General features: G+C 36.7%; 4 protein-coding genes across 6 annotated transcripts; 2 read left to right on the plus strand and 2 right to left on the minus strand.

Moving 5' to 3' along the window:
* The first annotated feature begins 14,672 nt into the window (after positions 1 to 14,672).
* SETH5 (transducin family protein / WD-40 repeat family protein) lies at positions 14,673 to 59,050 on the plus strand. Of its 2 annotated transcripts, none has more exons than XM_039028025.2 (19): positions 14,673 to 16,342; positions 18,897 to 19,208; positions 19,371 to 19,610; positions 19,716 to 19,821; positions 20,216 to 20,373; positions 20,744 to 21,377; positions 31,889 to 31,953; positions 32,033 to 32,134; positions 33,444 to 33,586; positions 44,695 to 44,750; positions 44,946 to 45,631; positions 46,083 to 46,273; positions 47,517 to 47,805; positions 48,755 to 49,042; positions 49,146 to 49,255; positions 56,834 to 57,167; positions 57,816 to 58,217; positions 58,299 to 58,542; positions 58,632 to 59,050. In XM_039028025.2, exons 1-19 carry the CDS (start codon positions 14,738 to 14,740, stop codon positions 58,655 to 58,657), a joined length of 5,991 nt encoding a protein of 1,996 aa, XP_038883953.1. In that variant the 5' UTR covers positions 14,673 to 14,737; the 3' UTR covers positions 58,658 to 59,050. The 2 variants fall into 2 exon arrangements, with proteins under 2 accessions (XP_038883953.1, XP_038883954.1); XM_039028026.2 differs by having other exon boundaries at positions 18,963 to 19,208.
* A 1,103-nt stretch (positions 59,051 to 60,153) lies between these two features.
* LOC120074810 (large ribosomal subunit protein P1-like) lies at positions 60,154 to 61,437 on the minus strand. Its single transcript, XM_039028027.2, has 4 exons — positions 61,241 to 61,437; positions 61,044 to 61,133; positions 60,459 to 60,677; positions 60,154 to 60,356 (listed from the first exon to the last, which is right to left on the minus strand). Exons 2-4 carry the CDS (start codon positions 61,110 to 61,112, stop codon positions 60,303 to 60,305), a joined length of 342 nt encoding a protein of 113 aa, XP_038883955.1. The 5' UTR covers positions 61,113 to 61,133; positions 61,241 to 61,437; the 3' UTR covers positions 60,154 to 60,302.
* Positions 61,438 to 100,801: 39,364 nt separating this feature from the next.
* LOC150038240 (uncharacterized) lies at positions 100,802 to 101,633 on the plus strand. Its single transcript, XM_090309828.1, has one exon. The coding sequence runs from the start codon at positions 100,947 to 100,949 to the stop codon at positions 101,475 to 101,477; it is 531 nt and encodes a 176-aa protein (XP_090165954.1). The 5' UTR covers positions 100,802 to 100,946; the 3' UTR covers positions 101,478 to 101,633.
* A 1,101-nt stretch (positions 101,634 to 102,734) lies between these two features.
* LOC120088681 (uncharacterized protein At5g08430-like) lies at positions 102,735 to 106,189 on the minus strand. Of its 2 annotated transcripts, XM_039046104.2 has the most exons (9): positions 106,023 to 106,189; positions 105,833 to 105,933; positions 105,565 to 105,743; positions 104,715 to 105,480; positions 104,525 to 104,616; positions 103,403 to 103,462; positions 103,262 to 103,312; positions 103,072 to 103,142; positions 102,735 to 102,940 (listed from the first exon to the last, which is right to left on the minus strand). In XM_039046104.2, exons 1-9 carry the CDS (start codon positions 106,100 to 106,102, stop codon positions 102,796 to 102,798), a joined length of 1,545 nt encoding a protein of 514 aa, XP_038902032.1. In that variant the 5' UTR covers positions 106,103 to 106,189; the 3' UTR covers positions 102,735 to 102,795. The 2 variants fall into 2 exon arrangements, with proteins under 2 accessions (XP_038902032.1, XP_038902039.1); XM_039046111.2 differs by lacking the exon at positions 103,262 to 103,312 and having other exon boundaries at positions 106,023 to 106,164.
* Between the last annotated feature and the right edge of the window lie 37,990 nt (positions 106,190 to 144,179).

Raw genomic sequence — 144,179 nt, forward strand, 5'->3', positions numbered from 1 at the left:
TGTGAAGGGTCATCGTACTCATGATTGGTTATATCCGATGAACACAGAAATATATCTGTGGTAAGAAGAGTTCAACTGTTAGTCTTTCTCTTTAGTGAAATGTCTGACAGTTAACGAATGATGGATCTCGTGGCTAAAGAGTTTAGTCAGCTATTTACGGACCGTTGAAGCTTTGAGCTACAAGTCCATTAGGTCCCCTGGATAGCTTGGATAAAGTTGAGAATCGGTGTTTGGGTTAATTTGAGATATTCAAATTGACAAAAGGAAGTTCGATTATATATGATATAATTGGACTGGTTAATTATATATGATATAATTGGCTAAATGTATGAGATACATTATTTTTTAGGAAATTAGATATAAATATGATTTATATCAAGTTGAGGAGAAATTACTATAGTAGATAGTGATATCAAACTATAGGGTAAAAATATATTATGATTATATTTATTAATAATTTAATTGGTTAATTATATGATAATTAACCTAAAATATCTCTCAGACGTGTGTTAATGGGGAACAACGTCGGTTATTGTAACCGATGAATAAAAATGAATTTTGTTTCATTTTTAAAAGTTCGGAAAAAGTTCAAAAGAAAAAAAGATCGGAAGGTTGCGTTGGTGTGAAAACATAAACGATCACTTAAAGTCGAGAGCTTATATGATAGTCGCTCAGTGCCAAACGATCGCATACCTCGTGCCTAAACGATCACACACTAATTCCTAAACGATCGGTTAACTTTCCTAAACGATCATATAGTGTGTCGAGTTTGTTAAACAATCGCCTACCTTTTCCTAAGGGATCGTTCAGTAAAATCTACACGATCGTGTAGTTTCTTCTAAACGATAAGCATCTAGCTATACGATAGCTTCTCATTCTCTCCTACTTACTTATCGCCTACACGATCTGTTCTTCCTCCTACCTCTACCAAACTCATCAAAGACCACGCTCTAGGTTCTTACTCCGATAATACTTGGTGCTCTTTTCTAATGGTGTCGTCCCCGCTGCGTTTGTGGGTTTGCGGTTGTTCGTGCTACTATAGTCGATGCATCTACTGGGCCTTGATTATCGGGTAGAGGTCTTTCGCTACGTTGAGTTCCATAGTTTGAATAGCGTCTTCAACTGGTATGAGAACTCTTTCCCTTGTTAATTTTTGTTCAAAGCATGTCATTAATTACTGTTTGTCTGCATAACTGTGTGTTTGAATGTATATGGTGTATTTCGGTCACTATGAAATTGGAGCGATCCGAATGTGCTCGTGGAACTCTTCGTTAAGAGATCCTTCAGAAAACTTGTTAAGTAAGAAGATAAAAACACTACGATCTGATCATGGTGGAGAGTATATGGACCTCAAATTCCAGAACTATATGATAGAACATGGAATAACATTCCAACTCTCGGCTCCAGGAATATCTCAGCAGAATGGTGTCTCAAAAAGGAGAAACAGAACACTTTTGGACATGGTTCGGTCTACGACGAGTTATGCTCATCTTCCACACTTGTTTTGGGGTTTTGCAGTGGAGACTGCATGTTATATTTTGAACAACGTTCCCTTGAAAAGTGTTTCTGAAACACTTTTTGAGCTGTGGATAGGTCGTAAAGGTAGTTTACGCCACTTCAAGATTTGGGGATGTCCGACCCATGTGCTTGTGGCTAAACTAAAGAAGTTGGAATCGCGTTCGAAAGTTTGCCTCTTTGTAGGCTACCCAGGGAAACGATGGGTGAATACTTCTATGATCCGAGTGAGAATAAAGTGCTTGTGTCGACAAATACTATCTTCTTGGAAGAATACCATATCAGGGATCATAAACTACGAAGTAAGCTCGTTTTACATGAAATTTTTAGTGAGACTACTGAGGGTTCAACAAAAGTTGTTGAACTGACCGATAGATCAACAAGAGTTGTTGATATCGGTTTTTCTAGTCAACCATCTTAAGAGTTGAGACTTCCTCGACGTAGTGGGAGGGTTATAAACCCATCGGAACGCTACATGGGTTTGACTGAAGCCCAATATATCATTTCTGATGATGGGATCAAGGATCCATTGTCTTATAAGCAAACAATGGAGGATGAACCAGGAAATGGATTCTATGTACTTCAATAATGTCAGGGAACTTGTGGATCAGCTTGATGGGGTAAAACCTATAGGGTGTAAGTGGATCTACAAGAGAAAACGAGGTGTACATGGAAAGGTGCAGACCTTTAAGGCTAGACTTGTGGCAAAAGGGTTATACCCAGGTTAAGGGAATAAATTATGAGGAAACTTTCTCACTTGTTGCCATGTTGAAGTCTATCAGGATACTCCTGTCCATGCCACATTTTATGATTATGAGATATGGCAAATGGACGTCAAGACTGCCTTTCTTAATGGTAATCTTGAGGAGACCATCTACATGGCTGAACTAGAGGGGTTCATTGTTCTAGATCAAGAGCAAAGAGTTTGTAAGCTTAATAGGTCCATTTATGGGCTGAAACAAGCGTCTAGATCGTGAAACATTAGATTTGACTGTGTGGTCAAATCGCTTGGCTTTGTTCAAAATGTTGATGAGCCTTGTGTTTACAAAAAGATCATCAATAGCTCAATACTTTCCTAGTATTGTATATGGATGATATCCTATTCATTGGGAATGATGTAGGTTTTCTGACTGACATTGTATGTTCTAGGGATCTAGATCATTTGAGATCGTAAGAACAAGAGGTTGGCGTTGTCTCAAGCATCATACATTGATCAAATTTGATCAGATACATGATGCAGGATTCTAAGAGGGGTTTATTACCTTTCAGGCATAGAATTGTTTTGTCTATGGATCAATGTCCTAAGACACCTCAAGAGGTCAAGGAGATGAGACAGATTCCCTATGCTTCAGTTGTTGGAAGCTTAATGTATACAATGTTATGTACTAGACCTGACATTTGCTATGCAGTAGAGATTGTTAGTCGTTATCAGTCCAATCCAGGATTAGATCACTGGATGGCGGTTAAGATGATCCTCGAGTATCTTCGGAGAACGAGGGACTACATGCTCGTGTATGGAGATAAGGATTTGATCCTTACATGATACATATATTCTGACTTCCAGACTGATAAAGATTCTCGAAAATTGACATCAGGGTCAGTGTTCACTTTAAATGGAGGGGCTGTAGTTTGGCGAAGCATCAAGCAAGGGTGCATCGCGGACTCCACTATGGAAGTCAAATACGTAGCCATTTGTGAAGCTGCTAAGGAGGCTATTTGGTTGAGGAAATTCCTTACAGATTTGAAAGTTGTTCCAAATATGTTTTTACCGATCAGTCTTTATTGTGATAATAGTGGGGCTGTGGAAAATTCGAAGGTACCTCAGAGTCATCGTAGAGGCAAGCATATAGAACGAAAATATCATTTGATTAGGGAGATTGTGCATCGGGGTGATGTGATAGTCATGAAGATCGCGTCTATAACGACCTGACCCCCTAAGACTTAAGTTAGGTCGTTACTAAATACATGCATGCATGGAACTTAAAACGACACTCTATTATGACAAAATAAATGCTAATTAAATAAGGTAAGTTCGAAAGACTTTCATTAAATTCAAATATTAAAAACAACAGTAGAGTACCCATAAATCATAAATGATAATAAATAAGTCTGAAAAACGATTCTTAATAGTAAGTTTTAAACATCAAAACTAAAAGTTAAGAGAAACATGAAAAGAACTCTAAATATCATGAGCAGAAGCGTAAAACAAGTCCTAGTGGCTCGATCACGAATTCCGCTTGTCCATCGCCGGTGCATCTCTACCTTTACCTAAAACAACAACATGAAAAGGATGAGTATAAAATACTCAGTAAGTAACCCCACTATTATGGGTCGAGTTAGGCATCTATGTCCTCTAGATACCTATCTCTGGTGGAACATATAAATTATCCTAATCCTCAGGGGACACATACAAACGTGAAAAACTGAGTTATATCCTACTGTAGCTGAATATGCCCACTACCTCTAGTGAATCCCAAAGGAAACACAATCTGGTGAATCTCAAAGGAAACACAAATTGGTGGTGAATCTCGAAGGAAACACAAATTGGTGGTGAATCCCGAAGGAAACACAAACTGGTGAATCCCAAAGGGAAACACAAACTGGTGAATTCGAAAGGAAACACAAACTGGTGAATCCGAAAGGAAACACAAACTGGTGAATTCCAAAGGAAATACAAACCTAGTGGGCCTTCTAACTAATCAGTAAAATCACTAGCATAGGCTCGACACCATAATTATCACAATAACTCTATGACATACATATATGCTTCAACATCATGGCTCTACAACAAACACACATGCCTCAATATTCACAGATCACATACAACCTCATGGAATCAAATATCATCTCATGCTAGCATTCAAGTATCCATGTGCACAAATTCATCTTTCATATCCTCGAGTAAAAACGTGCAACGGTTATACTAAGCTATCAGTTCATCATGCTATCATTCTATCGTAACATATGCTAAACTATCAGTTCATCATGCTGTCATACATCTAGTGACTGGCCCGTGGGCAGTTCCAGTAGTAAGATTACTTACCTTAAATTTGGTCACAATTTAATCCAAGTAATTAACCTTCTTACAACTCTTGGATGACTTTGAATCCATCCTATAACATATATTACAAATATTAATTTAGCACCCCTGGTCCAAAATAACAAATCCAAAGTTCTAAACTCATCTTTGAGGTCTAAATCCAATTAACCAAATTATTTAAAGATCTTCCATTTAACTTTACCTAAATAAAAAATCCGCAGATAAACTTAGACAGCCAACTAAACCAGCAACTCCAAGTAAGACCCTGACATAAGAACGCAACCAAGTTTTAAAATTAAAACTAAGGCCTAATCACATATACTCCAAGTACTGACAGAAATCTGGGTAAACTCACCCAAGGTGTGATATGAGGTGCACCAAATCTGCTAAAGCAATTCGAACTTCACATAACAACACCTTAATACTTTCAAGAACGTGAATCCAAAGTTGACACATAAAGGCCTTAATCGATCGGTGCCAAAAGTAAATGGGCAGTCAAGAAACAATTGAAAACAACCTCAAACAGCAGAAATCTTGCCCACGTTGATAAATCTGATGACGGCACAAGCAATGACGACGGCGACAGGAGCTGGGTGATGTCGGACAGGCATAGTTGGCTGGTGGAGGTCCTAGTTGGCGACAAGTTGAAGAGAAAAGAGGAAACGCTCAGGATCGCCGCTGGTGTAGGCGATGACGCGACAAGTTGAGCGATGGAAGGACTCGTGGCTCGAACGTGGGCGGCTTCGGCGTGGGAGACCGAAGTCGGATCTGGGCGGCGCGAAGAGGCCGAAGTCGAATCTAGGCTGTTCGCGACTTGGATCTGGGCTGGCGGTCAAGGTCAGCGGTGGGGAGATCGGAGCTAGTGGTCGAGGTCGGCGGCGAGAAGGACGGTGGCTGGCGAAAGAAAAAAAATGGAGGGGGAAGGGTTTGGTCGCGCGCGTGAGGGAGAAGGGAATTTGGGGGGGGGTTTATAAAATAATAATAATAATAAACTAAAAAGGAAATAAATATAAATTATATTTTATTCTTTTCCTTATTCCACTTTATACTATTAAATTCTTTTCCTTCTCAAAAAGAAATTAATTTATGCCATTAATTTCCAAATTGAATAATTTCACGCCAACAATTAAATTTTCACACTTACACTTGAAGTCCAAAATCCCAAAAATGTCTTCCAAATAATAAAAATTAATGAAATTCCAACTAATAAAAAATTACTGAAATTACATTATTACTAAAAAAAGAAAAATACGGGGTGTTACAGCGTCGAAGCACAACATTACTGATCCGTTTACAAAAGCTCTCACGGCTAAAGTATTCAGGGGTCATCTGGAGAGTCTGGGTCTACGGGACATGCGGCATCATGTTTAGGGCAAGTGGGAGATGATACTGAGGTACAGAGTATGCCTTAGTTTATTGTATAATGTACTTGTTTTTCCATATATTGTACACTAGTCTCCCGAGACATTAGAACAAGTGGGAGATTGTTGGGATAGTTGTACTTACGAGTGATCTGTGAAGGGTTATCGCTCTGTTGATTGGTTGATATGGACACAAAAATGTATCTGTAGTGAGGAGAGTGCAACTATTAGTCTTTAGTGGAGTGTCCGACAGTTAACGAATGGTGGATTATGTGACTAAAGAGTTTAGTCAGTTATTCAAGTACTATCGGAGCTTCAAGCTACATGTCCATAAGGTCCCCTTGGTAGCTCAATGGATTCAAGTTGAGAATGTTCTTGGAGTTAGTTTGAAGTGTTCAAATTAACAAGAGGAAATTCAATTATATATGATATAATTGGTGTGATGTATGAGATACATCAGGTGGAGGATTAATGTAAATATGATTTACATTAAGTACCATAAAATAGAAAAAGAACTATGGTTTGTATGTTTCATGAGATGAAATATTAAAACTATAGGTTATAAATAGGATATGGTAAGTCGATTATCATATTTATTTATAATATATTAATTATTTGATAATTAAATTTTGTTCTCTAATAACCGATTGAGTGGGAGGTTATTGGTGGTTTTATGGTAACTGTGAGATAAAAGAAAAAATGTTTTCCTAAAATTAAAAAGTTACTTCATTCGGAAAGTTACTCACGGATAAACTATCAAGTGAAAGTGTTTCACTAAGGGATAACTCTTAGAGACTAAACGATCATGTACCTTTGACTATACGATAGTTCATCAGTTGATCGTAACTAAACGATTACGTGGCTAAGTCTATACGATAGGCTGCCATTTACTAAACGATCGAGCACATCGTCTATATGATAGACAACTTCCTATCTCCCACTTGCTCGATCGTCTACACGATCGTTGTCCTCTAGTATCTTCCTCAAGCCAAGTTCATACAGTGCCCACAACTCCTGAATTCTCACATCGAGAATACTCAGGTAATCATTGTGGTGGTGTCATCACTCAACTCAATTGGTTTCAAGGAGCCATTGGTCGTTCATTGTGTTCGTGTTGTTGATTGTGTTGTGCATCGGTCGTTGCGTTCGAGCATTGGTGGTCTTGGACACTTGGAGATTAATCGAGGGATTCGTGAAGAATGTTTCTTCAAAGGTATGCATACTCTATCCCTTGATACTCTTGTTAGCATGCTGTAATTTCTTGTTGTACATAACCTATTAGTTACCATTCTTGTACTGTAATTATTTATGTTCAACTCGAATGGAATTTGGAACAATCCTTCCACTGCTTATGAAAATCCCCATGTTTGATTTCTTTCGCTATTGGATTGGCTTCGTTTTTTGGCTCAGTTGTTATAAAAGCAGTGCCAGTGAATGTGGACACTTGCAAGAAGGTTCCAACAAGGCAAAAAGAAGTACTATGGTGTTCTATTAAGGTACGTAAGCATTCTGTTATGGTTTAGTATGTAAATGATTTTAGTATTACCATTAAGTTTCTTCCTTTTATGTTTTTTTAGGCACGATATAATGTTGATCAACAGTGGCATAAAAGATTCTACTTTAAGAAGATTGGTGGGTTGTGGAGAGCAAACAAGTCTCGTTTGGAGAGTTAAATTCGAAATGCTTCAAATGATGAGGAGTTGGCTAAGCTTAAGCCAGACAATATTTTCTGAATACATGATTGGATGGATTTTGTCAAGGAAAAAAGAAGTGCAAAATGTAAGGTATGTACTGCATATTTGTTGGGTAAAATGATAATGTTTTATATTATTTAATGTTTAATGTCTGGAAAGAAGTTCAAACTTCACACATTTATTTGAATATTTTGTTGGGCATAATTTATTAGGCAAAAAGTGAAAATTTTAAAGAAATGAAAAAAAGAACTTCCTCACACTTGTAGTCGGAGAGGTTATGCTCAACTGATAGAGGATATGGTATAATTCTTCATACTAATAGTGTTATGATTTAACTCACTCAACAAATAATATGCTAGCTTGTTATTGCGTAACCATATAGAAGCATAATTCTTGTCCTTCGACTACAATTACACGAGTAATGGTTTGGAAACAGACACACCTAAAGAAAGATGGACAACCCACTAACTCACAAGTAGTCGACACTTTGGTATGTGCATCAAATGAGTTGTATGAATGTTATGTATTATTTAGTGTAGTTTTATCATTATGTTTGTTATCTAAAATATGTGAGCGTAATTGTATAGTATTACAATTACGACTTTTGGTTATTAACTCCATTTACATTAATTGAGTTGTGCTCAATGTTGGTCTTCCCCCAGAATGATTTAAATGAGTATTTTTTTGTCATTATTAAATTTGTTATTTTGATTACATAATTGAGACTTTTTGTTGTTAACTCCATTGACTTCCATTAAGTTGTGCATAATGTTGGACTTCTTGCCTCCCCTCTTCGTTTTAGGAATAACATTCTTGGTTATATCATATTATGTTTGTTATGAGTCTCTTAGCTCTGTAGGAGTGTATTGAACAAAATACAAATCATAAAGAAGCAAATTATGATTCAACTAATGTGGTTGATGATGCACTTAGTAAAGCTTTGGTCCTGATTGTGTGATATAAGAGGATTAGGATTTGGGGTGACTAGGTCAATGTTATTCATATCAACTAAAAAAGACAAGATTATTGCATCTCTTGAAAATAAGTGCAATCAATTAGAGTTCGATGTAGTCGAGTTGAAGACAGTGGCATCTTCAATAATAAAAGAGAAGATAATGTTATTATTAACTCTTTTTTAGTCATTAAAAATTGTTGTTTTAAACTCTAAATATTAATTCTCTCTCTCTATATATAAAGCAAAGTTAGACGAATAAAATTCTAATCATGCCACTACTGCAACAACACCAGCACATGTTTTGAATCCAATTACCAATTATCCACCAGCAAATTATCTTCCACATTGTATTTAATGTTTCTACTGATATTGTATTCAATATTACTATTGATTTACATTTTGCTTTCTTATATTGGGAAAAAGTGTTACAATCAATGCTCCCCATAAGTGCATGCTTCTAGATTGGTCTGGCTCTTGAGAAGTAATTGCTAAAGGAAGATGGTCTTTTAATGATCCAAAAACATCGGTTAATCATATCCCTCTTGGTCCAAATGCAGTGTGCATGTGGGTTGATATAGTAAGGAAGCTTGATTCATTTTTATGGATGCCTATTTCTGACATGCTTGTCACTAAAGATGCAATAAGAACCAATATTGCTTGGCCGATAAAGTCAAAATATCTAAGCAATTTTTTTTCAACTTGGTTGAAGTATTTTATGTGAATAATACTATTAATATGGTTTATTAGTTCATGTATTATGATATTAAAATCATGATATTTTTGTTTTTATTATGCGAATGAAGTGGTGGCACATGCAAGAGCCATATAATGGGAAGCTCAATTGTATTGGATGGTTTCGAAAATAGGAAAACTTGGATATACTTTTGTTGGTGGGAGCATTTTGTCATCAATGTTTTTTTTAATTATTATTATATGTACTCCATTTTTATGTGATTGTGTGAATTTGGAGCTAACTCATGTTATATGTACTTCGAAAAAAAAATGTTGGTTAGATTAACTTTTGGGATCAATGTAGTATTTCATTTCTATATAATAGAACTTTGAAGATTCTATGTATATTTCAATCGAAATTAACTTTTGATCACATACGGGAAAAGAGCTATAAATGTGAAAAAAAATATATTTAAAACATATATTATTGCATCTCTCTCAATGCTATAGAAAAGTATAACATATAATATTTTTTCGACCCTATAAAATGTAAATATGCAATTGGAAGTGGAATTTCATATATCACTTTCCATAATATTGAAAAAAACGCTATGATAAGTTTTGTTGCTTTCAATAATATCAACTATGACAACATGGAGAAAAATGATATAAAAGGGTTACAATACCGTCTTTTACATGCTATAAGAACGTTTCAATTGCATTTTTTTTCCATGCTATTCAAAATGCTATAAAATAGTTTTGGCAACGTTTTTCTCATGCTATTAAAAATGCTATGAAAGAGAAACGATAGCATTTTTAGCTAACGCTATAAAATAATTCTATAGCATGATAATTTTGCAACAAAAAATAAACTTTTTATAGCACATGATATAGCAGGTAAAAAATGCTATCAAAAGTAATGGACTTTTCATAACTTCGCCTATGGCAGCGTCTTCGAAAACGCTATCAAAAGTCTACGATAATGTTTTTGGCCTGCTATCGTATGTGATATTTGTTGTAGTGGCTGCACTATTTGCACTATGGATATATTTTTGTGTGAATTGGATATAACCAGTCAACGATGCGATAACTCTTCACAAATTGCTCGTAAGTACAACTAGGCCAAAATTACCATTTTGCCCCTATGGTTACATCTAACTCCTTAAGTACCACTGATCCCTCTAATGAACAGTAAGTCATAGTTCAACTATGACCAAATCCCTGTTGGGCCAAGAGAGGGTGTGACGCCACATTGTTCAAGCACTGTAATCAACTTTTAAAGAAGCAATTTATCTCTTTACCCAGACGTTAGGGAATGAGTGAATTCCATCTTATGTAGCTGTGTTTCCAACTCCCTAATCAGACAAATCCCCGAAATGGTAGCTTATTGATTTGGCAATTTGGCCACTCTCACCCATATAAATCAATGGACCATCTTCATAGGTAGGAGTTTACAACTCACTCAAGATTCATGTCATGTCACCTATGGTCATCCTGGTGACATGTAAGTCTCTATTATGAATGCCGTTATATAATAAGACTAGTCATTTCACGGTTCAGTCTTATACAAACTCCTTTGTATAGAATACCCCCGCTCACATGTTTCTACATGAATGATCAGGATCATATCATCTATATGTCTCTACATACATGTTTAAGCTATGGATGATGACCTTGGATGTTAGTTTATTGGTTTATGGGTTAATGCTACTAAATATTGAATAAAACATCTCATATTTCATTAAATAAATAAAATGTTTATATATTACAATTACAAACTACATGACCCACGAAATTTAAGACATCAACCCTAACCAAGTAGTCAGCTGGTGTATTATTTTCATGTGTGGTGTGTTCTAAATCATATATACGAAAATTACAATCGAATATTGGAAATACGTTTGAACAAACGACCATGCCATTAGCCCTATGTCTTTTATCCTTATGAGTGCAATACAAGCCATAGATACAAACACATCACAGCCTAGTAGTGAAACATACTTTAATGAATAATCACGTCATTTGTCCCCATGAAAACTATTAAGATTAAAGTGGCAATACGAGGTACCTAAATAAAATAGATGGTAACACATGGATGTGATATATCATGTTGTTCACGAGTGTAACTCGTGCCATAGATGTGAACACACCAAGATCTAGTAGTTTGACAAGGACAATGACTCTTATCCTATAAAATATTGCGAGTTTTTATATATATAAATAGAGTGTTTAAATGAAAATGAACTTTTGAAAAACATTATTTTCTAAGTTAATCCAAACACGAGCTTGTAAGGCAAAAAGATGAGTATGAACTTGATGCTGGAAACAGAAAGAAGTTGTCGAACATATCTATTATATAGAAGATTTTGATGGACGTTTATGTGACTTTTTTTTTCTTTTTTTTTTTGGTGCCAGTTGACTTATTTGTTAGGCCACATCGTATATGTGTGCGTGTGTATATATATTTATATTTATCGTATTACTGGCTCGTAAAGTGTAGCTTTTATTACATATTTTGTGACGTTCCAAATTTTTGAAGGTAAATTCAATTTGTTTTATCTTGGGTTAATTGAGGATTTTGATGTTGGAAAAAAATTAATTTTATTTTAAGTTTAAAAAATACGTGATAAGTGATTTGGAGATTTCGAATCAAGTTAGTTTTTTTTGGATTTATCTTATTGTGGGTTATTTTATTTAATGAGGAAATTAAGGGGTTTTAAGGGGGAAAAAAGGAAGGAAAAAAAAAAGGTTTATTTAGTTTAAGTGGGGGAGTTGGGGTTTGTTTGGAAAAGGAGATTTATTATAAATTAGGGTTAAAGTGGCCTCGTTATGCGTATAAGGGAACAAAATTAAAAGGAAATTATTTTTCTCTTATTCTTTCCCTTTCAATCGTACAACCGCCCCCTCTGGTGTTTTCTTCTTTTGTTCGCACACCGTCGGTCTCGCATCACACCGTCCACGTCTGCGCGTCGTTGATCCCACTTTAGCTGCTCACGCCAGATCCAGCCGCGCGACCTCCGGGCGTCCACGTTTGTGATGCGTGTCACCCAGCCATTCAAGTCGCGCTAGCCATTCCTATTTGTCGCTCATCCGCGCCAGGCCGTTCGCTCCAAGTCTTTTGTCGCCACTGCTCGGGGTTGAGCCTCGTTTGTGATCAGGGTTCTAAAAGAACGAGAGTGGGTTGTCTAGCGGGGTTGTTGTGTTTTCGCTGATGTTTAGGTAAGCAGTTGGGGGTATTGTGATGGAATTGTAGTTTAACGAAAGTGAATGTGGAGCTAAATACTAAATGGATGTGTATTTAGTTTCTTGATTGCACTTAGGGGGAGAGCTTGTTGCTTGAATTGAATTATTTTACACTAGATTTTGGAGAGTTACCTATTGCTGGTTGGCTCTCGAATCTAAGTATGCCTTAAGAATTGGTTCCTATATTGGGTTGAAATATTATGTCATGTTTGTTGGATTGTTGAAGGGGAGTATGGAAGCTTATATTTATGCCATAGAATTTCAATATTATATATTATTTACATTATTTGATTGATAGATAAATTGTGAGACTGTTCTAAACCCTAAGCATTATTTAAAACTTTGATTGTATGTTTATGCTTATGTGAGACTGATAGTGGTTGTTAGCCTTTTTTTCGGGCTATGCACATTGCATGTTGTGAGTCTTCGCTATGCCTATGTTACAGTGTTCCCTATTTTTGTTTATGACGGTGTCCCTTTGGGGTCACTACCTATGAAAGCGTGTTTGCCCCTTATGCTTATGCTTATGCCCATGCCTATGCATTCGTATTGTGCACTTAAGTCCTGATAGAAAGGCCAACAATTCGCCTAGAGGCCAATAGTGGGTCGCTTAATGAGTATATTTATATACTCATCCTTTTCTCTTCATGCTTTTTGGGTAAAAGTATATATAAAGATAGACCCTCTAATGGTAAGAGGGATTTGTGACTTGGTCATTGGGATATAATATCGCTTCCACGCTTATGTTTTATTTGATAGAATCTGGTTTAAGGGTCTATCATTCTACAACTCTTGGTTATTTCATTTGTTCATTCGTTTATTTGCTCAATTTATTCTATATTTGAGTGAGGGGTACCCGATATTTTCAGGATTTTACTATTTGAGTTTTATTTAATAAAATAGAAGTTGTATTCATTTTATTTAACTTTTATTACAGGAAATTATTGCCAAGCCTATGCATGCACGTAGTAGCATCCTAGAAGTATAATAGAAAGTTGGGTAGTTATATATTTTATATGCCAACTGTGTATCATGACCACCAATAGGGTTATAGTACAATTAAGGATATTTCACATACAATATAAATTTAAACTTGTTTTGTTTCCATAAATAAAATATAATTTTATCCAACTTAACTAGAAAAGTCACATGCACAAATTTTTAAAATGGTTGCTTAAATTAAAAAAATTGAAATGTATGATCCAAAATAAACCCCAAATCCCATTTCTTAAGACTCCCAGCAATACACGATGCTTAGAAAAAAAAAAAAAAGAACAAGGTGCAATCCATAGCTTATTAAAAAAAATGAAGAATTATTGAGTAAAAAGTTTCCAAACAAAAATAATCATCTTAAGATTATTTGTGTCATAAAAATTGCACCAAATACCTTTGACGCATAAAGTCAATCTAGCATAAAAAACAATATATGAACCCCCACAAACATATAAACTCTATAAACATATTTATTTAAAGTCACACTTATTAATCCGTAATCAAAATTGTCACAATCGTAATGAAATTACATTATGTATCAATTTTAATGGGTCTCAATCGCAAAGGGAATGCGATTTTTTATATTGTCTTAACTCACATTGATGCAATCATAATAAAAAAATTCGATGGTGTTGTTTATTTGTCATAAGAAAGAGTAATGGAAATGATGAATGATGAAAAGTTAGTAAAAAAAGAAGAAGGTGTAGGTTCCATGTAATACTCGAGCGTAATTGAATCAATGACTCTCTCCTTCTAGTAGAATTAAGTTTGTTGATTACAATTTCTTGGTGGGACCATAATTCATTATGATAATTAAATGGGCCTACTTGTAAGATTAGGATGAACTAGTAATCTAAACAACCCTTTATATTTTATCTTTATATTTGAATAGTTGCAATTAAGACCATGTTTACTAAATCACACATTTACTGTTATCGATACCGTTATTGTTACATACGAGGGTCAAATGGTATCTATAACGATAAAAATGTTAAAATTTATATTTTTCCCTCTAACAATAAAAGTAATTGTAGCGGAAAACATAATGGTAACGATAACGATAAAACGTAATTTCTAAATACAATTGGATTGAACACGTTTTGCTCGTCAATCCGTTTGCATCTTTTGATTACAAATCATGACGGATCCTATGTGTGATATAAACGATACCAAAATAATCAAATTCGACACACATTTTATGTTAGCATTGATTTATTACTTTTCATTTGGACAAACCTGGCCAAACATATTTTAAAGCCTATTAATGTGTCAGTATTTGCAGAAGAGAAAAAGGTTCACTATTTTGGTGCCGCCTCAGTCCTCACAGCGGAACGAGCTGGCTTCAAGATCGAGAATGACAAAGGAACTGACTGACAACGAAACGCTTCCTCTAATGGAGCTGGACTTGAATGCCTTCATTCACGCACACCTCTCCAGCGGCGACGGCGACGACGGCGACGACGACGATGACCTATCATTCCCTCACCGTAGCATCGACGAGATTCTAAACGAATCCAGTTCTTCCACCTCATCCCCTCCCCATTCTCCCCCTTCCCGCGGCCTTCGCAACAACGCCGCCGGGGACGGCGGGGTCTCCACGTCTCCTTCTATATCACCGTTCAAGTCTCCGTTCGAGGAAACAATAAAGGATCCTGAAACTCCAAGAAGCAACCAATGGAACGAGAAGTCAGTTCAATTGAAACCAGGTGCGGTCTCTCATGCCAAGGTCGGTGAATTAACGGACGACCCGTTTCGAAGGGGATCTCGTCCATTGCCATCGTTGTTTGGAGGGGTTAGATCGAATGCGAAACCTGGGGCGGCGCTTGCCGCAGCTGCCGCGGCTTCTCGGTCCACGCCAGCCCCGCACGCTGCAGCAATCAAGTCGAGGAGGGCAGGATATGGGAACATGGTTCTCGACGATGACGAGTTGGTTTCCTCTTCTGCTGTCGAGTCAGAGTTTTTCTCTGATAGTTTATATCATACTAACATTCATTCAGAGGACTCTGGCGAAAAGTCAATTTCAATGGTCGACAGGATTGCTGATTATCAGGTTGCATCTATGAACGTCGGCGGTGAATTGTGGGAAAGGGACAACATCGGAGACGGTGTCCCATATAATGACGAGTTTCTTATAACTAGAGATATGGAATGCGAAGCAGAACCGAGTTCTGTGGATGATGTGGATTTCAACGAGAGCGCTACAACTCTACCGCGAGTGGGAGCCAACAATAGAAGCCTGTCTGGTCCTGTTCAGAAAAATGTTTGTTCGATGGAGACACATCCAACAGCATTGGATGTCGATGAATCAAATGAAGGGGCTATTCCGTGGTCTATCGAACCTGACGATGAGGGAAGTTCTGTGGGCTACGGGAGCCTGGAGTTGGAAACTCAAGATTTCGAGAAATGTCTTCAACCGTCAAAAGATACGGAGGTGGATCTTGCCATTGAGGATCCCAGTGAAGTGGACGATATCATTGAATTGGGGGAAACAACCGAGCAGTTGGACAACTTTCAAATTGGTGAACGTCCAGAAAGGATGCCCCTGTCCTCGACCAATCCACTTGAATTGGCCGAAGAAATTGAAAAGAAGCAGGCTTTCACTGCACTGCATTGGGAAGAAGGCGTTGCTGCCCAACCAATGAGGCTTGAAGGTATTAAGGGAGGCACAACAACATTGGGGTACTTCGACATTCAAGCCGACAATAGTATTTCAAGAACCATTTCATCACATTCATTCAAGCGTGAACATGGTTTTTCCCAAGTCTTGGCTGTTCATGCGAATTATATTGCAGTTGGAATGTCAAAAGGAAATATTGTTGTGGTGGCTAGTAAATCCTCAGCTCAAAATGGCGACAACATGGATGCGAAGGTCAACATTGTACCTATGCAATACGTAGTTTATTTCTTGGTGCATCTGTTATCTGAGTTTCTTTTTGTCTACTTAGAACTTATATGGATACGAGAGATTTATGGAGCTGTGACCGTAAATGCATGTTTGATATATTGTTAAATAGCACCATTTAATAGCTGCAAATAGTGTAACCGATTGCATTTCTCTTTCTCCATCTTCTCCACTTGTACTATATGGGTCTCTTGAATGTTACATTCGGTTTTTACATCCACTTCAACGAATTGTTTGAGATGTTAAAAATGATATGTGGACTTGAAACTTTTGGCATCTTATACAGGAGATTTGAAGTTATAGTCAGAATTCTCCTTTCAAGAATGCCATCAGTTTCCAGTCATTTAGAAAACTGTATTACGTCCATGGTTTAAGTTTTCTTGAAACGTACACGACCTTACTGGAACATGATATGTTCTATAGATTGCACAACCGTGTCCTTGAATTCTAAAGTTTTCTTAAAACATACCTTTCTTTTTGTAGAGGGATATAAACATTAGGATATAATAAGTAATTATGCTGTCATTTTACGTTTTACCGGTAAAGTATTACAAGTGCCAAATTTGGCATCATAGAGGATTTTTTTTCTTTTTTTTTTGGAAGCATATAGAGTTTTTGTTGTTTTTTAAGGAATGCCATCGATTTTTGTTCCTTGAGATGGTGATATCATTTCTACTAGTGAAGTTCTTAATAATTTTATCTACCACAAAGGGAAATGACTATCGCATACTGAGTGAGATGGCGGTATTGTATTTGAAAGTATTGAAAGGGCCAAATTTGGAGTTGCTTAAGAAGGTAGGGACACACATGATGAAAAGTACACCTTAGAATGTTATAGTAGGAGGTTGAGCGGAAAAAAAGATTAAAATAGAAGAATGAGGAAGTTTCAACACCTCTATGGTCTTTTTTGATCTCAAGGAAGTTGTTAGAACGTTATACTTTGTAGTAGGAGCATGAGCGGAAAAAGGATTAAAATAGAAGAACAAGGAGTTTCAACATCTTTATGGTCATTTTTGATGTTTAGAATGGAGATGTCTTCTCCGACCCTTCACTCTTCAATATGCAAGTCGGAGCTCATTGCTTTCTTCATACAGAGAAGGTAGGCTTGATAATCTCCTTAAAGCCATCAAAATCTTTAAGCTTCATTTTGGTTAGAGTTGATCTGCAAGTCTTTGATCATAGGTAATCAATATTGATGAAAATCTTATCCCTGGAGGAAGCCACTACTTTCAGGTGTATTTTGGGTCAATAACACATGCTATTTGGGTGTGCAGTATGGTGGTGGCTTAAATCTTTTTGATATCCATGAAAGAATCGTAAGTAGGTTGGCAAATGGAGGACTTCTTCCTTTTGAAAGTCCCAATAGTCTCTCGTGAAAAAGAAGCCAATAATGAGGGAGAAAGCCATCTCATGTGCTGGGATAACATTTACTTACCTGTTAACAAAAGGAAACCCAACGTCAATGTTTTGGGAAAAAAGAAACAATAATTTGCTAGGTAAAGGGAAGTGTTTATTTTCGATTAGGGTTGTCTTATGCTGTATATTAATTGTTAGCAGTACGGAACTAAACTTGGAGTTGGTTTTTAACTTTAAGTATTACTCAAGCACTATATATCATGGTGCTACATTTTGAAATGTTGTGAGGCCATGGGAAATGATATTCTTTTATAGTAGCAGTGGAAACCGAGTTTATTGGAGACATACTTGGACTGGCCAAGATAATTGTTTTCTGAAGCTGTTTTGGCTGACAAACTCCAATGATTATCATTTAGGGGATCGTGAAGGCTGTATACTTGGAGATAAAAGGCATGATTGAACATGTATTTCTTTTACCCTCTCCAATTCAGTTAGCAAATGCCAGTATAAGATTGTTTCCCTTTTGGTTTTACACCACTTCTTCTCTCAGCTCTAAGGTTGGAAGGATTAAACACCTCTAACAGATTGCAAATGTAGTGCCTCAAATGCTCTTTGGTTCACTGATAGTATATTCACTGCAAAAAGTTCATTGAAGTTCAAATCCACCCTCTTTACAAACCCAAGATACTATTGAAGATTTGACTTTGACTTAAGCTCTCTAGTAGGGAACTTGGAGGAGGAAAACAAAAATGGAGAGAGTTGCAACTCTTGATGAATTTTGGGACATTAGTGAAGTTTTTGCTTCGATTTGGTATTTTTTGTCAAATTCCTTGTCTAATTATAGTATTCAAAATTTGAATGATTGCCACCAATTGCCATGCCTTTTTGTGTCTCTTGGTGGAGGTTTGATGCTTTATCTTTTTCTTTTTACATCCTTCATTGTCTGGTGACAGTCTCTAGTTTATTTTTGAAAAAAATAGATTTTTTCTTGTTAAAAAAGAGCGATATTATCTTTTCAAACCAAGCCGAGAAACTGACTTCTTTATTTATTATTTTTGTATTTTACTGACAAGATCCTTGATCATCTTTGTTGGTCTCAGTCTTTTTGTTACTTCTCCATTTATTAAGATATTTTAATATTATAAGTTACACTATGTGGATATAGATGTTACTGCTTGGATCACAAGGAGATAAATCAACTGCACCAGTAACATCTCTATGCTTTAATCAGCAAGGGGACCTGCTTCTAGCTGGTTACAGTGATGGTCATATTACAGTCTGGGATGTGTTGAGGGCATCAGCAGCGAAGGTTATTTCCGGAGAACACACATCACCAGTTGTTCATTCATTGTTCCTTGGGCAGGAGGCTCAGGTTACTCGACAATTTAAAGCAGTTACCGGTGATAGCAAGGGTCTGGTTTTGTTACATACGTTCTCAGTGGTTCCTTTGCTAAATAGATTCTCCAATAAAACTCAGGTAGAAAATTAATCTACACCATAGTTATATGGGTTCTGTTGCCATTAGAATGATCTTAATTATATTGGCCGTTGCAACTAAAATGCTTATTCTGTAAGGGTTTGTGACACCAAACAAATTAATTGGTCCGAATTGTGATCTGGTGTTAATTTACTGAATTAGTGTCTTCTTGATGGGCAAAAAACGGGGACTGTTCTATCAGCTTCAGCACTTCTTTTGAATGAATTCTGTGGAAGTTCTTTGCCACCAACTCTTTCAAATGCCGCAGTTTCAACCAGCAGTATTGGGAGCATGATGGGGGGTGTTGTTGGAGGAGATTCAGGCTGGAAACTCTTCAATGAAGGATCATCTTTTGTCGAAGAAGGAGTTGTCGTATTTGCTACCCATCAAACTGCTCTGGTGGTATGGGACTCTTGATAATAGCACAATTTTTTGTTCATAATTGTATGTTGATATTTTTACTTAACCTGTTCTGAAACTTTTTGAATTCACTTGAGATTGGATCAGGTTAGGTTGAGTCCCACTGTGGAAGTGTATGCTCAGCTCTCTAAGCCAGATGGGATTCGGGAAGGTTCTATGCCTTACACTGCTTGGAAGTGCTCACAGTCTTTTGGTAAGAATTTATTGCCCTTAACATGATCACGACATCAATCATTTATGGAATGAATATAGTATTTGTTTCATGTCAGAAAAATGAATATAGTATTTGTAAAAATTCAGAATTGATTTGATGAGTGACCTGGATCACATTTTTGAAGTGATGTTTCAATTCAGTCTTATTTTAGTTTGTAACTTAATAAAATCAACCCATTCCATTGGAGTATGGTTGGAGAAGGATAGCACCTACATAATTTCTGGTTTGTGTTTAATGGAGAGGTTTTTGCAACTCCTTTGGCTTGTCGGCTTTTACCTTATGATTTCATCAGGTCAATGAAAATTTCTATTTATAAATAAAGGATTTGAGCATTTAGTTTTTATTTCTGGCCTTAAGATTTAAATTATGGCAGAAACTTCACCTTCTGAAGCAGTAGAAAGGGTTTCGTTGCTTGCAATTGCCTGGGATAAAATGGTTCAGGTAGCAAAGTTGGTGAAAACAGAGCTTAAAGTATGTGGCAAGTGGTCCCTTGAGAGTGCAGCCATAGGTGTTGTCTGGTTAAACGACCAGGTAATTTTTTAAAGGTTGATCGTTCTTATAAAAAAAAAAAGAAAAAGAAAGAGAAGGTTGATCGTTTTTATTGTTTCTAAATTTGTCTTTAACTACTATTACCTTAATAGTTCAGTGCAGCTGTAAAAGGTTACTGTGATGTTGGGCTTGGTGCTTATTTTCAGTTTTAAACATAGTACATATAAGCAGAAAAGTTAGGATTTATAGATACAACAAAAACCATCAGATTGCATTTAGTGAGATTGGTTCTTATTGAAAGTAAATGAATAGAATTCCAGTTTTAACTGGTGGCTCCATCCATATTTTCTGCATGTAGTAAGGAATACCTGTTTGCATCAAGATTTAATCAGAAGTTTTATAAACTCTACAGGTTCTTGTCATTCTCACAGTAACAGGACAACTCTTCTTATTTGAGAAGGATGGAACTATGATTCACCAGACAAGTATATTTGTAGATGGCTTTGATAAGGAAGATTTCATTGCATATCACACCCACTTTGTTAATGTTTTGGGCAACCCTGAGAAGGCGTATCACAATTGTGTGGCTGTTAGAGGAGCTTCTATATATGTATTGGGACCTATGCATCTTGTTATTTCCCGTCTCCTTCCATGGAAGGAGCGGGTTCAGGTTCTAAGGAAAGCAGGGGACTGGATGAGTGCCCTTAGCATGGCAATAACCATTTATGACGGCCATGCTCATGGTGTTATTGATCTCCCTAGGTCGTTGGAATCTTTGCAGGAGTTGGTAATGCCCTTTCTGATCGAGTTGCTGTTATCATATGTGGACGAAGTGTTTTCATATATATCAGTGGCCTTCTGTAACCAAATTGAAAAGAATGAAAAATTGGATGATGTGATGAGTGAAAGCCATTATGCACATTCTGAAATAAAAGAGCAATACAATCGTGTTGGTGGAGTTGCAGTGGAGTTTTGTGTCCACATCACTAGGACTGATATTCTCTTTGATGAAATTTTCTCCAAATTTGTGGGTGTTCAACAGAGAGGTATTTAACTCGTAACTTAACTTTATATTGATTGTTTCGTTGTAGATTGTTGGGAGTTCAAATTAGTATGAATTCATTCTATTAATTGCTTCTTTAGTTGCAGGAGGATGAAATTCGAATTAGGGTTTCAATTATCTATAACTAGACCAATTATTAAGAGAGAAAGGAGTCTTCCAAGGAAGGAGAATGCTAATATGGTTGATGAATTTACAAGGAAATTGGATGGTTTTTTGTGCAGTTCTTTGAGAAGTCAGGAGGCCTTTTAAGGAGATGGTTCTTAGTTAAGTTTTCGGTGGTAGAATCCTTTAAGGGTTTGGGGCTCTCGTCTGTATGGTTATATGGAATGAAGTTTCAATGACATGTTTTGTCTTCTTCGTCATATTATTTTGTTGCACCTTGGTGCTTTGGACTTTGGAGTTGTCTGTTTTTCTTGCTGGAGTGATGAGCATTCTCCATTGGAAAGGCCTTCGAAAGGAATGGTTTTTTAATTATTTGTTGTTGTTTTGATCCTTGTTCTGGCCTTCGATCATTGGGCTGCAGACTTTTTCTGCGTTCTTAATTGGCTGTAATTGCTATAGTTGTTTTTTATTTTTTATTTTAATAAATATTTGTTCATTGAAGTTATGAGCCATATTTGGCATCGATAAGGTGTCTCCCATGGGCATCCTTTTCCAAATTATATCTTCAAATCCCTTTAGTGAGAAGGCTTTGGTTTTGGTCTTCAAATTGGTTAATCTGAGGCCCCCTTCTTGAATAGGAAGCTCAACTTTCTGGCAATTGATAGAATGAATACTTTTCTTATCCTTTTTACCATTCCAAAGGAAGTTTTTTTGTAAAGTTTCTCAATGTGTGCTGCAGCCTTGGATGAAAGCTTGAAGAGAGAGGAAGTATGTGGGAAAGTTGCTTAATGTAGCTTGGATCGGTGTAAGTCTTTCACCTTTAGAGATATTGGTACCACTCCAACTTCCAAATCTTCTTTCAACCTTCTCAGTGATAGGCTCCCGAAATGTGTTTATGAATGGGTTGCCATTAAGGGGAAGACTGAGATAACTTGTAGGCCAAGAGCCAACCTTGCTACCTAAAGCTTCAGTCAGAGCATTAACTGTATTGGGATCATAGTTTATACCCTCGAACTTTGATTTGGAATTGTAAAACTCTTAGATTTGAGAAAGAATCAGAATCCTCTATTCATTCACCAAAGATATGAATATATACAAGTGCACAAAGCATAGAAAAGGAAAATATCACAAAATATTTACAAGAATGGAAAACCCTAACTATAGAATTATAACACTCCCCCTCAAGTTAGAGCATGTATGTTAATCATGCCCAACTTGTTACATAGATAATCTATACGTCTTACATCAAATGCTTTCGTGAAAATATCTCCTAATTGTTCTCCAGTCTTCACATATCCTGTAGATACCAACCTTTGTTGAATTTTCTCACGTACAAAATGGCAATCAACTTCAATATGTTTAGTCCTTTCATGAAATACTAGATTAGACGCAATATGAAGTGCTGCTTGATTATCACACCACAACTTTGTCGGTATGGTGATTTCAAATCTCAACTCAACAAGAAGTTCATATATCCAAATCAATTCATACATAGATTGTGCCATTGCTCTATATTCTGATTCTGCACTTGAACGTGACACCACATTTTGCTTCTTACTCTTCCAAGAAATCAATTTACCACCAACAAAAACACAATACCTTGAAGTTGATCTTCCGTCTTCTTTAGATCCTGCCCAATCGGCGTCTGAGAAACATTCAATATTAGTATGACCATAATCTTTATATAATAAACCACGTCCGGGAGCAGCCTTCAGATAACAAAGAATCTGTTCCAATGCAACCCAATGCCTGTAAGACATGACATGTATTGACTCACAATACTTACTGAATAGGCTATGTCGGGTTGAGTCACTGTAAGGTAATTAAGTTTTCCCACTAACCTCCTATATCTTTCAGGATCTTTTAGCAATTCTCCATCTTTTGTGAGCTGTAAGTTGGGCATCATTGGGGTACTACATGGCTTAGCTCCTAGCTTTCCTGTTTCAGTCAACAAGTTAAGTACATATTGTCGAAAAAACAGCTTGTAACCCTAGGGGCATTTTAGTAATTATGTGTACCCTAGGGCTTCCCACTAGTCTATTTATTTGGCCTATTCTCTTGTACTTTGTGTATCAGAATTAATAATAAAAATCAGTGTCTATCGTGGTTTTTCTCCCTGTATTAGGGTTTCCACGTAACTGTGTTGTTATTCTCTTCCCTACTCTTTTATTTTTGACATGGTATCAGAGCAAGGGGACGAAACCCTAGCCACTATAGAAGAGAACCATCCACAGTCGCCTTCAGCTGGTGGATCTTCGAGTTTTGATATGAAAACCGCTATTCGAGCCGCGGTAAAGGAGTGTTTTCAAGCTACCTCATCGGAATTAATTTCTGCCATCTAGTTGCAGTCAACAGAAAGCCGCCGTCAATGGGAGCCGCAGATGGACAGATCTGAAGAATGCACAAATAGAGCCGATCTGCCTCGTCTCGCGCCGCCGTCAACTGATCCCTCAGGTACGGTTCCGATCGGGGACGTCCGCATCCGCAGCAACCCTTGGCAGATAGAGTTTCTTTCGATCGCGCCTTCGACCTGCAACTTCCGATCGACGAACAGGGTGGGTTTCCGATCGCGCCTAGGGCTTCAGACCTTCGACAGCTTCCGATCGAGCCTAGGGCTTCGGCTTCGACCTGCAAAAACTCAACTACGCCGGCGTACCCTAGGGTTTTCGTGTCAGATCCGGCGAACCCTCTCGTCCGGCAAAGAGAACATGACCTCTCTGATTCTGCCCTAGGCACATTTGACCAACAACAGGCCGACAACCGCCTCCAGTCGACGACTACCTTCTAGCCGTCGATTTCCTTCCTGCCGTTAGTGGCTGCCCCGTTTCCAACCGGTTGTGGCTCGACCCAATACTCAGATGAAAGCCCGGTAAATTCTTTCCCTATTTTACCTACTACAAATATCTTGCCTGTGTTTCCCTCAGTTGACAATACGACCAGCTTGAGTACGGTTGGAATCGGTACCATCGCCCAGTCAGGCAATATACAGTCTTTTGGTCTTATTAGTGTGAACGATAGAAAGCCTTGGATTGTTGACTCAGGGGCGACGGATCATCTTACTGGTACCTTTGATCAGTTTCTCTCATATTATCCAAGTGCTGGTAACAAACGAATTAGGATTGCAGATGGGTCGTTCGCACCTGTTGCAGGAAAAGGGGATTTATCTCCGTTTGAGGGTTTGGTTTTGCGGGACGTTTTGCATGTTCCTAAAATTTCATATAATTTGTTATCCATCAGTAAGATTACAAGAGATTTGAATTGTCAGGCAGTTTTTTCACCCGACTCTGTTTTATTTTAGGATCTAAGCTCGGGGATGACGATTGGCACTGCCCGGCACGATGGGGGACTCTACTTCCTAACTGATGATGTTTCCTCTAGGAATGATTATAGGACTAGCCTTGTCTCCTTAAATTTTTCTACCTCTGAGAATGATTTTTTGTTATGGCATTACCGCTTAGGGCATCCGAACTTTCAGTACATGAAACACTTATTTCTACATTTATTTCGCAATATTAATGTGTCTTCTTTAAAGTATGAAGTGTGTATTCGTGCCAAACAGAGTCGTGTCTCCTTTCACTCCCAGCCCTATAAACCATCCAAACCCTTCACCTTAGTCCACAGTGATGTTTGGGGTCCCTGACTAACCACAACCTCCACAGGGAAACGCTGGTTTGTCACTTTTATAGACGACCACACTCGGCTTACTTGGGTCTTTCTTCTCACTGATAAGTCCGAGATATTATCTGTATTCCAACAATTTTATGCCACTGTGGAAACCCAGTTTAATGTCAGGATTGGTATTTTGAGAAGTGACAATGGGCGGGAATTCTTTAACGCTTCCTTCTAGGAGTTTCTTACTTCCAAAGGGATTATCCACCAGAGTTCGTGTGCCTACACTCCCCAACAAAATGGGGTAGCAGAGAGGAAAAATCGTCATTTAGTGGAAGTTGCTAGGTCCTTAATGCTATCCACATCACTCCCGTCTTACCTATGGGGTGATGTCATCCTTACTGCTGCTCACTTAATCAACCGAATGCCTTCCCGGGTCCTCAATTTTCAAAACCCCTTAGACTGTTTAAAAGAGTCATACCCTACGACTCGTTTAGTCTCCGATGTACCACTTCGAGTTTTTGCCTGTGTTGCCTTTGTTCACTCTCATGGTCCAAACCGCACGAAATTTACTCCCCGTGCTCAAAAGTGCGTCTTTGTTGGGTATCCACTCCATCAGCGCGGGTATAAATGTTACCACCCATCCTCTCGCAAATATTTTGTTTCCATGGATATCACCTTCCTTGAGGATCAACCCTTCTTCCTTGTTAGCCATCTTCAGGGGGAGACCTCTAGTGAAGAGACTATCTGGTCCACATATACAATTCCCTTGGAGTCTGCCCCTATTCCCGAACATGTTGGTCCTATCTTTCCTACCAATCAAGTCCCATGGATAACATACTATAGGAAAAATCTCAGGAAGGAAACAACGTCACCTGTTGCATCTCCGGCTCTGGTCCATGAGTCAAACCCGACATCAGGTACATGTATTCCTGAAATTAATGAGATTGATACTTGTACTAACGAGTGCAGAGAGGAAAAAGGAGGGAAAGGTGCTGATAGCACCACTATAGCAGATGAGAAGACGACAGTGAATGACGATTCAGACACAGCTCTAGAAAATGTGAGTGATACTAAAGATAATGGTGAAAAAGGTGTGATTTCTGAAGATGAGAAACAGGAAGAGGAGACTAGTGATCACAATGGAAATTCTGACAGTTTGAAGGAATATGATGCTTCTCTTGATCTTCCAATAGCCCTGAGGAAAGGTATTCGGTCATGTACAAGGTACCCCATGCATAGTTACATGATATATAGTAACCTGTCATCAGAATTTAGGGCCTTTACCACTAGTTTAGATGCAGGGGTGATACCGAGTAACATACAGGAAGCAATGGGAACTGAAGTTTGGAAGGCTGTTGTTATAGAGGAGATGACGTAACTGCTTGTGTCTTTTCAGTACGAAGTATTCGAGTGTAAGCTTCTTCCAACGATAAGATATTTGAGCTTGACAACACTTGATCTTTGACCATCTCATATTTAGGTGCAAGACCTACTAAAAAGCTCATGATAAACAACTTTTCACGTGCTCCCTCACAAAAGAATTTGATACCGCTCATCTCAATGCCTCTTCTTGGTGCTCCCTTGCAAAAGAATTTAAAGATCTCTCCATTCAAGACATCAGTCTCAATTGGAATGCCTTCATTTTTCAGCTTTCATGATTTTGTAATTGCTTAGTTTTTTGGCTATAAGTTTATTTTTCAGATCCGCATTTGATGTAAGCCTTTGTATCAGGCATGGTTTCTTTCAGCTTTGTTCTATGTTTAAGTCTCTTTGCTCTAATAGTTAGGAGATGATGAGAGTGCTACGGAGGTGTCAACCTAGTTGAGATGTCCTGGTGCATTTACTAATCTATGTTATGTTTTGATTTGTTTTCAAGTGGTTGTTTCCTTTCATTCACTTATAACAACTTTCATTATCTTAATGAAGTGGTTTGTTTCTTGTTAAAAAAAAGATAAACAACTTTTCATGTTGAGCCATTGGAACTTTTGGATCCATGCTGATTGGCATCAAGGCATTGAGTTCCGCGCATGTATTTTTTAACCTCCATAAAGTAGCTTATAAGAGATTTTTCTCCTTGATCAGATTGATATAGAGTCTTACAAACATCAAACACTCTATTAATATTCTCTTTCCCTGAATAAAGGAAATCCAAATATTCCAATAGTTCATTGACTGATTCGCAGTGATTTACTAGTTCAACAATTTCACAGTCAATAGAATTCTTGATTTGTAGAAGCATTCTTGAATCGTTCCGCCACCAAATCTTCTTTATTAGCATCAACCGGTGACTCTTCTGTGATGTGATCATCCATCTCCATGTTCCTAATAAAGTGGCGAACATTTGATCTCCATGAATAGTAGTTAGGTCCATTCAACTTGTGTTCAGTTACTTTTGACACCATAGGAACAATCTCAGACGTGACTACTGGTTTCTTATCAGCCATTACCCCAAAAAATAGACACCGGACAACAGAGAATCAAACCCTAATTTACCGAAGAGATGTCTTTACAAGCAGTGGGTATATCTATATATCCCAAACAAACACACCACCAAGAAGAGTCAACAAAACTGAGGAAACCCACAGAAGACGAACCAAAATTAATGGTGCATGCGCCTACACGCGTTGGCGCGTGGACGGACGACAAAGAAGAACAATCGGTGCGTGAGCCTCATGCGCTGGTCAGATGGGATCTGAACTTTGGGGTTTTGTAGATCGGTGGTTGGGCTCTTCGATGGACTGGGCGGTGTCGAAAAAATAGCCTTTTTTTCCCCCCCGGCAGCGGCGGCGGCTAACGACGGCTAACGAACCAAAGACGGCGACTGTGAGCAAAAGTGTTAACTCACCTCTCTACAAAACCCTAAATGTATCACAAACAGGTTCTAAATTCTCAAACCCTAAGGTTCACAAAACCTTAAGTTTGTTTAGAGGGCCCTGATACCATGTAAAACTCTTAAGCTTGAGAAAGAATAAGAATCCTCTATTCATTCACCAAAGATATGAATATATACAAGTGTACAAAGCATAGAAAAGGAAAATATCACAAAATATTTACAAGAATGGAAAATTCTAACTATAGAATTATAACAGGAATGATTAATCTCGAGCCTCGAAACCTGTTTAAAAGAATGGATGATCGATCTCAAATAAGTTTGTAAGAGAGTGTTTGGCTTACCAACATGAGTTGAGTCGAGTTGGTATAATATACCACCTCATGGTTTGGCCCACCAACATTAAATGTTGGTGGAGTTGGTATATTTTATCAACTCACCCAAACTTCCCTTCTTTCCATGTTTTCAATGGCTCCACCCATCGATCACTGTCACACTTCGAGAACTAACTCTGGGCTTCGACAACCGCCTTCGATGAAAACACCGGCGACCAACTCTGGTCTCCGACAACCACCTCCGATGACAACTCCAATGATCAACTCCAGGCTCCGACAACCATCTCCGATGACAACTCCGACGATGAAATCCGGACTCCGAAAACCACATTCGATGACAGCTTCGACAACCAACTTCAAGTTCCGACAACCTATGTGCGACCAACTCCGACAACCAATTCTGGCCTTCGACAACCACCTCCGGTGACTTAACTCCGACGACCACCTTCATGCTACCAACTCCGACGACCAATTGGCTCCGACAACAAACTTCGATGTCCAACTTTGACAACCACCTTCGTAGGCTCCGGCAACAACTTCCGACTACAAACTCTAATGAAAATCACATTCGATGATCACCTTTGAGCGAGCAACTTCAACGACCAATTCGAGACTTCGACAACCACCTTCGACGACAAACTCTGACAACTAACTCTAACACCACCATCATGCGACTAACTTCGGGCTCCGACAGTCACCTCTGACTACAATCTCCAGCGAAAATCATCTTCGATGATCAACTTCGACAACCACTTTCGCCCGGCCAACTCTGGGATTTGAAAACCACCTCCAACGAAAAATTTCGACAAGCAACTCCAATACACCTTCATGTGACCAACTTTAGACTCCAACCACCACCTCTGACTTCAAATTCCAACAAAAATCATCTTCGATAATCAACTTCGATAACTACTTCCGACTACTATAAGACTGATGACTGTTAAAGTATGTTGTAGGGTTGTTGATTATATAAAAAATATTATTTTGTCTATATTAAGTGTAATATCTATACGTTTGCATATCAAATGAGTGCTGAGAATATTTAGACGAAAAGTATGTAACATACAACAAATAAAAAAAAAACCACAAAATGAATTTTTTTTCCTGGAACATTTTCCAGCAAGAATTTGTGAAATATAGAGATTTGTTCTATGATGATCCTCTAAATTTAGAAGAAATGAAAGTGAAACTGTTGAGGAAATGTGGTGACATTCTATTGGCTGTTAGGATAATGAGGGAGATTTATTAAAAAAAAATTCATGACATAGTAAAAATATAGAGCAACAATAGGAAGAAGAAGAAAAAAAGAAGATGATAATGAAATTCATGGAGAAAAATTAGCTACAATCAAAAGTTTTGATTTCGCTTTAGTTTCTCATTTTATTTAACCATATTTCCACGAGAATTGTAATGGGTTAATTGTTGTTCGTTGCCCAAAAAAGAAAAAAAGAAAGAAAGAAAAGTTTTAAAAATTAAAAGAAAAAATTGCAATCCATATTTTATTCAAACAAAGTTTGGTAGAATTATTGAATAAAAAAGTTTCAAAATAAAAATAGTAATCATAAAAGCATATTATTTAGAGTTCAAAAAACTGTATCAGATACCCAGACATATGAACACAACTCTGCACCCCAAACACAGACATATGAACTCAGACCAAATAACTCTGCACCCCAAACACAGACACATGAACTCCATAGATATATGAACTCCACAGACATGAACTCTAGACATCCTATCTCAACTCAGCACCCCTAACAGCCCCTAAGTTTGTCGTTTCTCAGGGAGGAGAACTGGATCGTGTCGTCTGCAAATTGTAAATGATTGATGGAGATTCCCGAATTTCTAATACTAAAGCCTTCAATAATATCTAGTTTGATTCCTTGCGTGAACATTCTGGTAAGGCAAATGCACCACCAAGGTGAAAAGGAAGGGGGAAAGAGGGTCTCTTTGTCTAAGACCCCCTGGTTGCCCTGATCTTGTCTCTAGGTCTGCCAATGATAATGATGATTAATGAAGTAATTAGCCGAGGAAATACATCCCATTATCTACCCTCTCCATGTGTTGTCGAAACCTTTGGAAACTAAAATGTTGTCCAAGAACTCCAAGTCAACTGTATCAAATGCTTTCGTTATATCAAGCTTTATCACCACGCCTTTTTCCTTGGTTCTCAAATAGAGATCAATCAATTCATTAACAATCAATGAAGCATCAATAGTCTGCCGGTTGGCCACAAAACAATTGATTCTAGAAAATGCTATGAGGGAGAACTTTCTTAAGCCTTTTTCAAAGCACTCTTGCAATGACCTTATATAGGCATGTAGTGAGACTAATATATTTGTAATCTCCAGCAGTTTTAGCATCAGTTTTCTTGGGGATGAGGCAAATGTACGTCTCATTAAGATTGATGTTGATAATAGCCTTCTCAAAAAAGTCTTGGAACGCCCCTTTGATATTGGGTTTAAGGATGTTCCAATGCTTTTTAAAGAGTTCAGTAGTGTTACCATCCGGACAGGAGGACTTGTTGTTGCCCAACTCGGTTATTCCTCACCAAGTTTTGGGCTCGAAAAAGGGGGCTTCTAAAGCTTCAGCTTGTTTGGAGGATATAAGATCCCATTTGTCAATGGTAGGAAGAGTCAGATTACCACTCCTTTTATCGTATAGCTTTTGGTAAAAGTCAATAAATTTGGCTTCAATGTCACTGTCATTGACCAGACTGTTGCCATCCTTGGAGAGAATTTCCACCATGGTGTTTTTTCTCTTATGGTAAGACATGAGTCTGTAAGAATCTGCTATTCTCATCCCAATCCATAGTTCATTTCAGCTTACACCTTTGCTTCCATCTGATCTCTTCCTTGTAAACTGAAATGGCTCAAGGAGGGGATAAAAGGTTTATATTTACCCTCCGTTTACTATTCCTTAGAAATAAAAATACTCCATTCCTGACTTTACCTTGATACACGAGTAGCTTGGATTGAAGGGGATGCCTGTAGAAAGCTCATTTTGATTCTAAGAGTAGCTTGGATATATCCATGGTTTATTCCTTATTGCTATAATGATTTTCGTTATAATGATTTTATGTTGCATTTCATGCCTCATTGTATTTCAAGCACTAGCCTCTTTTCATTTCATCAATGAAAAGTTTTGTTTCCGTTCCACAAAAAAGAAAATATGATTTGGTCTGTTGATGTTTCACACTTTTTAATGAAAAGATTTGTTTCCTCCATAAAAAGAAAGATCTCTGTTAAGAATGCTCAACAGATACATGGATATTCTTCTATCATATGTGCTTCGTACGTTCTTCCATTTAAAGGATGCAAATTGTTGCAATTTTTTCCTTCCGTGAATGTTTATCTCTTTCTGGGTGCACTTGATAAAATAAATGGGTTAGTGATGATTCATTCTTTCCCAGGATTTGTGGATTACTTTTTTGTTGCTTCTTGAAGTGTTTTGTTTTATTTTCTTCTCTATTGTGGTTATTTATATTTAAAGTGTGTGTACATATACACACACGTACATACATACCTTGATAAGAAATATAGATACCTTCATTTCATAGAAATATGGAGGAACATTAAAACACTTCCACTGAAATCACTTCTTTTATTGTTTTAGATACATTTTTGGAGCTTCTAGAACCATATATTTTAAAGGACATGCTTGGATCGCTGCCTCCGGAGGTAAAAGATTAACAATGTAATGGTATTTTTCCATTAAGAGAACAAAAGTCAAATGATAGTATTTTTTGGTTTCTTTCAGATTATGCAAGCTTTGGTAGAGCATTATAGCCACAAAGGATGGTTGCAGCGTGTAGAACAGTGTGTGCTTCACATGGATATTTCTTCCTTAGATTTTAATCAGGTTTTTACCATCTAATCTTTTCATTTGTATCCATCCAACTTTCTTTTTATGTATTTTATCTAATTTTTACCACATACGCATGATCAAGTCACCAATTTGTGTGGTTACAAGAATTTGAAATAATAAATGATGTTACTAGCCATATGAATGATAACAAATACCAAAAAAGTACCCACCACAGACACGCGGAAAAATAAATGCGCAGCACTTGCCCAAGAGATGTTTAATGCATCTCTCAAACCTTTTTTCAGTCACCCAAGAGACAAAGTAACAGATGCACAAAAGCCCGTGGCTAATGCATACTACGACGGAACTCTAGGGTACCACCTATATTTAGATCAGAGCAGGTCATATTTCAGTCACTAACATGGATAATACCATTTGCAAATTGAACATAGGAGAGGTGGACTTAACTCCTCTTCTTGTCCTTATGATTTCTTTTATAATAAAAAACAATTTCATTGTTTATAAAATTACAAAAGAGAGGAGGAAAGATTCCTCAAGCCAAATGAAGAAAATGGGTTAACAGGAACAAGGTTTCTATAGTTTTCCTTCCTGGATCATCAATACACATCATGGTTATGGTAAGAAAATGGATTGGCAAAAGATCTTCCTGGCTAACTCTGCCGAACAATTTGAACTCACCTCTTGGCTGGACGTTTATCAATATTGCAAAGGTTGGACTCTTCTCGTTGGGCTGTTCTTTGGTACTACACCCTTGTATATCTTTCATGGTTTTCAATGAAGATTTTTTTTCTAATTTTTAAAATTTAAATGGAAATGAGCCACTTCATTGATATAATGAAATGAGACTAATGCTTAAAGTACAGGAGGATTATACAATGAGCTAAAAAGGCCTAAGGGTCAGGAGACGCACCTGGACATCTCAACTAGATTTACATCATCTTAGCGATTGTTCAATAGCACCAGTTAATAGCTGCAAGAAGTGTAACCGATTGCATTTCTCTCCATCTTCCCCTTGTACTATATGGGTCTCTTGAATGTTACTTTCAGTTTTTGCACCCACTCCAACGAATTGTTTGAGCTGTTAAAAATGTTACGAGGACTTGAAACATTTGGCATCTTATACAGGAGATTTGAAGTTATAATGAAGGCTTGGTTTATCAATTAAAGAAATATTGGAAAGGGTGAAAAAGTAGGGTTGCTAGAGCTATGGGATCTCCTTTATTAAAACCCACTGGTTCTTTGTACTTATATTAGTCTCATTTCATTATTTCAATGAAGAAACTTGTTTTCGTTTAAAAAAAAAAAAATTATAATTATACCTTGTACTTCTTTTCTTCTACAGGTTGTTAGGTTATGCCGGGATCATGGATTGTATAGTGCATTGGTATATCTTTTCAACAAAGGATTAGATGATTTTAGGACACCTTTAGAGGAGCTGTTGGCAGTGCTACGAACCAGTAAGAGCAAACGTGCTTCCTCCCTTGGGTATGATACATTGGTTACATCTTTTTATTTAATTATTATATTGTATGTGTTTATAACTTTTCTTATTCATACCAATTTTCTGTTGTGAGTGTCATTATCTCCCTGTGCTGTATCCAAGGTCAGGTGTTTATTGCTAAACCATGATGACAACGGCTACAAGAAATTTAGTTATATCAATACTTTAACAATCAATACTCTCCCACACTTGTGAACTTGGAAAAGGCCCAGAAAATGGAAGTCAATATCTATTGTGGACTATACTTCCTTAAAGCATCCTTTATATCAAACTAGCATTGATTGATTGTTTGGTTGTTGCTAAGAACTTCAATGGTGGCTATAAAACTTCTCAACCTCTTTTTATCTTCACCTTAGTAGAGGATGTTTATTTAAACCCCCATCAGTTCCAAGCTTTGCAATTGTTGCTCAGTGGCCCTTTCAGTATGATATCTTCTCAACTCATAGCACATATTCAGGGAGGTGAGATTCTCTAGAGAATTTTTGGTTGAGGGGAGTTTCACATAGCTTGGAGAAGCATTCTTGGAGCCATCGGAGAGAGTTCTCAAAGAAGGTGAGGGGGAGCTCTATCTTTGTTGGATTCAATGATACAAAAATAGGTTTCGGTTTTGCTAGTCCTTATTAGTGGTGAAGCTCTTTCTTCTTTCTCTCAATAAAAAAAAAAAAAAAAGGGCTTGGGCAATGGATGGTGTTCAATTCCATGGGTATGTGGGTTCGTCGTGTGGTTCAAGGGAGAGGACGAAGGTGGGGTGGTGATAGAGAGGGGGGAGAAAGTGATATTTGTACATTTTAATCAGAATTATGGTTTGAGCGGAGTGAACACATTTCACATTTTTTAGGATAAAAGTAAATCTTGGTTGATCAATGATCAAGGAATTCCAACTAGATTCTACCGTGAAATTGGAGAACTCATCTTGGGATTTTATTCCTCTCTTTATCCCAAATGTGACGGAAATAGATCAATACCATACAACCTTGAATGGCTAAGAAGAGTGACAAGAAACCAGAATAGTCAGCTTGTGGCAAGGTTCACCCCAACAGAAATCAGAAAGGCAGTTAAAGAGTTGGGAAAAAAACAAGACCCTTGGCCCAGATGGCTTTACCCCTGAATTCATTCTCAAATTTTGGGATCAACTAAAGGATAACTTCTCAAAGCTGTTTGATGAATTTTATAGCAACGGGAAGTTAAACTCGTCTGTTAAAGAGAATTTCATATGCCTAATTCAAAAGGAGGATGCAGTGTTGGTAAACGACTTCAGACCTATTAGCCTAACCACTCTTGTGTATAAAATAGTAGCAAAAGTGCTTGCCGAAAGACTTAAAGGGATCATGCCAAGCATAATAGCTCAACTCAAAGTGCATTCATTGAGGGGAGACAAATTCTTGATCCCATCCTCATAGCCAATGAAGCTATGGAAGACTATAGATCTAAAAAGAAAAAATGGGTGGATCCTAAAGCTTGACTTAGAAAAAGCATTTGCTAGAGTGGACTGAGAATTCCTTGAGAAGGTGCTTCATGGAAAAAATTTCGATCTTAAATGGATTTCTTGGATGATGGGATGTATCTCCAATCCAAAATTCTCCATTTTCATAAATGGAAGACCAAGAGGAAGAATTATAGCAACTAGAGGAATTAGGCAAGGGATCCTCTTTCTCCTTTCTTATTCCTTTTAGTAAGTGAAGTGCTTAGTGCTTTAATTACAAGACTGCATGAGAAAAGGAAATATAAAGGCTTTATGGTTGGAAAAGAAAAAATTCATGTCTCCATCCTACAATTTGCGGATGACACTTTAATTTTTTTTGCAAACATGGAGATGAAATGTTAGATGATCTTCGGAAAACTCTGGATTTTTTTGAATGGTGCTCCGGGCAAAAGATCAATTGGGAGAAATCAACCCTTTGTGGATAAATGTTGAAAATGACGAGCTGTTTTCAGTGGCTGCTAGATTAAATTGTAAAGTTAAACATCTCCCTTTTATGTACCTTGGCCTACCCTTGGGAGGGTACCCAAAGAAGATAGATTTTTGGCAGTCGTTTATTGATAAAATACAAGGCAAGTTGGACAAATGGAGAAGATACAACCTTTCTCGTAGAGGAAGAGCAACCCTTTGTAAGTCAGTACTTTCAAATCTTCCTACTTACTATATGTCTGTCTTCCTTTTTGATGCCAGGAAAGGTGCTATCTAAGTTGGAGAAAATGATGAAGAACTTCTTTTGGGAAGGTCATAAAGGAGGAAAGATTAATCACTTAGCCAAATGGGAGTTGATTTCTAAGGCCCAAAAGGATGGAGGGCTTGGTTTGGGAGAATTAAAAGAAAGGAATCTGGTGCTTCTAGCCAAATGGAGCTGGCGCTTTATGAATGAGGATTCCTCTCTTTGGTGTAAAGTTGTCAAGAGTATCCATGGTAGGAGATTGTTTAGTTGGCACACTTCGGGCAAGGTAAGCTGTAGTCTTCGAAGCCCATGGATCAATATCTCAATGTCGTGGCTGAAAATGGAGGCTTTAGCGGTGTTCAAACTCGGTGTGGCAGTCGAATAGCTTTTTGGTTGGATTCTTGGGTTGACAACATCCCTCTACAAATCAGATTCCCAAGCTTATTTCAAATAGCACACAACCCCAATGGTTTGGTCTTGGACCATTAGGATAGTACAACTTCCTTTTGGTCCATCTCCTTTAGAAGACTCTTGAAAGATGAGGATATTTTAGAATTTCAAGGCTTGTTAAGCATCATAGCCACACAAAAAGTGAAAGAATGGATTGATAAACGGTCATGGTCCTTGGAAGCAAATGGCATTGAGTTATTATTTAAAAAGATTAAAAGATTAATGCTAGTGTTGTACCAGCTCACTTCTCCATCTATTAGGAAGTGAAACGTAATTTCTTTTATTTGTTGAAGATATAGATTTTAAGTTCCTTATCCCTCTTTCATTTTCTCATCTGTGATGGTTTGAGAAATTCTAAGTTGAAATGATGCTTTGCCCCATTAGATACCCTTAAATGTGTGAGCAAACATGTATGGTTTATTTTGTGGATAGGCAAGAAAGTGGTTCTCCTCCCTCTAAGTAAGTTCTCTCTCTGCCCCCCCCTTTCTCCGCCTCCTTCCTTCCTTCTTTCCCCCTCTCTCCGACCACTTTCTGGTGTCTCTCTTTTCCTCTGCCTTCACTTTCCTCCTCTGGTGATTGTAACAATGGAACTAAAAAGATGTTGCATCCTCGATCACTCCTTTTGTTTGTGGTAAGCAGTCAACGGTTTCTGGGTGGAAGACTTGGAAAGAGGTCCGCTCGTTTTCCTATCTACAGCCTCATCCCTCTGGCTCCAAGATAGCTTTTATAGACTCTTGAATGGTCAAACATTCAAATTTTTCTTACTAAAGGAAAGAGTAGATCAGAGTTTCATCCGTCTAGCTAAATTTCGTGCCAAAGATAGGTGGTTTGTAGAATGTGCGGTTTGGCCTGCAACAGGGGGAAGGAAGAACATCCATATTCCGTATGGTGACGACAAATCTGGTTGGCAAGATTTTAAAGACATGGTTAGTGTTTGCATCCACAACTTCATGGAGCCCCTTGTTCAAAAGATAAAAAATTTCAAAGAAGCTTCCAATAGAGCTTGTTCATCTCAACAAAGCTTGGATAGTGCCTTCATCTCAAGGGCTTCATGAAAGAAGCTTCTCAGAAGTGGTAAAAGGGAAAAAGAGTTTTACTTATCCAGATACAAAGGCTCCTATGAAAAATGTTGAAATTCAGCTGAAGTCCCCTGTTTCAGTCTTGGCAAAACAGAGCAAGAACTCATTTTGGATTTAGAAGAATTATGATGTTTCCAGAGAAGATTTTAATAGTTTATAGATCATTTCGAGACTTTTTGTGTTCAATGAATGGAAGGAAATAGCAAAATAATTAAGTAAGGCCGTTAGCTCCAATGTCATTATCAATCCCCTATTTACAGATAAAACTCTAATCAAGGTCAGTCAAGGAGATTTGAACGATCTGGTTACAATTCAGGGCAAATGGCAATTATTCGGTTCCTATAACTTGCTATTCGAAAAATGGAATTCAATAAGTCATGGCAGACCCTCAGTGATGAAAGGATTTGGGGGCTGGTTATCGATTAAGAATCTTCCACTAGATTATTGGTGGATGACCCTTAGTGATGAAAGGATTTGGGGGCTGGTTATCGATTAAGAATCTTCCACTAGATTATTGGTGTAGAAACACTTTTGAAGCAATAGGGGCTTATTTTGGTGGTCTTGAATCCATTAGCAGCAAAAATTCTCAATCTTACCAATTGCTTGGAAGCTGAATTCAAGTCAAAAGAAATCTTAGTGGCTTCATGCCAGCAACCATTGAAATTAAAGATGAAAGTCGTGGCAATTTCTACTTAAATTTTGGTGACATCGAGTGCCTTGATGCGCCTATCAAGTCTCTTGGTAGTTTATTCATTAAGGATTTCTCCAATCCAATAGACTTAGATCGTTTGAATCAAGTTATGAAGGTTGAAGGGTCAATTTTCAAATTGCTGATTCAAATTGGTCCTTCCTTGTATCTTCTCAGTCCAAACCGAGTTTCTCAAGAAACCCATATCCGTTTCCAAAGAAGACTACCTCGAAGCCACAAAACTTGAAGGGGGGCTTGAACACTGCTAAGGAATGTGAAAAGTCACCTTTTATGCAAAGAAACATTGATAAATCAGATACATAAACGTTGGTTTTCGTGGAAGAAGCTGAGCAGTCACCAGAATGTGGAGAGCTCTCTGTGAAAGAAGTCGAAAAGACCCAGTCACTTGATGTAGAAGTTGAAAAGGCGCTTCGAGTAGCCCCCTATCCATTCCAAACTCTTCGGGAGAATCCGATGCTAGGGCCATCCCACAAGTTTTAATTTCTGCAATAGGCCCTATTTCCGCCATAAAGAAGAGAGAGATTTTGGGAGGAAGCTCATCCGACAAGTTTCCTTTGAAAGTTGAAAAGCCTCTCTCACAAAAGAAAGAAAGGTCAATGGCCAACTTATGCGGGATGTCTAATGAATTCTCAAGTCTTAGTGACGTGGCAAAAAATAATCCTGACCCTCTGCAGCCAAAAACAATTGACCTACGTAAAAAAGAAATCCATGCGTCATTTGAGCCCATATCACTCTTCCCCAGCCCTTCCATGAGCAAGTCTACTTCCCCTGTTTCATCAGAACAGTTGGCTCCTCTGCCCTTGGTCTCTTCGGTGCCCAACACAAGCAGTTCCTCATCCTCTCTTGTGCCTTCCTCATCAAATATCTCTTCCTCCTTCAAGGTCGTGCCTAGACCTAGCTGGCTAGTGGTTAAACGACATTCCAAAGCAAGACATTCCTCATATCTTTTTAAATCCTTCCCAAAGCATTTCATCAGAAGAAAGCACTTGAAGGACTCTTTTAAGAATTCTTGCCTCGATCAAAATCCGGATCTGTTGGAAGTTAGATGCACATTTTCTCGAGGACTTCTCCAAGACAACATGTCAGCTTCCCTATCCTCCCACCCTCCTCTATTTAAACACTATGTTTTTTCCTTGCCTAACTCGGAGTTAAATTTCCTGAGAAAGGGCGAAGCTCTCATTGATTCCCCTTTTAGTGTGAGTAGTGAAGAACTTGATTGTTCCAACAAAGGTGAAGAGTCAGAGGATTTGAGGAAGGAAGCACCTTTAATAACCAACCTAAATACCCTGTTTTAGATAGAGGATGAAAATCCTTTAGGTGAAATAGATCCCGACATCACTTCTCCAACCCTTCTGTTTGATCTACCAGCCCATTTGAAGTCCATAGTCACTGATTGCAGACTTGTCTTGGATTGCTAGCTGACTGCTCGGGCAACTTTTAAAGAAGCATAATCCATTAGTAGTTTAGTTCCAAGAATAAGAAAAAAAGAGTTTCGAAGCAAGCTTCATCAAATCCCTTTGGAGCTCCAAAGAGAGAGGTTGGGATTTTGTTGAATCATATGGCACTTCTGGTGGCTTACTGACAATGTGGGATATGAGTTTGATATCTGTGGTAGAAACTTCGAAAGGTGGGTATTCTTTATCAATTAAATGCACCACAGTTTGTAGTAAGACTTGTTGGATCACTAATGTTTATGGGCTAAATGACTACAAGGAAAGGAAATTTGTTTGGCCAGAACTCCTTTCCCTTTCAGACTATTGTGTGGAAGCTTGGTGCATTGGTGGTGACATCAATATTACAAGATGGGCCCACGAGAGATTCCCTGTTGGCAGAAGCACCAAAGGTATGAGGGAATTTAATGATTTTATAGACCAAGCCAAACTTCCGGAGGTCCCTTTGTGTAATGGCAAATTTACTTCGTCTCGAGAAGGTGTTTCAGTTTCAAGATCTCTATTAGACCGTTTTTTCATCTCTAAAGCTTGGGATGAGGAGTTTGAAAGCTCTAGAGTCAATAGACAAGTCCGTACTTTCTTCAATCACTATCTAATCTTACTAGAAGCTGGTTCATTCAGCTGGGGCCCCTTCCCTTTTAGATTCTGCAACAGCCGGTTGCCCAACAAGGATTGTGTCAAAATCATCGAGACAACTTGATCGAGTTGTGCTATTGATGGCTGGGCCGGCTTTGCCCTTAATCAAAAATTGAGAAAAGTAAAATCAATAGTCAAGGTTTGGCACTCCAAATTTCAAGAAGATCAAAGAAGGAAAGAAGAAGGGTTGTTAAAAGAAATCGAAAAATGGGATGCTCTTGCTGAAAGTTCTACTCTCTCTAACAGTGAAAATGTTATTCGATCCTTTCTGAAAGCTTAATTAATGTCACTCTATAGGCTGGAGGAAGTTAATCTAATTCAGAAAAGTAAGTTGAACTGGCTCAAATTGGGAGATGAAAATACGAGCTTCTTTCATAGATTTTTAGCAGCAAAGAAGAGAAGAAACTTCATCACTTAACTAGTAGATGATCAAGGGGTGCCAACTAAATCTTTTAAAGAAATTGAAAGCCTAATCTTGAATTTTTATGGTAGCATCTTTCTTAAATGCCCGGGGAGAAGGCACATTCCCTTGAATTTAGATTGGCCTTGTATCAATTCTAACCAGATGTTACAAGCTAAGTTCTCAGACTCAGAAATCAGATCAGTCATCAAAGACCTTGGGAAATGTAAAGCCCCTGGCCCAGACGGTTTCACCATTGAGTTTTTGTTGAAATTTTGGAACCTGGTTAAGTCAAGTTTCCACTCCACTTTTGAGGAATTGTACAAGAATGGAAGGCTTAATGCTTATATAAAAGAAAACATCTCTTTAATTCAAAAGAAGGAGGTAGCAGTTGCGGTCAAAGATTTTCAAGCCAATCAGTTTAACTATTGTGACTTATAAGGTCATTGCAAAGGTGGTGGTCGAGAGACTAAAATTGGTGATGCCAAATATCATTGCTCCTTCCCAAAGTGCATTCATTGAAGGAAGGCAGATTTTGGATCCTATTCTTATAGCTAATGAAGCGGTGGAAGAGTATCGAGCTAAAAAGAAGAAGGGGTGGATTCTCAAGCTAGACATGGAGAAGGCTTTTGACCGTGTTGACTGGGATTTCTTAGAAAAAGTGTTGAGAAACATGAATTTCAGTTAGAAATGGATAGAGTGGATTATGGGGTGTGTAAAAAATCTAATGTTTTCAGTCTTCTCAATGTTATACCAAGGGGAAGAGTGTCTGCTACAAGAGAAATAAGGCAAGGTGATCCTCTCTCACCTTTTCTTTTCCTTCTGGTTAGTGAAGTGTTGAGCGCCTTGGTGAACAAGCTCATTCAATCCGGTCTTGTTGAAGGCTTCTTGGTTGGAAAAGAAAAGGTTCATGTTTCCGTTCTTCAGTTCGCGGATGACACACTATTTTGCAAGCATGACAGCACCATGCTTGCTAAACTCAAGCAAACAGTAGAGTTTTTTGAATGGTGCTCGGGTCAGAAAGTGAATTGGGAAAAATCAGCCCTTTATGGTATCAATGTGGATGAAAACGAGTTGCTAATCACAGTTGCATCACTGAATTGCAAGGCTAACCACCTTCCTTTTTTCTACCTAGGTTTGCCTTTAGGTGGGTATCCGAGAAAATTGTCCTTTTAGCAACCGTGTTAGATAAATTTCAAGCTAAACTGGATAAATGGAAAAGATTCAACCTCTCAAGAGGAGGTAGAGTTACTTTATGCAATTCAGTCCTTTCAAATCTCCCAATTCATTACGTCAATCTTTCTTATGCCTGAAGGAGTTATTTCAAAAATGGAGAGGATACTAAGGAACTTCTTTTGGGTGGGCCATAATGGTAGCAAGTTAAATCACTTGGTGAAGTGGGCTTCGGTGCAAAAACCTTTAGCTGATGGAGGCCTCGGTCTGGGTGGCTTCAAGGTAAAGAACTTAGCTCTCCTAGCTAAATGGGGGTGGAGATATTTTGATGAGGAGGACTCCTTCTAGGGTAAGGTAATTAGAAGCATTCATGGTAAAGATTCTTTTAATTGGCACACGGCAGGTAAAGGTGGTAAGAGTTTGAGAAGCCCTTGGGTTAGTATCTCGAAATCTTGGCTAAAAGTTAAGTCACTGACCATGTTCAAGTTAGGAAATGGCAGCTGGATCGCATTTTGGCTATACCCTTGGGAAGGAGTGACCCCCTTTAATATTTTGTTTTCAAGTCTTTTCAGAATCACCATTTTTCCAAAAGGATCCGTAGCTGACCATTGGGACAGCCTTTTGGCCTCATGGTCAATCTCATTTCGCCGATTACTTAAAGATGATGAGGCGCTTGAATTTCAAGAGTTGCAGCAAGGAGAATCTCAGATGCGTTTGACAAAAGGGTGTGGTCTATATCAGCCATGGGCAATTTCACGGTCAACTCTCTCAAAAATCACCTTTCCCCTTCCTCCCCTTTGGATAAATCTCTCTTTTCGGCCCTTTGGAAGACGAATAGCCCTCGAAGGGTTAGCATCCTCATTTGGATAATGCTCTTTGGCTAGCTGAATGTTGCCTCTGTTTTACAAAGCAAATTGCTCTCTAATTACCTCTCCCCTTCTATATGCCCATTATGCCTTCATTTTGACAAACGTCCTCTCCACCTTTTCTTTTTGTGCTCATACTCAGCTTGGTGCTGGGAGAATTTACTGTCCATCTTCAATCTATCATGGGTAATGAGCAACGACTTCCGGGGAAATGTGCAGCAACTTTTAGTTGGAACAAGCTTTAAGAACTCCATCCGTTTACTTTGGCTTAATGCGGTTAAAGCTCTATTGGCAAATTTATGGTTTGAGAGAAACCAGAGGGTGTTTAATGATAAATCTCTTGGGTGCCAAGATCGCCTTGAATCTGCTCGTCGTCTTGCTTCTTCTTGGTGCACCCTCTCCAAACACTTTAATAGCTACAGTATTATGGATTTCAACATCAACTGGAGAGCTTTTATCTCCCCTCCTATTGGCGGATCTTAGCTTCATCAGTTGTTGTTTTCTCTTGTTTTTTCAGCTTTGTTTTTTCTTTCGTTCCATTTTCTTTATAGTTCCCTGTCTTTCCGGCCACTGTTTGGGCCTTGTTATGCTGTTTGTTTTATGTTTGACTTCTTCCCAACATTAGTCATGGTTCTCTATTCTTGGAAATGATGAGGGCGCTAAGGGGGGGTGTCAACCTAGTTGAGATGTCTGGGTGCGCTAGCTGATCCTTAAGTCTATGCTTTTTGCTCATTGTATAATCCTCTTGTACTTTGGGCTTTAGCTCACAATTATTTTAATATAAAGAATCATTTCCTTTTCAAAAAAAAGGAAGCAAATGGCACTTTCACCGTCAAATCACTTGTCACCCATCTTTCAACAGCTTCTCCAATCGATCAACCTTTAAGAAAGGCGTTATGGAAATCTAAAAGCCCTCAGCGAGTCAACATTGTCATATGGATAATGTTATTTGGATCTCTTAACTGTTCAATGTTTTGCAATAGAAGCTGTCCTCCCATTATTTATCTTCAAATAGATGTGCACTGTGTAAAGGAAATTGGGAAGACCTTCAGCACCTTCTTTTTGATTGCTGCTATGCTCAAAATTTCTGGTTTTCGTTACTCAAATTGTTCGATATCAGCTGGGTTTTTGGTAAAATTTTCGGAGACAACGTCTTGCAGATTTTGGTGGGATTGAAACTCAAGGAAAAACAGCAAATCCTGTGGAATAATGCAGTAAAGGCAGTGCTGGCAGATTTATGGTTTGAAAGAAACCAAAGAGTTTTCCATGACAAGGAAACTCCTTGGTTTTTCAGATTTGAGGCAGCCCGTTTGAATGCATCCATGTGGAGCTCACTCTCCAAGGCTTTTGCGGACTATTCCAGCCAAGAAATTAGCTTAAACTGGCGCGCCTTCCTCTCCCAGAGTTCTAGTGTTGCTGTCTCAAATGGTTGCTCTAGGAATCAGAGCTGGTTGCTCCTATACTCGGAGGACAGTAGCTTCTTCTTTTAGTATTGTATTTTGGAATACCCTGTGTAATTGTCTTAAGTCTTTGTATTAGTTTTGCGACTTGTTTAAGATCTTATTTGTTTGGGCTGTATTGTACTGAATTAAATTGATCAAGTCCACATTCTTTTATTCTTGGAGATGATAATGATGCTAAGGGGGTGTCAGCCTAGTTGGGATGCCCAGGTGTACCTGTTGATCCTAAGTTTTAGTTCTATTTTGCTATATCTCTTGTACATTGAGCATTAGTCTCTTTTCATTATCTTAATGAATATAGTGGCTCGTTTCATTTTCAAGAAAGAAAAAAAAAAGTAAATCTTGGTTGGAGCGTTTTGGCATTGGTAAGCTCTAGGCTTCTTATTGGTGCTCTCTTTTTCATTTATTTGAGTCTTATTCTCTTTGTGATGTATGTATTAATTGGAATGTTTTTATTCACTCCTGTTTTTCTTTTCTTTTGCATTTTTCCTTTCTAAGAGTTCGCATGTTGAGCATTTCACCCCGTTCATTAATAAATGAAATGTTTGTTTCTTATTCAAGAAAAATTGTTCATTTATGAAGGAGCGTGGGTGTTATGCTTGGTGTATGTTTACTCGATGATGATTTTGTTCAAATCTTTGTGTATTGTTTCCTTTTCTCCAAAAAAACCTAATTTATGCATATTGATTGAAGTACAATTATTTTTCCTCTACAGGTATAAGACACTTGTTTATTTGAAGTATTGTTTTTCAGGACTTGCTTTTCCACCAGGTATTATTGAAGTTGTTGTAGGTTTGTTATTTCATGTACCCCAATGCACCCCAAAATTATGATATTTTATGCAATCCGTTTCTGTATAATTAATGATTTGAAAATCTGTTTTTGCTACACTACATTCATTCTTTTATTTGACCTGCACAAGTATATTTGAACTGATGAGAAGCATTAAGCTTTCTCTGTTTTCAGGCCAAGGAACTCTTGCTCATTCACGCGTGCAATCTCTTAGAGATGAACTGCTACAGTTTTTGTTGGAGAATTCTGATCCAGTGGATACAAGATCAATTTCAAATAAATCATCTGAAGTTGGATATTTAAATTTGTATCATCTCTTAGAGTTAGATACTGGAGCCACTTTAGATGTTTTGAGATGTGCTTTTGTTGAAGACGAAGTCCTCAAGACCAATTCTTCTCCAGATGGTTCAGTTGATGCACGTATGCAGCTACGAGAAGAAAAGAACTCAATTTCTGGAAGAAAGAACTTTCTAATTCAAAATGTAGTGGATGGTCTTATTCATGTTCTCGATAAGGCTATCTGTGAAACAGATGGGTCCCAAGCTGGCGATAATATCACATTGGTTAACAACTGGCCTTCAAAGAAGGACTTAATTCATTTGTTCGACTTTGTTGCCACTTACGTTGCGTGTGGAAAGGCTACTGCCTCTAAAGATGTGGTTGGTCAGATTTTGGAACACCTGATATCCAAAAGCGATATTGCAGAAACGACGTCTGATTGTCTGCCTCATGTTACTGCAAATAGTGTACATTCAAGAAAAAGGGAAAAACAAGTACTTTCCCTATTAGAGGTGGTTCCAGAGACCCACTGGAATCCGTCTTCTGTGTTGAGGATGTGTGAGAAAGCACAATTTTTCCAGGTACTTTTGCCATATTCTTCTCTTTTCCAGTCATAGGAATCCGATTTCATTGAAGTAATGAGATATGCAAAAAGTGACCGAAGAACTTTTACTTTCAACCTAGATTGGAATCCCTTTTTTGTATTCCTCTCCCTAGGCATGGAGCGTCTGGTCTTCATGCTTTTTAGGTTGTTATTTTAATTGATGTTAGCTATATCTATCCTATAAAAAAAGGTTCAAAGGAGTAATGAAAAGATTATTGTTTTTGCATATGAGCAAGATGATTACAAAAAGAATTAGATTTGAGACAAGACGGTGAAGCATGAAAGGATATTGCAAGGCAAAGCTGGTTGAGACTTCTAGGTTTATAGTTTCCATATTCATTTACATGACTTGTTCTTTTTTATGCTTTTCAGTTTGTGGGTATAATACTATTCTGTTTGGTCGTACTCTGACATCTTTCATGTTATAGGTTTGTGGCCTAATTCATAGCATCAGACGTCAGTATTCATCAGCTTTGGATGGCTACATGAAAGATTTAGACGAACCCATTCATGCCTTTGTCTTTATCAACAGAGCATTACTGGAGCTCAGCAATTCTGAACGAACTGAATTTCGGGCAGTGGTCATTTCTCAAATTCCAGAGCTTTTTAACTTAAACAGGTTACACAGTTATCTTCTATGAAGTTACCCTGTATCCTCATCATACTTAGCAGGTTTATCTGGAATGCTTCGATCTTTAAAATGTTGAATTTTTGGAAAATTGCTAGAACTAACCTAAAAACTTATAACTTAACGCTTGGTTCTCTTTTTCCAGCCAAGAGTGGTCTAGCAGCTTAGATTCTTGTTTTTGTTTTTCACTTGCTTTGTATTAAGTTCTTTGAAGGGTGTTTTCAACACCTCTTTTGCTTCTTGGTCGATTTGTAAGAGTTACTCTTATCATTGATATTTGAGTTAGTTTTGTTTGGATATGATGAGGGGCTAAGGGGGTGTCAACCTAGTTGAGATGTCCGGGTACGCCTCCTGATCCTTTGTTATGTATCACTTTGTTTCAAGTACACATCTCTTGTACTTTCTTTTTATTCATTAATAAGAAGTCTTGTTTCCTTTTCCAAAAAAAAAAACTTATAACTTTATAAAAGAGGACCTACTTTCTTAGAAGTATTCTTTTTGGGATATTTTTGAGGAGTGAAATAATATGTTTACCTTTAGACTACAAAAGCGTTGAATACCATAAATTTGATCATACCTCTCTTGATTTATCTCTGTTTCAGCTAAATGACCTCTCGTTTTTATACATTATTTTGTGTCTTTCCAACCATGATTATGAACTGAACAAGAAATTAAAGGATCTTTGACTTTTAATATCCGAAAATCAAAATGATCTAATTTTAAACTTTGTGAGGCTACTTAAAAGTCAAGATGAAATATTTTCCTCTAAAGACATCTATATAGATTTATTGTGACAATAAAGTTGTCATTTGTATAGCTCATTATCCAGTTTTACTTGATAGAACTTATCTTCTTACATCACAACAAATTGCTGCTGATATACTGACAGAAAGATTTCCCAAGAAACAGTTTGATAGATGGATTGACAAGTTGGCTATGGAAGATACTTTCAAACCAACTTGAGGGGGAATGCTAGAATTTTTATTGTTTATGAATGTTTGTGTAAATATTAATGGTCAAATGTTTTTTCTTTATTGTTTTAATTCTTTTCCACATTTGTAATAGGTTTTTCTCCGATATAAGAAGAGCTAAATTACAGATATTATTCATATCAATACATTTTTACCCTCTCAAAATTAAGGGGAAAAAATCAGTCTTTTATTTCCATAAGTGTACTATTTCAGTCGGTCATTTCTTTCAATTTCCTCTCTCAAACATATCTGATTCTTTGCAGAGAGGCAACATTCTTCTTGGTCATCGATCATTTCAACAATGAGGTTTCAGACATCCTCTCGCAGCTTCATAATCATCCAAGAAGTCTATTTCTGTACTTGAAAACTCTCATTGAGGTTCACCTATCTGGAAGCCTGGACTTTTCTTGCTTAAAGAAAGATGGTAATTTTGGGGTCAACTATTCAACTAAAGGACTGGATGATTACTTGCAAAAGCTCTCCGATTTCCCTAAATATCTGTCTAACAATCCTGTTGATGTGACTGATGATATAATTGAGCTTTATGTGAAGGTATGCATTTACTTTGTTCAAGCGCAAAATCGATAGTTGCATATTTAAACTTGTTCTTTCACTCAATTGATAGTGGTCGTCATTGGATGCTGTCCTATGCGATATATTAGGTATTATTGATTGTAATTCATTTTTTTTCATTATTAGGTATTATTTATTGTAATTCTATTTTTTCATAAGACAGTATTTTTTATTGTACTGCTGGAAAGTACAAGAATATAAGAGAAAAGACCAAGGGAGTTTCCCAGAAAGCCTATACACCTTGTATCAACTGAATGGAGCTATAATTACAAAAGGAAGTAGAGAGAATACACCAATGGGAGATAAAAAATTGAATTTCCCTCGCATCGTTTAGAATCTCTTCCTCTTAATTTCTCCCAAAGAGTTGCAAGCATGAAAACTTTTCTTATGTAAGTTGTCAGTTTGCTCATCATAAATAGACAAAAGATGTGTGAGGTAGGCAAAAAATCTTTACCAATGAAATATGATCATAACAAACGACAACCCATTTCTAACCAACGCAAGTCCTCTTGCTTGGTGGATGGAAATTGCCAAAATCGCCAAGAGGTCTATTCATTCTTTAGTTTACCTTACGCCTGTCTACATCTTAGATTTCATCCTATCTCAAATTCATCATTCCCACAATCACTTACCATTGTAAAAAGGTCTGATGAACAAGTCCTTTAAAAGCTGCTGGCTTGTTATCCTATCAACTTACCTTGCAGTGTTTTGTTACCTTTACCCACCTTTAACTTAACGGCCTCCTTGATTAAGCTGCGGTGGTTTCCATAAAACCACATAGGCTTTTACCATACTAGTTTTTTGTTCTTCTAGGCTTCAACAACATAACGCTCGGGAAAGAACTTGTTAGTATATTGATTTTTCTTTGGATTGTAATGAATTTCTTGAACATAGAGAGCTTGATCCTTAATTGTTGTGCGATTTGTAGCTACTTTGTCAGTATGAACGTGAATCAGTTCTCAAGTTTTTGGAGACTTTTGATAGCTACCATGTGGAGCATTGTTTGCGCCTCTGCCAACAATATGAGGTTATTGATGCTGCAGCATTCTTGTTGGAGAGGGTTGGTGATGTTGGTAGTGCTCTTTTCTTAACACTTTCTAGCCTTGACAAAAAATTTCATGACCTAGAGGCTGCGGTGGGAGGTATTGTTACAAATGGTGCTTCAAGTGGTTCTAATGATTCACAACATTTCAGCTCTGTTTTGAAATTGCAAGAGGTTTGTTGGTTGAACTTCTGAAATGTGAATGAAATTTCTACATGTTTTCATGTATAAGCTTTGCTGCCGGGAACTCATGTTTTCTCCAATCATTCTTGTGCAGGTGAAAGCTGTAGAGGTTTTGTTGCATGCTTGTATTGGACTGTGCCAGCGAAATACTCCCCGTTTGAACTCCGAGGAGTCTGAGACACTTTGGTTCAAATTACTTGACTCGTGAGTTCTTTACCTTCTGGCTGGGTTTTTCTTTTGTATAAGAAACATTTTTTAAAAAATGAAAAATAAGAAACACGTCTAAGTTGAAATTACAAAATGATCAAGAGTTTTTTTACTGCAGTTGTAAAGTTCTTTTCCTCACGTTTTCTGAATTGTGTATTAGTTTTATTTTGATTGCTAGTTTGGTCTTCTTTTGCTTACTTGTTGATTTTTTGCTTTTTCACTCCTTTTGGAGTTTGTAACCTTGAAACCTTGAGCAATAATCTCATTTCATTTTCTCAATGAGAAGTTTCATATATTGTTAAAAAAATATGAGAGAGAAAAACTCAATTAAGAGGAAATTTAAAAAAAAAATAGTTTTGTTGGATTATGAGGAAGGCGTGCTATAGTTTTGTTTTGTTTTTGTTTTTTTTGGGAAAAGGAAACAAAAAACTTTTCATTGATATAATGAAAAGAGTCTAATGCTCATATTACAAGGAGATATAATAATGCAAAAAGACGAGATAAAGGGATCGGCAGGTGCATCTGACCATCTCAACCTAGTTGACACCACCCTAGCACCCTCATCATATCCCAAAAGATACAAAATGGAGATGGTGGGCCATAGTTTCTAAGTAGAAAACTTGCCCCATATGAGAGCTAAAAAGGATCATGGATTGAAGAAGTTACCTAAACTTTTTCTCTATCCTTGAAGACGTGAGGTATTCCAATTAGACCATAATAAAGCTCCAATAAAATTGAGTCATAGAGTTTTCTTCTATTGAAAGGATGACCAACCAAATACTGTCACAACATGCAAAACCTCTAGTAGATATGCCAGCAAAAAGTTGGGGAACTGTTAGGATCCCTCCTAACAAGAACACTCAACAACACAAAGAACAAACAAACAGACTAAAAGATAGAATGATATTGCAATATCCAGAAGAAATAACAATATACCATAGCCTTTTAGTAGTAGAGATTTCAAAAGTGTGACGGACAACGAAATTTCGTTGAAATAAGCGGGAGACTATACGTTTCCGAGAAGCACATACACAAAGGGAATTTGGACGACCAAAGTGGCTTTTGAACAAGACTCACCGACTTAGGAGCAGTCCAATCGGTCCTCCAACTTCGGTTCACGACTGGTGCTCCTTTCTCAAATCAAAACAACTCTAAACGTTAAGGAAGCCCACGAAGCAGAAAGACCACCTGAGCGAACCGACTCCCGCACCCATAGTCTAGTCAGGTTAGATTACACTTTCTTAAGAGGAAGAGCACTGGAAAGTCAACATCAACCTCCCAAATTTCCCAATTAGGAAACAACTACCAAATTCTTCATACCCTTCCTCTCAACCCATCTTCTCTATTTATACTAAAAGCCTAACAACTTACTAACTAATACCGAAGTGCCCTATTGTAATAACAATCCTAATATTTATTAATAATTCTACTATTTCCATAACTAGGGGTCTTACAATACTCCGCCCTTCAAAGACACCTTGTCCTCAAGGTGGGAAATAAGACTCTCTCTTTTTAATTGAAACAAAAAGGGATTTTCAAAAATAGAAAAATAAGGGAAACTATTTATAAAATAGCAAAATCTAATCTTCTTTTATAGAGGCTGATAGAAGTCTATCAGTATCTATTAATAATAGAAACTGATAGAAGTCTATCATTGATACTATGTGATAGACACTGATAGAAGTCTATCAATGTCTATTGGTTTTTTTTTTTTTTTTTTGCTATTTTTGTAAATAGTTTGACATTTTTTCTATTTGTGAAAATTTCCCAAATAAAAATACTAAATTCAGACCACCAGCCTCCTGGGAAGAAATGTCTTCTCTTCATCCGTGGGCAGCAACTGGGCTTTTAATAGTTTCACTTGGATTTAGCCCAAAAACAATGCCAATATGCTTCTGCAACTTTTTCCAACAGCTGGTCCATCGCCCAACAAAAACAAACGGCCCCACAAAATGAAATGGGCCCAAAAGCCCTTGCTGGCTTGCAGGAAATAGTGGGCTTCATCCACCAGCCCATTAACCACCCCTTTTCTTCAGCCTTGGAAGGACAATGGGCTTCTTCTTGTACTTCAGCCCATGAACCAGACCCGTAGATAATGCTGCAGCTTCTTTTAACACCTGACCCCACCACCTGACACTTCAGTGGGAAGGTCTACGGTTTGAGTCTGTATAACCCTATATTATTAATAATTCAAAAATAGAATTGTTTTTCTTTCCTCATCATTGTTTGTAATGTTTGTAACTGACCACTTGATTTGGTTCATCATTAATGTCTTATTTTTTTAGATGAAATACATATGAAAATTTTCCTATTTTCCCATACAAAATCAAGAAATTAGTAATGCCTCTTCTCTTTGGGATAACTACCCAATTCTAGTAAGTTTTTGGAGTCAAAATCATGACATGAAACCGGTTAAAAACAAGGATTAATTTTCCCACCACTTCACAAAAATTGCAGCACTCCCAATCCTTCATCTCCCTCCACTGTCGGCAACCTTCCTCTACACATTTCAGCAACTTCAACCTCCTCTTCTTCATCATCCCCGACCACCTCCACCCTTGCTGTTGTATACGACCATCCCTAGTTGTTTTCATCTTCGATGCCATTCTCCCTTTTTCCAGAATCTGCCACCCGACGCCGTTGCTCCGATCGTTTGGCCGTTCTTCTCCACCACACAGAAACTTGATTCCCACTTCTATAATTCAACGGAAGTTATTTGCTAACGCCTAGCCCACCATCTTCCTATGCATTCTTTTTTTAAGAATAAAAACACAAAAACTAATATCCATCGCAGCAGAAATTGAAAATGGTTGGTCTGTTGACTATAAACGGCGGCCTGTGGCACGTAGCGGAGGCCCAATTGGTGGCAGATGATATTGTTTATCAGTGGCATCGGCGTGTCTAATGGAGATGGTCGGCAATGTGGGTGAAGAGCCGTACCTGTCATATAATGCCATTAGGGTTAGTTTCTTCCCATAGGTGCAGCAATGCCGTGTCAGGTTGAGTCTTGGGTCAAATAACAACCCGGCCTGAAATCCACCTTTTAAAGCTATCACATTTTAACTTTGAGAGATAATGGACCTCATCCACGAAATTTATAATCAGCTCAATAAGCCAAATTCTTCAACCCCTTGATAACCAGGAAATTGGGCCTCTACCCAATCACTCATAATCGGTCTATTTTGGAAGGATAGCCCAACTGATATCACCCAGCTCTCCTCCTTGGGCCGGAGGTGGCATCATCATCCATATTCATTTTTAGTCCGATTAACCTAGAATTAATAAGGTCTTGATTCCATTCTTCTCCCACCCAACCGGTTGACACGTGGATGGCATTAGGGTTAATCTTTTCATTTTCCTCCCATTTTCGCCGCTGCTTGTTTCCTCTCCCTCTTTCTATTAGCTCTTGACACGTTAGTGGTCCCCCACTATCACGCCATTGCTCCCTTTCCTCCCCATTGGCCTTCGTCACGACTACATCTGCCATTAACAACCCGATTGCCCTCATCGCCAACCACCTCCTTCTTCGCCATTGGATATGGCCGCCATTCTCATTGCTTTTGGATCTAACGTCGTCCTGGCTAATAGTCGGCCTTTGAATTTGCCCACGTCGTCTTCTCCTGATCAGCTCTGCCTCTCCTTGTGGTTTCTTCACCATCTCCGGTCTCCATCCTTTTCGCCATCCCATCCAACGAATCGCTGACGTCTTCTTTGCCTTCTCTTTACAAAACTTGCATTTGCGCCCTTCCGGAAATTTCATCACCAACTGTAATGGTGTTCGTCGATTCTTCTTCCATCTGACATCTCAATTTTTCTGCCATTTGTTCCTCGAATAGTACTCCTTCCAACAATTCTTTGTTCATCTGTCTCCTTGCCTTGTCCTCTGTAATGTTTGCCCTATGTTTCTACCTTCTTTGATTGGCGTTTCCACTTCCACCAAGTCCTCATCTCCGTCCATCTCACTCTTCGCCGTCGGTTTTGGAAATCAACGACCAGGTATCGTTTCTTCTCTCTATCTTCTTCACAACCATTCTCCTTTGATTCCAACACTTTCACGCCACTGTTTTTCTCTTTTTCTTTCCTGCCATGGAGAGCTCCTCATCACTTCTTTTTTTTTCCTTTATTTCCATCGGTTGTACCTCTTGGCCATTCTGGTAGGTTCCATTGGCTTTCCTTCCCTCTCTTCTATCTTCGGTGTTGATTTTCTCTCATTGGAGCTTGCTTGAACATACACCATTCCTTATTCATTGCTGCTTTTCCACGATTGTGGAATTCCTATTTCTCCGATTCTTCTTTCTTTACCTTGATATTAGCTAGTCTTCTCTCCTCTCTTTCTCTTTCTCTATCTCTTCGCAGACATTCAATGAGCTTTTGTTGCAATGCTCTTACATCTCTCTTTACTTCTAACATTGCTTCATTCAATCGACCACAATTCATTTCTAAAATTGATGTTCCCAGGATGAACAGCTTTGGTACCAATTTGTTAGGATCCCTCCTAACAAGAACACTCAACACAAAAAACAAACAAATAGACTAAAAGATAGAATTATATTGCAATATCCATAAAGAAATTACAATATACCATAGCCTTTCTAGAGGGCTACTCTCTCCCAACATTCCTAATTAGGAAATAACTACCAAATTCTTCCTACCCTTCCTCTCAACCTAGTTTCTCTACTAAAAGTCCTAACAACTTACCAACTAATACCAAAGTGCCCCCTTCTAATAACAATCCTAATATTTACTAATAACTCTACTATTCCCATAACCATAACCAGGGGTCTTACAAAACTCAGTCCCAAAAAATGTCACAGCATAGGTTCAGGGATGAATAAATGCCTCCAGACGCACTCTTGCAAATAGGGAATTTATTTGAGTGGATGAAAAGCCAATGCTATCTTCAATAGGCCTCCTTATAAATGTGGAAATGGTTGTGGAAAAGGGTAGAAGGGAGAGAGAAAGCATAGTGTGCAGTGAGATAGGAGAAGTTCTAGGACATTGTATGTGGACCCTTTGGGTTAGTGTAGGATATTTATTTATTTATTGTTTAAACAAAAACAGGGCTTTTCATTGAAATAATGAATGAGTCTGCTACTCAAAGTATGTGAGACAAAACAAAAATAAAAGATTTCAAACTTGCCAAAACAAGGCTAGAACTAGGGATGGAAACGGTTTGGTGGCCAAACAGAACTGAACCTTTTTTTTTTTGTCTTTTTGTTTTTGTTTAAACTTTGTACGGAACGGAACCACTATTTTTTGCAGTTCGAACCAAACCAAACCAAACTGCATGAAATTCAGTTCTGAGGTTTTTTTTTTGTTTAATTTAACTCTTTTTGTTTTGTTTCCCATCCTTTTTATCTTTCTTCTCCCTTCCACTTCCTCTTGCCTATGGTTTCCATCATCAACAGAAAACCTCATTAACAGAGAGCAAATGTTGTTGGATTGGAGGGTGTTGCCATTTTCTCTTCTTTTTCAAAGTTGATAAAAAGCATCTCTAAGAATTTGTTAATAAAAGTTTAATGAAAATTTGATGCAGATCTTGAAAAAGAAAAAGAACTTGAAATGGGCTCAATTGATCAGTGTGTATGACAATTTAAAAAAAAATAAAAAAAATCAGAGGAAATCACAGCCATTTTTTCTTTCCATAATCCATAGTATACTATACACTACCCAGTACCCACAACAGAGAGAAGAATCTGCCGAACAAATGAAGGTAGCTAAGGGAGAGACTGAGAGAGACTTGAGAGAGACTGAGAGGGAGATGGTCAAAGGGAGGTGGGTGCAGCTGTGGAGGCGGTCGAACTTTGAACAGTCTTTGAATAGTGAGGCGTTCCATGAGGTTGTTCGTGTTCCACGTTCGAGGAGCCGTGGAGGCGGTCGTTCGTGTTCATGGGGAGGTGTTTGTGAGATCGAGAGGTATGGAGGGAGGACGGAGGAGACTGAGGTGAGTCTCACCATGAGACTTGAGAGGTCTGGGACTTGGGAGTGGGCGGTGGGACTTGAGTGAAGGAAGAAAGTTCTAACCCTAAACTATTATATATCTATATATATATTTTTAATTTATTAAAAACGGTTCGGTTTAGTTTCAAAAGTGGTTTTCGAAATTGAAACCGAACCGAACCGAATAATTTGGTTTCAGAATTACATGGAACCGCACCGAACTGCTTTTTTATTTATTTATTTATTCATTTATTATTTTTTTTTTCCGGTTTTGTTGATATTTCGGTCGTTTGGTTAGGTTTCTACGGTTTCACTGTCCATCCCTAGCTAGAACCATAATACAAAGTAGAGACTAAAGTTATGAAGAGGCACTAAAAACATTCCAATTTAAATCAATATCTTGAGTTGAATAAGGAGCAAAGTGTTTAGATAGAATCGAGCGATCTCATAACGAATAGAATAAGGAAGTGACTTGTCTTGAAATATATGTTGATTTCTCTTAAACCAAGTTATTGAAAGAAGAGCTTCCACCGCATTAGTCCATAAAGTTTGAGCTTGCACTTAATGCAGGGCCCACTAAAATTTGAATGACGTTGGACTTGAAATCATTGCTCCAAACCCAATGAAGCTTAGATGGCCTTGTGTGTTGTTGGGGGGAATTTTTTTGGCATTTTGTGTTAAGGTACAGGAGAGGTGGGAGCTCTCGAAATTTTCCTTAGCTTGTTATTCTCTTTTATTTTCAATAGAGAAGTTCTATCAATCGTCTTTGGAGTTTCTCATGGGTGCGACAGTGGCTAAGCTACCAAATGAAGAAATTTACCTTCTTCGGGTGTTCTTTCCAAATGTATATAATGCCACTATGTTTTGATCCAGAGGAAGTGAGATCCAATGAGAAATTTTGTTGAGAAAGTACTATTTTTTCAAGTTATCACGTGTAAATATCATCATCTAAGATTTATCAGCAGGGGATATCTAGTTAAATATGCGGGGTATGGGGTGAGGTATTAATTTCTTGGCATTTTGTGTTCGGGTACAGGAGAGGTGGGAACTCTCAAAATCTTCCTTAGTTTGTTATTCTCTTTTATTTTCAATAGGGAAGTTCTATAAATCTTCTTTGGAGCTCCCAAATGAAGGAATTTACCTTCTTCGGGTGTTCTTTCCAAATGTATAAAATGACAATATCTTTTGATCCAGCGGAAGTGAGATCCAATGAGAAATTTTGCTGAGAAAGTACTATTTTTTCACGTTATCACATGTAAATAACATCATGCAGAGATATTTGAGAGATTTGAAAGGAGGGTAGCTAGCATGCTGATAAATCTTAGATGCCTCTCTCATTGCTAACAAACTTATTGATGAATGAAAAAGGAAAAAGAAGAAAGGGATGTGTTAACAGCTTTTTAACTTTTAATCATATGTTTTTTGGTACACGTACATATGTGTGTGTCTCTATATCCCATGTGTATCCATCTTAAATCTTAATTGGAAAAAACATAGGAACCACTGTCTCCCTTCGATAAATATATCCTGCAATTGGGTAGTTCCTGAGCATAACTTTAGTCTTAGAAGTAGTATGCATTTATAAATTAAATTGGTTCTCAGTTTGTGATAAACTTTTTTTCTTTGGATTGGCAGGTTTTGTGAGCCTTTAATTGATTCTTATAATTATAGAACTGCTTCTTTTGAAGAAAATCAAGTTCAATTCTTGAACGAGTCATCAGCTTCACAAAAGGCTAAAGAGGCACACATAGTTACATGGAGAATTTTGAAGTCTAATGAAGCTGCCCATATATTGAGGAGATTATTCTCTCAATTTATCAGAGAGATAGTTGAGGGGATGACGGGATATGTTCATCTTCCAACTATCATGTCCCGACTTCTATATGACAACGGAAGTCAAGAATTTGGCGATTTTAAACTTACCATACTTGGGATGCTTGGGACTTTTGGCTTTGAAAGAAGAATCCTGGTACTCTTTTCATTCCTTCAGTCTTGCACTTGCTACAATATGTCTGGGGTGCTTGATATCTGGCTTATTCTTTTTCAACAATAAATATCATCATTAAATTTTATGATTAAAATTTCTAGTATTAAAATTTTTAATCAAGTTTTTAAGTTTGTATTCTTAAAATTTTACATGGTAATGGAATAAGGGTCTTGATTTGAAAATAAAACGTCTTCCTTTAAACTCTGTGCGACCAAGTAATAATTATAGAGTTTAGTTGAGGCTACTAATGTATGGATCTAATGGAACACAGAACGTACATGTTTATTTCAAGGTAAATGCCTAGGAGATATACACAATTCTGAGGCTTGAGTTTCCTATCTTGTCTTAAAGAGCCAAAACCATTTATATGATCAAATTTCCCTGAATCTCTTTCTTTTATGCTTCATTTAGACTACTCCGTACATTGCATTATGGCTTCAAAATTCTAGGAGTATGCATCTCTGTTAGAAGTGTTCTAATACAGACGAAGCTATAAATATCTGGGAAATGCTGTGCATGCAATTCAAAACTTGCATTAAATAGAACATGGAGGCTTGACTAATTTTCTGCGTTAGGTATTCAAATATTTTCTACCTCATGTAAATTTAAAGTCTTTTCAAACTTGTTTAGGATACTGCCAAAACTTTGATAGAGGATGACACATTCTATACCATGAGTTTATTGAAGAAGGGGGCGTCTCACGGATATGCTCCCCAGAGTGTTGTCTGTTGCATATGCAATCGTCTTCTTATCAAAAGCTCATCAAGTTACAGAGTACGAGTTTTTAACTGTGGTCATGCAACTCATCTTCAATGTGAAGATCCTGACAATGAGGCATCGGGCGGTGACTTCATATGCCCAATTTGTGTCCATAGCAATCAATCTCAACGGTCTAGAAGCAAAGCACCGAGCGAGTATGGTCTAGTGAATAAATTCTCATCAAGAACTCAATCATCATCGGGAGCTTCTGTTTCATATCCACAAGAAACAGATTTATTGGAGCTCCCATATACTCTTCAGCAAATACCACGGGTATTGTTTATGTCTTACTAGTGCAGTGAACAATATGCTCTGTTGCAACTGAACTAATATACCTGAATTTGTTTGCTGCAGTTTGAGATACTGACTAACTTACAGAAAAACCAAAGAGTAATCGACATAGAAAATGTGCCTCAACTGAGGCTTGCACCACCAACCGTCTACCATGACAAGGTCACAAAAGGATATCATCTCTTAGTAGGAGAAAGCAGCAGTGGAAAAGAAAAAGTAGAAAGACTAAATAAGAGCAGGCAACTCACGGAGGTTAAAGTAAAGAGACCGTCCTCCCTACGATTCCCTTTAAAAGCAAGTCTATTCGGTGAGTTTTGTTTCTGATCCTCCTAATATGCTTATCTTTCTGAGCTGGCAAATTCTGACATAGAACGAAATACATATATAATCATGTAGGAAAAGAGAAGACGACCAATTCTTGACAGAGTATGGAGCAACTATTTAGTTATAAACCCATGTGAGATAGAGGTGTTTTTTATTAGCTATAACACGGCCCTCTCCCTCTCAAATTTCAGAAGGGAAGAATGACACTTTGTAGCTGTAAATACAAATACGAAGGTAGGTAGTTAACCTATTTGTTAGAGTAAATGGTATGAGCTATCAATTGAATTCAGCCAGCATACCGATACAGAGATACGTCCACAAAGGGCGCAACCCAGTTCAATTCCCAACCGACTATATAATTGAGTGTTTAGAAGATGAAACTGATGTTCCTGTTGTTTTGATCAAGTTCCTTCTATTTTGGTCTCTAGAATATGGTTGTAAACAATGTTGATTATGATTCTAGTTATCGTTGACAAGTTTTGGAACTGAAAGTAGTCCCAGAAAAATAAAATAGGGGCTGTGAAATTGGTCAAATAGAAAACAGAAAGCATTTAAAAAAATAATGATAAAGGAAAAACAAAATGGATACATATTTTCTCAAGGACGTTCTGTAAGGTGGCCTTGACATCCACTTAAAGTGCGAAATGTTAAATGATTCTAAAAAAAAGAGTTGAACCACCACAGTTCAGTCCATGCATCACTGGGAATCGGAATGGGAGATCTGGAAATGCATTGAACCTCTCTGAAGAATGCACATCCTGAATTGGGGATAGTCGAATTAACCAAATACTTCTTTCCTTGAGAGGAAATCATCTTTGGCGGTAGATCTCAACCTTCTCAGGAGATGATCCGGTGGCTTCGTTGATATGATTGTACGAAAGCCAAAACTTGTTGACATGACTTTTTTAATTTAAAATTTTAGTCACGCCATTTTTTCAAAATCTACCCAATTGGAAATTCACATTCAAAATTATATCTATAATAGAGTAATTCTTTATAAACATTTAAGGATCTCTATTAAAAACACTATTAAAGTTGAACTTAAAAACTCCCATCACTTTCCCCTCCCGACGGGAGCTTTGGCTTCGTTGATATGATTGTACGAAAGCCAAAACTTGTTGACATGACTTTTTTAATTTAAAATTTTAGTCACGCCATTTTTTCAAAATCTACCCAATTGGAAATTCACATTCAAAATCATATCTATAATAGAGTAATTCTTTATAAACATTTAAGGATCTCTATTAAAAACACTATTAAAGTTGAACTTAAAAACTCCATTCTTGATTTCTTCGCAATTTCTTGCCAAGTTACAATATTCCCATCTCCCTTTGTCAACCTTGGTACTTGATACTAAAGGCCAAATTCAATCTAAAACGATGCAATTATCACCTTTTGTAGTCCAAAAGATTCAGAGGAAGCATGCTAATGAAACAACAAATAGCGACGTGGAAACCAAACAAATTATACCAAATATTACAACTATCAAACTGAGAGGACATATGATATATGTATAATTATAATATAACTCAACCGCAAAGGTGAAATCAAATCTATAATCTATGGTATATAATTATAATATAACTCAACCGCAAAGATGAAATCAAATCATATTCAAATCAAAACTTCTGGCAAATTTGTTACGGATGTCCAAAATTACATATCTGTAAAATAACAGGAGCCCCCCTCGGGCATCTAAAAGATAATCAACCTCAAACAAAATAAGCGAAGCCATAAACCGACCTAATCAAACAAACTGAATCCCATATCGTCGTCACTCTCTTCCTTAGGTTCTTCCTGCAAGCACCAAAAGTAATCCAATCTCAAAACTAAGCTTTCAAAATAGAAAAGACTTGAATATTTATGTGATTCCTAGGAACGAAATGGCTTATCGCGTACCTTTTTCTCTTCCGGTGGAGGAGCAGCTGCAGCAGCAGCGCCACCAGCAACTCCACTAGCAGGGACAGCAGCAGCCACTGCGGCACCACCACCAGCCCCAACATTGAGGATCAAATCTCCAATGTTACGCTTCTCAGCCAGCTTAGCAAAAAGACCGAACCAGTAAGATTCCACATCTGGCACATTAGCTGCCTTTACAATCGTGGCAATCTTTTCTGCCTGTTTAAAAAACACATTTTGGTGTTTTATTTCCTTACAAATGATAGGAAACGAACGCTCTCATAGAAATAAAAGAAAAAAAAGGCAGGTATCATAAATTGGCACAAAAATCATAAACACGCCGACGATCTAGATCGTAAGCATTCTTTCCACAGAAATACAAATTAAATGTACTCCATGTTTCGTAATTTCTCTATTCTAAACGGAAATCACGCAAAATATTAAAAAATCATGATATCCACCCAATCACTTAGAACAACACATGGTAATTTCCCATTAGTTACTACGATCCCCGAAACTAATGAGGAAAAAAAAAAAAAGAAACTTAATATTGAAGAAGGGTGCCAGTATTAAAGAGAAGCATACGGTAATGGGGATATTATCATCGTAGAGGATGAGGGCAGCGTAGGAGCAAGCAATTTCTCCGGTCGACATCTTTCACCGCACGTTTGCAAGCTAGCAAAAATTAAGAAAGAAGAAACGCAGAACAACAACAGAGATCAATTACAGAAAAACAAAACAAGAACAAGAGTTGAAAATTAAGCTGAAGAGAGATCTCAGACCAGATGAATGGCTGTTGTTCGCTGCGCTAAGAGGGAAAGCGTTCTAGGGTTTGAGAAATCACTGAAACTTGGGTTTTTATTGATGCTTCAAAGTGGGCTTGTATTATTTGTGGAGCCCTGCTTCGACAGGCCCAAACAGAATACACGTCCCAAAATATTAGCCAACCCAAGGCCTACCTAGCTGGTCCGACAGCGTTGCAATTGTCAAAATAACGACGGCGCCAGGCTTAAGATAAAATATTATTCAAGGAATGCCGTACGTGTCGCCATAACATTGGACTAACTTTAATTAATAACAAAAAGGAACTAAACCCTACCCAATGAACCATGAAAATCGGACCAAGTAACAAAAGAATTTAAATTTTTTTTATCACTTTAAAACAATTTGCAAAAATAGAGTAGAAATTTTGCAAAAACGGGGTACAAACAACTCAGCACCATTTTCTTTTTAGGAAAATAATACCTTTTTGGTTCTTAGTTTTGATTCTAATTTCTATTTGATTTCTAGATTTGAAAATTTTACACATTTAGTTCTTGAGTTTTGGGTTTGGGTTTTGAGTTTTGAGTTTTGAGTTTTGTTTTAATTTAGTCTCTAAATTTTAAAATGTTATAATTTTACGTTTGAGATTTGAAATTTGTTTTAATTTGGTCCGTAGATTTCAATTTTTTACATTTTTAACCTCAATTTTCATTAAATACTTACCTTCAATCATTGACGTCAATTTCTATTAATTAATTATAATTAGAAGTGAAATTTTAAATTTAATTTTAAAAGTGATAAAAATAATAAAACTTAATTAATTATAATTTCTTTAATGATTTTTAATTTATTAACATAAATTAACTCCAAAAGACGGAAAGTGAATATTTAGTGAAAAATTAAGGTTGAAAGTATAAATTTTGAGACATAGGGACAAAATTGAAGCAAAATTCAAATGTCAGGGATAAAATTGCAGTATTTTGAAATCTAGGAACTAAATTAAAACCAAACTCAAAACTTAAGGTCTAGATGTGTAATATTTTGAAACCTATGGACTAAATAGAAACTACACTCAAAATCTACGGACCAAAAATGTATTTTTTTTTATTTTTTTTAATTTTTTTTTAATAAAACAACTCAGTTAATTGAATGGAAATCAGTATCCTTTTTAAATGCTTTATTTTCTTTTTCTCTTTTTTTCTCCTTTATTTATTTATTATATTTTTCATCTATTTTGTTTTGTTTTATTTTGTAGGTTTTGTTTTATGGGTAACTGTGATAAAGTTGATGTATGGGTAATTGTGATAAAGTTTGATGTTGATTCATAGCCTTGATTGCATGCTTATGTCTGTTTAAGATTTTTAATGACGGTTAGTTCCAGGATTCATGATTGTATGCTTATGACGCTACTTCATGCATGCATAGGCTTAATCGTACATTTTTTTTTCTCTAAACAATCAAATAAAAGAACCGAACTTTTATTTAATAGTGCTCAAATGAGCAAAGAGAAGAAAACATAATTAAATAATAATAAATAAACTAAAAAAAATAAAATAAAATAAAAAAATTTACCGTTCGGGGTACCCCTAAACCCAACTTTAAAATGAAAAATAATTAAATAGTCAAATAATGAAATTAATGAATTTTTCATGAGAGTTTAAAACGCCTAACTCCTAAACCAGACTCCAAAACATTATATTAAGTGCGGAAGCAGTAAGTCGTCCTATCATTACCCTTACTCAGTACATTTTTCATGGTCAGGTCACGGATCTCTCTTGTCATGCGCTGGTCTATCATTACCCTTACCTGAAAAATAGGAAAAGAAAAAAGTGAGTATAAAAGTATACTCAGTAAGCGGCCCACTACTGGGCCCACTCAGTGATCTGTTAGTCTTTCCATTAGACCAAAACACACAAGGGCATCATAGGCATAAGGGGTGAACCCAAAGGCACGCCTTCATAAGTGGTGACGCAGGTCACAGGCATAAACATAAGTGGTGATCCCAAAAAGGACACCGTACATAAGCATAGGGTGTAGGCCCGAAGGCTCACAACATGCGATGTGCATAGCCCAATGGTAACACTAACAGTCACTAAAATCTCATATAGACATAAGCATACAATCATGAATCCTGGAACTAACAGTCATTAAAAATTTCAGATAGACATAAGCATGCAATCAAGGTCATGAATCAATATCAAACTTTATCACAATTACCCATACATCAACTTTATCACGCGCCAGAACAACGTCAAGTGGTAGCTAGTGTGCGACAAATCAAGACTTGGGCGATGGAAAAAGTATGTTGTCTAGGCATTGGCATTATGCTAGGCGATAATGCTGCTGTTGGGGTTGATGCCCTAAATCTCGCAGGGTCCTATAGTTTGTAAACACAGGTATGAACATATAATTTTTATAATATGAGATATTTTATTCACTTTAGTCTATGATATATAAGATATTTTAGTTGCATTAACCACAAACCAATAAACTAATATCCATGGTTATTGTTATAACTTAAGCATGTATGTGGAGACATACAAGTGGATCGTGCTTTAAGTGATAACCTAAATGGTCTGTAGTATATGGATAAAGAAGGGAAACCTTATCCTAGTGACACTACGAGTGTGGCCCGTTTTGTAGGTGTTACAAATGTTGTAAAGTGCTATAACTCGTATGATCTTGATCATTTGTGTATTAGACATTCGAGCGGGGATGCTCCATACAAAGGAGTTTGTATAAGACCGGACCACGAAATGTTTAGTCTTGTTATATGACGCCGTCCATGATAGAGACTTTCATTTCACTAAGACTACCATAGGTAACATGACCTTAATTCTGAGTGAGTTGTGAACTCCTGCCTATGAGGGCGGTTCTTTGATTTACATGGGTGCGAGTGCCAGATCGCTGACTCAAACCAACCACTTTGGGAATTTTTCTAATTGTGGAGCTGGGAACTCAGCTACACAAGACGAAATTCACTTCTTCCTAGAAGCAGAAGTAAGTAGATAAATTACTCCCTTAAGGGTGATCCTGGGGCTTGAACAATGTGACACTACATCTTCTCTTGGCCCGAGAAGGGTTTAGTCATAGTGGGACTATGACATATTGTTCATTAAAAGAATTAGTGGTATTTAAGGAGTTAGATGTAACTATAGCGGCAAAACGAAAAATTAGCCTAGTTGTACTTGTGAACGATTTGTGAAGGGTCATTGTACTGTTGATTAGTTATATCCGATGGATATAGAAATATTTGTAGTACGAAGAGTGCAGCTGTTGGTCTTTAGTGGTGTGCCTGGCAGTTAACAGATGGTGGATATCGTGATTAAAGAGTTTAGTCAGTTATTCACGTACCATTGGAGCTTCAAGCTACAGGTCCATAAGGTCCCCTTGGTAGCTCAATGGATTAATGTTGAGAATCAGTTTTTGGGTTAGTTTGAAATATTCAAATTAACAAGAGGGAGTTTGATTATATATCATATAATTAAATTAATTCAATTATATATAATATAATTGATTTGATGTATTTAATACATTGATTGGAGGAATTAATATAAATATGATTTATATTAAATGCCATAAAAGAGAAAAAGAACTATGGTTTATATGTTGCATATGATGCAATATTAAAACTATAGGTTATAAATATAATATGATAAGTTAGTTATTGTATTTATTTATAATATATCAATTATGAGATAATTAATGTTTTTCTTTTTCTCCAAGTGGGTGGTTATACACGGTTTATGGCTAACTAATGGATAAAGTTGAAAAATGGTTTTTCATTTTCATTCCATACGTTTCATGCATCAAGTGATCTGATTACTTGTTGAGAGAGTAAATGATAAGTCATCGAGTTTTCTATATGATAGTTACTCGCTTACTACACGATCGAGTACTAAGTCTATACGATAGACGACTTCTTCTTCTGTCGTATACTCAATCATTTACTCAATTGTCTAATTCCTCCATCCCTCTACCCAAATTCATACAGAGCCCATACCTCTTGGATTCTCACACCAAGAATACCAAGGTAATCGAGTGGTGGTGTCCAGTTCCATTCGAGGATCAAGGATCGAGCTATACTCGCTGGTGATCGAAGAACTTCTATTTGCTCATGCGTTCGTGTTGTTGGTTGAGTTGCTAAACGATCGAGGGATACGTGAAGACAGGGTTCTTCAAAGGTATCATTTACTCGATCCCTTGTTTTTAATTAAGAAGCATGTTATTATTTATCCTTAATGCATAATTTTTTTGTTTGATTGTAAATGTTTATATTCTTTCACAATGGTGTTTGGAATGATTTGCTTCCGCTCACTAGTTCTCTAGTTTTAGAGTTCCTTCAGTTGCAAGCTAGGAAAGTCAAGGTGACAACCTTGAGCAAGGCGTTAGGCCTAGCCAAGCGTTGGTCTTGAGACACGCGTCCAAAGGGGTGTGTGATGGTACAAGTGATGGCCTTGAGACATGCGGCCAAGGGGTTATACGATGGCAAGGCTAGTAAACTAGCGTTGATCAATGTTGATGTCAAGTAGCCATCGTTGGTAATTACAGGAAGATAATCAGCTTAACCACCATTTTAAGTGGCCAGCTTTTGTGATCAGATAAATCAATCCCACTTTAGGGATGAGGTGGCAACTTAATAGTTAAAGTAAAACATGTAGACTTGGGTATAAAAAGGAAGGCTGAATTCAGATGCACGGTTTGAGCAATCTACTCATGGTATTAAGGTGATTTCAAAGCCATTTGAAATCTTGATGAGTCTAGTTGATAAAGTAGGCTGCCGAAAGGAAACTTCAAAGGAACTGAGCTGGAAAATGAAGAAATTACAAGAAGGTCGAGTTCTCGGGTGAATCTGAACCTGTGATGAAGATTTGGAGTTTTTTTGCCAAACCACAAGGAATTATAAGCTTAAATTTTAAGGTAAGCATGTTAAAATAATTTTGAACAAGTTTTTAGAAGAAATTTTTTTTGAGGAAAAGTGTGAAAAATGAGTTATTTGAATTATAAGTTGAATCTAGAAATTTTGAACAAGCAGGCAGCTGTTTGAGATGAACAAGCAGATAACTCATTGTTGATGCGTATTCAGCTGGCTGCTTGCTCAACTCAACGTATACACAGTCTGGTTTGGGCAGTTCAAGGCCCGATTCACCTGTTTCGAATCGGATGGATATTTATTTGTAATAGTTAGATTTAAATTTCCTTTTAGGTGTCCAATCCAAGTCCGTTAATTGCTTTTATTTTTACATGTGATGTATGAATTTTATTTATATTTATATGCCATAAAGTATGTCATATAGTATAAAATCCCACCATAAGTTATGCATTTAATTTCATGCATCATATTATAAATGTTATAATTTAAGATGCATGATTTAATTTTATAGCATGCTCATACAACATATCCATGTATGATTTACATTATAATATATGGTTCAATGTATTTATGAATGTATGTTATAGTATGTTTCATTACTTTATTATATAAATGTCATATATGTTAGTAATAAAATGAAATTACATGAAGCATGACACTACTTTAGGTTAATTTATAAATGTTATAATTTACTAAAGTATGCTAAAGCATGCAATGTATGGTTTTAATTTATTTCTTTTGTTTATCATTGTTATAACAAAAATTAAATTAGAAATTAAAATCAATAATTCAGAGTTGCATGCAAATCTTAGGTTATAATCATATTTTAAAATTATTTTAAAACATGATTCACATAAACCTAAGATCACTTTTCTAATGAGATTAGAAATTTAAGTTTAATCTTTTAATCGATTCAATAGGATTAAATTGATCTTAATTAAAAGATTAAATATTCTAACAACTGTATCTATAAGAGACCTTTTGTCAAAGGCTAGTTCTATCTAGGTTGAGGTATTTAAGTTAATGGAAATATAACACCCCTACCTAGGAACTTACCTAGAAAGGTGAATTGGATAGATTTGTTACAAGCATGCAAGTTTGATTAAAGTTTGTTAAATATTTTAATAGACCTTAATCAAAATCGTTTAACTATCCAAAGGCAAGTGTTGTTTTATGGGCAAATTAAACAATCACTTAATTAAAATCAGTAGCCAGATTTTCCTAAATTAATTAACCCTAGGTAAAACGCTCAGTGGGAGGAAAATGGGGTATATGATACTTCATTTCATCCTCTTCACGTTTCTTCTTAAAGTTCACACCGTGAGATCTATACTCGGCATCAAGGCATTATGGGTGTCCCTCTAAGGGTGGCAGTTGTATAAATCAATATCAAGGTGAATGAAGAGAGTGTTTTTTTGGATTGTACCATCATGCAGCGGAGGCGACGAGGATCGATAAGCACTCTAATTCATTAATTTTGGCAAAAAATAAAACATGTTATAGCAGAAATGGATGGGTTTCAAGTCATACCTTTGTAGAACTTCTTCAAAAGCTTGAATCCAACTGCAAATCTCTTCGAATCTTGTTGTAGACCACCTCAAGATCTTCCCTACTATCCTCTTGGTGCTCTAGATTGAGTTGTGGGACTTAAAATAAGCTAGAATCAAGGGAACTTAGAGAGGTACTCACAACAACAACCCAATGAAGAACTCTTTCTTCTTACGAATTTTCAGCAAAATTCTATCGGTTGCATTGCCTCAAAATCACTCCAATCTCTTCAATATATTGCAGACCATCATGCAATGAGAATAGCTGTATGATATGCAGCTCTTGCTTGGAGTAAATGAAGACTTAAGATGGTGGGTTTAGTGTGAGCAACTTGAAGAAGACAATGGAAAATGCCAATTTTCCATTTTGTGTTTTTCCTTCTTTTTCAACTTTTGATATATTGATTTCATAAATTAATTTATTTTATAAAATTGAAAATATTATTAATTATACAAAATTAATTTTTTTAATAAAATTAATAAATAAATATTTAAACAATTTAAATAATCCTAATTAATTTAATATCAAATATTAAATTAATTTTACACAATTCCATCTTTATTTATTTAAATCATATTTAAATATTAATTCTCCAATTTTGTTTAATTCTAATTTGAACATTTCAAATTAACTTATCACACTACTCTGGAGCTAATCCATTTACGAGCTAGTAGGGGGACCTCGTGGACCTACATGTCATGGGCTCCAACGATCCGAGATTAATTGACTAAACTCATTAGACCGAATTAACCCCTATTCGTTAAGTAATGGGTCACTCCACTAAAATCCATAGTTAAACTCCTCTCACTGTAGATATATTATGTCCACTCGATATAACCATAATTAGTAGGTTAACCCTTCACAAGTTGTTCGTAATAACGACTGGGTCGAATCTCTGTTTTACCCCCGGAATTACCTCTTATTCCTCAAGTCCCACTGATCTTCTAATGAACAATTTATTTGTGATCCAATCAAAAAATCGAGTCCCTCTTGAGCCAATGAGAGGGTGAGGTCTCTTGTTCAAGACCCAGAATCATCACTTAAAGGGAACAACCTCTCCACTAACCCTAATCGGGTAGGAGTGAGTTCCATCTTGCAAGGCTATGTCCCTAGCTATTCATCTGGTCTTATCTCCAAAATGGAAGGCTTATTGAGCAGTGACATTGGACTACTCTTACCATTTGCAGATCAAAGGATAATCTTGAACAAACATGAGTTCATAGTTAGCTCAGAATTAAAGTTAAGTTACCTAGGTCATCGCTTTGAAATAGTCAGTCTTAAACAGTAAACAACGTTATAAAGTAAGAGTGACTAGTTTCGTGGTCCGATCTTGTACAAAACTCATTTGCATAGGACGCCTCCAATCCTCATGTCATAACATGTACGAATTAGGATCACTTCGTTTGTAGCACTTTACAACTCTTTGTAACAACTACAGAGTAGGCTGCATCCAATAGTATTACCAGAATAAGGCACCCAACTATAGAGTAGGCCGCATCATATTTACCTTTATCTGCCTTGGCCTTAGCCTTAGTGGCCTTCCTTTCTTTCAGCCAGCAAGGACAGTTCCTCTTCCAGTGTCCATTCTGGTTGCAGTGGAAACACTTTTCCTTTTTAACCGATGGTGGACACCTTCTTGGGGCGACAGGCGACAGGTTAGCAAGCGCCTTCCCTTTTCCCTTACTACCCTTCTTCTTCCCCTTTGCAGAGTTAGAAGTAGAAGGTGCAGAGTTCGTTCTTGAGGTCGAACCTCTATGGAACGTCATGGAGGATGAAGCAACATTTGCCTCACCTTTCTTTCTTTCCTTACTTTTCAGTAAAGATTGGTAGGTCTGCAACTCGTTGAGGAGAGTTGTAAAGTTATATTTCACTTTGTTAAGAATTACATTACTAACAAAGTGCAGGAAGCTCTCCGACAAAGAATGCAGGATTATGCTAACCTGGTTGCCCTCATCGATGGTAGACCCATTCAACTCCGCCACATTGAAGTGGATGATGACGGTAAAAATGCACGTTATCTTAGGCCTTTTATTTAGAATTATGAGAGCTGTTAAGCAGAATATGTGGTAATTATGTTAGGAATTCATGAGAAAATGAGTTTTCATCGTTCAACATTAAGAATCTCGATTGACCCACTATTATGCGTTATTATGCATTCAATTGTCTATCTTTGTAGCTAACACAGGAAGCAGACGCAGACGCGGAAGCCGGGCTATCACATAGACGACTGCATGTGGAGAAATTCTCCATCGCAAACGAGAACACATACATTCAACGCATGGGTGTTGCGGTAATCAACCGCATGCGTCCATCACATAGAAGTTTCGATCGTCAAGCGATTGCAGTCATTTCAAGATTGCGGCTACACGATGATGACCATAATAGTAGGATTACCAATCGATAAATTCATACTACCGGCAGACTTCCTCATTTTGGATTATAAAGCGGACGAAGATGCGCCCATCATATTGGGACGACCATTCCTTTCGACCGGTCGTGCTCAAATTGATGTACGTAATGGGGAGATTGTAATGAACATTCATGGGGAAAAGCTCCGGATTAAGGCAGTAAGGATCCTAGAGGACAAAGAAAAGAGGGAAAAGCCACCATAGACGTGAACAACCCAGTTTGGAATAAGTAGTCCCTGTGTTATTATATGACTCAACCTCATCAGGGACGCAACTCTTTTGAATATCCTTTTTCCTACATTAATCCTTCATGAACTTTCAGCATCTTAATTTCGTCTATTATCGCATATCTTTTTTTTTCTTTACTTCTAAAAATAAAACTTGTTGTTTTGTTTCAAATCATTTGACCCTCTCTTTGTTTGTTTACAACGATTAAGGCACAGGATTGTGGAGATGTTACATGAAGCATCAAATTATCTCACTCCATCACCGCAATCCAAAGAAGAGAGATCATCGCAAAGATGGATGCATCAATACATACTGCGGGTGACAACGCAAATTTGGGGGTGTATTCTTCCTTATCTCTGTTTCAAATTTTGCACTATCGCATTGCATTCTAGTTTAAAAGATTTATCACCGCATCCTCTTTGATTACCGCAATCATTTGCCATAGATAAATTTAGTACATTACCGCATAATGTCTCTCTACCAATTATGATTTCAATGATGAAAAACATACTTCTATTTATTTCGTAAATACTAGAGTCAACTTAACTTTAAGATAGTCACCTCATGAAATATTTCTAGAAGTTAGGGGTTTGCTAGCTTTCTTTCAAACTCTCTTTACAAAGCTTTTTATGAACATCGTATGACTCATTTCAATCTTTTGCAATGAGGACATTGCCGCATTTTAAATTTGGGGGTGAAGTATTTATTTTCAACCTTGCTATTTTGAAAAAAAAAATTATTTTAGGAATTACAACTCCACTGTCAACGCAATGGGAAACCCATGTTAATAAGAGTTAAGTTGTGAAAGGCACTTACCCGTAATTGGATGTCCGCATGACATACGTGGGGGCAAGCCAAAACGAAAGTAAGTCACCAGGATCAACGCATAAATAAATGACCACAACTCCACTGCCAAATAGGCATGAGTTTAGTCTGAGAAAGAGTGCATTGCTCGTAGTTGGATGTCTGCATGACACACGTGGGGACAAGCTAGAATGAAGGCAAGGCACTTGGATCAGAGCAAGGTCAGAAAAAAATAACAATGACAAGAAATATGCAAGGATAAAATCATTTGACACCTCGGTGGAAAATTTTTATTTTGAAATAAATCATGCGATGTTCCAGAAGTGAGCAAAGTCCTTTTGAAGGTTAAGCTTGTGGTCCCTAGGTCTTAGAAATATTTTGAGAGGAGACTTGAACAAAACTTAAGGAAACTTTGGTATATAGGATTTGAACGAAGTATCCTTGAGAAATCTAGGAAAAGAACATTGCGGTTGACTTGCTAAAGGAAATCTTCAGCTTATGCTTGAGGACAAGCATTGTTTAAATTTGGGGGTGTGATAACGGGAAAAAATGCACGTTATCATAGTACTAAGTTCTTAAAAAATGTTGGCTTGCGTTGATATAACATGTTAAATTGCGTCCATTTAGCATCAATTTCATAATATTGCGGTCGCATGCGTTCATCGCAAAGGAACAATTGATTTTTGTGTTTTTATGTAGAATATGCGTTGACGCAAGGTGGAAGTCGCGATCATAGGAAATCCTTGGTCAAGCACAGCATTACCGAAAGGCGTTATGGTGATCGTGTTCGCAAATATTCGCCTGAGAAGGATTGCCGCAACTTGGTCAGCGCATGGTGGGCACATCTGGGTGAAAGGCTAATTAATCACGATGGGACAGAAAGCTGATGACAGTCAAATCCGAATTAAGTTGACAGTCGCTAATGATACAAGTACATTCAACTTTTCGCTGACAAATATTCGGCGCATCAGTCTGGGGAATTAAAGTCGTCCCATCGGTGCAATCATGAGAGAGAAGTCGTCGTTCACCTTGGATGTTCTATAAATACCAAAGGCAACCTTCAGAAAAGGGGTTCACCGTTCAGCGATTCAAAATTGCATACTTCGATTCGCACGTTTTTGTTCATAGTTTTCCTTTCGTTTTAAGGCGAACGGGAGAGAGGAAGGTGGTGTTGACAGATTGTTTCGGTAAGCTTGGGAGAGCGCTGGAAGCTTCAAGGACAGAGAGAGGGCCGACGCCTACGAAAAAAAGAACATCTTTGGAACCGCATAGAGATTTACAGTATAAAAGCCTCGGTCAACAAGAAATTGCTACCAGGCTCTCTACCTTTAACTTCTATTGTTATTTTGTACTCCACTCATTTATCGAAATGGAATCTACTTCTCTATATCTGTTCACTCTCTGTTATTTATGCATGAGTAGCTAAATCAGTTGAATGGGTTGAGAAGCATTTAGCTAGCACAACTAGGAAATCTTCACTCTATGCGATTATCTTGTATTATGTATGCTTCATTCGTCTATTAGAGATGCTCGGGAGGGTAGTCTAAGGACATGATCTAGGCTTGGGAAGGTCAGGTTAGAATCTAGGCTCGGGAGAGTTAGATTAGAACGCATAATCAATAGATAGAAGCTTAGGAATAAACACTATTTGTTATCAACGCATCGCATGCATCCTAGAGATAGGATATAATTGTATGTGGTCACCTTGCCTTTATGCATTTTGCATCATCACATAGGACAAGAGTAGAGACTTAGGGATAAGCTCTATGGACAATTTTGCATTCAACACATGCGTCCTAAGCTTAGAAGCATCGCATTTGCATTGGAAAATGACTTGTTGTGCATGGTTGTAGCATGATCGCATAGTCTGACGCATTCCCAAGTAACGCTAGCTAAAGATCTTCTCAATCTGTTCATCCGCATACTCAGTGTATCTAACACACAACTGACTTTTCTCAAATCTGTCGCATTTTTTTATTTTTCATTAACGCAATCAACAACAAACCAACAATTAATTGAGTTACCGGTTACCGCAAGTTTTCCTAAAAATTACCAATGCAACCTGTTTTCACAAGTCCCTGAGTTCGACCCTAGAGTTACCAGGAAACTCAGTAGAATTTACACTTGGATTCCACTTAGGAAACTTGAGTGCACAATGCAATTTCACCATCGCATATCATCCATAATTCACTTCATAAAAATAAGCATCAATCTACAAGAGAAAACGAGGTGTTGATGAGAAGGTGTAAACCTTCAAGGCTAAACTAGTGACAAAAAGTTATAACCAGGTTGAGGGAGTCGACTATGAGGAGATTTTCTCACCTGTTGTCATGTTAAAGTCTATCCGGATCCTCTTATCCATTTTCGCATATTATGTCTATGAGATTTGGCAGATGGACGTTAAGACTGCCTTTCTGAATGGTAATCTTAAGGAGACCATTTATATGGAGCAGCTCGAGGGATTCATAACCCAAGGTCAAGAGCAAAAAGTTTGCAGGCTTAATCAGTCCATTTATGGACTAAATCAGGCTTCCCTATCTTGGAACATAAGGTTTGACAATGTAATCAAATATTATGGCTTTTATTAGAATGTTGATGAGTCTTGTGTATACAAGAAAATCATCAATAGTTTAGTAGCCTTCCTAGTGTTGTATGTAGACGATATCCTATTTAATGGGAATGATGTAGGTTTACTAAGTGAAGTTAAGAACTGTCTAGCGACCCAATTCCAAATGAAAGATTTGGGAGAGGCACAGTTTATTTTAGGAATTCAGATCTTTAGAGATCAAAAGAACAAGATGTTTGTCAAGTATTCGATGCAGAACTCCAAGAGAGGCTTACTACCTTTTAGGCATGAAGTAATATTTTCTAAGAAGCAGTGTCCTAAGACACCTCAAGAGGTTGAGGAAATGAGATAAATCCCCTATGCGTCGGATGTTAGAAGCCTGATGCATGCGATGTTATGTACTAGACCTGACATCTGCTATGTGGTGGGAATAGTTAGTAGATATCAATCTAATCCAGGATATGATCACTGGACCGCCGTTAAGAATATCCTCAAGTATCTACAGAGAATGAGAGACTACTTCTCGTGTATGGTTCTAAGGATTTGATCATTACAAGATACACAGATTTTGATTTTGAGACTGATAAGGATTCTAGGAAATCTACATTATGATCGATGTTCACTTTTAACAATGGAATAGTAGTCTGGAGGAGTACCAAGCAAGGGTGCATTGCTGACTTCACTATGAAGACTGAGTATGTAGCGACTTGTGAAGCTGCTAAGGAAGCTGTTTGGCTTAGGAAGTTCTCGACGGATCTGGAAATCATTCCAGATATGTCAAAGCCCATCACACTTTATTGTGATAATAATGATGATGTGGCTAATTCCCGAGAGCCTAGGAGTCACAAGCGTGGGAAACACATAGAGCAAAAATATAATCTCATCCAGGAGATTATGCATCAAGGGGACGCGATTGTCATGCAGATAGCTTTGGAGCACGATGTTGCTGATCCACTTACGAAGGCTCTCACGGCTAAGGTGTTTGAGGGACACCTGCAGAGTATGGGTCTATGGGACATTCCACATTTAGACTAGGGCAAGTGGGAGATTTGTACTGGGTGGTTTATGCCCTAGATTATTGATTTGTGTATTTGTATTTTAGTATGACTTTTACATTGTACACCTCACTAGCTTTAAATCAAGTGGGAGATTGTTGGGGTTGATACCCTAAATCTCATAGGGTTCTATAGTTTGTAATTGTATTGTATAAACATTTTATTTATGTAATAAAATATATGATGTTTTATTTCAAAGTTAGTTGCATTAACCACAAACCAATAAACTAACATCTAAGGTTATATTGTAGCTTAAACATGTATGTAGAGATATACGAGTGGATCATGTTTAAAGTGATAACCTAAATGGTCTGTAGTAGATGGATAAGATTGGATACCTTATCCTGGTAACACTACGAGTATAGCCTGCTTTGTAGATGTGACAATTATTGTAAAGTGCTACAAATGATTTGATCCTGATCATTCATGTGAAGACATGTGAGTGGGGATATTCTATACAAAAGAGTTTGTATAAGACCGGCCCATGAAATGTTTAGTCTCATTATATAACACCATTCATAATAGAGACTTACATTTCATTAGGATGACCATAGGTAACATGATTAGAATCCTGAATGAGTTGTGAACTCCTACCTATGAAGGCGGTAATTTGATTTGAATGGGTGAGAGTGACCAGATCGCCGACTTAACAAGCCTACCATTTTGAGGATTCGTCTGATTGGGGGGATGGGAACACAGCTACACAAAAAAGAATTCACTTCTTCCCCAATGTCAGGGTAAGTTGATAAATTGTTCCCTCAAGGACTGATTTTGGGGCTTGAAAAATGTGGCACCCCACCATCTCTTGGCCTAAGAGGGGTTAATCATAGTTTGACTATGATTTATTGTTCATTAGAGGGATCAGTGGTACTTAAGACGTTAGATGTAACTGCATGGGCAAAATAGTAATTTTGGCCCAATTGTACTTACGAACAATTTGTGAAGGGTCATTGTACTGTTGATTGGTTATATCAAATATACACAGAAATATATTTGTAGTGCGAAGAGTGCAACTATCGGTCTTTAGTGAAGTTCCCGACAGTTAACAGATGGTGAATAATTTAATTAAACAGTAATTTTGGCCCAATTGTACTTACGAACAATTTATGAAGGGTCATTGTACTGTTCATGTATTATTGAAGTTTCAAGCTATAGGTCCATGAGGTCCCCTCAGTAGCTCAACGAGATTTAATGAGAATCAATTTTTGGATTAATTTGAATTGTTCAAATTATTTTAGGGAATTAATTATATATGATATAATTACTATATTGTATTTGATACATTAAAATATTAAGTAATTTAATTGAGAGAAGTTAAATATTTGAATGTGATTTTTATTAAATTTTGTTGTTGAGAAAATTAGACCATAAGTTATATTGTATTGGATACAATATTGAACTATAGGTTATATGTCATATTTTGTATAACATATAGTGTAATATATATTATATGATAAAGTGGTTATCATATATATATATATATATATATATATATATATACTAAAGTTTATTATTAGAATTAATTTTATTAATTTTATTTTTTATATAAATATGGGAGTTACAACTCCCTCCCCACCTTTTCCTCTCTCAGACGTGATAGTGGAGTGTGACCCTCATTCTGTGCAGTTGTTTGTGAAAAGGGTTTCAAAAATTCTCTCAACACACATAATCGTTATGTGGAAAAATTTCATCTTCCTTCTCCTCTTTTCTTTCAATAATCTATCCCTCTCTCAATTCGAAATCACCAGGTCATCACACCTCCTGGATTCTCACCCAGAGAATACTAAGGTTACCAATAGGTAGTGCCATTTTTGGAGTGTTCGTGATTTTCACAGAGAAGATGAATCGTGGAGATTTGGTCTTCAAAGATAAAGGTTCAAAACCCATTTTAATTCTCTGCAAATTCGTTTTTAGCATGCTATAATTATTTGTTGTTAAATGCATAATTTCATTATTCTTCTGTAAAAGTTTGTTATATAAAATTTTGGAATTGGGACAATTCGTCTCTTTCACTCAAGGTCCGTTCGTTGTGTTCCTTCATTAGTAACATGATTAGGCTGGAAATGATACCTAAGTTATCCATGAATGAATTAGATAAATGCGAATATTGTAGTCAAGCTAAAATAACTAAAACTCTGCATAAATCTATACTATGTAACTTATGTGAATTTGATGGCATCTTGACTAGGAACAATGAAAGATATTTTATTACTTTTATTGATGATTGCTCTGATTTTACCTTTGTATATTTGCTGGAAAACAAAAGTGATGTGTTTGATGCTTTCAAATTGTTTGTAACTGAAATAGAAAATTGGTTTAACAGAGAGGTTAAAAGACTTTGTAGTGATAAAGGAACTGAGTGCGACTCAGACAACTTTAATGAGTTCTTTAACTCACACAAAAATATTGCACCATACTCTCCTTAAATGAACGAAAAAGCCAAAAGAAAAATAGAACTTTAGCTTAGCTAGAAGTTGCTATTTTACTCAGTTCAGGAGTCACGTCTTATTGGTGGGGTGAAATCTTCCTTACCGTGTGTTATGTCCTAAATAGGATACCAAAATCTAAAAACACAACTTCACCTTACGAATTTCACAAGAATAAGAAACAAAACTTGTCATATTTTAGAAATTGGGGGTGTTTAGCCTTTGTAAGAATTCTAAACCCTAAAAGAAGAAAGCTTGCTAGTAGAACCTATGAGTGTGTCTTTATAGGTTATGCCATAAATAGTAAAGCCTATAGGTTCTATGACCTAGTAAATCAAGTGACCATTGAATTAAATGATGCTGATTTCTTGGAGGATATATTTCCCTTTAAATAGAGAAATAATGGGGGCTCAGGATCCAGTAGTCTAACCTTAGTTAGAAATCCTACCTCTACAGAGGAAGCCAACCTATAACCCAAAAGAAGCAAAAGAACTAGAACCATGAAGGATTTTGGGGATGACTTCCAGACCTATAACGTAAAAGAAGACCCTAAAGACCTAAAAGAATTCCTGTCCTCTGTAGATGCCAACTTATGGCAAGAAGCTATAAAAGATGAAATGGACTCTCTTGAGTCAAATAGGACTTGGTATTTGGTAGACTTACCCCTGGTTGCAAATGGATCCTAAGGAAGAAGCTTAGACCTAATGGAACAATTGACAAGTTTAAAGCCATGTTAGTAGCAAAGGGCTTTAGGCAAAGAGAAAACATAGACTTCTTTGACACCTTCTCCTCGGTCACTAGAATTATCTTAATCTATGTACTGTTTTCTCTAGCTACTGTAAATAACCTTGTAGTACATTAAATGGACGTAAAGACCACTTTCCTGAATGGTGAACTTGAAGAAGATATTTATATAGAACAACCTGAGGGCTTTATAGTCTATGGTTAAAAGAGTCAGGTTTGTAAGCTAGATAAATCTCTTTATGATCTGAAACAAGCTCCTAAGCAATGACATAAAAAATTTGATAATCTAATCTTATCTAAAGGTTTTAAGGTTAATGAAAGTGACAAATGCATCTATTACAAGTTTGAAAACAATCTTTGCACTATCCTGTGTTTGTACGTAGATGACTTGTTAATATTGAAGGAACTCGTTTTAAAGAGATCCTTGAGCGAAAGCGAATTGCCCAAATTCCATTTTGTTTGAAAAACAAAATTTACAGTAAACATACAAGATATGCATTCTTAAATAAATTACAACATACTTTTTAGAAACATAGTTCAAGAGATTATACCTTTGAATAACGTTTCTTCGTGTAAATTCCTCGAACTATCACGAACTAAAAAATAACAACAAACTTGAAGTCCCTCTTCATGAATTCTCAAAGCAAAATAGAAGACATAACCACTAGGAGCCTTCGGTTTACTCAAGGTGAGAATACAAGAGTTGTGGGCTTTGACTATTTTGGTTAGAAGGGTGAGTTTGAGTTTGGAGGAAGAAGAAGATTGAAGAAGATACAAAACATTTTGTTCACTCTATCGTATAGAAACCTTCAATCGTGTAGTGCTCAACGTTAGTCTGTTAGGAAGAAAAGAAAAAATAAATTCTTTTATTCCATTTGCCATAAAACCACTTAACCACCCACTAAGATGGTTTGAGAGAAATGATGAATTAGTATCCAAAATAATAAAATAAATAAAAATAAATATGATAACTAACTTATCATATCTTATTTATATTAAACTATATGTTATATCAAATATAACACATAATCTATAGTTTTAATATTGTATCATATACAATATAAACTATAGTTATTTTTCTCTATTTTATAGCATTTAATATAAATCATATTTATATTAAATTTTAATAGCTATTTGAATCTTATTCAAATATTTATTTCCTCCAAATAAACTATAATGTATCCAATACATTATAACAATTATATCATACATATAATTGAATCAATTTAATTATATCATATATAATTAAATTCCCTTCTATTAATTTGAACAATTCAAATTAACCCAAAAGCTGATTCTCAACTAAATCCTTTTGAGCTACCAAGGGGACCTTATGTATCTGTGACTTGAAACTCTAACGGTACGTGAATAATTAATTAAACTCTTTAATAACATTATCCACTATCCGTTAACTGTCAGGCACTCCACTAAAGACCGACAACTGCACTCTTTGCACTACAGATATATTTCTGTGTCCATTGGATATAACCAATCAATAGTATGATGACCCTTCACAAATCGCTCGTAAGTACAGTTGGGCTAAATTACTGTTTTTCCCCTGTAGTTACGTCTAACTCCTTAAGTACTATTGATCCCTCTAATGAACAATAGATCATAGTCTTATTATGGCTAAACCCTTCTTGGGCTAGGAGAGGGTGTGGCGCCACATTGTTTAAGACTCGGAATCAGCCCTTAAGGGAAGAATTTTTCTACTTATCCCTGCTTCAGGAAAGGAGTGACTTCCATTTTATGTAGCTGTGTTCCTAGCTCCCCAATCAGACGAATCCCCAAAATGGTAGGCTTGTTGAGTCGGTGATTTGGCCATTCTCATCCATACAAATCAAAAGACCGCCCTCATAGGCAGAAGTTCACACTCACTCAGGATTAAGGTCATGTTACCTATGGTCATCCTGAAATGAAAGTCTCTATTATGAGCGACGTTATATAATTAGACTAAACATTTCATGGTCTGATCTTATACAAACTTCTTTATATAGAATATCCCCGCTCGCATGTCTAATACATGAATGATCAGGATCAGATCATTTGTAGCACTTTACAATAATTGTAACACCTACAAAGCGGGCCATACTCGTAGTGTCACCAGGATAAGGTTCCAACCTTATCTACATACTACAGACCATTTAGGTTATCACTTAAACATGATCCACCTATATGTCTCCACATACATGTTTAAGTTACAACGATTATCTTGGATGTTAGTTTATTGGTTTGTGGTTAATGCAACTAAAATATCACACATTTTATAGACAACGTGAATAACAATATCATATATTATTAATCACATAAGAGTTTGTTCATACAAAGTTTACAAACTATAGGACCTTACGAGATTTAGGGCATCAACCCCAACAATTATTTGGGTCGAACTTGCATGTCCTAAATGATGTAAAATCTATGTTGAGTGCAAACTTCGCTATGAAAAACATAAGAGAAGCGAATGTAATCTTATGCATAAAAATGACTAGGTCTGAAAAAGGAATTTCTTTAGATCAATCTCATTATATAGAAAAGATTCTAAAGAAATATAATTACTTTGAATGTAAACCAGCATGTATTCCTTATGAACCTAGTGTTATGTTGTTCAAGAACACTGGTGACGGTGTTAATCAAACTAAGTATACGAGCATTATAGGCAGTCTCAGGTATGTTGCTGGCTACACTAGGCCTGATATAGCTTATGTTGTAGGATTACTTTGTAGGTTTACAAGAAGACCTAGTATAGAGCATTGGAATGCTATAGAAAGGGTTATGAGGTACTTAAAGAAAACAAAAAACCTAGGATTACATTATCAGAAGTTTCCCGCTGTCCTGAAAACGTTCAGCGATGCTGACTGGAACTACCTCTCAGATGATTCAAAGGCTACAAGTGGCTATATCTTTAATATAACAGGCGGGACTGTCTCTTGAAAGTCCAAGATACATACTTTTTTAGCCCAATCGACAATGGAATCAGAAATGATAGCACTAGCAATAGCTAATGAAGAAATAGGCTGGCTTAGAAGTCTACTATCAGAGATTCCCCTAAGGAAAAATCGGTACCAGCCATATTGATCCATTGCGATAGTACTGCAACAATTGCAAAAGTTCAGAACTGTTATTACAATGTAAAGAGACGACAAATACATCATAAGCTCAATATGATTAGAGAGTTCTTCACTCCTGGTGTAGTTAGAGTAGATAATATATGAACTGATGAAAACTTGGTAGATCCTTTGACAAAAGGACTAGCCAGAGAATGGGTTTTCAAAACCTTAGAAAGAATGAGACTCATGCCTATAGAGAAATATGAAGGACTGTGAAGTTTGAAGCGGAAGCAAGAATCGATCCCAATTTTCAATTTCACAGTGAATTAAAAAATAGAAACATAAAATATGTATTATAATAAAATTTTACAACATGCTCAAGAATAAATATAGAGAAGGAAATAAGGTTTAAAGATACACGTTCCTTTAAAGCCAAAAGATCTTCAAGAATTCCTCTCAACGAACGATCACGAATAAAAAACCAAAATGGCCACCACAAGAGAACCTTTCGTATTCTCTATAGGGTATGAGATTCACAGGAGTTGTGGGCTTTGATGACTTTGGGAGAAGGAAAAAAATTTTGATTGAGAGGAGAAGACAATTTTTTTTTTTTACACACCAATGTTCTGTGTTGATTTTTAGGGAAGAAGATCTTCTAAAATCACCCCCATTCAACACGATAGATTGAGAGATCTGTGGAGGGAGTTATTATTTTATTTTATTTTATTTAAAAAAATAAAATATTTTTAATTTAATAAATAATAATATTATATATATATATATATGATAAACAACTTATTATATATATGACTATATGTTATATAAAAAATAGCACATAACCTATAGTATACATTATATCAAATACAATATAACCTATAGTTTTAAAACTCTCAATAATTCATGGTATTTAATATAAAATAATTTATATTAAATTTAATTATATGAATCTAATCCATATAATTAATATTTGAATCATATTCAAATATTCATTTCCTTTCATAATAAAGTTTAAATTATAATATATCAAATACATTATATTAATTATATCACATATACTTAATTTGTATTAATTATATAATATATAATTAATCCCTCAATTAATTTGAACAATTCAAATTAATCCAAAATTAATTCTTAATAATCCTAATTGAGCTATAGAGGGAACCTTATAGACCTGTAGATTAAAGCTCCAATGGTACTTGGATAATTAATTAAACTCCTTTAATTAAATTACCCAACTTTCATTAACTGCTGATCACTCCACTAAAGACCGACAACTGCACTTTTTGCACTAGCGATATATTTCTGTGTCCATTGGATATAATCAGTCAACAGCGCGATGACCCTTCACAAATTGCTCGTAAGTACAATTGGTTTAAAATTATTGTTTTGCCCTTGTAGTTATATCTAACTCCTTAAGTACCACTAATCCCTCTAATGAGCAATAAGTCATAGTCCAACTATGACCAAACCCCTCTCGAACCAAGAGAGGATGTGATGCCACATTGTTTAAGCCTCAGAATCAGTCTTTAAGGGAGCAATTTATCTACTTATCCCGACATTAGGGAAGAAATGAATTATGTCTTATGTAGTTATGTTCCCAGCTCCCCAATAAAACAAATCTCCAAAATGGTAGGCATATTGAGTCGGCGATGAAGGAAATCAAACATGAGGATTTCCATGAGTAACGGAAGGATTTTTCCAAATTTGAATCGTATATGAACATTAACAATTACAATACACAAATGGAAACAACAGGCTATGCACAAATCGAAATTACAACATGCTCTACTAAACGATCAAGGGAAAGAACATACATACCTTTGAAGATTCATCTTCAAGACACTAGATCAAGCAACACTGCAACACACGAACGCTCGTCCATCACAACCGCAACACAACACGATCAACAAAGGATTCGAACACCGCAATCTCCAAGATCACGAACATAATGGACTCCACACGAACACCACAAATGACCTCCAAATAACCTCGACTAGTGTCGAGTTGAGCATGACATTACCACAATGACTACCTTGGTATTCTCAGTGTGAGAATCTAGAAGTGTGAACTTGGTTAGAGGAAGAGACCGGAGGAACAATCATGTAAACGATTGAGCAAGTGGGAGATGGCAGATATATTATGTGTCCATCTTAACCAATCAACAACGTGATAACCCTTCACAGATCGCTCGTAAGTACAGCTAGGTCAATAACTGTTATGCCCGTGTAGTTACATCTAACTCCTTAAGTACCATTGATCCCTCTAATGAACATAAGTCATAGTCCTACTATGACTTAGTCCTCTCTTCCAAAGAGAAGCTGTGGCCACTATGTTCAAGCCCTGAAATCAGCCCTTAAGGGAGCAATCTATCTACTTACCCCTGCTCCAGGGAATGAGTGAATTCCATCTTGAACAACTGGGTTCCCAGCTGCCAAATCAGATATGTCCTAAAAAAGGTAGGAATGTTGAGTTGGCAGTCTGGCCATTCTCACCCATACTAATCAAAGGACTGCCCTCAAAGGTAGGAGTTCCCAAAACACTCAGGATTGAAGTCATGTCACCTATGGTCATTTAGGATTAAGTCTCCAGTATCAACGGTGTTATATACTGAGATGAATCATCTCATGGTCCGATCTTATATAAACTCTTTATATAGGACACCCCCGCTCGCATGTCTCCACATGAATGGTCAAGATCTACCATCTGTAGTAGTTTACAACACTTACAAACATTTACAAAGCGGGTCGTATTCGTAGTATCACTAGGATCAGGAATCCCTCGTTAATCCTTATACTACAGACCTATTTAGGTTATCACTTAAGGCATGATCTACTTGTATATCTCATATACATGCTTAAGTTTACATACAATAACCATGGAGTTTTGTTTATTGGATATGAGTAAATGCCAGAATGAAATAACTCTTATTTTATTCATAAACAATGTGTATATATTACAAATAACAAAACTCCAGAAGAATTAGGACACCAATCCCAACAATCTCCCACTTGTCTTAATGCCTCAGGAGACTAATGTACAATACAAGATAAATACATGTATAATATACAATAAACTAGGGCATACCCCAGTATCATCTTCCACATGCCCTAGACAAGATGCCGCATATCTCGCAGACCTAGACTCGGAAGCAATTTGGAGTTAATTTGAACATCCGGGCTTCAAAGGAGTTGAAAAGATCAAAATGCCATCGAGTTCCACCATGAATGATAAGCCATCGAGCATTATCGGGTACCATCGAGTAAAAGACCGTTGAGTAATCAAGGAATCGCTATCGAGTGAACAAGGATTGAGTATCGAGTCGTCGAGCATAGAGTAATGAGTATCTGGCAGTGGACACAGCGTTGCAATGCTACTCCAAGCGTCGCGATGCCCCGAAGTTGCATCGACGCCAACGTCCCAACGCATCTCAATGCTGAACTCCAACGCTTGAAGGCAGAAGCATCAACGTTGCAATGTTGCGAAGAATGACAGACATAGAGTTGAGCGCGCGCGCAAATAAGTGTTGGACCAAGCATTGGACTTCTTTCCTGACGCTTCCCTCTCACCGTATCAGCGTTGTAACGCTATTCCAAGCGTTGCAACACTGCAATGATTCCTATTTATACTTTTTCTCGGCCATAGGTCAAAATATGCCGAATTTTGGAGGTCAAAGTTAATATTCATTCTTCTTCCTTTTCCTTCAAGTTTCAGTATCTTCAGGTAGTTTTTATTTTGTTTTGGGTTGTAATCGATGGATTGGAGGTTCGTTCTTGATTTGTCTATGAATTGAGAGGTACTCTCTATCTAATTTCTTTGAGCAAGAGCCTTATGTTAATTTCTTGAAGGTTTTCTAACTAATTTAATTGTACTTTTGTGAATTCTTTGGATGGATTCGTTTTAATATTAATAGAATTTCGATAAATCCTTCTGACAAATTAATTTATTGAAATTCTTGTTTGCAAAATCATCATAGACTGTGCAATATTGATTGATTTAGCTGCACGTATTAGGATTGCATGTGTGAAGCCTAGACTTTTTCTGACCTAATGCATGCATGCCCCAATATAATCTTTTCCAAATAAATCATGCTATAAGCTATGGCTTTCCGGCTTGTAATATGTCTCAACAATTGAACCCTTTCTTAATGCTTTTCAGTTTTAATTTGTATGTCACTGAGAAGGAAAAGTTTTAAACTGAATTAGTGTTGATTTAGATTTTTGTCAAAATTGGCTAATTGGGCTATTAGATTTTCTAATAGGTTGAGGGGTTGACATATTCAGTGTAATTAATTGATGCCTAATGAAAGAAATTGCATAGGAACTCTCTCTGGCTCTAAAAATTAGATAGACTCCTATCCTAAATTACATTTACCCTTTTATTTCAATTTCACGCATTTATCTCTTCCACATCAAAACCTTCCATTTATCGCTCTGGTTAGAAAATTAACTTAACGAAACCAATTGTGCTTCTCTTCGGATCAACTCGAACTTACCACTGTTACTACATCTTTGTAGTAATAGAGTAGTTCGGTATTTACAAATTTCTTTTGATTCGGTTTGGAGTCGAATTAACGACATCGATCCCCGATCCGAACATTACTATGGTCATCCTGGTGAAATGTAAGTTTCTATTATGAAGGACATTATATAAGGAGACTAAACATTTCGTGGTTGGGTCTTATACAAACTCCTTTGTATAAAATATCTATGCTCACATGTCTCCACATGAATGATTAGGATCAGATTATTTATAGACTTTACAATAATTATAACATCTACAAAGCGGGTCGTACTCGTAGTGTCACCAGGATAAGGTATCCAACCTTATTCATATACTACAGACCATTTAGGTTATTACTTAAACATGATCCACCTATATGTCTCTACATATATGTTTAAGCTACAAGATAACCTTGGATCTTGTTTATTGGTTTGTGGTTAATTCAACTAAAAATTAAAAGAAAACATCATATATTTTATTAAATAAGTAAGATGTTTGTACATTACAATTACAAACTATAGAACCCTACGGGATTTAGGCACCAATCCCGACAATCTCCCACTTGGCCTAAAGCTAGTGGGGTGTACAATATATAAGTCAAACTAATATACAAAGTACACAAACAATAAACTAGGGCATAACACGCCTAAAATAAATCTTTCACTTGCCCTAGTCTAAACATGACCTGTCCCATAAACCCTTACTCTGTAGGTGACCCTCAAACAACTTAGCCATGAGGGCCTTTGTAAATGGATCAGCAACGTTGTGCTCTGAAGCTATTTGCATGACGATCATGTCCCTTCGAAGCACAATCTCTCGGATGAGATGATACTTCTGCTTTATGTGCTTCCCGCACTTATGGCTTCTAGGCTCTCGGGAATTAGACACAACATCACTATTATCACAATAAAGTGTGATGGGCTTTGACATGTCTAGAACGACTTCCAGACCAGTCAAGAATTTCTTGAGCTAAACAACTTCCTTACCAGCTTCATAAACCGTTACATACTCAAGCTCCATGGTGGATGCACCTTTTCTTGGTGCTCCTCCAAACTATTGCCCCTCGTTAAGAGTGAACATTGATCTTGATATGGATTTCCTAGAATACTTATCAGTCTGGAAATCAGATTCCATGTATCTTGTAATGATCAGATCCTTAAAACCATACACGACTCAGTAGTACCTCATTCTCCATAGATACTTGAGGATATTTTTAACGGCGGTCTAGTGATCATATCCTAGATTAGAATGATATCTACTGTATTATGATCGCATAGCAAATGTCAAGTCTAGTACACAACATCATATACATCAGGCTGCCAACAGCCGATGCATAGGGGATCCATCTTATTTCCTCAACCTTTTGAGGTGTCTTAGAACGCTGTTTCTTAGACAATATAACTCTATGCCTGAAAGGTAGTAAACCTCTCTTGGAGTTTTACATTGAATATTTAACAAGCATCTTGTCAATATACGATGCTTGAGACAGAGCTAGCATTTTGTTCTTTCGATCTCTAAAGATCTGAATTCTCATAACAAACTGAGCATCTCCCAAATATTTCGTTTGGAATTGAGTCGCTAACCAGTTTTTAACTTCACTCAGTAGACCAACATCATTCCCAATAAGTAGGATATCGTCTACATACAACACTAGAAAGGCTCATCAACATTCTGATCAAAGCCATAAGATTTTATTGTAGTGTCAAATATTATGTTCCAAGATCGAGAAGCCTGCTTCAGTCCATAAATGGACTGATTAAGACTCCAAACTTTTTTTCCTTGACCTTGGGTTATGAATCCCTCGGGCTGCTTCATATAAATGATCTCCTCAGGATTTCCATTCAGAAAAGCAGAATTGACGTCCATTTACCAAATCTCATAGTCATAATATGAGGCAATGGCAAGAGAATCTGGATAGACTTTAGCATGGCAATAGGTGAGAAAGTCTCCTCATAGTCGACTCTCTCAACTTGGGTATAACCCTTTGTCACTATTCTAGCCTTGAAGGTTTGCATCTTCCTATCAACACCCTATTTTCTCTTATAGATCCATTTACAACCTATAGGTTTAACCTTATCAGGTTGATCTACAAGATCCCAAACCGAATTGAAGTACATCAAATCCATTTCAAGATCCATAGCTTTGATCCACTCGTTTTTGTCAATATCCTCCATTGCCTTCTTGTAAGATAATGGATCCTTAACATCTTCGTCAGCTACCATAGCAAGGATTTTCGTTAAACCCATGTAACGAACAGAGGGGTTTGCAACCCTCCCACTACGTTGAGGCTCCCTCTGAAGGAACTCTTAGAGAAGAGAAGCTTAAGCGGAAGCAAGATCGACCAAAATCCATTTTTCATCGAATATAAATTTTACAGTAAACAAGAAACAAGATATGCATTTATGTATAAATTACAACATGCTAATGAAAGGGTTTTAGAAACCTCACTAAATCTTTCTTCTGGAATTCCCTCAAATAGCACACAAACTTCTTGAAGATTTTCTCCAAGAAAAACCTCAAACAAGTTCGAACATGACCACAATGGTTTCCTCAGTATTCTCAGAGTGAGAACCTAGGAGTGGTTGACTCTGGCTATTTTTGGATTTGAGGGAATTTCGTGGATAGGAAGAAGGAATTGAAATTGTTCACAAACAAAATCCAATACACACACACAAAACTTTTCTGTTGTTTTTCTCACTGTCAAATTTGACTGTCTTGGCAAGAAGAAGAAACCTTTTCTTTTTCAATATGCCAAATTAACAACCACCCACTTACATGGGTGGAGAGAAAAGAAGGGGAAGGGAGTTGTAACTCCCTCCCTTATTATTAAAAAGAAATAATTAATATAAAGATAAATATGATAACTAACTTATCAAATTATATATATATATATATATATATATATATATATTAAATTATATGTTATATCAAATATAACATATAACCTATAGTTTTTATATTGTATCACTTACAATATAAACTATAGTTTTTTTTCTCTCTTATATGACATTTAATATAAATCATATTTATATTAAATTTAACAACTATGAATCCAATTCATAGAAACTATATTTGAATCTCATTCAAATATTTATTTCCTCTCATTAAACTATAATGTATAAAATACATTATGATAATTATATCACATATAATTGAAACAACTTAATATATCACATATAATTAAATCCCTCTACTAATTTGAACAATTCAAATTAATCCAAAAACTGATTCTCAATTAATTCTATTGAGCTACCAAAGGGACCTCATGGACCTATAGCTTGAAGCTCCAACGGTACATGAAGAACTAATCAAACTCGTTAATTTAAATTATTCATCATCCGTTAACTGTCGGACACTCCACTAAAGACCGACAACTTCATTCTTCACACTACAGATATATTTCTGTATCCAATGGATATAACCAATCAACAGTACGATGACCCTTCACAAATTGCTCGTAAGTATAGCTAGGCCAAATTACTGTTTTTCCCCTATAGTCACATCTAACTTCTTAAGTACCACTGATCCTTCTAATGAACAATAGATCATAGTCCAACTATGACTAAACCCCTCTTGGGCCAGGAGAGGGTGTGGCGCTACATTGTTCAAGACCCGGAATCAACCCTTAAGAGGAGCAATTTATCTACATACCCCTGCCTCGGGGAAGGAGTGAATTCCATCTTGTGTAGTTATGTTCTCAACTCCCCAATCAAACAAATCCCCAAAATGGTAGGCTTGTTGAGTCGGCGATCTAGCCACTCTCACCCATACAAATCACAGGATCGCCCTCATAGGCAGGCGTTCATAACTCAACTAGGATTCAGGTCATGTTACCTGTTGGTTCGAAAAAGGGGAGAGGAAAAATGCACGTCTTATGCTATGCATTAATCTCCATGCATCGATGATCATGTGTTGGACTGGAAAATATGTAACATGCCTTAAGCTCGTATGCAATGACCATGCGTTCCTATCACAAGTTTTCTTGCTTTCTCGCCAAGTATAACAATAACGCAAGTTTCTCGGGATGATCCGAGGTCGAACACAGACTTATAACTCAATAATGTTTGTAAAGCAATGCGTTTGAGGTGATAAATAAAAATAAAAAGACAGAAGTTAATGGATTATGCGCTACTCCTACTCCTAACTAAACAGATTGAGCAATGGAAGTTTAACTAAGAGAATTGGTAGAGATGCAACAACTGTTAACGCATAATAATGTTCATTATGTTAGGTAGCTGGAGTAATCCCAGCTCGCCACACTAACGCATCACACACCTCTCGGTGGCCAGCCGCATGCCTAGATCTCTATAATGCATGGTTGCGTCGAGCATAAGATCATGCCTAACTCTAGGAACAAAGCTTACTTTTCTTTAGTGTGTTCCATTACTTACCTTCTCAGGCAGTTGGTTACAGCTAATCAGCTCATATATAAGCATTGCAATAGCTCATAGACAAGCATTGCTACAGCCTCACACCAAGCGAAGAGGATTAACTCACTATACTCGTGCAACGCACACCTCTCGGTGGGCTGCTACATGCATCTTATCTCTAGGCTGCACGACTGAGTATGCGACTATCTTCGATACTTAACTAAATGATGAATGTAGATGATGATACAGAAGAAGAAGATGATGAAGATGGTGCTAAAGGAACTAAGATATGCATTGATTACAAATTATATTAATGTATTAAGCCAAAATGTAATACAATACAGAGATAAGAGGAGAGGTGGAAGGCTAGATGCAAACAATCTTTTGCTTTTCATCTGCAATGCGTCAAGGCTACTGGTGGCGCCATGGATGGATGGTAGAGAAGTCTCTCTCGAGCTCTATCTCTAGCAAAACTTTGGTTGTCACTCGAAAAGGGGCTGTGGAGGTGAAGAATCCTCAAAGAGTCTGTTCATGCTCTCATCTGTGATCACAAGGATCTGCCTTAAGGCAGAAACTCAGATGATTTGAAGGGAAGATCCAAGGTGCTATTTATAGAGCTCAAACGCCAACACCATTATTGATTGCGTTCTGACTCATCCTACCTTTGTCGTGGTATGGGCAACGTGAACATCACTTTATCTTGTTGATACTCCCAAGGTATGCGTTCAAGCTTGTTTCTCCTGAAGTATCAACGCATTCCACCCACTTGGCGATCAATCTTCCATTACGATTATCACTCTGTGGACGCAATATTTCATGCAGCAAACTAGTCTTTATGAACCTTTGCATGCGGTTACTCTTGCGGCGGTCTGAGATCGACGCATCTGGTCAATTCCTGCAATATCTGCGAAAATAGACACTTTGATGTGGAATTACGCATGATATATGGTTAGTGAGGATTTTTTGGTGCTGGTCAACGCAAGCTCACTTTTCCATATGAATTCTTGGTATTATTGACGCATATTCTGCTCATTAGCCCTCATAATTCTAAGTAAAAGGCTACAATAGTTTGTATTTTTACAAGATATCATTACTTATGGTCATTCTGGTGAAATATAAGTCTCTATTATGAACGACTTTATATAATAAGACTAAACATTTTGTGGTCCCGTCTTATACAAACTCCTTTGTATAGAATATCCCCGCTCACATGTCTATACATGAACGATCAGGATCAGATCATTTGTAGCACTTCACAATAATTGTAACACCTACAAAGCGGCCATATTCGTAGTGTCACCAGGATAAGGTACCCAACCTTATCCATCTACTATAGACCATTTAGGTTATCACTTAAATATGATCCACCCATATGTCTTTACATACATGTTTAAGTTACAAAGATAACCTTGGATGTTAGTTTATTGGTTTGTGGTTAATGAAACTAAAATATCATATATTTTATTGACAATGAATTTGAATAATATATCATATATTTTATTAAATACACAATGAGTTTGTTCAATCATGTTTACAAACTATATGGCCCTATGAGATTTAGGACATCAACCCCAACACCCTCAACACTTAAGGTGGATTTGACCTACTAGATGATCCAAGTTCAATAACTCTTGTTGAGGTATCAGATTCTTCAACAACTCTTGTTGAAGGTTTAGTAGATTCCTTGGAAAGTTCATTCAACACAATCTTATTGTGTGGTTTGTGCTCCCTTATGTGGTTTTATTCTATAAAAGTAGAGTTTGTTGACACAAACACCTTATTTTCTTTAGAGTCGAAGAAGTAACCACCTCTTGTTCTTTTAGGGTAGCCTACAAATAGGCATAGTTTTGAATGAGGTTTTGGTTTCTTGGGATTTGTCTCTAGCACATGTGCTAGGAAAACTTAAATTTTAAAATGATGTAAACTAGCTTTTCATCCATTCCATAACTCTAAAGGTGTTCTAGTAACACGTTTGGACGAAACACAATTCAAAATATACGCGGCAGTCTGTACTGTAAACCCCCAAAATGAATCAGGTAAGGAAGCATAACTCATCATGGACCGAACCATGTCCAACAAGGTTCGATTTCTCCTTTCTGATACACCATTTTACTGAGGTGTACCAGGTGTTGAGAGTTGGGATACAATTCCATGCTCTATCAAATAATTCTGGAATGTAAGATCCAAAAACTCTCCACCACGATCAGATCGAAATGTCTTAATTGTTCTATTCAATACATTTTCAACTTTTCAAAGGATTCAAACTTATTTGCTAATGGTCTTAGCACATTTCAGTGTTATAGAGGGCTTTAGTTGCTAACGGTCTTAGCACATAAAGATTGTTTTTCCAACTTTGTAGAACAAATATTAACACCATTATTTGAAATAAACACTTTATTTATAGAAAAGTTAATACAATAAGAATGTTCTAACAAAAACTTTACAGAAATTAAGTTCCTCTTCAAATCAGGAACTACATATACATTTTCTAGTAAAATATATTTATTCTGTAAAGTTAGCTGGAGACCTCTCATTCCCACAGTTGAGATGATGTGCCCAGTTCCAATCCGCATCGTCATTTCCCCAGCTTCCAGTTGTCGCCAGGAACTAATTCCTTGAAATGAAGAACAAACATGGTTAGTGGCGTTCGAATCAATTATCAAGGTTGGAACAAGTTTCGATTGAGTTAATGATCAGTGGCTTGCTTGCCCCCCTTAAACAAAGGCACATCATCATTTTCCACTAAACAAGTTTCCAAAACAAGCAAATCATTTTTATCTTGCCTTGTTGATGAAAATTGGTGAACGCAATTATGCAATGCATGTCTTAAGGTATGCGTTTATGCTCATGCGTCGGAGGTCATGCATTAGAATGGAAAGTATGCGTTAATCTAGTATAAAAAGAACATGTGTTCCTATCACAAGTTTTCTTACCTTCTCGTCAAGTATAACGAGAACGCAAGTTTCTCGGGTAATCTGATGTCGAACACAAGGACTTGTCACTCAATAATGCTTGTGAAGCAATGCGTTTGAGGTGATGAATAAAAGTAAAAAGAAGAAGTTTAATGGATTACACACTACTCCTACTCCTAACTAAATAGATTGAGCAATGGAAGATTTGCGATGAGAATTGATAGATACACAACAACTGTTAACGCATATTAATGTTTATTATCTTAAATCGTTCGAGTAATTCCAGCTCGTCACACTAACGCATCGCACACCTCTCGGTGGTCAGCTGCATGACTATATCTCTATAGTGCATGGTTGTGTCGAGTATAAGACCATGCCTATCTCTAGGAACAATGCATACTTTGCTTTAGTGCGTTCCATCTCTTGCCTTCTCAGGCAGTTAGATGCGGCTAATTAACTTATAGACAAGCATTGCAACAACCCATCGACAAGCGTTGCTACAGCCTTTCACCAAGCAAAGAGGATTAACTCACTATACTCGCATAACGCACACCTCTTGGTGGGTTGCTACATGCGTCCTATTTTTAGGCTACACGATTGAGTATGCGATCGCCTTTGATAATTAAATGATGAAGGTAAAAGATGATAAAGATAAAGACGATGAAGAAGATGGTATTCAAGGAGTCAAGATATGCATTGATTACAAAATGTCTTAATATCTTAAGCTAAAATGTAATACAATACAGAGATTAGAGAAGAAATGAAAGACTCTGCGTCAAGGCTTCTGGTGGTGCCATGGATGGATGGTAGAGACGTCTCTCTCGAGTTCTATCTCTGGCGAAAGCTCCGGTCGTCACTCGGACTGATTTGTGGAGATGAAGAATCCTCATAGAAAATCTCGCTCATGCTCTCATCTGTGATCGCAAACCTTTGCCTTAAGGCAGAAGTTCAGATGATTTGAAATGAAGGTCCCAGGGCTATTTATAGAGTTCAAACGCCGACAGTAATCATGATTGCGTTATGACTCACTGCTGCCTTTGTCGCGGTATGGACAATGTCACATCATCTTATCTTGTTGATACTCCCAAAGTATGCGTTCGAGCTTTATTCAACTGAAGTATCAACGCATTTTACCCATCTTACGGTCACCCTTCTATTTAAGGTTATCACTTCGTGGCCGCAATCTCCAAGTGATGAATGCATTCGATCGATAGCCGTAACTTCCATGCGATGGACGCATTCGGTTGATGACTGCAACTTCCATGCGATGGACGCATGCGATCACCGCATGCGTTCATCTATGCGATAGCTCAGCTTTCACCGAATCGATTGTCTTTGCGGTCGCCTGGTTTCAATGCATGCGTTTTATTTTGCGATTGCTTATTTCCAGCGCATGCGTTTGATTCCTGCAATAGCTACAAAAATAGACACTTTGGCACAGAATAATGCATAATATTGGGGTTAGTGAGGATTTAGGTGCTGATCGACACAAAACTCAATTTTTCACAAATTCTAAGTATTATCATCGCATTTTCTACTTGTTAACCCTCATAATTCTAAATAAAATGCTTATAATAACTGACATTTCTGTCAGTTATCACACCCCCAAACTTAGAATCATGCTTGTTCTCAAGCAGCGTTATACACAAGGAATTCTTAACTCACCTTTCGGCATTCCTTTGCGATGACCAGCCTTTCAGAATATAATTTACTCGTACCTCTAACCATGGCCGCATTACTCTCCTCCACTTCGACTGCTTCTTCAAAGAGATCTTTTCCAATTTTAGATCCGGCAAGCCTTTGCTAAAATTTTTATTATTCATTCTTCGTAACTTTGCGTTTAGCTTTTGAGAATGCGTTCGTTCAAAACAGTTCAAAATTTTGTGATTACTTATTCGAATGCGGCGTTGAACCTTGTTATGCTCTTCATTTTGGCTTTCCCCCACGTGTTCATACGAGCATCCAATTTCGGTTACGTTCAAACGAAATATAGGGGGTTTGAAACCCTTACCTTTGAAGACCATTCTGTTAGAGTTAGAAAACATACCATGGAAGAAAAACGGATCATTAAGCATTCTAATTCATTAATTTTGGCTTTAAATTAAGCATGCTCCATAAACTATAAAGAGGGTTCATGACATACCTTTGAAGAAACACTTGAAACTCGAATTCTAGCTGCAATTCCTTTTCAATTCAGCTTGTGAACCACCTCAAGGCCTTTCCTACTATCCTCTTGGTGTCTTGGATTGAGTTGTGAGACTTAAAATAAGCTTGAATTAAGGGAAAATAAAAGGAAAGGTTTATGGTTTTCAACTCAAAATCTATCTTCAACCTTTGAAGATTTTCAGCTTAATCCATCCAAATGCATCATCAATTCCACTGAGATTGATTCTTCAGTCAATCATGCAAGAATCATTGCTGTATGAAATGCAGCTCATGCTTGGATTAATGACTGACAATTATGGTGGAATATGTGTGAGCTTCTTGAATGGAAAGTGGAAAAATCCCACTTTTGGGATTTTTCATTTTGATTTTCTAATTGATTTCTAAAATCAATTTTTATTTTAAAAAATGAAATCTTTATTAATTTTACAAAATTAATTCAATAACTAATTTTCTAATAAAATTAATAATAAATAATTAATTAAATAATTTAATTAATTCAATATCAACTATTAAATTAATTTAACACTAATTCCACCCTTATGAATCCCTATTCATGAATTTAATATTTAAATCATATTTAAATATTAATTGATTCTCCATTTTCATTTAATTCCAAAATTAAACGCGTAATTATATCATATATAATTACTAATTCTCTTAATTTTAATTTAAACGTTTCAAATTCACTTGAAGGCTAATCCACTTGTGAGCTAGTAGGGGGATCTCGTGGACCTACAGATTAGGGGCTCCAACAACCCGAGATTAATTGGCTGAACTCTTTACACCGAATTAACCCCCATTCGTTAACTACTGGGTCACTCCACTAAAACCTAGAGTTGCACTCCCCTCACTGTAGATATATTATGTCCACTCGATATAATCATGATTAGTAAGTTAACTCTCCATAGGTTATTCATAATAACAGTTGGGTCAAATGACTATTTTATCCCTAAGATTACCTCTTGTTCCTTAAGTTTCATTGATTCTCTAATGAACAATTGGTTTGCAATCCAATCATCAAACTGAGTCTCCTTCGAGCCAATGAAAGGGTGGGGCCCCTTGTTCAAGACCTGGAGTCAGCACTTAAGGGAACAACCTCTTTACTATCCCTGAAAGTGGGTAGGAGTGAATTCCATCTTGTACCCTATGTCCCCAGCTATCTACCCGGTCTTAGCCCTGAAATGGAGGTTTATTGAGCCGGTGCTATTGAGTCAACCCTCACTTATGCAAATCTAAGGATAATCCCAAATAAACAAGAGTTCATAGTTAGCTCAGGATTCGAGATAAGTTACCTAGGTCATCGCTTTGAAATAGTCAGTCTTAAACAGTAAACAAAGTTATAAAATAAGAGTGACTTATTTTGTGGTCCGATCTTGTGCAAACTCATTGCACAGGACACCCTCACTTCTCATTTCATGTCATGTACAAATTAGGATCATTTCGTTTGTAGCACTTTACAACTCTTTGTAACAACTACAGAGTGGGCCACATCCAATAGTGTTACCAGAATAAGGCACCTAACCTTATTCAGATACTATAGATCATGTTGACTAATTACTCGAACCAGATCCACTTTTATGTCTCCACATAAAATTCAAGTACTCATGTAATAGTCATGGATCTTTTAGTTTATTGGATTTATTTCTAAAACGAAATAAGCAATTCATATATTTAGTAACAACTTATTGAATTTTTCAGAATAAGTTTAATTGTTTACAAACCACGAGTTTTAGGACATAAAACCCAACACGTTCTTCAATTGAAAAACCCTCGATCTCCAATTTGGCACCATCGTGAAAGAAACTTTGGTATTCTTTAAGATGAGAATCTAGGAGGAGTATGTGTTTTGACTATTTTGGTAGGGAAGGAAGAATTTTTTAGAGAGGAGAAGAGGAGAAGAAAAATATCTCAGAACTTTTCCTGTGTTTAGAGAAAAAAAAACTCTGTGCTTTTCACAAACTGCAAAAAATAGGGAACAACTTCCCACTCACATGTCTGAGAGAGCAGGGGGGGGAGGGGGGGGGGGGGGGTGTTACAACTCCTTCCCATAATTAGTTTTTTTATTAAATAAATAAATTTAAATATTTAATATATATATATGATAGCTACTTTATCATATAATATATATTAAACTATATGTTATATCAAATATAACATATAACCTATAGTTTCTATATTGTATCAAATACAATATAACCTATAATTTCAATGCTCTCCTACTAATGACTTCTAATACAAATCCCATTTATATTAAGTTTAACTATATGAATCCTATTCATATAATTAATATTTGAATCATATTCAAATATTTATTTCCTCTCAAGTATACTTTATATTATAATATATCAAATACATTATAGTAATTATATCATATATAATTAATTCTCTCACATAATTTGAATAATTTAAATTAATCCAAAAACTGATTCTCATTTATTCTTGTTGAGCTACTGAAGGGACCTAATGGGCCTGTAGCTTGAAGCTCTAATGGTATGTGAATAATTAATTAAACTCTTTAATTAAATTATTCACTATGCATTTACTGTCGGGCACTCCACTAAAGCCCGACAACTGCACTGTTCACACTACAGATATATTTCTGTGTCCATTGGATATAGCCAGTCAACAGTACGATGATCTTTCACAAATTGCTCGTAAATACAACTGAACCAAAACTACTGTTTTGCCCCTGTAGTTACATCTAACTTCTTAAGTACCACTGATCCCTCTAATGAACAATAAATCATAGTCCAATTATGATCAAACCCCTCTCGGGCCAGAAGAGGGTGTGACACCACATTGTTCGAGCCCTGGAATTAACCCTTAAGGGAGTAATTTATTTACTTATCTCGACAATTGTAACATCTATAAAGCGGTCCAAACCCGTAGTATCACCAAGATAAGATATCCAACCTTATCCATCTACTACATACCATTTAGGTTATAATTTAAACATGAACCACATGTATGTCTCTACATATATGTTTAAGCTATAGGATAACCTTGGATCTTAGTTTATTGGTTTGTGGTTAATGCAACTAGAAGTTAAAATAAAACCTCATATATTTTATTAAATAAATAAGATGCAAACTATAGAACCCTACAAGATTTAGGGCACCAACCCCAAAACTATGGTCATCATGGTGAAATGTAAATCTCTACTGTTAATAGTGTTATATAACGAGACTATTCATTTCATGGTCCGGTCTCACATAAACCCTTTTGTATAGAACACCCCCGCTAACATGCCTCTACATGAATGATCAAAATCAAATCATTTTAGAACTTTACAATAATTGTAACATCTACAAAGCGGGTCGTATTCGTGGTGTCACCAGGATAAGGTACTCAGTCTTATCCATCTACTACAGACCATTTAAGTTATCACTTAAACATAATCTACATGTATGTCTCTACATACATGTTTAAGTTACAGAAGATAACCTTGGATGTTTGTTTATTGGTTTTATGGGTAAATGCTACTGAATGTCAAATAAAATACCTAAGATTTTATTAAATAAATGAATTATTTGTACAATACAGTTACAAACTACAGGACCTATCGGATTTAGGGTATCAACCCCAATAAGATGAATCATTATGAGGAAAACCCAACCTGTAGACTGAAGATCTCAAGAAACCGATTCAACGGGTAATAACTGATCACAAGTGATAAAGTGAATCATGCTAAAACGAACATAGAGTTCCCTTCCTATGACTTAGAGTCTGAGCATGATATCTTGAAGCGTAAGAAAGGTTGAGCTTAGTTCTTAATGAGATATATACTTGATGTCAAGTGGAGTACTTAGCTACATGAGTACTCTTGATAGACTCACCTATGTGAATGTGGAAGTGGGTGTCACTTCCTATGAAGTTTTTAGGCAAACTCTCTAGAGCGTTCATTAAACCGGGATACACGTGTTAGGCCTTAAAGCACGGGTTTTTGAACTACATCCTAGTAATGTTGTGTGTGAGATGTTATTAGAGATAGAGTTCAAAACCAAAAGTTACTTTAGTATTTTCTAAATTATCTACGCTATGTAAAGGTTCAAGTTGTAAGACACCTTACTTATGCACAGAATTTTACAGACTGATATTGTTTGATGAGAAAAAAAAAGCTTTTCTTATGTGTTTTAAATTTTCAAGTGAGGGATTGTTAGTGAAGATTTTAAGTGTTAAATGGAAAAAAAATGCATTTCGAGAATCCCATAATTACTTAGTTTGAGAAGTGAATATTCTTCTTATACTCCCACCTTGCGTTGTGTGTTTGGGCTGCAAGGGATACCCATATTTTAGAGGGAGTGAGGAGATAGGCAAAAGTGGGTATGGTGGACATCCCACACATGCATCGCCCGTCCAGTCAGGCGAGGAGAGTGTGTGATTATTTTTTTTATACTGGGGACAACGTGGAAATTTCGTAGAACTACTTGCACACTTGGACAAAGTCGCGAAACGTATTAAGGAGAGCGAGATCTGCGACTCAGCCTATAACAAGTTTCTTTTTTGTTGATTCCATTTTCTGACTACTGTTGTTCATGAACGTTCGTTGTTTTCATTTTCTATCCATCAAAGTGTAGCAGTTTCAACATTACCCCTCGCCAATCTCATCTTCCCACCCTTCGTTGCCTTTCTCTTTTAACGAAACCCAACCCCAAAACCTTCTTTTCGTTTTACATTAATTTCTGCAACTTCTACTTTCAAAATCTCTCCGTGGAGAAGGACATGAAAATCAAGTAAAATGAATGATAAAAAAAATAAAAAAATAAAAAAAAATAAGAGGAAAAGACTAGTGGATTGAAAGATAAAGATAATTAATATCATACGACGTTTTAAAAACCTATTTTACCTCAGACAACAAATGCACGTATTCTACAATATCAAGCACTAAAAGGTAATTTTTCTAACAATTAATAAATCCTTACTTTCTACTATATTTTTGCAAATTGCATTCCAGAATTTTCCCTTTTTAAAAAAACAAACGCTTCTAATAGGGTAAAAAACAGTGTTACTATTATGGTTTAAAACGAATCATTCAACAGTTAATTTAAATAAGCAATAATTACCATGTTTGAAACTTTTTTGTTGGCTACAATAACTTGAATGATTACGGCGATAAAGTTGCTTCAAAGCATCTTCTAATCAACAATATTTTGTATTAATCATGTTTCTCTTCCACCTTCACTGGGTGTATCATTTCAATGCCACCACTTACAATAATATAATTAGACTTGGAAATTCAAATCTTATGATCCACGTTATCACCCATCAATTTAATAACCAACGGTATATGGAATAAATTTGTTCTTCCCCAACTTTAAACAATTAAAACAATCAAACTAGTTTGATCTAACTATTTAGATTTATACCGTCTAATGTGAAAATAAATAAATTAAAAAAACATATAAAAATAACCGAAGATACTAAGTATTTTTCTGGAATACTCTACTATTAAGGGGTGGAAAAAAAGCAAGGAAGGCACTCACATATGATCATCATTATCCTATTTTATGAATCCAAATTTGTCAACAAAGCACATATTCTCATACAATCCCTCAATCTTACATATTCCCTCATTCATTCTATCATCTTCATTTCATTATTACATTTTTTTTTTTTATGAACATAATAGAAGTATGTTGTAATGGTAATAATAATATAAGGAAATTAAAAAGTGGTAGACAAGTCATAATTAAGTATGGCCTAATCAAATAATAAACACCAACAAACCGTGGTCGTTGTTGAATTTTAATTTTAATTTGATGATATATTAGAGTTAATTGAGAAGAAGAGGGGAGAATTTGTGGTCAAAATGAAGAAGAATATTGTGTTTGAGTGAGAATATGGGTGATGAAAAAGACAAAAAGGAAGGGGTTGTTTAATTTTATTTAGAAAGGGGATATGGGCCCATTAAGCATCATCTTCAGAATTAGGAATTGTTTATTTAGAAAGGAAAGCAAAGGATTGATTGTTGTGTGAGGATGGGGGTTGGTTTCCCCTTCAAACGATTCCATTGAATAACGCTACAATTAATTTCCCTCCCTCAGCTTTGAATTCTGAGTCGGCCATAGGCGGCGTAATGGGCAATTGTGTGTTGAAAGGGTCGGCAGAAGAAATAGAGAAAATGGTGAAAGTAGTGACCGTTAATGGGGGAATCATGGAGCTGTACACGCCAATAACGGCGGAGTGCATTACGGGTGAATATCCAGGGCACGCCATTTTCAAAAGCCGAAGCATATTCTCGGAGGCACTTCACCACAAGGAGGAGCTTCAGGGTGGGCAAGTCTACTATCTCCTCCCGCTCAACCCCTACAAGCCTTGTGCAGAAACCAGCGTCTTATCCACGCCCTATCGCATGTCCACCGCCGACACCCAAACCAAGCCAGATGTGTTTCCAAAGTACAACAACGCCGGTGTGTGGAAGGTTAACCTCGTGATTTGCCCCCAACAACTCTCCCAAATTTTGTCTCAAGATAATCGCACCCAGGAGTTGATTGACAACGTCAGGACCGTAGCCAAGTGTGGGAACGCCGTCGAATCTGCTGCCAACTCCGACCATTCCAGCGTTGCAGGTAGTTGGAAGGATAACCCCCACTATGGATTCAAATGATATATATACACACACATATATAGTCTTGTCTCTTCCCTTTGTATCATATTAAATTATATTTCATCACTTGCTCTCCCATCGACAAATTATTTTCTTTTTCTTTGGAGATGAGATGTCGTTCTTATTTCTAAATCATATCCTAGCTTTTCTTGAAAACATGTTTGGGTTGAGGATTGATAGGAGTACTAAAAGCCATGTTCTGGGGATCAATTGTGATGCAAGGAAGCTTATGAGCTGGAATGTTGTCGCGAGTTGTGATGTTGGTTGCCTTCCCTTTTCTTATATTGACCTTCTTCTCAATAGTGATCCCAAATCTTAATCCTTTTGAAGCCATATGTTGTGGATAAAGTTAGGAAAAGATTAGCCTCTCCAAGAAAATGTCTTCTTTTCTAAACCTTGCAGTCGCATTCTCATTCTCATTCGTTCAGTCTTTGGTGACATTTTTAGAGTACTTCTACCTTTCTAGAGCTTTGAGTGAGTTTTGTAAGAACTTGGAGAAGCTCTTGCACAACTTCCCTTCTGAAGGAGTGGACGGAGGTAAAGGAAATGGGGCTCACTTAATCAGTTGGGAGTCATTGAGAGACCGATTTTCTTGGGAATGTCAGGGTTGGAAATTACAAATGAAAGGATTTGCAACAATATTACGTTGTTAGCTGAAATCAAACCATATTCAAATCAAAACTTAGACACAATGGATGTCCAAAATTATATATATGTCATACAAGATGGACGTGTCGACATGCGAGATGCAACAGAGGTAGAGGTGGATGTGTTTCCAAAGTACAACAACGTGGGTTTGTTCCAAACAACTCTCCCAAATTTTGTCCAAGGACAATCGCACTGAGGAGTTGATTAATGTTGAGAATCCCACATTAGAAAAACCGAAGGGACTCACACTCTTTATAAGATAGATGGGTTACTCTTCTTATTGCCAATTAGTTTTGAGACCATTAGGACCGTAACCAAGTGTGGGAACAATGGCGAATTCGGTACCAACAACTTGGACCATTCCAACAAGTAGTTGGAAGTATAAGCTCCAATATGGGTTCAAATGTTATATCTATATAGCCTTATTTTTTCCCTTACTCTATCGTATATACTATTATATTTCATTAGTTGCTTTCTCAGCTCTGCCTTGAGATGAACTTATTGATCTTGGTTCATGTTTCTAGCGATTGAAATTTGAAATTCCTTAGTACAACTATCGATAAAAAGGGTGGGAGTGGCCCAACCTTAGTAAATAATTGCACACACAAATTAAAATTACATATTGGTATATATATCAAAATGAAAGAGATTCAAAGTGCTTTACAAGAACTCAATTTGTTTTGATCCTAACGAGTGTGAAGTTGAGTGGGGCATCGGTACTGTCAGCGATGACACCGGGAAGTTGTTTTAGTAGTGGTAGTGGTTGTTCTGCTTCATTCTTCAGCCTTTGTCTTTGCTCTATAAGTTGGTATAACGTTTAGCACCAAACATGCCTAGTTAAGGTAGCCAAATCACCATTTACTGACGATGGACGACATAAAAATAACTTCAAAAAGAGAGGCAAAAAAAGAACCACCAAAACTTAAAACTAATGTCAAAAGGATATTCATTTCTTCGACCCTTCTCATTTGCGCGATCAATGAGGTTTTGCAACTTGTCTAGCTCTCTCACCATTCGCTACCCACAAAAGAAAAAAACAATTGGTGCCAAAAAAGCCAAAAAAAAAAAAAAAAAAACACAAACTTATTATTTTGAAGAAAAGAAACGGATGTGGTGGTCGAAGTGGAAATATGTACGTTCTTCCTGATATCTTCATGAAGAATCTGAGCCTTCTTTTCGATCTCTTTCTGAATAAACAACAGCCAACTTATTCTTACTGTTAACTATTTGATTTGATAGTTGGATACAAGAAATGGAGTAATATGAATTGAACTTACAACAGTGGGTCTCTGGTGTAGACCCTTTGCTATCCTTTCCTTAAGATCCATGCAATCTTCCTACGTGGAGAAAACCAAACTAGCCTTAGAGTTAAAAAAAAAAAAGCTCAAAAAAAGATAACAGCTGTTTGGGTCTGGAATAGTGAGCTCCAAAGAATTATGAAGTAAGGTTGATAAAGTATAAAATTGATATTTTTTAATAGTGGGATTCACAAACTCCTTAGTTTGAAACTCCACTTCCCAACTCCTTTGGCCAAATATAATCTAAGGGGGTAATTTTAGGTTATTATAGTTTGATTATAATAGTTTTTGTTTGGATATTGATTATTTTAATTTGAGTTATAATAATATGTGTTTGAGATGTAAACTATATTAATTTGAGAAAAAAATAGTAAATACTGTAACAAAGAATAAAAAAATGAATGTAAAATAGTAAAAACTAAGAATAAATACGGTAGCAAATGAGAATTTTGAAATAATATTAACGGTAACTAATTGAAAAATACAAAATAATATTTACAGTAGCAAGAGATGATTATTATAGTTTTATAGTTTTAGGATAATTCTTGCCTCAAGCACACCTTAAGAATTTAAAAACTAAGTTAAGTCATAGCTACACATTTGTGATGGTTGTAGGAGCACCAAAATTAGAATAAATTAAAGGGATAAAAATTTAGATTTTTTTTCTTTATTTCATTTCAACAATATGTGAGCTCCAAAGAATTATGAAGTAAGGTTGATAAAGTATAAAATTGATATTTTTTAATAGTGGGATTCACAAACTCCTTAGTTTGAAACTCCACTTCCCAACTCCTTTGGCCAAATATAATCTACACATTTGTGATGGTTGTAGGAGCACCAAAATTAGAATAAATTAAAGGGATAAAAATTTAGATTTTTTTTCTTTATTTCATTTCAACAATATGTGGGGTGGGGTAATCGAACATCTATCATCAAAATTGACAGATAACCCAATCTAGCTTAAGCACTTTGAGAAGCAATATAATGTTTCATTTAATTGACATAAAATAGAAACAAATAATGTAACAGTACAAATAATCAAAACAAAGCTTTTAAATTGAGAATAATATTGATCGGGCAATTTGTAAGTAGTTTGGTTACCTCAGTTAAGTCAGAATCAGAGAGCATGGAAATTTGAATGTTGGGCAACCCACAAAAATGCAACACAATCCCCGTTCCACCTGTGCTTACAGCTGAGAGGCCACAAATCAATTAGTTAATAACGAATCAGCAAAAGCGAAAACAACTTGAAGGATATATATATATATATTATATATATGTTCTATTTTACCTGTTACTTGCAAGAGCTGTTGAGAAATTTTCCCTTTAGAATGAAGTTGACTGGAATTTGTATCGATGACCATAACGAAACTTCCCACCACCTTGTCCTCGAAGCTTTCAAGCTGTTTCAAAAGATCCTCCACTAAGCTCCTTGTCAAGTAGACGAGTTTGATGTTATGGGGAACTAGTGATGCAAAGGTTGGTTTGTCCTCAGAGCCGCTCAATGTTCTGTGGTGCTTGTTCAAAGCAACATCCCCATTAATTTGTGGTTGATCCGGTTCCAAACGTGATCTCTTTTTGCTAATTATTCCATTATTGGCTTCATTGGCATGAAAAAGATGCGGCCCCAAGAGAAGATTAATGTGCTTCATGGCTACAGTATTCTTCTTGAAAATGAGATGCAGGGGCCCGTCACAGATGACTTTCTTCTTATTTATGGGGTGGATCAGGTCATTCTCTTGAACATACTTCAAGATGATGGAACTGACTTCGGATGGAGATAGCTGCTTGGTTGAATCTACGCCGAAGGAAGTGAGAAATTCAATGAGAGGTTTTGATCCCCAGCCCACGAATTTCTTGGTGTCTCTGTCTTGTAAGGTCTTGGCCACCGGCGTTGGGGTGGTATCCGTCATTTTCTTTCGGCTTTTCTTCGACGAACAGGCTTCTTCAACGGCCACAAGATCGCCTCTGGTTAACCCTTCTTCTTCTTTCACAATTTCCCAATACTCTTTGAACAGGCACTCGTGTGTATCTCTGTCTTCGAAATCCACGGCTTTCTACTAATTACAAACAAAGAAAACAACACCGCGTGAGGTTCTTGAGGATGAAATAGTAAAGACACGCAAGAATGCAAGAGATACCTTGGAGAAAGAGAGTTTCTCGGCAAGACGAACGAGGGTCCAGCACTCTGTGCAGAGCCCCTTATTGGGTCGCAAGGGGATAAACTTTACAGATTCGATACAGTTTTTGCAGAAAGAAGTTGGACAGCAGAAGCAGTGGACCTCGGAGGCTTCTTCACAGGAAGAACAAGAATGGCAATCTGAGAAAAGAAGAAGATATTGGTGAATAGAAAGAAAGAAGTGGTAGTGGAATGGAATGGAATTATGGAATGGGTGAGGGGCTAATCACCGCAGGTCCAATCTTCTTCAATTTGAAAGGCAGTTTCGCCATCGCAATCGGAATCGGAATGGAATCCCAGGCAATCGAGATGGTACACCTTTGAGCAGTTGCTGAAAAGCAGTGCAGAAAGTAATGAGATCATACGGAGAATATGAAGGGAGGCGGAGGCCCATGAGAAAAGAGTGTACTAAAAACTAACCCATTGTTGCAGAGAATCAAATCTCCACCATCCTTGCAGACGAAGCACCAGTCCTCTGCTTTTGCTTCTCTCCCCTCCATCTCACAGACTCACACGCGATGGTGATCTTCTTCTTTTCTTTGCCAAACACTAAACTAACAACTTTTTGCGTATTATACACGGTTCATATCCCATATTCAATTCTATTTACTATATTAGGCTTGATTTCCTCCCCATAATAAATGTTTTCCTTTTTTGTATTTACATTTTCTCTCCTAATTTCAACCTCACCATTTATTTAAAGTCTTATTATCACATTCTGCTCCTCCTGTTTTTAATTTTTAACTCTTCACCTTCCCTTCTACACCTTTTCAATAATAATCATTATTCTATTTTCATACGTTGAGATTTTTAATTATATATTTATTTATCTTCACGTTATCCTGTTTTTATTTCCTATTATATACCATAAATATCTCACTAATAACATATCATATCAGATTTTTTTTTTGAAAATGGTTAGAAATAGCACGATGAAATTTTTATCTTATAAAACTAGCATTTTAAAAAAAAATTTGTAAAAATGGGTTTTCTCGATTCATCCTGGGAGAGACCGACCACGAGATTTTAGTTAAAAAATGATTTTTTTTCAAGTTATCGATTGTTTGAGGTTTTTTGGTACCATATTATACAACGAATTATGTGCATCTCGGTGCTAATCTCGGACAAAATAACATCGAGATTCTATATATTTGAGCTTTCTCGATGAAATCTTGAGCATAGTTAACACTGAAATTCTGAGCTTTTTCGGAGGAATCTCGACAGATTGACATCGAGATTCTATATATATCCCAAATCTTATCCAATTTTTCAAAAAATATGATCTTTCCCAAAAATTTAAAAATGGTGAATCAATTTGGAAAATTGATAATTGGAAAATGCATTTAGAATTTTGGAAATTCATAAAATTGTGAAAGCATAAATTATGCTAAAGATTTGAAAAATTACGTGATAATTTGATATAATATTTAGTAAACATAATTTTGGCGAAAATTTGAAAATATTATAAGATTTGAGAAGATTACAAAAAGAAATTAACAAATGTGTGTAATCGGCGATATGTATCGAAAAGGTCCAAAACAGTTGAAAAAAAAAGTTAATTTTTTAACTAATTCTCGGTAATCGATCTAGTTCGAGATGGATCGAGAAAAACTATTTTTCTGAATTTTCAAAAAGTATACTAGTTTTGTAAGGCGAAAACATAAACGTGCTATTTTTCACAATTTCCCTTACTTCTTCTCATGATTCAATATTCTCTTATTATGTTATAAATATATGTAAAAAAATAATTTTGAATCTTATATTTTTAGGAAATTTAAAACTTAACATATAATTTGCTATCCTAGTATTTTATTTCTATTTTTATTTTTATAATCCTATTATAAATATTTAGTTAGTACAATAAATGAGCTATGTGAATTTGAGTCTGGAATATAAAAATAATATATATAAGGATTATTTTTAAATATAGAAAAATGAACTAATATTTAGGTCTATCAATGTCTATCATTGATAGTTCTAAAATTTTACTATATCTTATAAATATTTTTAACAGTTTTATCATTTGAAATAATTTTTCAATATATAAGCTATAGTTGAATTGCGTTTATTTTACTGTCTAAATAGATTTCAATAGATAAATTAAGCACACATTGTAAATTTCAAAACTATCTTTATAAATGAAAAAGAATCAAATTTGAGTAAGTGTGTAGTTGTATTCTCTATTTAGTTGTGTATTTTAAAAGTTCATTAACCACTATTTAAGAGTTCGTCACATATGAAAAGTTAAAATATTGAAGCAATAAATGAAAAAATATGTGTAGATATGTAATCTATCATATCTATATATAAATCAAATATTTATAAGATAATTCTTTTTATAAAGACAACAACCCAAAAAAAAAAAAAAAAAAAGAATAGATGGAGAGAACGCTTATTATCCGTACACGGAATCACACATTCCATTTTTCGGTCTCGAACATTTGATTTTTTTTTCTACTCCACATTTTATTTTTCAATTAGAGTCTCTTGATTAGGGAGGGAAAGATTCAATTGGTAGTCAAATCAAATCAAACTGAATTTTTTAGTATGTGAAATCGAACCGAACCATGTATATATGATGTAGATCGATTTTAAATTCAATTTTGATATTTTTAAAAAATCTATGTTATTTTTTTAAAATTAAAAAACGATTTGATTCGTTTCGGTTTTATTCTTTAAATTAAAAACGGTTCGGTTTCAAATTTGATTTTACTCTTTTCTAAATATATATATACTAGTTAAAAATAGTTTGGTTCAGTTTCAAATTTGGTTTTTGAAATTGAAATCGAATTGAACCAAATTAATTTAGTTTCGAAATTTATTCAAATCGAATCGAACTGTATTTTTTAATTTTACTGAATTTTGATTCGATTTTTAGAAACTATTCAGTTTTTGGAGTTTAAATGGTCACCCTTTCGTTGATAATTTGTGTGTCTATCTATTGATATGACAAGGAATTATCCAACATTAGAGAGTTTGAATTGCTTTCTCGGAAAAAGGGCAAAAAAAAAAAAAGTAGGGAAATCATAATAATAAGGGTGAAGCACAAAAATAAGTTTCATTGCAAAAATAATTAAATCTAATTTACGAGTAGATTTATTAGATTTGACAAAACTATCATCTTTTAAGATTTTGCTTTTTTTCCAACTACTCAACCCCTGTAATTAAGGACACATAATAAACCAAATATAAAATAATCTTATTCTACATAGGTAAATATTAAAATAATCTTATTCTACATAGGTAAATAAAAAATAATAGGAAAAAGTATCTTTTTGATCTCTAGATTTTTGATCTAGTTTCTATTTAGTTTATAGGTTTCAAAATATTACACATTTAATCTTAAATTTTGAGTTTGGTTTTAATTTAGTCCCTAGGTTTCAAAATGATACAATTTTACCTTTAATGTTTGAAATTTGCTTCAATTTGGTCCATATCTCAAAGTTTACACTTCCAACCTCAAATTTTCACTAAATACTCACTTTACGTCTCTTAGAGTTAATTTATGTTAAAAAATTAGAAATCTTTAAAAGAATTATAATTAATTAAGTTTCACTATTTTACCACTTTTAAAATTAAATTTAAAATTTTACTTCCAATTATCTTTAATTAATTAGTAGAAATTGACGTAAATGATTGAAAGTAATATTTAATGAAAAATTGAAGTTAAAAATATAAAATTTTGAAATGAAATCCATGGACCGAATTGAAACAAAATTCAAATCTCAAGGATAAAATTGTAACATTTGAAATTTAGAGACCAAATAAAAGCTAAAACTTGTCGATTGTCCATATATCTAATTGGTTTTTCTTAAGCATTTACAAGAATTTTATGGGATACAGATTATGGCTTAAATGTGGGAAGTGTTTAAAAAATGTGGGAAGAGTAGGAGAGTGAAAGGTATAATTCTAAGGGTAAAAGACTAATCATTATTAATTTTATCCACTTATGTCCAAATTCAAAGCTTAACATATGGAAACTGCTTTTCTTAACCTAAAAGAAATTTTATTTTACAAAACTAATATCTTTTCAAAAACTATTTTTCTAACATCTTTATTACTTTTTCGGATTCTAATTAAAGAAACCACATAGTAAAAAATCCATTTTATCTCCCATTTGATGCCTTTAATTTTATCTTCACCCAACTTACCTAACACAAGTTTTTTTTTTGCCTAAAAAAAAGAATACATGCAACTTTTCTTTTCTAGACTCAACTTTTTTTTTTTTTAAAGAGAAATTCATTAACAACAAGCAACTAACTACAACCATACCACTCACTTGGACTCAACTTTAGGTTCAAACTTTAAACTTTAAACTTCAGTTCCAATTTGGTTTTCACCAAAAATGTTATATTTGGGGGTCCAAAATTTTGCTACTTTCTTACATTTTTTTTATCGAGATTTCAACAAATTTTTACTAGAATTTTACTGTAGAAGTTAATTTTATGAAATTCTTATGAGAATTCTTGGTAAAAATTCCAATTTTAGGGTTTGGAAATTTTCTTTTAAAAAGTTGGAGATTTTTAATTTTTTTAAAAATATTTCATGTAAACTTTTATGTACTTTTTTTCCGACTAGGACCTTACAGGAAAAAAGACATAGCACACTTAAATTTAATTAAAAATATCCATAAATTTTTACGTATATTTTCGTTAGAAATCGATCAGGTTGTTATGGGGAAAAAATTTAGAAATGTTGTTTTACGAGTAAATTTAATTAAAAAAATCCCCACCCCATAATTATTGTGCTAAAAAAATCAGGTAAATGTGTTTCTAAAAAAATTCCTAAAAAGATGATTCACACGACAAAAATTATCTTGCATACAACATTAGAAATACTATTAAGAAAAGACATTTGACTGAAAACCAGAGGATATGGAACAAATGGAAAGAAAATGTAAAAAAAAAAAAAAAAAAAAAAAAATTTCTAGAAAATTTCCGTATAAGAAATCAAAAAAATAAAAGAAAAAATTGAATGAATCAAATTCCTTAGCAAAAGTCGAGCCACATAGGGACTAGGAGGGGCAGTGCCCTCCCTCAATTTATCCGTATTTTATATTTTTAATATAAATTATAAAGTAATATCTATTAATATATATAAAACCATTCAAATTGAGTAACAAAAATAAGGTTGGCTTGTTGTCGTGTAGTGTTGTTTGGTTAGCTCCATATATGAGTTTGACTTTTACTGCTTGTAACATTTTATTTCAGACTTTTGTATGAGTTTTTATCAATTTTTTCATCTTTAATGGGTTTTAAAGCCTAACTCGTGTAAAGAATAATAAAGAAAAGTAGGTCAAACAAGGTGACATTTAGAATATAATAATGTGTCGTATTTTAATAAACAATGTGACATTTAAAATATTATAATGTGTCATTTTTTAATGAATAATTAAACATTATATTTTTTTTATCAGCAAGAAGACTGGATAGTTTATAGACTTTTTTCTTTCTTTTCGAAATTCATTTTTTAATCTCAAGAATATTTGATTAAAAAGATATCATTCATTTTTTTTTACATATTTTTTATATTTATATTACACTTTATATATTTTTATTTCTTTCGGTGTTATTTTTACCTTCACATTTACTCGTATAGGTTCTTAAAATTAATTTCAGAATTCAAACAAGAGGATTATTTGCTGTCAATCATTTATATATACAAACTTGACAAGTAAGTTTTAAAATCTTCTTAGACTTCAAGTTTTTATGTCTTTAAATCTATATAATGGAATGTAATATTCTTATTATTAATTTTTCTTGTAAAATTAATTCAAAATTTATATGGAGAGATATTATAAAAGAAAAACAACAATAGAGACTATAGAGGAATCATTTTCAAAGAAAAAAATGTTTTGGATTCTGATCAATCTTATATAGAAATCAATCTAGAAACTATCTGCACATCTTGGTCTAAGAACCAAAATTTATGATTATAATTATAATATTCGAGATCAAGTTCATATAGCATATTTACTAAAAGATCCTTGTCAACCTCGAAATCATATTTCCATTTAAGAATTTTGGTACAAAGTTAAGACGATTTAATATAGCTTGGTTAAGTGAATATTCTAATTAGTTAGAATATAGCATTTTAAAGGTATTGCATTTTGTTTATGTTCTATCTATTCAAACCAAAAGTAAGTGAAGAGTTAAATCGATTTCAAAACATGAAAACTTGTAGAGGGCAATTGTAATATAATAAATTAGTTAATATATGAAGCTAATATTTTTTTACATTCATTTATAGATTTTTTATTAGACTTGTATATATAGTGCTAAGTGCCCCTATATAAAATTCCTGGTGAAGCGCGTGAACGCACATGCTAATGGAATTCATTTTGGAAAATTTGAAAAACAAGAAAAGACATAAAACATGTATAGGATAAACATTAATTTTATAGCATGCTATTAGAGAATAAGGAGAATACCTCTTGAACACTGACTTAAAAAAAATCCTTCTCCTTGTGTTGATCTCACAAATAGACACGAACTTAAGACTTCTTCCAATTTTTACGATCAGCCACGAACACCGAGTGAAACATTACCATTTGGTTTCGTCGCTATTTTCTGGATAAGTATTGAGTATGGTGGGATTCTTCTTTTGAGGGGAGATTTTTTTTTTTTAGAGAGAGAAATTGATGAAGTCAAATTTTTCTTAAGGAGAGTGTGAAAGAATTGGTTGGATGAGTTATAACTCCCTTCTACCAATATATAAAATAACTACACCAATTTGGGAGTGAATAAATATTATTAATTAACAATTGACTAATTAAATTAAGTATCATATATTTAATTTAATTTAAATTATATTCAAATAATATCATCTCACATAGCCTATAGTTTTAATATGAATCTCATCCATATTAATTGTAATCTATAAGGGTTGTTTGGGCTGCTGAGTTAGACATAATGCTTGGAGTTCATATATGTGTGGAGTGGATTTCATATATCCGTGGAATTCATATGTTTGTGTGTAGGGTGTAGAATTATTTGGTATGAGTTCATATGTCTATGTTTGGTGTGTAAAGTTGAGTTCATATGTCTGGGGTATCTGGTATAGTTTTTTGAACTCTAAATAATCTTTTTTTATGATGATTATTTTTGTTTTGAAATTTTTTTATTCAATAATTCTATCCATCTTTGTATTAAATAAAATATGAGTTGCAATTTTTGTTCTTTTAATTCTTAAAGGTTTTTTTTTTTTTTTTTTTTTTTTTTTTTTTTTTTTTTTTTTTTGTAATGAACAACAATTAACTCACTACATTTCTTGTAGGAATAATGTAAAATAAAATGGAAAACCAAAGAGAAATCAAAACTTTTGATTCATTATTTTTCTCCATGAATTTCATCATCATCTTATTCTTTTTTTCTTCTTCCTATTGTTGCTTTGTTTTACTTTGTCACAAATTTTTTTAATTGAATCCTCATCATCATCTTAACAGTCAGTGAAATGACACCACATGCCTTCAACAATTTCACTTTCAATTCCTCCAAAATTAAAGGATCATAACAGAAAAAATCTCAAATTTTCCTTATTTCTTGCTAGAAAATGTTCTAGGAAAAAAAATCTTCATTTTATGGGTTTTTTAAAATGTGTTACATACTATTCAACTCCATACATACTTTTCCAAATATCATTAACACTCATTTGATATGTGAATTCAATTAAGTAAAAATAAATTTTACAAATTTCTATGTATAGATATTGTACTTAATGTAGAGAAAATCTAATTATATAATCAACCCTACAACATACTTTAACATTTATCGTGTAAGCCTTGGTTTCTTTTCCCTCCAATTAGGGTTAAAGATCACTAAATAATCATTGGAAGTAAGCTATAAAGCCAATTACTATCGACCTATAGTAAATAGAATGTGTCGACCTCTGTCACTGATCTACGATCCTTCCTTGGATTAGCCAATTACAATCAACGGTTCGAGGAAGGATTCTCTAAAAAGCCAGGACCCTTGACGGAGTTATTTAAGAAAGATACGAGTTGGAGGTGGACTCCAGACTGTCAAGTCGCTTTTAAAAGCTTGAAGAAGGCCATGACGGAGGGCCCTGTCCTTGGGATAGCCAATGTTACTAAGCCCATCGAAATCGAGACAGATGCATCGAACTTTGCTTTGGGAGGGGGGGGAGGTATTCTTCTCCAGGATGGACACCCCATTGTGTACGAGAGTCATAAGTTGAATGACGCTGAGAAGCGGTATGCCGCTTCCGAAAAAGAAATACTAGTAGTTGTTCATTGTCTAAGAGTCTAGAGACAATACCTTCTAGGTACCAACTTCTCCAGGATAGACACCCGATTGTGTACGAAAGTCATAAGTTGAATGACGTTGAGAAGTGGTATGCCACTTCCGAAAAAGAAATTCTAGTAGTTGTTCATTGTCTAAGAGTCTGGAGGCAATACCTTCTAGGTACCAAGTTTGTGGTCAAGACAGACAACAGTTTGATATGCCACTTTTTAAGCTAACCCAAGTTATCATCGAAACAGGCACGATGGAAAGATTCTTGCACCTTGACTTCATCATGCACCCGCTGAAAGTGAGAGAATTTGAATTCATACTGGTCATCATTGACAGATTCTCGAAATATGCCACATTCATCCTAACACTGAAACTGTGTTCCATAGAAATGACAACCTACTTATTCTTTAAGCATGTCGTGAAACTGTGGGGTGTTCCTGTGAGCATCATTAGTGACCATGACAAAAGATTCACTGGGACGTTCTTGATGGAATTATTCAAAATGTTTGGCTCGACTCTTAACATCTCGTCGGGCGATCATCCAAAAATTGATTGGGAAACAAAACATTTCAATAGCATGCTCGAAGAGTATATGCGACACTTCATCGATGCAAGACAAAAGAATTGGCTTCAGATGTTGGATGTTGCCCAATTTAGTTTCAACAGCCAGAAAAGCACGTCCATGGGAAAGACCCCCTTTGAAATTGTTTGCCGTCGACAACCCCTCATGCCCCTAATCATAGACCACCCGTATGTAGGAAAGAACCCTCAAGTGCATAACTTCACCAAAGAGTGGAGACAGTCCTCTGAAGTTTCTCGCATGTGCTTAAAGAAAGCGTCAAGGCACATGAGGAAGTAGGCTGATACAAACTGTAGGCCTCGTGAGTTCCAAATGGGCGACAACATATTGATTAAACTACAGTCAGAACAGTTCTAATTTTGTTGCCAGCTATTAAGAATGTCCTAAAACTAGCAGTTCGTAAATGTTAACATATTCTATTTATCATAAAAGTATTATTGAGTTTTTCATTCAATAAATAGTTATTAATAATGCATTATGTTATAAAAATCCAATAAACAAATACATGGCTATAATATGAATACTTTAACCATATGTGAAGACATAAAAGTGAATCAAGTTTTAGTATATAGTTAAAATTTATTGGGAATGTTCTAGAACTCGCAGTTCGTGTTAAACATTCTATTTATCAATAAAATATTATTGATAACTTATTCAATAAAGTTGTTGATTTTGTATTCTATTATGAAAATCCAATAAACATATTCATGGCTATAGTCTGAATACTTTAACTTTATGTGGTGACATAAACAGGATCAAGTTAATAGTATATAGCCTAAATGGTCTAATAAGTATATGGATAAAATTAGGTATATCATTCTGGTAACACTATTGGATGTGGCCCACTCTGTAGTTGTAACAAAAAGTTGTAAAGTGCTACAAATGATGTGATCCACAGATCGTTCATGTAGAGACATGTGAGAGAGAGCATCCTATGCAACGAGTTTGCATATAGACTGGATCATAAAAATAGTCACTTTTCTTTGTAATGACCGTTTACTGTTAAAATTGACTATTTCATTTATTAAGTAACCTAGGTTAACTTGATCTTAATCTTGAGCTAGCTATGAATTTCTATTTGTTCGGGATTATCTTTTGATCTGCATGGATGAGAGTAGTCCAACAACACTGCTCAGTAAGTCTTCCATTTTGGGGATAAGACCGGATGAATAGCTGGGGACATAGCCCTGCAAGATGGAATTCACTCCTACCTGATCTAGGGTTAGCAGATAGGTTGTTCTCTTAAGTACTCATTCTAGTCTTGAACAATCGGGGCCCCACCTTCTCATGATAGAGAAAGGACTTGATTCATAGGTATTATGAATCAAAATTTTTCATTAGAGGATCAGTAGGAACTTAAGGAACAAGATGTATTCATAGAGGTAAAACGGTGATCTTGACCCAATTGTGATTACGAACAACCTGTGAAGGATCAACCTACTGATCATGGTTATATCAAGTGGACATAATATATCTACAATGAGGGGAGTTCAACTATGGGCTTTAATGGAGTGGCTCATTAGTTAATGAATAGGGGTTAATTCGGTATAATGAGTTTGACCAATTAATCTCGGATCGTTGGAGCCCATGATCTATAGGTTTGCGAGGTCCCCTTCCTAGCTCGTAAATGGATTAGCTTTAGAGTAGCAGGATAAGTTAATTTGAAACGTTCAAATTAGAATTAAACGGAACAGGAGAATTTGTATTTAAATATGAATTAAATATATGAAGGTGGATTTGTGTAAAAATCAATTTTATATTTGATATTAAATTAATCAGAATTAATTGAATTATTTAAATAATTATTTATTAATTTATAAAATTTATTTATTTATTAATTTTATAAAATTAATAATATTTTCAATTTAAAAATCAAATTGATTTTTTGAAATCATTTGTTTTTTTTTTTTGAAAAATTGAAAATTTGCACAAAATGGAAAAGTGGGTTTTTTCATTATCTTCTTCAACTAGCTCACACAAAAACCATTTACCTTGGCTTTAATTACTTCAAGCATGAGTTGTATCTCATGCAGACTTCTTCTTTGCATAATGGCCTACAATAAATAAAGAAGATTGGAGTGAATTTGAGGGATGCATTCAAAGGATTTTTACAGAAAAAAACCAGGCTGAAGAATTGTTTTTCAAGTGGTTTTGTATCAGTGAGCTTCACTCCTAATTTCCTATTGTTCAAGCTGTTTTTGAGTCCCACAATTCATTCTAAAGCTCCAAGAGGATAGTAGGAAAGATCTTGAGGTAGTTGCGACAAGTTTTGGAGAAGACAACAACTGAGAATCAAGATCTTGAAGAGTTCTACAAAGTTATGACTTCAAACCCCATATTAGATGAGTATGCTTTAGTTTCTGCCAAAATTAATGAATTAGAGTACTTATTGATCCTTGTTATTTCCGTTGCATGCTGATATACTCTTACAATTGGTATCATAGCATCATATAAGCATTCAATTCGGTTTAATTTTGGTGTGGTAGGTGTTTTTCATGAGATATATGAAACTGATGCACTGATATGGTTTTCTTGTTTTTGGCATTTTATTTCTCTTTAATTTCTAGATTAAATTTGTAATTAGCTCTTGATTCATGAGTTTATATATGTTATCAAGAGTCTGTAATTTATTTGGAGGCATTAGAGTTGAAATTAATATGTAATTGAAGAAACAAGTGAAGAAGGCCGAGTTGCAAATTTCAGTTTTTCAGCTTCTACTCAAATATCGTCGTTGAGGTTTAAATGTTAGACGATCGTGTAGCTACGGGCATTGGATGTTGTAGTGTTGTGCGCTAGACGATCATGTTTCGGTGTGAGTTAAACGATGCGTTGAAAGTGCTATACGATGGCACTACACAATTGTGTAACTGCGACACGAGCTAAACGATGCGTTGAAGTTCTATATGATGGCACTACACGATCATGTAGCTACGGCAGATGCTAAACGATGACAAGACGCTATTCGATGGTGCTAAGTGATCGTGTAGCTCTAACCGGGCACTAAACGATGGCACTATACGATAGATGGAAGACACTAAGCGATCGTGTACCTCTGTCCGACACTAGGCGATCGTGTTAGACGATAGACTCAAGTTCTACACGATCAACCTTAGCGAGATGTTGAGCTTGGACCAAGCGCAACCGGTTCGATCGGTTTTCTCGAGGTCCAGTCCGGTTCAGCCTCAAAGGGTTTTTTGGTTAGTCCAGTTCAGAATTATCCAGCCCGGTTCAAGTTGCTTGGGTTTGGTTTGGAGTGATTCAAGCGGTTCAGAAGTGGTTTTAAAGCTGTTTGTAATAATTAGGCTTTTGTTTGCTTGTTTATGCCAAAACTAAAACCATATCAGTTTGTGTTTAATTGTTTATGCATGTGATATATGTAATAATTAAATAATTCATGTATATGCATACAGTATACCATGTAGATTTAAAACCCCACCGTAGGAAGCATGTTACATGCATTGAAAGTATGTTATAAAATGTTATAATATATAGTATGCATGTTAGGGTTTCTTTTATTTAATATAATGGTTATATTAGATATTGAATGCCTTTGTTGAATGTTGTAGATGTTTAGCATGTCTAAAATTTTGTAAACTGTTATAAAATTGGGTTAGACGTTTAAAATCCATAACAAAGAAGAACTACATGCTCACTTAGGTTAACAACTAGTTTTAATCGTTAAAATAGATTGTTACCTTATAAAATTTGGTTTCAAACCCAAATCGATTCATAAACCTTTCTAAGGCTGGGGGTACTTAAGTTGACGGTTTACGGATCACCTCCTACCTAGGGATTATGACTAGAAAATTGAGTGTTGTTAACTGATTTTATGAGCTTGCGTGACGGTGTGGGGTAATAAAATGGTTTATCACCTAGACATTGTAGGTTAAAATCCAATTATAAGTGTTATACTTGGATAAACTACTTAGACTTAGGGTAGTTTGTTTAGTCGAAATTTACCTAAGTAAAATATCCAAACATATAGAACATTTCAGTGGAAGATTAACAATATATTCAATATATAGTTATTAGCTCTTACGTCCTCAAGAGTTCACACCGTGAGATCCATGCTCGGCTTCGTGTCACTTTTACCACGATTACTCTATTCGGAAAGTGTTTGCATGGGTCATAACAAGGTGAATGAGGGAAGTAGTTCATAGTAAGTGGGTGAAGGAAATTTTTCAGCAGTGTCCTACGGTCTCCTCCATTAGTTTTAACCGTGAGATTCCTATGTTTCGCCTGTTGTCGTTTTTAAGCAGCACTAGCTAGTCGTTAACTACGATGATCCCCTCGAAGGGTTGTAACATAGGATTCAGAACAACTCAGGCTTCAGTAAAATGAATAGGGTCTTATAGTTTCGTCTTGGATATTATCTTCTATTTCGGGGGCGTATTCATACCGTTCTATAAGATCTGAAAATGGAAGGTCAAACTTACAAGAATTACAAATTGTTAGTAAAGATCTTGACCGAAAACGATAACCAAAAGAATTATAGGAGTAAAGAGTTATTCTGATATAGTATTTGGTCAAGAATTGTCTTGCTTCTGTGAAGGAATTCTTGACTGCGCCTCGATAGCAATTTTTCTAAATCACTAAAGTATCATTGCAAATAAATAAATATTTATTGGATACTTTATTATTTTGCTAAAAATGGATTTAGATGCATAAGTATTTAATAGAGTTTGTTTAAAATTTTTCAGCAATGTCGAATTCAATCATACAATTGCTAGCTTCCGATAAATTTAACGTGAAGGATATTCAAACTGGAAATCCAACATCAATACAATGTTAGTTGTGGATGATTTGAGGTTTTTGTTGATGGAGGAATGTCCTCCGGTTCCCAGTACAACAGCGAACTGAAATGTTGGGGACATCTAAGATAGGTAGGTAAGGGCTAATGAGAAAGTTGGGCCTACATTTTAGCTAGTATATCTGATGTACTTAATAAAAAACATGAGGTCATGCCCACAACCTGTGAGATAATGGCGTCGCTTCAGGAGATGTTTAGGCAATCGTCATCCTTTGTTTGACATGAATCCATCAAGTATGTTTATGTTACGTGAATATGGGCTCGTATGAGTAGAAAATAGAAAATCAGTGGCTCTTTCCATTGTGCAAGCAAGATTTACAATCCTCTTCCCGCCGAGCCCTCTTTCTCCTCCGCTTTCGTTTTTACTAGAGAGATCCAGTGAAAGATGGAACCAATGTTAGAGAACAAGTTCTCGATATGGTGGTCCATTTTAATGTTGCGGAGGCTCATGCAGTGATGATAGATGAGATGAATTAAGTAAGTCTGATATTGAAATCTCTCCCGAAGAGTTATCTGCCATTCAGAACCAATGCTGTTATGAACAAAATTACTTATAATTTGACCACGCTATTGAACGAGTTACAAACATATCAGTCGATGATGAAACTGAAGGAAAAAGAAATAAATGTTATTTCTAAACCAAAGAAGTTTTATAAGGGGTCTACGTCTGAAACGAAGGCCACTGATAATAAGAAGTCATTTCCTTCTTCTTGAAAAGACAAAACCATACAAATGAAGAAGAAAGGAAAAGGGAAAAAGAAAACCACTGCTAAGAAAAACAAAAACAAAACACCCAAAAGAAAATGTTTCCATTGCAGAGAAGATGGGCACTAGATGCGTAACTGCCCAAAGTATTTGGCTGAGAAGAAAGCAGAAAAGGAAAAACAATTGTTGAAACATGTCTAGTGGAGAATACTCACCTTACCTGGATATTGGATTCAGGTGCCGCTAATCATGTTTGCACTTTTCTACAGAAAACTAGTTCTTGGAGAGAACTTTCTGAATAGAAAATGACTTCAAGGTGGGAACGGGTGAAGTCATTTCAGCTCAAGCAGTGTTAGATGTCAAGCTAGATTTTAAAGAGTCTTTTATCTTACTTAGGAATGTATATTATGTACCTAAGATGAAAAGAAATTTGATCTCCATTTCCTGTCTGCTAGAAAACATGTACAAAATATCTTTTGAATCTAATGAAGTGTTTATTTATTCAAGAGGTGTTCATATTTATTCTGCAAAACTTGAAAATAACTTGTACATATTAAAACCAACTGAAGCAAAAGCCATTTTAAATATATAGATGTTTAAAACGACAGAGACTCAAAATAAGAAACGAAAAATTTCACCTAATGCCTATCTTTGGCACCTCAGACTTGGTCAGATTAATTTCAACATGATTAAGAGATAAGTAAAAAGCGATCATCTAAATCAGTTAGAAGATAGTTCTTTACCTCCATGTGAATCATGTATTGAGGGAAAAATGACAAAAAGATCATTTTCTGACAAAGGTCTTTGATGACATGCAGAAATGCACGTCATCTTAGACCTTTTATTTAGAATTTTGAGGGCTGTTAAGCAAAATATGCGGCGATTATGTTAGGAATTCATGAGAAAATGAGTTTGCGACCATCGGCATTAAGAATCTCGGCTAACCCACTATTATACACTATTATGCGTTCAATTATCTATCTTTGTAGCTAACACAGGATGCGGGCACATACGCGGAAGTCGAGCTATCGCAAAGACGACCGCATACGGAGAATTTCTCCATCACAAAAGCGAATGCATACGTTCGACGCATGGATGATGTGGCCATCAATCGCATGCGTCCAATGCATAGAAGTTGTGGTCACCAAGCGAATGCGGTCATCAATGAGAGTTGCGGTCATCGAGCGAATGCGGTCATTGCAAGGGCATTGCGGCTACATGATGATGACCATAATAGAGGGATGAACGCAAGGTTGGTGAAATGCAGCATGAACGCATTCCTCGAGAGTATCAAAAGATGATGTTCACATTTCACCTACCACGTCGTTAACAGCAGAGATTCAGAAAAGAACCATTACACCGCGAATGTCAGAATCAGAGTAGATCTATTAATGTTGTCAGCGATCAAGCTCTATAAATTGAAGCCGCTAAGCAGAATTTCAGATCATCCAAGGTTCTCTACTCGAAGGCGGAATCTAAGTTTCGGCCTTCGGGCGGTACTTGTGATCCAGACGAAAGCGTGAAAGGAAAGCTTGAGAGTTCTTCATCCCCTTCATCCATTCCGAGTGACGACCGGAGCCTTCGCTGAAGTTAGAGCTCGAGAGAGTCTGCTCTACCGCCCATCCATGGCACCACCCGTAGCCTTGACACACATCTGCTGGAAGCAAGACATTGCTTTCAGCTGGTTCTTTCATTTTCTCTTCTTTTCTTATATTGTATTGTATTACATTTTGGTTTAAGAAATTAATACATTTTGTGAACAATGCATTTTTGTAATTTCCTTCGACTCCATCTCCATCTCCATTACTTAGCATCTTTAACCTTCATTGCATCACTTAGTGAGATTTGTAGAGTATCACATACTTAGTCATATGGCATAGGAATATTAAGCATGTAGTAAACCACCGGGAGGTGTGCGTTGTGTGAGTGTTGTGAGAAAACCTTACTTGCTTAGTGTGAAGCTATAGCAATTCCTGTCTATAGGCGGACGCAATGCTTGTCTATGAGTAAAGTCAGCAACAACTACGGCCCGAGAGGGTAAGTGGTTGGTCGCATTAAGCAATGTAAGCAAGTATTCACTAGAGATAGGAATAATCTTACGTCAGCCAGGTTATGCGATTACCTTATCTTATGAGCGCATCATTCATCATTTAGGCATACTCGAGAGAGAGTCTAAAAACCAAATCTAAGTCTCGAGAGAGTGGATTGGAACACATAAGCAAGAATGGGGAACTTAGAGATAAGCTCTGTTTGCTATTACACAACGTATGCACCCTAGGGGTAGGATATTGCATGCGTCTAGAAGTAGGATATGGTGGTATGCGATCATCTTGTTTATATGTGGGAGCACATGAGCATGAATAGAGACTTAGAAATAAGGCCTCTCGACACCATCGCATATACATCACATGCGTCCTAGAATTAGGCTCAAGTGTATGTAGCATGATCGCATAGCTTTGCGCTGACTGAGGTTGCCCTTGCGGTCAAGCTTAGGGTTGCGATGAAGACATCCTCACATTTTATCTATTTTCCATACATTTTATTATGTGCCAACAATTGTCATGTCTCTATCTCTCATTCATATTCCCACTGCTTTGTCTGTTTGATAGGAGTAGGAGTAGTGTTTAGTTTACAACCCCCACCATACTCTTATTCATCCACCACAAACACATCACCACATACATTTAGCTACAAGTCCCTGAGTTCGATCTTGGATCACCCGAGAAACTTGCATTTGCGTTATACTTGGCCTGAGTGTAAGAAAACTTGTGACAAGAATGCATGGTCATTGCATATGAGATCAACGCATATATTTCATTCCAACGCATGACCACTGATGTATGAGAGTAAACGCATACCTTAAGACATGCATCGCATATTGCATCCTACATGATTTTAGTCATCAAGTTTTTTACAGCTAATTTCACGTCATCAAGTTTTTGGTGTCATTGCTGGGGACTTGGCAGCTAATTGTTTGTTAAGTTTTGTGTCTCGGCAGGAAACCTTTTTACCTTGGGAGTATTGTAGTTTGTGCGACCAAGTTGCAAACAATATTGAAGTGTAGGCAATGTGCTAAAAGCCAGTATTGACCCCAAGATAGAAGGGCAATCAGTCGCATTAGCTGAAGGTAGTTCTAAGCACATGGTGTGCAACATGCGCCCAAAAATGGCCGGAAGTTCTAATGGTCACGGCGAGCCCTTTGACCTAAGCAGTTAAGAGAAATCTCCTGCATGGAAGACTCTTTGCGGGATAACACTCCAATTTCTCTAAGGACGTCTTCTACTTTTTCTTTACCTTGCTTTTTTAGTTTAGTTTATTTTTATTGTTATTTTGGATATGCGCCTGCTTCCATGGTTGTGGTGTGTTTTCTCTTTGTAGATGCGACAATAATTCTCCTCGGTGCGCAATTACAATGGAAGAATCCTCATCCTTCAACGTATGGCTTCGATTGCACGAATTCCAATGCATGGTCGCATGCGTTATTCCGCCTATGGTCCTTTTCTTGTTATCTTTTATGCATTATCCTTTTGAAATTCTCCTTGTCTGATTGCGTTCCTTTGCGATGCATCTATGATGGTATGTATAATTTACATCCGCTAACTAAGCATCGCAAGGCACTCTGTACTTTTAAATAGCTTCTTCAAATGTTGACAGTCTTGAGTTTTATTTTGTGCAAAGCTTTGCTCAAACATTTGTTACCGCATTCCTATTGAGTTTGTTTTTAGCTTTGCGGTAAGAACGCTGCTAATCTCTAAGTTTAGGGGTGGCAGCGATCCCGGAGAATTACGTTCATTAAATTGCGATTATTCTCTAAAAAAAAAAAAAGACGAATATTTTGAGAATAACAACTCCACTGTCAACGCAATGGAGAAACCCATGTTGATAAAAGTTAAGTTGTGAAAGGCACTTACCCGTATTTGGATGTCCGCATAACACACATGGGGGCAAGCCAATGTTGGATTTTATGTCCTAAAACTCGTAGTTTGTAATATCATATTCTTGTTCAATAAAGCTGTTATTGAAATATTTAGTAAATTTAAATTCTATATTCATGAATCCAATAAACTAAGGATCTGAGGCTATTAAGTTTAAGTTTGAACTTTATGTAGTGACATAAATGTGGATCAAGTTCAAATATATAGCCAAAATGGTCTATAGTATATGACTAAGGTTGGGCACCTTATTCTGAGGACACTATGGATGCAGCCGATTTTGTAGTTAGTACAAACGATGTGATCCTAAACCGTTCATGTAGAGACATGAAAATGAAGGCATCCTATGTAAAGAGTTTACATAAGACTGAACCATGAAATAGTCGTTTTTTACGTTCTTAACGCCGTTTAATGTATAAAACGAACTATTTCGTTAATTGATGACCTTGGTAACATAATCTTAATCCTGAGTTAACTATTGATAACGGGCAGAAATGCACGTTATCATAGTGCTAAGAACTTAAAAAATGTTGGATTGCGTTGTTGAAATATATTACTTTGCGTCCGTTAAGCATCAATTTCGTAATATTGCGGTCACATGCGTTTAGCGCATTAGAACTATTGATTTTTGTATTTTTGTGCAGAATATGCGTTAACGCAATGCAAAGATTGCGACCATAGGAATTCATTGGTCGAGCGTAACTTCACCGCAAGGCTTTCTGTTGATCGGGCTCGCAAACATTCGCCTGAGAAGGATCACCGCAACTTGTCAGCACAACATGGTGGGCGTATTTGGGGAAAGGCCAATTAAGAGCGATGGAAAAGAAAGCTGATGACAGTCTAATCCAAATTAAGTTGACAGCCGATAACGGTCACAAAGTACATTCAACGTTGTCGGTAACAATCATTCGACGCATCAATCAGGAATTAAAGCTGTCCCATCTGTACAACCAGGAGAGAGAAGCCGTCTTTCACCATTGATGCTCTATAAATACCAAGTGCATTCTTCAGAAAAGCTGTCCAGTTCGCACGTCTATTTCTTAGTTTTCTTCCATTTTAAGTCGGAGCAAGAGAAGAGTGGTCGCACCGGAGATTGCTTAGGGCAACTCGAGAGAGAACCTCGGGGCATAAGAGCAGAGAGCGGGCCGACTCTTGCGAGAGTGAGATTATTTTTAGAGCACGATTAGAAACAGTGTAAATGCTCAGCAAGAAATTTCTCTCAGGCTTTTTATTATACTTGCATAGTTATTTGTACTTCATCTTCATATCTATTCAATGAAAGTTCTATTTCTACATCTGCTCACTCTCTTAATATGCATGAGTAGCTAAACTATTTGAATGGGTTGAGAAGAACTAAGCTAACAGGACCTAGAAAGTCCATTGCTTACGATTGTCTTGTTTTATGCTGTTCAAAATACCATTTAGAGTTACTCGAGAGAGAGTCTAAAGAAAGAATTAATGTCTCGACAGAGCTAGGTTAGAATCTGGACTCGAAAGAGCAAGATTAGGCTTGCATAAACAAGAGATAGAAACTTAGAGATAAGCTCTTTTTGTCAACTTTCATCGCATGCATCCTAGGATAGGAATGATATTATGTGGCCGCATATTTGTGTGGATTTCATTGTCATCGCATAAATAGGAATAGAGGTTTATGTGTAAATCCTATAGACTTATCGCATATATATCGCATGCGTTCTAGCCTTAGATGCTGTGGTATTCGCACCGAAAGGTGGTTTACTGTTGTATGCATGTTGCATGATCGCAAGCATGAACGTATTCTAGGGAGTGTTAGCCGAAACCTTTTTCAACCCGTTCACCGCATATTCATCTCATTTCCCATTTACCAACTCTTTTCAACTCTGCCGCATTTGTTATTTATTTTTAATCAACGCAATCAACAAACCAACACTTTATTTATTTACCCGGTTACTGCAACGTTTTCATCAATATTACCAACACAATCTATTTTCACAAGTCCCTGTGTTCGACTCTAGACTTACCAAGAAACTCAGAGGAATTTACACTTGAATTCCGCTGGGGAAACTTGAGTGCACAACGCAATTCCATCAACGCATATCATCTATATTTCCACTTCATAAAATATTGCATCGAGTTTTTGGCGTCGTTTCCGGGGACTTCGGCAAAATAGCTTGTTAACGGTATTTTTTTTTATTTCTTTGCAGAACTCTCAATCTCTGACGAATTACGACCCGAATATTGAAAGGACTTTTAGACGAAGATTGAGAGACCACCAACAGTAACCACAATCCGGTAAAGAAGAGATGGCGGAGTAGCCTGGAGGTGGAGCACAGAATGATAACAATGTCATGGCGAATCCGATTCTGTTGGCAAATGATCGCAATAGGCCTATTAGGGACTATCCATCGCCAAATCTCTATGATTTCTCTCTAGGAATCATGAGGCTTTCCCTCGATGGAAGTAGATTCGAGATGAAACCGGTGATGCTATAGATGATCCAGACTGTAGGTCAATTCGGTGGAAGGTGTGGCGAGGACCCGTACGCTCACCTCCGAAGTTTTATTGAAATCTGCAACACTTTTGTGTTCCTGAACATTTCTGCTGAAAAAGTTTGGCTAACGTTATTCCTATTTTCTCTTTGTGATCAAGCTAGAAAATGGGCATATTCTCTCGAACTGGGAGAGATCACTTCTTGGGAGCAGGTGGTGGAAAGGTTTATGAAGAAGTATTTCCCACCAATCGAGAACGCTAGGAGAAGAAAATCAATAACAAATTTTGAACAAGAAGATGACAAATCGCTCAGCGATGCTTGGGCGAGGTTTAAGCGACTGGTAAGAGACTGTCCACATAATAGGTTACCAGACTGCCTTCAAATGGAGATTTTCTATAATGCTGTGAATCCTGCTTCGCAGACCGCTGCCAATGCGACAACCGCTGGTGGTCTGCTCGAAAAAACTTATGATGAGGTGAAGAATATCCTGAATCGCATCTCCAAGAACCATGAAGACTGGAGAGAGAGTGACCAGAGATTAAGACTTAAAGATTCTGATGCAAATAACGGTGCTATTGTTTCATTGCAAAACGAAATGACCGCAATGATGAATTTGATTCAAGGAATTTCAAACAGAAGCCCAACACCACAAGGTGGGCAAATCAACGCAATCAGTCAGAACACCGCAAGGTGTGCGACTTGTGGTGATGGGCATGCGATTGAAGATTGACCACAAAATCCACAGTCTGTCTACTTTGTGAAAAATAATCCCGGGTGGAGAAACCACCCCAATTTTGCCTTGAATAATCAACAAAAAAATTTTCAACCTGTGGCGCAAAAAGAAGGGCCACCAAGATTCTTCCAACGCAACAACGGTCAACCAAGTAGTCAAGCAAGTAGCTCACAACAACCACCACAATCCTCTTCTTTGGAAAGCCTATTGAAGCAATATATAGAGAAAAATGAGACAGTGCTTCAAAGTCGGGCCACGTCCATCCGCAATCTCGGATTGCAAATGGTCCAGATTGCGAGGAAGCTGAAAATTCGACCGCAAAAGGAGTTGCCAAGTTCAACCGAACTTCCACACAACTCGGAAAGATCAGGTAAGGAGCAATGTCGGATTGTCACATTGCGTAGTGGGAAGACTGTGGAAGGAGAAAAGAAGGAGCATAGTAGAACAACTTCCATTGCAATTGAGCCTGAGATTACAGTAATGCAAGAAGAAGAAAGAGAAAGTGAAGCAAAAGAACCTGAGGTTACGTCGACCTCGAAGCCAACTGAAACGAGAACCGTGAAAGTCCAGATACCACCTTTCCCTCAGAGACTAAGGAAGAAGAAAAACAAAGAGGTACAGTACCAACGCTTCTTATCTATGTTAAAGCAATTACATGTTAACATTCTTTTCAGTAAAGCGATTGAGGAAATGCCTGCCTACACCAAGTTTCTGAAGGACATGGTAACTTAGAAGAGGGGCGCTAGAAAATTTGCCACGATGGCGTTAACGCAAAGTTCCAAATCCATAATCATACCGAAGATGACCGATCCTGGGAGCTTCACTATTCCTTGCTCCATAAGAGGACTCTATATTAGGCAAGCCTTGTGTGACTTATGATCCAGCATAAATTTGATGTCGCTGTCGATTTTTAGACAATTAAATGTAGGGCAACTTGTGCCCACATCAGTGACTCTCTAATTGGCTAGTAGATCTCTGGTTCATCCAGAAGGTAAGGTAAAGGATGTGCTGATCACGATTGACAAATTTATTTTGCTGGCTGACTTCATCATTTAGACTATGAGGCTGACAAAGATGTGCCCATCATTTTGAGGCGACCTTTTCTATCAACGGGTCGTGCTCAAATTGATGTGCACAAGGGAGATATCACTTTGAGTATAAATGGACAGAAGCTCAAATTTATTATAATTCGTACCATGAAATTCCTGGATGAAAAAGACCAGCAAGATTCTGATGATGACCTGAATTTGATTGAAGAAGAAAAGTCTGGTGAAGAAGAGGATGCCAACGCATCTGTTGCTGCCTATAATGCGATCGTAGCAAAAACAAATAAAGAAGAAGAAATGATTGCAACGCAAGAAGTAGAGCCAAAAGAAGAACGAAAAACAACACAACCTTCCCTGGTGGAACCACCAACACTTGAATTGAAGACCCTACCAACCCATTTGAAGTACACATTTCTGGGGAAGAATGAGAAGCTGCCAGTGATCATTTCCTCTGCGCTCAATAAAGAACAGAAGAATGCGTTGATGGGCATTCTTAAGAATCATGTGCGAGCAATTGACTGAACGCTCATTGACATGAGAGGAATTAGCCCCGCATATTGCATGCACCACATTCGTCTTGAAGACAACCACAAAGCAAAAATTGAACATCAACACAGACTCAACCCTACGATGAAAGAGGTCGTCAAGAAGGAGATTATCAAATGGCTAGATATGGACATTATCTATCCCATAGTAGATAGCACGTGGGTCAGTCCCGTGTGTGTGTCGAAGAAGGTCGGAATGATGGTAGTCTCAAATGAGAACAACGAATTAATACCACAAAGAACCATCACTGGATAGGCATATGTATGGACTACCGCAGGTTGAATGCGGCCACAAAGAAAGATCACTTCCCTCTGCCTTTTATCGATCAAATGCTAGACCGACTAGTAGGGAATTTTTTTTACAGCTTCCTGGATGGGTATGCCGGATACAATCAAATCATGATAGCTCCTGAAGATCAAGACAAGACCACATTCACCTGCTCATATGAGACATTCGCTTTTCGCCGCATGCCATTTGGCCTCTGCAATGCGGCAAGCACATTCAAAAGGTGCATGATGAAAATCTTTTCAGATTATCTCGAGGACTCAATGGAAATATTTATGGATGACTTCTTCATTTATGGGAACACTTATGAAGTCTACCTAGCAAACTTAGAGAAAATTCTGAAGAGATGTGGAGACGAATTTGGTGCTCAACTAGGAAAAATGTCATTTCATGGTCAAAGAGGGTATAGTGTTGGGACATAAAGTCTCTTGGGATGGCTTGGAGGTGGACAAAGCAAAGATCGACACAATCGAAAAACTTCCACCTCCAACCAGCGTCAAGGCTGTGTGAAGCTTCTTGGGGCACGCCAGATTTTACACACGATTCGTCAATGACTTTTCTAAGATAGCACGACCATTGAGTGTGTTGCTAGAGGCTGACAGAAAATTTGAGTTCGACAACAATTGCCTCAACGCATTCAGAATTTTAAAAAATGCGTTGATTACTGCACCCGTACTGATTGCGTCAAACTGGACATTGCCATTTGAAATCATATGCGACGCAAGTAGGTATGCGATGAGGGCAGCTTTAGCGCAAAAGAGAAAAACAATTTTGTACCTCATCGCATATGCGAGTAAAACTTTAAACCTTGCTCAAACAAATTATACAACACAGAGAAGGAACTCCTGGCTGTGATTTTTGTGTTGGAAAAATTCCGGGCATATCTGTTGGAAACCAAGGTACTCATCCTCACCGATCACTCGATGATCAAATACTTAATTACAAAGAAGGACACAAAGCCGAGTTTGATCAAATGAGTTCTCCTTCTTCAAGAGTTTGATATCGAAATAATTGACCAGAAAAGGACAAAGAATCAGGTTACGGATCATTTGTCTAGACTGGAAAATCCTAAAGTTGACTGCAATGAGACTGAGGTGAGTGCCATGTTCCCAGATGAGCAGCTATTCCACATAGAAGACTGAGGTGAGTGTATGCGGACATCGTCAATTATTTGGTTTGTGAATAATTCGTTGAAGATTACACTTATCATCAACAGAAGAAACTCAAGAATGAATGCAGACATTATTATTGGGATGAGCCGAATATGTATAGGAGAAGTGCAGACCAGATTATTCGATTATGCGTACCAAATGCTGCTCAACAACCCATATTATCACAATGCCATGACTCACCATATGGTGGGCACTTTGGAGAAAAGCGCACTGCAGCCAAAGTTTTGCAAAGTGGATTCTTTTGGCCTACATTGTATGTTTAATTTGTGCAATTAGAGTAAAATTGATCCTCATTTTCGCTGCGCATGCCTACTTTTCCATCATGTGGTATCAGAGCATGTTTTAATTTTACTCAATTTCATGTGGTAGGTATCAATTTATTAGATAAAACTGATATTGGAAACTAAAATGGTTTTTAGGTTTTGGCAATTAAATTAAGTTTTTTTTTTGTGGTATTAATTTGTAATTGCTCACATTTTTATGAGCATTAATGTGTGGCAAAGGGTTTGTAAATTTGTTGAAGTCATTAGAGTTGAAATTAGGTTGTAATTGCTCGGTTACGGAAGAGAGGACAGCTTCAAAACTTGAAGGAATTTTGATTCCAGACCCGTTTTGGCCACCAGACCCGACGACTCGACCCGCCAGCCCGCTCTCGCTCTCGCTTTCGAAGCACCCCCGCGTGCGCCACCCGCCCACTCTCGCTCTTGCTACTATGCCAGTGCGCGTTGACCAGCCGGTCCAGACGGTCTGGACCGGTTTATTTGACCTGGTTGAGCTAGTTTGACCGGTTCAACTTTGTTTTTGGTGTTTTCACGCTGGTTTGAGTTGTTCTGAGCAGTTCCAGATGGTTCAAAGTGTTTAAAGCTGGTTCGAGAGCGGTTTTTTGTACTACACCAAATTATTATTGTAATAATTTAGTTGTTAGCTTAATTTAAGAGCCAAATCAATCCATTTTAGGGTGTTTAATTAATTATGCATGTTGATGTATGCTTTATTAAATTTTGAATCTTGTTGTGCATATAGTATGGCATATAGATTTAAAATCCCACCATAGGTTAACATGTACATGCATTTGATATATCTTATAATTGTTATAATGTATATAGTATGCATGTTAAGTTTTTTTTAATATAAAGTGTTATATTAAAGCATGATCATTAAGTATAAATGTATGTTATAGATGTATGATTCTAGGGTTATAATGATTATAATTTTATTTTATAATTGTTATAAAATAACCTATACTTTAAAATCTATAACAAAGGTAAAAGTTGCATGCTCACCTAGGATTATATTGGTGCAATTTCAATCGGCTTTTCTAAAGAGTTAGAATAGGTCGATTACTTGTTAAACAAAGAGTTATTTACCTACCGGGGGAGATCTTGTCTAAGGTTGAGGGTTCTTAAGATGACGGTTTACGGAACACCTCCTACCTGAAGATCAAACTGGCATCTAAGTCAAATAACCCTAGTTTTAATGAGCATGCATGAGGGATGTGAGGTAATAAAATTTGTTTATCACCTAGACATCATAGGTTAAAATCCAGTATAAGAGTTATACATGGATCTATCTCCTAGACTTAGGATATGTTTAATTTACCCGAAATATATCTCTAAGTATTTTTTTAATATATACCCTAAACCATTATAGAACACTTTAGCTAGAGAGAAGTAATGTACTTTTAGCTCTAGCATCCCTAAGAGTTCACATTGTGAGGTCCATGTAGGTTTTGTGCCGTACTTAGGAGCAGACTTCTTTCAGAGAGTGTTTGCATCGATCAATATCAAGATGAATAAAGGAAGTAGTTCACAGTACGTGGGTGAAGGGTATGTAACAACATATCCCACGGTTTCTTCCATTAGGTCGCACCGTGAGATTCCTATAATGTGCCTGCATGTCTGCCCTGGAGCGACTTTTCCCTTCGAAGGGTTGTATTATGGGATTCAGAACACTGCGAACTCCAAATCTGGATAGGCTCTTTTAGATCAATTTTCATATTGACTTTCCACTTTTGGCAGCATGTTGATTCTAGTTTCTGAAATCCAAAAATGGAAGGTTACGCTTACAAGAATTACTAAGATGTTAGTATATTCTCAACCAAAGTAGCGATAACAAAAGTGTTATAAGAATAAAGAGTTATTCTGGGGTTAGCATCTAGTCAAGATTGTCTTGGTTCAAAAGAGGAATAATCGACTGCCCTACGGTGGAGGTTACTCTAAATTTTTGAAATATCGTTGCAAAATATAATAATGAAGGGTACATTATTAGTTTTCGCTAAATTAAATTGGTTTCTTTGTGATTATAGTTTTTCTAAAAGAATATGTTTATCTTTTTCAACATGAATAGCTTAATAATTCAACTCTTAGCTTCCGAGAAACTAAACGGCGATAATTGTTTGGCATGAAAATCAAATCTAAACACAATACTGGTAGTTGATGATCTAAGATTTGTCTTAATTGAGGAATTTCCTCAAGCCCCAACCTCAAACACTAATCGAACTGTTCAGGAAGCATACGATCGATGGGTCAAAGCCAATGAAAAAGCCCGTGTTTAAATTCTTGCCAGCATGTCTGATGTTTTGGCAAAGAAACATGAATCCTTAGCTACGGCTAAAGAGATAATAGATTCATTAAGAGAAATGTTTGGGCAACCATCATGGTCCTTTAGACACGAGGCAATTAAGCACATTTACACAAAGCGGATTAAGAAGGTCCCGTTAGAGAACATGTCCTAGGCATGATGATGCACTTCAATATCGCTGAAGTAAATGCCGGACCCATTGATGAGGCTAATCAGGTTAACTTTATCTTACAATCTCTTTCGAAGAGTTTTATACCTTTTGAGACAAATGCGTCTTTGATAACTTGTAGAAATACAAGTTATTTATACTATTTTATTTAGATATTGCGGCCAAAAGAAAGGAAAGTTACGTCAATTGTATAGAAATTGGCTAAGAAATGCGAGAATTATAAATTGTCGACAATAAACCCACTAATGTCATTGTGATGGTAAAAAAGGATATTTCAAGTCTATTTTGCAGGAAATCAAGTCACCACATGCGTTCAAGGCTCAAGATAAAAAGAACAATGCATCTACGTCGCATTGCGCCCATCATTTAGGAATGAATAGACGATCAACGCAATGACGGTGCATGCGATAATCGATCAAGAGCTAAGCGATCAACGCAATCTCAACCGCATGCGGTAATAACACTGCATGTGGGCAAACGATCGAAGATGTGAAGATCAACGCAATTGCGGAGGATTCTGATGCATGTATAGGTGACCGTTGTGCATTTCTGACGGGATTGATTGTGTAACAAAAGGAATATTCACTCTAGCATTTTAGGAACTAACTTAACAATAAAGTGGGGAGCACAATGCAAAGAGTCAAAGCTTAGCCTATAAATAGTTCCGGCCATTCCACTAAAAAAGCATGTTTGAATCCAGAGAAAAGTGTATATGCTGATCTGAGGGAGAGACCGGTTGAGCGACTAATTAGAGTAGATCCAGAAAGAATTAAAAGACAAGGCCGAGAGGTGAGTCTCCAGGCAAAGAATCCTTTCGATCCCCACCGTTGAAGCTCTGTACGAAGGTCACTTCTACCAGAAGAGCAAGCCTGAGAGGGAAGCTCTTCTCTTCATCTACTCCACATGCCGGCAAGCAAAACCACCGTATAGATATGTGTCAAGACGTTGGCACTCTTCTATATTTGTTTCTATCTCTTTATCATCACTTGCACTCATCTTCTTAATCTCTATCATTCACACCATGTCTCAGACGCTTAATTCTATAATTAATTGTTATGATCATTTTCATCTCCATCTTTCTGTCTATTTCCGTTCATCTGTAATTCACTTTCTCCACGATGTTTTCTTAATCCCTTGGCTAATTAGCATGAATTAAGCAAGTAATTAATTGGGTTAAGGAAATAATTATGTTTAGTCAAAGCATGCTAGACGGCATCTTCACCTGTGAGAACAGAAGTGAAGATGCCATTCCGCCTATCGAGAGAGGATTGGAAGAATGCGTTAACTAAAGCGAGAAGTACTTCCAGAGATGGAAGCAACCTTGCGTTCATCACGTTCATCTCTGTTCACCATAGAGATATGGGAACGTGGCCGATCACCGAGAGGTGTACGCCAAGGGAAAGCGGAACCTTAGTTATATCTTTAACACAATTAAGAACCTTGCGATGTTTGTACTATTTCTGATTTATACATAAAGACTTGCCATTGCATACCACGATCCTTTGTATAAACTTCGTAGCCGGTCTCGAACTCAGCATCATGTATATAATGTATCTTGTATCTTGCATCACGTTAGCTTAGGTTTATTTTTATCGCACTTTATTTTATTAACGCAACTTTAGTTTATCTGCACAATTTTACTTTTTTGCAATTTAATTTCCTGTACAAACACAATCTTTCTTAATTGTAAAAACACCGGTCGCATATATCACAAATGCAACACACTAACAAGACCAATCCCTGTGTTCGACCTCAGATCACTCTGAGAAACTTGCGTTGGAATTATACTTGGTTTCAGCGCAAGGAAACTTGTGACAACGCATTACTCTATAGCATACTACAAGCATTTAGTTAACAACGCATATATCTAGAAGTAGTCATGCCTAACACAACATCCACATTCCATTCCCATCTTTACGTCAACAGGTTTATGGCAACATGAGCTTGTATGATTCATTCATCCGTATTCATATTTGTCCGCATGTTGTAAGTAGTGTGAATAAGCATAAGACATAACATTTTATGCCACAATAGTCTTTAAATAAGATAGAGTTTAACCTCACTACCCTTCTTAACGAGCTCCAGTGATTCCAAAACCTTACTTTAAGTAAGAGGAAGGAAGTGGAAGTAAATATTGGTACCACTAAGAAAAAATTTATAAGAGGATCGTCCTCTAAAAACAAAACTGGACCCTCTAAAGCTCAAATGAAAAAGAAGGGAAAAGGGCAGGCTCCCAAGATAAGAAAGGGAAAAAAGGATGCAGATAAAGTAAAATATTTTCACTATAACCAAAACAGGCGTTGGAAGAGAAATTGCCCGAAGTACCTTGCAGAGAAGAAAGCTGAAAAAATGGCACAAGGTAAATATGATTTACTGGTCGCTGAAACATATTTAGTGGAATATGATACTTCAACCTGGATACTAGATTCAGGAGCCACTAATCATATTTGTTTCTCGTTTCAGGAAACTAGTTCTTAGAAAAAGCTTGAAGAAGGTGAGATAACCCTCAAAGTTGGAACATGAGAGGTTGTCTCAGCTGAAACAGTGGGAAATCTGAAGTTGTTTTTTGAAGATAGATATGTAGTACTTAAAAATGTTTTGTATGTACCTCTTATGAAGAGGAATTTGATATATATCGCTTATATTATAGAACAATTATATACAGTATCCTTTAATATAAATGAAGCGTTCATTTTTTGTAAAGGTATTCAAATTTTTTCTGCTACACTTGAAAACAACTTATATAAGTTAAGTCCAACTAGAGCAAATTTTGTTTCAAATACTGAAATGTTTAGAACATTAGAAACTCAGAATAAAAAACAAAAGGTTTCTTCCAACGCCTATCTATGGCACCTAAGACTTGGCCACATAAATCTCAATAGGATTGGGAGATTGGTCAAAAGTGGACTTTTAAGTCAATTATAAGATAACTCTTTACTTCCATGTGAATCCTGTCTTGAAGGAAATATAATCAAGAGATCTTTTTCAAGAAAAGGTCTCAGAGCCAAAGTACCCTTAGAGCTCGTACATTTGGACTTTTGTGGACCAATGAATGTCAAGGCTCGAGGTAGGTATGAATATTTCATCAGTTTTATTGATGATTATTCAAGGTATGGCCATGTCTACCTACTTCATCATAAGTCTGATTCTCTTGAAAAGTTCAAAGAATATAAGGCTGAAGTTGAGAATGAATTAGGTAAAACAATAAAGACACTTCGATCAGATCGAGGTGAAGAGTATATGGACATACTATTTGATAGAAAACGGGATCCAGTCATAACTCTCTGCACCTAGTACGCCTCAGCAGAATGGTATATCAGAAAGAAGAAACCAAACCTTATTAGATATTGTTCGCTCTATGATGAGTTATGCTCAATTGCCTGATTCCTTTTGGGGATATGCACTTGAATCTGATGTCCATATTTTGAACAACGTTCCCTCTAAAAGTGTTTCAGAAACACCTTATAAGCTATGGAAGGGGCGTAAAAGTAATTTACGTCACTTTAGAATTTGGGGTTACCCAACACATGTGTTGGTACAAAATCCCAAGAAATTGGAACATCGTCTAATATTATGCCTATTTGTAGGTTATCCAAAGGAAACAAGGGGTGGTCTATTTTATTATCCTCAAGAAAACAAGGTATTTGTATCAACAAATGCCACATTCTTAGAGGAAGACCACATTAGAAATCATCAACCAAGCAGTAAAATAGTGTTGAAAGAAATTTTAAAAGACGCTACAAATATATCTAGTTCATCTTCTAAAGTAGTAGATAAAGCTAGTTTTTCTAGTCAGTCACATCCTTCTCAAGAGTTGAGAGTACCTTAACGTAGTGGGAGAGTTGATCATCAGCCTGACCGCTATTTGTGTTTAGTTGAAACTCAAATCATCATACCTGATGAGGGCGTAGAGGATCCATTGACCTATAAACAGGCAATGAATGATATGGACTGTGACTAGTGCATAAAAGCTATGTACCTCAAAACGGAGTCAATGTACTTTAATTCACTCTGGAATCTTGTAGATAAACCAAGTGATATAAACTAATTAGTTGCAAATGGATCTACAAGAGTTATGAAAAAACAATCATCCTTTAGGGGGACACTCCCACGGTGCCTCGAGGCAATGCACTAAAACTTTATGCAACCTAATGAGAGAGACCAAGGGATATGTTGTCACACGTCCCACTGTCACTTACTATGAACATTCTCTCCTTTCACCATGGTATTGACCTACCTAAATTCCATCCTTTAGGGGGGACACTCCCGGGGTGCCTCAAGGCCGAGTATAGATCTCACGGTTTTATGAACATTCTCTCCATTAAAACTCTTTTTCACAATAACCACCCTTAGTGGATAGTTGTACGGTTTTATGGCAAAGTGGAATAAAGATGAAAATTTGTTTTTCTAATTATTCTATGAAACACGACTCATATATTATTAACTATCAAGTGATTACACAATAGCATCGAGTTTACTATACGATAGTGCTCTTATCTAAACAACCGAGTATCGAGTTTTGCGATAGACTTCATCTTCTACACGACAGTGTTATCACTTACTCGATTGTCTCATCCTCTACTATGAAGGTTCCCTCAAACCAAAAAAAGCTAGAGCCCACCACTCCTGGATTCTCACACTGAGAATACTAAGGTAATCTAGTGGTAGTGTTTGGATCTGTTCGAGGATTGAATTGATACTCATTGTTGTTCGAGGGAGTTCAAGTTTCTCGTTGCGTCCGTGTTTGATCGAGGGATACACTTGAAGAAAGGTTCTTCAAAGGTAAGGTCTCTCATCCTTTCTTGAGTATAACGCATGCTTGCGGAAAAACATGATTCTAAGTTTGGGGGTGTGATGACGAGAAGAAATGCATGTCATTATACGCCTTTTATTTAGAATTATGAGGGCTGATAAGTAGAATATGCGACGATAATGTTAGGAATTCATGAGAAAACAAGTTTGCGTCGATCGGCATTAAGAATCTCGGCTAACCCACTATTATGGGTTATTATGCATTCAATTGTCTCAGAAAGCGATCGCATACGCGGAAGCCAGGCTATCGCAAAGACGACCGCATGTGGGGATCTCTCCATCACAGAGGTGAATGCATACCTTTGACGCATGGATGTCGCGACCAAGTAACCACATGCGTCCATCGCATAAAAGTTGCGGCCGTCAAGCGAATGCGGTCATCGCACAGAAGTTACGGCTATAGAGAATAACCATAATAGAAGGGTGATCGCAAGGTTGGTGGAATGCAAACATGAACGCATACGTCGGAAGTGTCAAAAGATGATGTTGACATTTCACCTACCATGCCATTAGGAGTAGAGATTCAAAAAAGGACCATCCCACCGCAAATTTCAGATTCAGAGCAGGTCCATTAATGCTGTCGCGATCAAGCTCTATAAATAGAAGCCATTGAGTAGAACTTCAAATCATCCAAGTTTCAACCTTCGGGTGAATCCTTGTGACCCTGACCAAAGCATGGGAAGATAGCTTGAGAATTCTTCATCCCCTCAATCATTCCAAGTGACGATCGGAGCCTTCGCCGGAGTTAGAGCTTGAGAGAGTCTGCTCTACCACCTATCCATGGTACATCTGGTAGCCTTGACACACATCTATTGGAAGCAAGACATCGCTTCCAGCTGGCCCTCCATTTCTCTTCTTTCCTTGTATTGTATTCCATTATGTTTTAAGAAATTAATACATTTTGTGATCAATGCATTTCTATATTTCCTTTGATTCCATCTCCATCTTCATTTACTTAGTATCCTTTACTTTGATTGCATCACTGAGTAAGATTACTAGAGTATCACATACTTAATCATGCGACATAGGAATATGAAGCATATAGCAAACCATAGGGAGGTGTGCGTTGCGCGAGTGTTATGAGAAAACCTTATTTGCTTAGTGTGAAGCTGTAGCAATTCTTGTCTATAAGCGGACGCAATGCTTGTCTATGAGTAGAATCAGCAACAACTAACTGCCCGGGAGGGTAAGTGGTTGGTTGCATTAAGCAAGGTAAGCAAGTGTTCACTAGAGATAGGAATAATCTTACGTCAGCCAGGTTTATTCGATTACCTTGTCTTATGAGCGCATCATTCATCATTTAGGCATATTTGGGAGAGTAGTCTAAAGACCAAATCTAAGTCTCGGGAGAGTGGATTGGATCGCATAAGCAAGAATGGGGAACTTGGAATAAGCTCCGTTTGCTACTACACAACGTATGCCCCCTTTAAGTAAGATATGGTGGTATGAGGTCATATAGAGGCTTAGAAATAGGCTTCTCGACACTATCGCATATGCATCGCATGCGTCTACGTCAAGTGTGTATAGCATGATCGCATAGCTTATGTTGGGTGGGGTTGCCCTTGCGACCAAGCTTAGTGTTACAGTGAAGACATCCTCACCATTTTCTCTATTTTTCCATGCATTTTACTATGCGTCAACAGTTTTCGTGTCTCTACCTCTCAATCATACTTCCACCGCTTAGTCTGTTAGATAGGAGTAGGAGTTGTGCTTAGCCCATAACCCTCATCATTCTTTTACTTATTCGCCAGAAACATATTACCGCATAACATTTAGCTACAAGTCCCTAAGTTCGACCTCGGATTACCCGAGAAACTTGCGTACTCGTTACACTTGGCGAGAGCGCAAGAAAACTTGTGATAGGAACACATGGTCATTGCATATGAGATCAACGCATACATTCCATTTCAACGCATGACCACTGACGCATGAGAACCAACGCATAACCTAAGACATGCATCGCATATTGTATTACCAAATCCACATCACCACTAAGTAATAGACACTAGGCCTTAGACGTAAGTGTCAAACGATGGTGCTACACGATAAGCATGAGCGCTAGACGACAGGCAAAGCGCTAGGTGATAGGCGCACGATAGTGCTACACAATGGGTGTTGCATTAGATGATGGACACCGGCACTAGACGATGAGTGACAATGAGAGATCACTAGACGATGAGCTATGTGATGGAGAACACAAAGGCTAGACAATGAGCTATGCGATGGGGGCGATAGATGCAAGGGCTAGACGATGAGCTATACGATGGTGTATGCAGTGATCTTGACCAAAGAACTTAAGTGCCAATAGGGTATGCAACGAAAGGGGGTGTGCTATGGATTTGAAGTTATATGGACGCATAAGAGGGATGCGATGGCCAAGCCATGTGACCAAGTTAAGTGGTGTATACGTTAACGAAGGAGAACTTGGAGAGCATGTCGAAAGTACCAGCTCATCCGAACATATGGCAAACTAGGGAAGTCTGGGATCTCATGCAAATTGAGGTGGACGGCCGAGAAGACATGCAAGGGTGGACTTGTGCGTTGGCTAAGGGAAAAAAAGACACATCAATGTCAATGTGGCAAAGAGTTGCATTGGCAACATGGAAAGAGAACAACTGGTCATGTAGTCAAGTAGAAGGTGTCAAGCTTAGGGGAACTTTGGACGCCTATAAATAGGAGGCTTGGGACAAGGGACTCTCACAAATCACTCGGGCCATTTGAGTGAAATCAGAGTTAAAATACTCAGAAAGGAGGGTAGTGAAGGGTAGTGGGCTACCATTGTGTTTAGAGTTCTGTTGAAGAGGGAATTTGCGTTGATAGCAAGGTGGTCTAGCTGAACGCATGGGTTGTCGCCCAACAGCCTTGTCATGTGTTCTCTTTAGCCCAAGCGTGCGTGCCTTGCCAGATGCATATTCAGACGGACGCACGCCTGCACGCGTCGCATCGCCCAGATGCCCAATGTTACCTGTGCGAGAGCTACTGCCCAGTGTGTCCCGCTGCCCACCTGCATGCACAGACGCGTCCACCTGCTGCCCAGCGCCTCCCAACTTTTCAAAATAACCTCCAAAAAACTATTTTGGAAAAGCTTAGCCTATTTTTGGTTGTTTTAAAGTGGCTAAGCTAGTTATTATAATTTTTAAGGTTATTTTTTAATAAATTGAGACTATTAGAGGAATAATGAATTAATCTAAAATTCTTGGAAAAAGGAAGAACCAAAGGAAATGAGGCAAGGAGCTGCCTAAAAGAATTCCTAAAGAACAGAGCAGGAGGAACTGTGAGTGGTTATTCTACTGTTTGTATGATTGATTTTTATGTATATATGTGATTATATGTATAGGCTATATTTATTGGCATGATCGAAAAATGTGTTTTGTCTGCACTTGATTGTTGCTGTGTTGTTGTCATAATGTGTTGCTAATTGCATTTGGAAATGGGATTTGTACTTGGGATATTGTTAGCATGCCTTGTGAATGCTTGGCTGGGATTGTCAGGGTATCTGGTTGAGATTGTCCGCGTACCTAAACATGTCTAACAGGGAATATCGACATGTACACATTCGACGGGTTATAGGGTGCTGAGATTGGTTCCACGTCAGTCATTGCGGATTATTCGTGGAGAATACCCAAGGGGGAGGGTAACGCGTAAAATTTATCTTATGTCACACAACGCATGGATGATTATAACGCAAGTTTATGATCCCCGGCAACGACGCCATAAACTTGTAAACACATGGTTTGTACTATGATGAAAGTCCATGCCATAAACTTGATGACATAGATTTTATGCGATGATATGTGAGATACTACTTCTAGATATGCGTTATTAACGAATGTTCCTGTAGTATGTTGTGCGTTGTCACAAGTTTCCTTGCGTTGAAACCAAGTATAATTTCACCGCAAGTTTCTTGGTGTGATCCAAGGTCGAACACAGGGACTGTTTTAGGTTATTGCGTTATGCTTGTGATATATGCGACCAAAGGTTTTTCAATTTATAAAAGAGTTTTGTGTACAACAACATAAATTGCATTAACGTAAATTGCGATAAAGTAAATCTACGCTAAGATGATACAAGATACAGGTTTCATGATACAAGATACTGAGGTCAAGGCTGGCTGTAAAGATTATGCAAAGATCGTGTAATGCGGTGACAATTCTTATGTACGAAGCAGAAATAGAAAAGATAACTAATATAAACAGCGCAAGTTCCTTAATTGCGTTAAAAATATAAGTGTTGTTCCACTTTTCCCTAGGCGTACACCTCTCAGTGATCGGCCGCGTTCCCACATCTCTGTGGTGAAACAGGGGCGAACGTAATGAACGCAAGGTTGCTTCCATCTTTGGAAGTACTACTCGCTTTAGTTAACGCATTCTTCTAACCTTCTCTCGACAGATCAGAATAACATCTTCACTTCTGCTCTCACAGGTGAAGATGTCGTCTAGCATGCCTTAGCTAAATGCATTTATCTCTTTAGCACAGATTAAGTTACTCGTTTAATCCATATTAATTACCAAGGTATTAAGAAAACTTCATGGAGAAAATGATTAATGGAGGAACGAAAATAGACAGAATAGTGGAAATGAAAGTATCGAGATATTCAATAAAACTATTTAGCATCTGATACATGATTTGTGAATGAAGAGATTAAGAAGATGAAATACACTTGATGAAATAGAGTTAGAAACAAATACAAATAAGCACCAACGTCTTAGCACTGATTTGGATGGAGATTTGCTTGCCAGCGTGGGTGGATCGTGCGAAAAGATGAACTTCGCTCTCAGGCTTGCTCAACCGGTAGCAGGGATCTAAGCATAGAGCTTCACGGGGGGGATCTGGCAGAATTGCACTAAGACTCACCTCTCGGCCTTGTCTCTTTTCTTCCCGGATTTCTTCCAATCAGTACTCAGCTTAGCGTTTCTCTTAACAATCTAGCCTTAATTAGTCCTTGTATCAATTATTCTCGTATCAAGTATATCTTTTCTGAATTCTATGGGGGTATTTATAGGTGAAAAGCTTTGACTCTTGGCTTATGGACCTTACTTCTTGTTATGGAAATTCCGAAGATGGAGGAATAAATATTCCTTCTGTTATGCAATCAGACCGTCAAATCTGCCCAACGGTTAGTTGTACACATGTCACAATCCTCTGCATTTGCGTTGCTCAACAGCATCTTTTGATCTGTTGCTCGCATGCGGTGTTGTTTTTATTACCGCATGCGGTTAAAATTCAGCTCGAGATCGACTGTCGCATTGTCACGCAATTGCGTTAATCGTCTCTTCATTGTGGTTTGACGGACGCAATGTGACAGAGATGCATTGTTCAGTTTCTCATTGAGCCTTGGTCGCAAGCGGTGACTTGGTTTCCTGCAAAACAGAGTAAAAATATCCTCTTCTACCATCTTGACGATGTTCGTGGGTGTAATTGGGATAATTCATAATTGTTGTATTTCTGAGCTAATTTCCATACAATCGACGCATATTCCTTCTCTTTGGCCGCAATATCTAGATAAGGCAGCATAAATAACTTGTATTTCTACAAGTTATCAGGGTGGGGTGGGAAGAATATATGATTATGCCAGGGACATCTAGCTGACAGACTGGGAAGGTTACATTTTATATTATGTGATTCATGTTTGATTCTAGAATTGTTTTCCCAAAAATCAATTTCTAAAGTCAAGTTTATTTTCTTATAGAAGCGCCACTCACTAGGCTTATAGCTCACGTTTTCCATGTTTTATTTTTTTTCCCTCCCTAAGTAGTGGAAGCGGATCATTTGGGAAAGCCACCTGAGGTCTGAATTGATATTATCTCACAGGGCGAGACTCGAATCATGTTAACTAAAGTCATTAGGATAGTTAAGTTAAAGCATGTAAAACAATATGTTTAATTATTTAGAATTATTTAATAAGTTATAATAACCTAGCTATTAAACTGATGAAGTCGGGCAGTTGATATCACAAAAAGGTGGTGTTGGCTGTCTTCACATCCTCTTTCTATCTGGGTAATAAGGCTCGGAAATGGGTGTGACAAAATAAGGCTACTATTAGCCGAGCCTCAGAGACGATGTCATGCAATACACGAAAACTTGCCTTGTCTGTCAACAAGACAAAGTCGAAAGGACGAAGTTAGCAGGTTTACTAGAACCCTTGTCAGTGCCTTCAAGATCATGGAAGAGTGTATCCCTTGACTTCATGACGCACCTGCCGAAAGTTAGAGAATTTGGATCCATGTTGGTCATCATTGATAGATTCTCAAAATATGCCACATTCATCCCAACGCTGATAACCCACTTATTCTTCAAACATGTCGTGAAACAGTGAAGTGTTCCTGTGAACATCATTAAGATTCACTGGGACGTTCTAGACAGAATTTTTCAAAATGTTGGGCTCGACTTTAAACATCTCGTCGAGCTATAACCCACAAACTGATGGGAAAACATAATGTTTCAATAGCATGCTTGAAGAGTATCTGCGACACTTCATCGATGCA

The sequence above is a fragment of the Benincasa hispida genome, chromosome 1 (assembly GCF_027475165.1).
Source record: "Benincasa hispida cultivar pf3 chromosome 1, pf3_genome.v1.1, whole genome shotgun sequence".
In the NCBI taxonomy this organism is placed as follows: Eukaryota; Viridiplantae; Streptophyta; class Magnoliopsida; order Cucurbitales; family Cucurbitaceae; genus Benincasa; species Benincasa hispida.

Bases quoted from the DNA above. Each gene is read 5' to 3' on its own strand.
- LOC150038240 (XM_090309828.1), top strand. From the start codon at position 100,947: ATGGGCAATTGTGTGTTGAAAGGGTCGGCAGAAGAAATAGAGAAAATG.
- LOC120074810 (XM_039028027.2), bottom strand. From the start codon at position 61,112: ATGTCGACCGGAGAAATTGCTTGCTCCTACGCTGCCCTCATCCTCTAC. The intron at 60,678-61,043 runs GTATGCTTCTCT...TTTTTTAAACAG, and splicing joins ATGATAATATCCCCATTACC to GCAGAAAAGATTGCCACGAT. The intron at 60,357-60,458 runs GTACGCGATAAG...TGGTGCTTGCAG, and splicing joins CTCCACCGGAAGAGAAAAAG to GAAGAACCTAAGGAAGAGAG.
- LOC120088681 (XM_039046104.2), bottom strand. From the start codon at position 106,102: ATGGAGGGGAGAGAAGCAAAAGCAGAGGACTGGTGCTTCGTCTGCAAG. The intron at 105,481-105,564 runs GTATCTCTTGCA...TGTAATTAGTAG, and splicing joins AGAAACTCTCTTTCTCCAAG to AAAGCCGTGGATTTCGAAGA. The intron at 102,941-103,071 runs ATATCCTTTTGA...TTGGTGCTAAAC, and splicing joins GAGAAGGGTCGAAGAAATGA to GTTATACCAACTTATAGAGC.
- SETH5 (XM_039028025.2), top strand. From the start codon at position 14,738: ATGTGTCAGTATTTGCAGAAGAGAAAAAGGTTCACTATTTTGGTGCCG. The intron at 32,135-33,443 runs GTTTTTACCATC...TTTCTTCTACAG, and splicing joins CTTCCTTAGATTTTAATCAG to GTTGTTAGGTTATGCCGGGA. The intron at 44,751-44,945 runs GTATTATTGAAG...CTCTGTTTTCAG, and splicing joins AGGACTTGCTTTTCCACCAG to GCCAAGGAACTCTTGCTCAT.